At 37.8% G+C, this 144,179-nt stretch overlaps 5 protein-coding genes and 1 pseudogene across 5 annotated transcripts; 3 read left to right on the plus strand and 3 right to left on the minus strand.

Moving 5' to 3' along the window:
• Positions 1 to 2,501: 2,501 nt before the first annotated feature.
• On the plus strand, positions 2,502 to 54,557 carry Reck (Reversion-inducing-cysteine-rich protein with kazal motifs). Its single transcript, XM_065230255.1, has 6 exons — positions 2,502 to 3,615; positions 37,939 to 37,994; positions 50,028 to 50,508; positions 50,573 to 50,965; positions 51,020 to 52,105; positions 53,732 to 54,557. Exons 1-6 carry the CDS (start codon positions 3,492 to 3,494, stop codon positions 54,523 to 54,525), a joined length of 2,934 nt encoding a protein of 977 aa, XP_065086327.1. The 5' UTR covers positions 2,502 to 3,491; the 3' UTR covers positions 54,526 to 54,557.
• On the plus strand, positions 14,358 to 15,666 carry LOC135708262 (general odorant-binding protein 45-like). Its single transcript, XM_065230264.1, has one exon. It carries the CDS (start codon positions 14,474 to 14,476, stop codon positions 15,452 to 15,454), a length of 981 nt encoding a protein of 326 aa, XP_065086336.1. The 5' UTR covers positions 14,358 to 14,473; the 3' UTR covers positions 15,455 to 15,666.
• LOC135708259 (uncharacterized) lies at positions 22,012 to 23,271 on the plus strand. Its single transcript, XM_065230260.1, has one exon. It carries the CDS (start codon positions 22,231 to 22,233, stop codon positions 23,269 to 23,271), a length of 1,041 nt encoding a protein of 346 aa, XP_065086332.1. The 5' UTR covers positions 22,012 to 22,230.
• Positions 54,558 to 54,620: 63 nt separating the features above from the next.
• Positions 54,621 to 72,417, minus strand: LOC135708256 (digestive cysteine proteinase 1-like). The gene is made up of 4 exons (XM_065230258.1): positions 72,285 to 72,417; positions 56,172 to 56,492; positions 55,842 to 56,099; positions 54,621 to 55,780 (listed from the first exon to the last, which is right to left on the minus strand). The coding sequence occupies exons 1-4, from the start codon at positions 72,325 to 72,327 to the stop codon at positions 54,756 to 54,758; spliced, it is 1,647 nt and encodes a 548-aa protein (XP_065086330.1). The 5' UTR covers positions 72,328 to 72,417; the 3' UTR covers positions 54,621 to 54,755.
• A 6,812-nt stretch (positions 72,418 to 79,229) lies between these two features.
• On the minus strand, positions 79,230 to 80,577 carry mRpL39 (mitochondrial ribosomal protein L39). Its single transcript, XM_065230261.1, has 5 exons — positions 80,441 to 80,577; positions 80,196 to 80,375; positions 79,886 to 80,128; positions 79,378 to 79,823; positions 79,230 to 79,313 (listed from the first exon to the last, which is right to left on the minus strand). Exons 1-5 carry the CDS (start codon positions 80,514 to 80,516, stop codon positions 79,254 to 79,256), a joined length of 1,005 nt encoding a protein of 334 aa, XP_065086333.1. The 5' UTR covers positions 80,517 to 80,577; the 3' UTR covers positions 79,230 to 79,253.
• A 6,339-nt stretch (positions 80,578 to 86,916) lies between these two features.
• Positions 86,917 to 87,792, minus strand: LOC135708279 (uncharacterized; annotated as a pseudogene).
• Positions 87,793 to 144,179: the final 56,387 nt, after the last annotated feature.

Genomic DNA, 144,179 nt, shown 5'->3' on the forward strand with positions numbered 1-144,179 from the left:
GTATAAAAATTACCACTACAGTCTGTTATTTGAAATTAGCATCTTCAACTATGTAAATCGTTGACTTCACGTAGAAGTAATACTAAAAACATATAGTCAAAGTTGAAATAAAATGTTAACAAACAAAAAGTTGCTAACTGAAACTTATTTCCGAAAAAAAACTCCTTGGAGAAAAAAACTATAAAACCGGAATTCCATGTCAAAATTAGGTCCATGTTCCATATACCCTGGAACTTGTTCCGGCCATATCTCCGGAACCAGTTGACCGATTCCTAAAATATTCGATAGCATTCAATGGGACCACAATACCTATAGTTTGACGTTAAAATTTTTCCAAATCGTGTAAATGATTTCCGAGAAAATGAGCCATGATGAATAGCTAATGCGTGGAAAGTGAACTTTTTTAAAAACGAAGTTAAACTCAAATTTCTTGATTTTTTTAAAATAGCAAATTCATAAAAACTGTATAAAAGGGTTTTTTCATGATACCAATAAGCTTTAAACAAAGTTTTTGAACAAATATGGGCTAAACTAGCATTTGCAAAAATAGGTCCAACCATCATAATTTTTTATGTCCAACCAAGATCAGTATAGGTCCAACCAACATCATAATTCTTTGCTGAATAAAAACGTTTTATAAAATCATTTGTTCATAATATTTAACTTTTTATGTTATTATTAGAAACAAGAAAGGTAAATCTTTCCCCTAATCACGCATTTTTCATAATTATATGTTGAATTCATAAAAAAATACGACATGAATGTTGACGTCGTGTGAAACCGGCCTAAATAGGTCCAACCATCATCATTTACCCTAAACAAAGTGAGAATCAAACAAACACAAAATTGGCTTGTCTTTTACCCTGCGTATGCCGACGCCGGTGGTGTAGTAGTAAGCGTGACTGCTTTCTTACCCCAATAGGTCTGGGTTCAATCCCAGCCGAGGTCGGTGGGATTTTTCTGAGGCATAAAAATCTCTGGTCACGTCTTCCTTCGGAAGGGAAGTAAAGCCGTTGGTCTCGGCCCATGTGTGTTTCAATGGGTGCGATATCCTACGCAGGTGTGAAAGCTGCCTTCCTGCACATTCGATTGCCGTCAATGGATGGCAATCGATGTACGTCGGTGATTGGCACTAGATTGCGGAACAGAGACCGACGTTAAATAAAGGAAAGAAGAAGAAGAAGAAGAAGACCCTGCGTAAGTGTAAAGCAGTGGACGAGAGAAGACAGACACACACCCAGAAATAACGAAAGCTCAATGTGCAGCCATCGCTCCTACGGCTCCGACGCAAAGAGCGCTTTCAGTGTAGGGTTGCAAATGGGAAACCTAGTTAAAGGGCAATATTGTTCTTCGTTATGCACTTCTTCATCTCTTGCATGCAGTCGTGGTAAGCAAAGTCTGCAAAGAACTCAAAGAAGACATAAGCGCTTCTTGTATTATATTGTGTGGATCGCTTTCTCAAAGATTAGTTGGAAAAGAGTGTGAGAAGAAAATGGGAGAACCACACACTCTTTGTCGAGTGTTCTGAGATGCATGCACAAAGTTGCTTTGCAAACGCTCTGAGGCGCTTTCCAGCTCTGGTTCAGTGTTATCAACTCCCATTGACTTCAAAGGTGTTTAGAGATTTGTAAGCAGTTTCATTATGTTCAGGAATATTCCGAGGACTTACAGGAAGCAGCAGTTCAATTAATTGCTGTAACTTTCAAGAACTTTCGCAGAATTGTGGAAAACTCCGCGAATTTCAGATATGTTTAAACAAATTCAGTACATTAATGGGGCCTTCAGAGAAGTCCCATGAATATTAGGAAAATTTATGAAATTTTAAAGAAGTTCCGAGAACTTTTTGGAAAATTAGGGAACTTTATGAAGGAACGGACACTACAGATATGCCTGGAAATATTCAGGGAAGTTTAAAGATATTAAGGGAACCTCCATGAGTTTCAAGGAAATTCCGAAAGCTTCAGGAAGATAACGTAAACTTTTAAAAAGCTCTTATGAAATTCAGGGAATTTTAGAGAACTTTACTGAAGTTCAGAGATCTTTAAGGTGGTTTAAATAACTTCAAGGAAGTACCGAAAACTTCAGAAAAGGCTGGACTTTCAGGGAAGTTTGCAGATCGTGACGAATTAGTATTTTTTTAATCGAATTTTATGGTGATCTTACAGCAGACGCTTTTTACGCGTACCGTAGTTTTAATTAGAGCGATCTAAATTGTGTCAACATTCCTAAATTGCACACATTTATGGGCACTACATAGAGGAAGCGTATGGATATGAGGTGGACCAAGGCACGCAAATTAAAAATCAGTAAGTTACCAGCTCTAAATTTTCTATGACAGCACTGAAACCAATCAATTTCAACAATAATTCAAATTGCCAAGATTGCAAATTATTATTGAGCTTAAAATTGGTAGATTTTCATGCATTTGGAACCACCCCAACAAACAATTTTAGCTGCAATTCAGCGTATACAGCCAAAAACTACCTGCATAAGGCAAATTTTGGCTGTATAAGCTAGTCTGCAGCTACACTTGTTAGTTGGGACCCTTCAAGTGGAATTACATAATTTAAGAAAATTTTACTATAAAAAATGTATTCAGTATACCTAAGTTACCTTAACCTATCAATTTCAACAATTTAAGGCAATGTTTAAGGTTTTCCCCTACTTTTGTATGGAGGCTTACCACTGTGTAGTGGGCGCCTTGCCTAATACTACTGACAGGCGGAAATGGAACTATAGGTAAGGTTCCAGCGTGATTTGTCACGAGAGAATAATACACCTGTATGTATTTATGTCAGATGTTTAGCATACCATTGATGATCGAAATCATTTTGCAAACGCTATACCAGCCCAGGGTACCAAGAATACACATGTAGGAATTGTTACGTGCTATTGTATTTCCACTGCGTGTCACTTTGAGCTCTCTGGGCTCTCCTGTTATTGTGAATACGATGCTTGATTAATTAATCAATTGAAACGAAGAGTAATGTCGTCCAGTTCTGTTAGCCGAACAAGTCAGTTGATGCAAAGAATGGCACAGCGAGCTGTATAGCATATGAATTTGAAATATTTATAATGGGGTGGTTCTGCTAGAAATTAATCAGCCATTACATGGCTGTTTTATGCATTTCAGTTCACGTGATAGCTACCCGATACGATTTGTTGAAAATTTAACTGTTCCAATCGATGGAATCTGGTTTCTTATCGATGAAAATTAAAATTGACTGCTACCCTAACCGACTGGCTTCAGCGTGGAAGCGCCGCAATGCATCTTAATTGAGCTGTTAGAAATAATTGCATAATGAGTTACGATTAGTGAATCGAGTTTATCGCGGTTTCTTACACTATACTGACCACTGGTGAATTCTATACGCATACTGGACAGAGTGACCACAGAACGGGCTGCAGCGTGCGTGAGTTCGTGTTTTTAGCAGAGTGTTCGGTTTCAAAGTAAATGAGCATTTCCGTTAGCTACTTGATTACGACGGACAATGAGTTGGCGTTATCGAGTGTTGGCGCTTTGTGGATTAGCGGCAGTATCGCTTGCATGGAATTCCGGTTCATCGGAATACGAAGATGATGGCTTTACGCAGCCGAACGTTGCTAACGTGATAGGTGAGTTGACAGCATATACCCCATATAACATACCAAGTTTTTCAATTTTTGACAAGAAAGATAGAAGCAAATACCTACATCGATTCGAATCATCAATTTATGCACGGGGGTTGATCGCCGTGGCAGCACGACATATGTGTCATTTAAGATTAATAGTGGTTATCTCTATTCGGATTGTTTGCATCTTAATCGGGGGTTTATCACGCTGTTGCTGCTTTGGCGGCAAGTTAGGAACATTTTTATCGATTGGTAAATTTGCATTATCTTAATTTTTTATTGGAATTTGCTTTAACCTCTTTTCCATTCATCCATTTAGTGTTGAGCGCATCTTCTTTGCTTAGCTGATATATACATTTTTTTCCATTATATTTAGATAAATTATATGTTCATTAAATAGATATCTTTCCGATTTAATTGAATTGCTTAAAGTATTTAACAAACACTTTTATTTTTTTTTCGATTGTTTCGATTCCTGAGCTTGGCATATCAATATTTTGAATTGTAATTTTGAAACTTTACAATAGCAGGTTCGATTAGTATAATGGATCAAGTGATATTTTCTTTGTAATTCAAAACCCAAATCACCTCACTTTGGTTTTAAATCTTCCGTCTCTATAGGTAGCTAGGTCTTTAAGCATAAATAAATTTCATTACTGCGTCCAAATTTAATGTAACTGGAAAACTTATTGTATAGCAGGTAAAAAACGCACTGGAAGAAGCCCATTTACAATCAGCTTCATTTCGAGTGCAACGACGACATGTTGACAAATTTTCGCACTCGTCCGTTCCGGCTATTATAAATAAATGCAAAACCTACCTATGGTTATGCAAACCATCGTTATGTAGCCTAAACATTATACAGGGTGTGCGAGAATTATCAAAATGCACAAATAGCCATAAGAGTTTATTTTCAATATTTTCTTTGAAAATATTCCCAAGGCTTATGACTTCATAAATTTATATAAATTATCATCAATGGCCACAATATACTCTACAGATATGTCAGGATTTTCTCGATTAATTTTTGAATAGGTCTTACAAACTCATGCAGGCCTACGCTGTTCGGTCAATTTTGAACTACGGAACTGTTCGGAATTTTAAAAAAAATAATGATAAATTCCAAAATTAGTAAACTTATTCCGAACTTGTACATATTTTGTTCAGTTAACTCAATTTAACGATAAAAAATATAATTTGTCAATTTTATTGATATGTCACGTGAAACGGTCATTTGAAATTTTTACCGACCTGTTCAGCTGTTTAAAAACTCGGTAAAATTCTACCGACTTCGGTGATCTGAATTCAGTGCGTATGTGTATGTTGTTGATCAAAAACTTGAATCGCTTTCTACCATGACGAGTGCGGTATTTTCGCAATAATAATACTTACAATTTTTAGTTTAATGTTTGAACTTTGGATTGTATGCATCAATATTGCAAATCCACCATCGCGGTAGAAAGCAAATCAAGATGAACAAATGGAGATAGGACCTATTAAAAAAATAATTCAGAATTTCTCTCTGTAATCTCAATGCAATGCCAGGTGTCCACTGTTGTGGCGGAGGTGTAGCATCACGACATTGACGTGATGTCACACACACTGCCGCCAAAACAGTGGGCGCATTGTCTTAGGCGTCGACGTGGACACGATTTTTGGCACGCTAGCAGATGCCACACCGCCGCCATACTGATAAATGCACAGTGGGCGAAGCCGGTCGTAATTATTTTTCATGATTTATTATTTTAGTATTTTTCTTCTTCAGATTTGCTGATAGATTTTAGCCTCAAATGCAAAATTTCTTGATAATCCGACAAGAACTGAATGTTGTGCATTGCGGTGAAAATGAAATTTCGTTGAAAATCTGTAAGTTTTTGACATAGACATGACACATTGATCTTCCTAGAAGTTCAATAAATATGAATACTTAACTTCAATTACATAATTGTTTCTCATTATTTACGAAGAAAACTAGCACCTTATGTAGTAAAATTAATTTAAATTCGTTATAAGCTTTAAACAAAGTTTATATATTACTGAACCTTTAATTCAAACTGAAAACAATGTTTAGACATTTATAACTAAAATGCGCCCAATTGTGTCAATATGGGGTTTGTACTGCCTGAAAGGGTTTTTCATAGCCTTTATATAAAAAAAATGCTAAAATTGATAATTTTAGGAACCAGCAGGTGTCGATTCTGTCTTGATCTGGAGCATTAAAAATGTGCATGGATATTAAAATAGACCTTCACAGCTATCCAGAAAAGATACTGTTATTGTTTTAAACTTTACATGATATTTGGTATAAAAAAAACCTAATACCATTTTTTTAAATACCTTATTTTGAACGCAAAATGTGGATTCCGGAGACTCAAATTACATTAAAATTATGTTGATTTCGATTTTAAATAAGCAAATCATCGACCGGATTTTGTATGGAATCGCCCCCGTGACGAAGAAACGAGAACAACTAACCTGACTGTGCTTTGAAAACCACGGTTTTCATGAACCGATACGGTTCACCACGGTTCTTTGTGGCATGGTTCGTGTAAATAGTTCTAATTTGTTTGCCAAGTTAGTTCTTTAACATTTATCAGTGTTCATAAATTAAATATTGATTTCAGTGAACCGCAACTAAATTCATCGCGTGAAACCCTCGGTTCACTACCCAAGCCTGGTGCACAGGTCAAATGTGAGATCACGCGTCGCCACTGAAGTTATCAGTAAATATATTTTGGACAATATGATCCATTTGTGTATTTTCCATACATTGCAATGATGGTCCGATCAAGCACTGAAAAAGGTCAGCAACATTTATTTTATTCAATCGAGGGCGTGAATAGCACTTATTATAAAAGTAAAAGTTCCATTACTTTCATTAATTAAAAAACATTATGTATATTACATGAACATTTGTCTGTTGAGTCACTGTTGTCATCAAATAAAATAATATGATATTTAGAATACGCAGATAAACAAATTCACTATTAGCCTTTTTGGCCACAGAAGCGCTTTCATCGCTCAAAATCGGTTTGCCAGTTAAGCGAAAGAGTGGTTAATATTGTTAATACGATATATTTGTTACCAGTTACGTGTTCTGTTATCTTTAAAGATTATTAGCCCTGCCATAAAAAGTTCCTCTACCAAATGCTGCTGATAATTTGCTGAAGGAGTATTGATTCGCGAGAAATCGACGTTTTAAGTCATTGTTTACTTTTTGATACATCTTTCACATACATGATACATCAGGCTCTTTTCACATGGTGCTTGTATGTTGAATTAAGAGCATTGAATAATTTAATCATCTTTTTCCATGTTACTTCAATAAGGTATGATTCTTCGAAAACAATATAGATTTTTATATATGTACACAAAAAATGTCCACTAGTAGCATCAAAGCTTGTCACACGTACACTGCCGATCGAAAGTTTGGGGAACCCAAAAAAAAAGTTCATATATCTGCCATTTTACTCCCAATCTTCATTCTCTAAAGGTCATTTGATAGATAGGGTAAATGTTGGCTTCGACACCAATTTACCGTTTTAGAGAAACAAAAATTAATTGCACTTCGCTGAATATATTCAAACGATTCCTTAATCTTTCCGCAAAGTTGTTCCTTAAACAACATGTGCTGAAATTCTGAACTTAATCGATTTTACTGAGCCAGTTCTATGCACGAAGTGAAAGAATGCAATTTCTCCATATATTTCAACCAAAATCCCCATATAAATTTAAAGCAAACGCGGCAGCTCGTGTTACATCCGAATGAGCTGAAATTGTCAGAGAGTGGTTTTCTCAAATAATGGCACAACTCTGGAGGTTGGCCCGTAGAAAAAAATGATAAAAAAAAACTCCCATATAAATGTGGCCCAGTCTAGTGTATATACAATTAATCTATGCAAAAACCTTAAAACCATGTTCAGCAGCTCTTTCATGACAAATGTTGCATCGATCCAACTTGTTCAGATAATTTTAAGACACCCTGTTAATTCAAATTACCGAGAAATTCATTCTGGCTCAAGCCGAATGGATTCACATAGCAGTCAGCACTCCAGACGGCAGCCAACTCTGCTGTTGCTTGCGTAAATTTTGGGATGTACTCGTCTGGCAAGGTACGCCAATGACAGAATTAATTAAAATGTCAAAATAATCAAAGAACAGAATGTTCCATCACATCACGCTGATAACTGCGCATGCATAGCAGCTGTGCTGACGAAGCATGCATCTAGACATATGGCCTCGTAAACTAGCATCAGTGAAATCAGCTAAAAGTGATTTTTCAAACTCGAGCACCACGCGGCGGATGATGTACGCACCTTTTACAAATCATTAAATTTTCATCTCTACCGTAGAATATAATTGCCACTGTCACGGAATGCCTTCAGGGAGATGGGGCCATTCTTCGGGAGTGGAAAAGGCGTATATTATGGCTGGTTGAAAGGGCAGACGATCACACTTCTAGCTCGTTATGGATTGCAACAGCCTGAAACCAATTAGCAGAGATGCTGGGATTTTTTTTCCTTATGCCACAAATCCAATATAAAATGCCAATTTTTTCCATTAAAAGAGAATTTAAAATTGAATGCATGGTGATTTCATCGGGTTAAATTTTTGTTTAATGATTCTTTAATTCGAATTTGAAGGTAAAGATGAACGCTAAACGGGGTTTTTAAAGAAATTGGCCTTATTTTGCGATATTATTATATTTTGTCATCCAATTTTAAATAAATGGCATATATGTTGTGGATTCACCAAGTATAAATTTTAGCTCTTTGAAATTTTATTTTTAGTTTACTTTTTTTTGCTAAGGTGCAAAGGACGTAAAATATTTTTCCAAAAAATCAATTGCAGTTTTATTTTTGCTGAACACAGGAAATCTATCCATGAAAACAGGCTCTCAATTGCTCATTACAGCTAAAATGCTATTTTTCGTAATTATGAAACTATAAAATACTATAATAATAACTTCTATGTATAAAAAGCAAGAAGAGACGGTAAAGTTTGTGTATGATATAAAAAAATTGTCAAATTTGCTTTCTGAAGGTCACAACTAGCGATTTTATGATAACTGATTGCTCGCTCATCGCGTTGCTCATCGTTAGAGCTAATCACTATTGTGAACCTCTGAAAGCTAAATTGACAGGTTTTATGTGGCAAATTTTACTTTCTCTTCTTACATCTTGCAAATAAGAATTATCATTAATATATCTCATAGCTTAAAAAATCCGAAAAATAGCATGGATAAGTCCAAATTCTGCTATCCACATGCTTATGTTGGTTAGGCAATAATCATAATTAACAAGTTATTACTGAGAGTGGTTGAGATCAATGGATAGAATGATTTTATATTATAACAGTAGTAGAAATAATAGTGTGATTCTTGGCAGTTACACGGAGCACCTAGAACCGCTATGGTCACACCCGAACATGTCCCGGTTACCCCCGGGGAAACGTTAAAAAAGTACCATAAGCCAAAACCAAATCACATGACCATTCATGAACAATATCATTGGCGGCCATGATGAGCTCTCAGTACATGTTCTGGACAGAGTTGATAATAGAAGAGTTACGCAGACTGAAACCAAAATCTACCTATCGAACTGTCAAACCGTCTATCTGTCGAGGACAAATTGACTATGTTGCGTGGTAAGCATTGTTATCGAAACTAGAGGAAACTTTCACAACCCAGGTGAAGTCATCCGAGGTGTAAACAAAAACAACGGTTGCCAAAATAAAAAAAATCCCATATATCGACACTCTGCGTAACTCTTCTTTCCGGATACCCTCGTAGAAGTGGTCTAGACCAGATTTAAGCCATTGCGACGATACATAATCACATCATATTCAATACTTGGGACCTGCTCACATTCGTCACTCTTGTACATGTTCACACTTGTAATGTACTTAGTTTTTTCCCCTTGATTTGATTTCCGTAGTGAGTACCAATGCTACCGATACCAGGGATTGAACCCTGGCCTTTTGGGGTGAGAGGCAATCACTCTTACCACTACACAACCGGTGCCGCTAAATGTACTTAGTTCAAAAACTTGAGCATAACAAAACAAATCTTTGAGGCCAGAAGTAGAATCACGGTAATTTATGATGTATCCTATGAAATATATCGATATCAGTGATATGTTGAATCATGCAGTGTATCAAAATTGCCTACAAAATGGTGAGTTGACAACCTGGAAGGAGCGGAATACCTAGCCCTGGTCCTCACAAGTGCCTACTTCACGCCTCCTCGAGTCATATGATAACAAAAGACTACCAGCTGAAACATGGACACAGCTGGTTGGCGTAGCCTGGGCAATGTTGCCAGTCCGGCAATAGCAAAGTGAAGAGGTGCGATGCGAACACTGGCGCGGTAACCATAGTACGGTGATAGAGGAAATGCTTCACCAAACCTGAGCGTCTGCTCACCATGGAGGTGCGGCTCAAAACGGCGTCTGTTCTCCATGTTAGGAGCGGCTGATCACCGTCCTAGTGCCAGCGTGGGACTCTAAACAGAGCTGTGCACGATGGTCCCCCGGCGAGACAGGGGGTTGGGGCAGGTCCAACAAGCCGCCCTGGAAAAAAACAAAGTTGCAAATACCGAAGAAAGAAATACGGATCGGAACAATCGGCACAGACCTACGCGACGAAATAAAGACTACGATTGGAAACTCGGAACATGGAACTGCAAATCGCTCGGCTTCCCGGGTTGCGATAGGTTAATCTATGACGAACTTCAACCACGCAACTTCGAAGTCGTAGCACTGCAGGAACTTTGCTGGACGGGACAAAAGGTATGGAAAAGCGGGCATCGAGCGGCTACTTTCTACCAGAGCTGTGGCACCACCAACGAGCTGGGAACCGGCTTTGTAGTGCTGGGTAAGATGCGCCAACGCGTGATTGGTTGGCAGCCGATCAACGCGAGGATGTGCAAGTTGAGGATTAAGGGCCGTTTCTTCAACTACAGCATCATCAACGTGCACTGCCCACACGAAGGGAGACCCGACGACGAGAAAGAAGCGTTCTATGCGCAGCTGGAGCAGGTGTACGACGGCTGTTCGCAACGGGACGTCAAAATCGTCATCGGCGACATGAACGCTCAGGTAGGACGGGAGGCAATGTATAGACCGGCAATCGGGCCAAACAGCCTGCATGCCGTATCGAACGACAACGGCCAACGATGCGTGAACTTTGCAGCCTCCCGGGGTATGGTAGTTCGAAGTACCTTTTTCCCCCGCAAGGATATCCACAAAGCCACCTGGAGATCACCTGACCAACACACAGAAAACCAAATCGATCACGTTCTAACCGACGGGAAATTCTTCTCCGACATTATCAACGTCCGCACGTACCGCAGTGCGAACATAGATTCGGACCACTACCTAGTTGCAGTATGCATGCGCTCAAAACTCTCGACGGTGCATAACACACGTCGAAGTCGAACGCCACGACCCAACATTGAGCAACTACGGGACACCGGAGTTGCCCAGGACTACGCGCAGCAGCTGGAAGTTGCACTACCCACGGAAGAGCAGCTTGGCGCAGCTTTTCTTGAAGATGGCTGGAGGGACATCCGTTCAGCCATAGGTAGTACTGCTGTAGCGGCACTAGGTACTGCAATCCCGAACCGAAGAAATGACTGGTTTGACGGCGAATGCAAACTGTTAGTAGAGGAGAAGAATGCAGCACGGGCGAGAATGCTGCAACACCGCACGAGATTGAATGTGGAGCGATACAGACAAGCGCGGAACAGACAAAACTCGGTTTTCCGAAGGAAGAAGCGTCAGCAGGAAGATCGAGATCGCGAGGCGATGGAAAATCTGTACCGCGTAAACGACACACGGAAGTTCTACGAGAAGCTAAATAGTTCGCGCAAAGGCTACGTGCCGCAAGCCGATATGTGCAAGGACTTGGACGGTAACCTTCTCACGAACGAGTGTGAGGTGATTGAGAGGTGGAAGCAGTACTATGACGAGCACCTCAACGGTGAAGCAGCAGAAAACGAAGGTGGCACGGCAACAGACCTTGGAGCACGCGCAGAAGACGACAGGCTACCGGCCCCTGATCTTCAAGAAGTTGAGGAGGAGATCGGTCGGCTGAAGAACAACAAAGCAACTGGTGTAGATCAACTACCAAGTGAGCTATTGAAATACGGTGGTGAAGCACTGGCTAGAGCGCTGCACTGGGTAATTGCCAAGATTTGGGAGGAGGAGATATTACCGGAGGAGTGGATGGAAGGTGTCGTATGCCCAATCTACAAAAAGGGCGACAAGTTGGATTGCTGCAACTACCGCGCGATCACACTGCTGAGCGCCGCCTACAAGGTACTCTCTTAAATTCTATGCCGCCGTCTGTCACCATATGCAAGAGAGTTCGTGGGGCAATACCAGGCGGTTCATGGGTGCCCGCGCTACCACGGACCAAATTTTCGCGATTCGGCAGGTTCTGCAGAAATGCCGCGAATACAACGTGCCCACACATCATTTGTTCATCGATTTCAAATCCGCATACGACATAATCGATCGAGATCAGCTATGGCAGATTATGCACGAGTACGGATTTCCGGATAAACTGACGCGATTGGTCAAGGCGACGATGGATCGAGTGACGTGCGTTGTTCGAGTATCGGGGACACTCTCGAGTCCCTTTGAATCTCGAAGGGGGTTACGGCAGGGTGATGGACTTTCGTGTCTGCTGTTCAACATCGCGTTAGAAGGTGTGATCAGAAGAGCTGGGATAGACACGAGTGGCACGATATTCAGGAAGTCCATCCAGCTCCTTGGTTTCGCCGATGACATTGACATTATGGCACGGAACTTTGAGATGATGGCGGAAACGTACATCAGACTGAAGGCTGAAGATAGACGGATTGGACTTGCCATCAACGCATCAAAGACAAAATATATGAAAGCAAGAGGTTCTAGGGAAGACAATGTTAGCCTCCCACCCCGAGTTCAGATTGACGGTGACGAAATCGAGGTGGTCGATGAGTTCGTGTATTTGGGCTCACTGGTGACCGCCGAAAATGATACCAGCAGAGAAATTCAAAGACGCATTATGGCAGGGAATCGTGCCTACTTTGGACTCCGGAGGACGCTCCGGTCGAATAAAATTCGCCGCCGCACGAAGTTGACTGTCTACAAGACGCTGATTAGACCGGTGGTCCTTTACGGCCACGAGACCTGGACTATGCTCGTGGAGGACCAACGCGCCCTTGGTGTTTTCGAACGGAAGGTGTTGCGTACCATCTACGGTGGAGTGCAGATGGATGACGGAACGTGGAGGAGGCGAATGAACCACGAATTGCACCAGCTGCTGGTAGAACCATCCATCGTCCACATTGCAAAAATTGGGCGACTACGGTGGGCTGGGCACGTCGTAAGAATGCCGCACGACGACCCAGTGAAAATGGTTCTAGAAAGCGACCCAACAGGAACAAGAAGAAGAGGCGCGCAGCGGGCAAGGTGGATCGACCAAGTAGAAGGTGACCTGCGGACCCTTCGCAGACTACGAGGCTGGCGAACTGTGGCCATGGATCGAGTAGAGTGGAGACGACTTCTTCGGACAGCAGAGGACAACAAGGCCTTAGCCTGATTGGTAAGGTAAGGTATCAAAATTGCCCGTGCAGCTGTCCTTATATTTTAGAAATACAGTTGTACAAGCACATTTAAAAAAGATAGATTTCTGATTTCTTGGCTACTATTTCGTCAATTCTTATTTTTTATCGATAATCGGTATAGTATTGGGCGTATTTGATTGAGTATGTTATAGTACGTTCAGACTACAGAGTTATAACATGTTATAGCGCTAACTTGATGGTGGTTTCTGTGTTGCAATTATTTGACAACCGTTATAACATGTTATAACTCTCCAGTCTGTACAGCGTTTTAGGGAAGATGCATAAATGACGTAGCATTTGAGGGGGAGGGGGTTTTCAGAAGTTGTGACCGGCCATATACTTGGCAAAGCAACATAGGTTACCGAAGAAGAGGAGGGTGGTAAAAACTGGTCAAAAATATACTACGTCATTAATGGATGGACCTCAAGAGAATAAACTTATTTTATAAAAAAATCTTTTTCTCTTAAAATTTCATTTTCTGGAAAATGAATGATCCAAACTTTATGAAATTTAGCTCATTTGTAGTCAATACTACGACCTTTTATATTCCGCTTATTTTACTTAAATCCGTCCACTGAACAAAAAGTTGAAAATTGGGCGTTTTACTAGAATTATTTAATCTTCACACAGACTCTTTCAATCATGAATAAAACTGTACCGATAAATCAATAAAAAATTGATCAGCCACTTGCCAAGATTTCTGAAATCTATCATTTTACAGTGTTCCTAACACTTGTACTGTGTGTTACGACACGATATATCGAATTTCGAGGGAAAAAACATCGGTATTGCGATATATCGGAAATATCATCGTATCTCTATCCGAATGGATAGAAAGCTATTTATAATCAAATATGAAAGTGCTCACTTTACAGTCATGATGAAGATTGTGCAATAATTGCTCTGAATTGAATCGTCAAAAGTAAATAATTGTACTTTTTGGCATAAATTAATGCGCTACAACTGTTATCTCCAAGCAAAACAACACGCCCGTTTTTATATTCATTAAAACAAAATATAAAGTGTAAAAACATTTACCCGGAAGGAGTGGGACTGCCTATCGTCTAAACGTGTCTTCTGTTAACTTCTTTGTTGTAGAAATGTTGCCATGATAAAACCGTGCTTGGGAAACCAGTAGGATATTTCAACTATAAAAGCTTTAGACATTGTAGGTATTGCAGTTCAGTTCTACCTTCATTTTATTTCAGTAAACATATTTTCAAAAGGAGGAATCTGGTAGAGACTTCAATGAATTTCTTCATCGGATTGCTCATCGCAGCCATTGCGGCAACAGCATCAGCTGTTTATTACCCACCGTCAGTTCCTTCGTCAGAAGTTGAAGAGTCGCATTATGCATACCAATTGAAGAGTTTCCGGCAAGAACTGGACGAGTGCGCCGAGTACCTGCAAATTTCGTCACAATCCGTGGACAACCTTGTGGCCAGCAACTACGTAACGGATGATTCGAATTTGAAGTGTTTAATTCGATGTGCCGGTATTAACGCTGGATGGTGGGGTGTTGGAGGTAATTATTCCGGACTGCACGCCCCTGTTATCGAAAGCTACTTCCAGCCAGCTTGTGACGATACCTGTTATGCTAAACGTACTAAGGAATGTTTGGATTCTAAAGTGATCAAATGTCAAGACGATTGCTCTCAGGCATATGAATCGTTCTTGTGCTACTACCACCAGTATGGAAACCTCAAGAGTTCCGAAGAATACATCCCACTGCCGCAGTTGGATGCCATCCAGGCTGCCATTGATTGTATACTTATTCTGCGTACGCCGTCAGAACTGCTTGAGCAATACAGCCAGGGAGTTTTCCCAGCGGCTCCTGAAACTCAATGTTTGTACCGTTGCCAATACATAGCCGAAGGACTTTACGATGGAGTTACAATCAACTTGACTCGTATCTATATTCGTAACTGGTATGCGGAAAACCCAACACCGATAAAAAGCCCGGAAACTCAGGCATGTATAGATTCTGCATTGAATAACAATGCTTGCAACGAATGCGCTCGAGTCTACAAAGCTAGTTCTTGCACTGATAATTATGCTAATCCTCATCATACATCTGCGATTTTGGAAGCTGCCTCAAAATTGGTTTTGTCTCAAAAAACTTGCAACGATGAAGACCTGTCTCCCAAATACAACGCAGGAACTCCTGAACCAACACCATGTCAAAATTCGACTGTCACCCCCGATCCCCCAGCAGCTTCACCATATTGACCAATTTGACCATTTGAAAGATTGTTACGAATGAATCTACATATAATGACTATGCAATATAAATATATGCGTATTAATTGAGCATTACGTTCTGACGTTTTTTATAATTACTCTTTATTTTTTAAGCCCCTTCAGAATAAAATATCATGATGTAGTAAGGTGGAGCCTAGGTTGGGACAAAGTTTGACATCCGTTGGAGAATTAAAATTCCATATACAGGAACCGCCCTTAGCTCGGTCGGTTTCCCCTTTCGGGACAACTTTTGCTTTACATATTTTAAGTGCTTATTCATGGTTATATCGCTAAAATCATCCACGACTGTAATAACGCAACCATGCAGCAATTGTGATAAACATCAATTTTACAGAAACCATGTGGATAGCAGTTTATTTCACGCACAGGGATGAGAATTATATTAGATCAAATATTCGGATTTCCGTAAATATGCAAAAAAAAAAAATCAAGAATTTTACCTTTTTGAGCATAAGCATGAGCATGAGCATGATTGACCGCCCACGGTTGCTACTCTGATATTGCCAGACCAGCTGTAATTACACAGAGAACCAATAGACGATGGACTAGCAATCATCCTCAATGTGTAAAAACTGGTGATCTCGAATTAGGCAATACCAGCGCCAGCCGCGCCTGAACGCAGGTCAAGAAAGGAATGGGTAGAATTGTGTTGACATGACACTCGCTTTGATGGAAGCCGAGGAATCCTCTGTACTTCCACGAGGAATCACAGGGTTGTTGGGTAAGAGGGTTGGGTTAGCAGCAGGGTTCGTTTTGGTAAACGATAAGCTGAATTGATGCCCTAACGATCGTATAACGCGAAGGAGCTTGGGATTGAACCCACGGTCTTCTGCTCAGTAAGCAAAAACGTTTGCCACTAGGCAGACGAGCTCCTTTTTAATCATTGACGAATCTTGAATGTGGATGGGCTTGAGATTAGACTCATGATGTTCTGCTCAGTAAGCAAAAACGGTTGCTCTAAGGGCACCGAGCCTCTCATATCACATTATAGCGTTACTCAAGTTTTTATAACTATTCAAACCCGGCACCGACGACAACGAAAAGTTTTACAAAATACACGATAAACAAGCGATATTTTAATATTTTTAATATGAAAGGATCTGGAACCGCGTTTTTCTCCTCAGTATGCAAGCCACTGCAACCGACGATCTTTGAAATCCTAAAACTAAAAGCTACGAAAGAGTACTTAGGCCTTCACTAAGATCCACTTTCACGCGACGTTCAATTTTTCGATTTTCTCTTTACTCATGGTTCAGACAATCATAACAAGCTATGACCCACGTGACGATTGTTTAAGGCCTGGTTATGCAGCCGAAAACTATTGATGAATCTACGCGAAACTGCACCAGTGTATGCGACACCTTGGTTTGAAATCCAAAACCACAAAAGTGATGATGTACTAAAAAATATTCCATACGATTTGACAGCTAGCAAAACGTCATTATCATTTTCACATAATTTACATCTGCTGGTCGACCGTAGCGTAGATTCATCAATTAGCGAATTTGTTTATTATTTATTATTATCGGGGTTGGAACCAGTTCCAACCCAGTGTGAAACCGAACTTTTTGTCAGTGCGAACCTGAACCTGAGGTAGGTTTTAAAAACAAACGATCAAACTGACGTTTGTCAGAAAACAAGCAGAGTCGATCTTGATACCCGATCCAGGTTGGAACTGAATAATAAACAAATTCGCTATATGAAAGCGAATGCACGCACAAAACAGAGAACACACTTAATACACAACCGTATCCAAAGGCGTTCGAAACTCGACTCAATTAATTTTACTCTCATTCTGTCAATCAAGAATTTTACCTTTTTGAACTTACAAATTGTCAAAAAGCAGTTAAAATGTTTATTTTTAACGGTGCAAATTTCAAAAGGGTTTTCCAGAATGGAAATTGTGATATCTTTTTTTTTGTAATACATTTAGGCTATACTATTTTCCATCATGTAAGCTGGATGCCGTCTGTTATTTGGCTCCAGTTTCCCCTGCATGATCGTGTCACATGCTCTCACTAACGTTTTCGTTTTTGTCAGCTCGTGCGCGTTCAGTTCCGCGGGGCCGCTGTCCACACGGAGTGCTTCAACGAAAAGATCCTTATCGAAAGCCTTCGTGTGTGTATGTGTGTGTGTGTGTCATCCTCTACACCTCGCCCAGCTGAGAGCGTTGGACGAATAGAACTGTGAATAATTTGATCAAATCTAATGCTCCTTTGTTTCGTGAAGATCCGTACTTTAAAAAGGATAACTTTTGGGGCAAGACAAAGCTTCCTAAACAAGTGTAAGACATAGATGCCCTTATTCGCACTATCTGTTCAGGGATAGAAGGAACATAAGAGCCACCGCAGCCATCTGAATCTTGAACCGGGTACCTAAGAAACCCACAATACCCGCGGCAACAGCCAGCAAATGATGTCCTGTCGTATTTAGTTCTTGAATATTGTTGCATTTATAAATTCATTTTATGTTATGAACTTTAATAAATATAATTTTATTAAATGTATGGATTTCCCCAAATTTTGACCCGGATAGCTCAGTTTGTTCCAACAGCATCGTTAAAAAAACCTCTGGTGATGACTATTGTCCGAGCTAATCAACGGTTGTTCATTTTATTTTATTTCCTTTGCTGCTTCAATCTCTGCCACCGAACAACGGCTCTGTTACCGGAATGAGTAAAAAACACAAGAACAACAATAAAAAACATTTTGTTTATTATGGCCAACGATTGCTGGTTATTGCCGATGTTACAATCGATACATACTACATACACTACACTTTGCGTTTTCCTAGACATGTGAGATTCACGAGGAGCTATAAATGAAACGGACCTGCAAAACTATGTAGGTGGTTAGGCCTTGTAACGAAACAAACACAGAACGCACACACGAGGAAGAAGGTTCTCGTTGTATATTTTTTACACTTGGAAGCCCTAATACAACATTACCATAAACGAACGATAACCCAAACAGTAGACCTATACTACAAACTGTTTGGATGATACCCCGAACACGTCTTTATATTTTGCTTAATAGGGAGGAGCTCCGGGAGCACGAAATAGACGCAGACGGACCGACGTATCGACTAATGGAGCAAGGAAGATTAATCAGAATAAATTCATCAGTAATAAGTGAAACAAAATTCCGAAAAGAAAACAAAGGTCCCCCCCTCACAAGGCTTCCAACTGAACTGAACCATTAAATAATTTTAAAATTAGAATAAAATATTAATGAGGGACATTGTTTATGAGTTTCTCTTACTTTTCCTTCAAGACTTGAGTTTAGCGTCCGCTTTCATCCGTGCCCTTAACTCTCTTGCTTCTTCCAATCGTTTTTCTTTAGCAGTGCCTACCGTTTGGCCTCCTCTTCGATTATCCCGAATTTGTAGTAGCAACACGCATCATTTTTGTACTTGAAAACAGGCAGCTGCTTGCTTTCTCTCCACTGTCCTTCTCGGCATCCGGGGACGTAACATCCATCACCATTACCTCTTCTTCCAGGACCTCAACCACCTCCTTCCCAAGTAGCACAATTCCGTCCCAAAAAGTTGCAGCAACTTGTTTATAACTGAAATAAGTCATACATAAGTTTCCAAGACCAATTTATAACAAGGGTGCTACTAGGGTTGCTTGGCGATTCACCTCCAGTCACTACACCAGCGTATGAACTGGTAATACTCTGTTCTTCACTCCGTTGTTGTTTTTCTTCTTCCTTAAGTTATTGCTTCCGATCCATCCGCTTGGGGCAGATTCATCAGATTCCCCTCCGTCTTACAAAGGAAACACACATTTTTGTTCTCTTGATAGAATATGTTGCCCTTTCGTTTGAGGAAACGCAGCGTGTTGGTATTTTCTCAATGTTTAAATACATCCATATATAGACCCCGCACACATGTGTGCATTTCGAGGCCCAATTCAGCTGCAAATTTTTACCGAACTACACGCTTTACATCAGCGTATTTCCCTAGCACCAATGCTAGATCGCTATCCGGGACTTTTGGTGGGAGGTCGTATACTCTCCCGTACTGAACGGTGCCTACATGCCTACTTCGGCTGACTTCCTATCTGCTAACGGTTGTGCATCGTTTTCTCGGATTTAAACATAGATTTTCCTCCGTTATGCGATATGTTGCGATCATTTGAGTGGGATCCACGTCTAGCGTTTTCACAAATTCGCATTTTCTTCCATGAAGCGCTTTGAACTGCTAGCTGTGAAGCTGAATATAATCGTCAGCTTTATTTCCACCGATATCTCACCTAGCTGTTTGCTTCCAACGGGCAACGGCAAAAGCGAACGAACTTTAAACAATGCACGCTAATCCAGTCAATAAGGCATTTCTGAGTTTTTGAACTGCGGAACTGTTCGGTCAACGGTTTTAAAAACTGTGAAAAAATTAAGAATGTGAAAATTTGGATTTAAACTTGAAACAGTTTGAAAATTTGTCCAAAAGTGTTTGCTCTTCAATTTTTGTCAATTTTAAGGCATCCAATTTTAAAATTTTACAAAAATATACAATAGCAAATATTGAAAACATATGAAAATTGAACACTTTTTTGGATTTTAAACCCAACATTACTTAAAAAAGTAGCGTGTACGTTTTTTCCTGGAATGGCTATATTTTTTCCAACAACTTTGTTTCAGATGATTTCAATCGAAAGTGACATTTTCGTCTACACACTTAGAAAAATTAATGTAAATTTAGGTGCTCTGAGACTGACATATACAAGCGTCAATTTTGACAAAAAATTGAGTCATAATAGAAGCGAAATTCAGCTCAATCAAACGTACTTCCGAACTTTTCAGTCTCGGAGCACTTAATTTTACATGACATGTTTGTTTTCGTCTCATTCTTTATGTCAAAGATGGATTCCGCCACGTGTAAGATTAGGTATTTCTAAGTGTGTATGATTGACTTAAAAAAACGATTACGCTATTTTAGTTTTGCAATTTTCAAATTGGTTTTTTATGACGACAATTAACAAGCCAATTGTAGTTTTGATGAAACTGCCGTTGTCGGCAGGCGTCTTTTCAACTATTAATTTACGATATGTTGTATTTTTCCCACACACTTAGATATAACTAATTTTACACGCGACGGAATCCGTCTTTGACATAAAAGATGAGACGTAAACCAACATGTCATGTAATATTAAGTACTCCGAGACTGAAAACTTCGTTCCTCGACGAAAAGTACGATTGATTGAGCTATATTTCGCGCCTGTTATGACTCAAATTTATGTCCAAATTGACGCTCGTATATGTCACTCTCAGAGCACCTAAATTTACATGAATTTTTCAATGTGTGCATTTTAATCTTTCTTGAATTGCTACCAATCTAACCGGATTGTTGCGTATGGACAACTAGAACCATAGTTCGAGCAATATTTGGGAAATTTTAACAGCTCCCATACCAACGTCAAACTATTTGCGTGGCCTCTTATTTTGGGTTCATTAATCAAACTACAGGGCGGCCTTAATTATTACAAGTACTTTTCACATAAAGAAGCACTCTAATGGCACATGGCTCCCAAACTGAAAGTACGCCCCATACTAAACCAAAGTCTACGGCCGCATGGATGGTATTTTTTGATGTATTTATGCAACAAGTTGCAAAAAGAAGATGTTTTAAGCATGAGCCGTACATTTATCCAACGAAGCTTGCCTGTAAAAATCGTTTATTGCAACGCGTTGCATACAGACTTTTTTGCACTCAAATGTTGTTCAAAAGGATTTCAAAAAGTAGTACTTTTTGGAAATGAGGGCAACAACTTTGAGACAATATTAAAATCCGGCTCAATTTCGCCCTGTATTTAAACGTTGTAATAACCGTGTTATTTGACCGTCGTTTTTCAATGCAAAGACTCATCAACCTGTGTTATTATTATTGGATGCCATATAAGTTTCTAATTAAATTCTCCCAAGATATCAAAGCTGGGTTTTTATTCTGTCAAACGAAAGATTCATTGCCCAGTGGAACATTTTGCACTTGAGTGCCTTATTGAGCTTAGTGCCCTTGACAATCTCCTTACTTTGGCGGTGATGTTCGATGAAGTCAGCAAAACTCTCAACCGTAAATATTTTCTATCTGAAATTGAATGTGCCACCCCTAGCAGAGTGCGCTTTATTTTCATTTAGTTCTGAGTTTGAGAGCCTATATTTCGCTGTATCAAAAATAAATGTTAATTAAGGTTATAAAATTTAGCGCATGGAAATCATGCTCACTATGAATTGAATAACATGCCTTTGTTTTACCTGTTATCAGTACCACACTAAGATTTTTACTTCTGTTAGCTGAGATCTCACCAAAACTCCAGTTTGTTAGCTGAATCTCGGCAAGTGTCTTACTGGGATCCAGTAAAATAAAATGCTGAGCTAATCGGCGGTGGGAAAAAAAAAAACTAAGTGTGTGTCTTTCATTTACTCTTCTAAGGGCTTCTAAGCGTCTTGCCATAGGAAATATCAAAATTTTTCTTTGGACGAGCATAAACATTCACCCAGAAAGGCAGATCGGCAAAATATGTTTACGCACTTGAACGTGTCATCAAGAAATTTTTTGTTTGTTTAATTTTTACCGCGATAAAAGCCTCCACGTGCTAAAAACAATAGCAGACTGGTGATGTCAATAGAAATTAGTTACTATAAAAGCAACCGACTTTGAAGGTATTGTATCAGTCACAGTTTTACCCTCATTTCAATTCAGTCTTCAGAAATTTTGATAGAACTAGGATTCCGGTAAAGGTTTCAATGTATTTCTACATTGCGTTGCTCATCGCAGCCATTGCGGCAACAGCATCTGCTGTTTATTACCCACCGTCAGTTCCTTCATCAGAAGTTGAAGAGTCACATTATGCCTACCAATTGAAGAGCTTCCGGCAAGAACTGGATGAATGTGCCGAGTACCTGCAAATTTCGCCACAATCCGTGGACAACCTTGTGGCTTACAACTACGTAACGGATGATTCGAATTTGAAGTGTTTAATTCGATGTGCCGGTATTAACGCTGGATGGTGGGGTGTTGGAGGTAATTATTCCGGACTGCACGCCCCTGTTATCGAAAGCTACTTCCAGCCAGCTTGTGACGATACCTGTTATGCTAAACGTACTAAGGAATGTTTGGATTCTAAAGTGATCAAATGTCAAGACGATTGCTCTCAGGCATATGAATCGTTCTTGTGCTACTACCACCAGTATGGAAACCTCAAGAGTTCCGAAGAATACATCCCACTGCCGCAGTTGGATGCCATCCAGGCTGCCATTGATTGTATACTTATTCTGCGTACGCCGTCAGAACTGCTTGAGCAATACAGCCAGGGAGTTTTCCCAGCGGCTCCTGAAACTCAATGTTTGTACCGTTGCCAATACATAGCCGAAGGACTTTACGATGGAGTTACAATCAACTTGACTCGTATCTATATTCGTAATTGGTATGCGGAAAATCCAACACCGATAAAAAGCCCGGAAACTCAGGCATGTATAGATTCTGCATTGAATGACAATGCTTGCAACGAATGCGCTCGAGTCTACAAAGCTAGTTCTTGCACTGATAATTATGCTAATCCTCATCATACATCTGCGATTTTGGAAGCTGCCTCAAAATTGGTTTTGTCTCAAAAAACTTGCAACGATGAAGACCTGTCTCCCAGATACAACGCAGGAACTCCTGAACCAACACCATGTTCAACACCGGCCCCAACCCCCGCTCCTACTCCATGTCCATCATCAACTTCCACTCCCGCTCCAACTCCCGCTCCTACTCCAGGTTGCATGTATAACTGTGGATCATAAGAATATATTATGTTAGTACTTTGGTACAAATGATTTCACCGTATATCGATTTTTTTTAAATATATGTTTTAATTGAGCAAATTGTGTTGGTTTTCTATACTACTTTATACTTTTATAGCCCCTTAACAATAAAACATCACGAAACATCAGTACCTAGATGCCATTTGCATCAACACATTTTGCGAGCGCGACCAAACTGCATCTAATGGTTTATTTTGAAACGATAGCGCACTGGCGGGTTCGTACGCGATAGAATATATTGAAACACGCACTGTTTTTAGACTTCTCAGAATGATGTTGAAAAAGTCACACATTTCCGAGCGGAACGTGCTCGAGGATAGGACGTTGGTTTGTTCGTATTTTCTAGCGCCAGCCGTGTATGCAGCTAACAAGATAGGCGTAATTCGGTTTAGCATACATGTTGGGATGATCAATATGGTTTTCCCTTCACATTAACGGTTACCGATAAATTATCTAGTTTGTTTATTTGAAAGGCTCAATCGCGTTAGCTTTACGGAGTCGATAATTCATTGTTTAGTAACAAAATTGACTTGATTCTAGGTCTAGTAGGAGTAGAATACTCGTGGCTTACTCGAGGGTAGAGGTGATAGGATCAGGGGAAGAGCTTTGGGGTGGGGTTTCGTTGTCTCATCAAAACGTTGTCACCAGTAGGATGTAATGTGGCTTTAGATCAACTCGGGGGCAACTTGACAGCTCCAGTATATTGCCAGTGTACCCCGGCAATTTGGTGCTGGTGGTTCTGTCAAACTCATAAATTTCAGAAGTGTTATCTGAAAAGGGCGAATGCGGAAATGATGTACAGTAAACAAAACTAAAGTTTAAAATTCATCTTACTGTCGCGTGCTTACTAAACCACACACGCGACGTTACACTCAAAACATTTCACACGTCATCATCATGTGTCTCACACTTAATTTTTCACTTATTATGAAACACATCCACATCATGTGTGAATCTTATACTTCGAACCATGTCTCAACACTATTGGTTCGGATTGTGACACACTTGGAGTCTATGTGCCTCACATGATGATATCAATAGCTTTGAACATCATTCTACTTTATCGACTTCTACTTTATCGATTCCAAAATTGAATCTACAAATATATAAACGAAGCTGCAGAGCGGGGGCAGAGCATCCACATGCCTTTTTTTTAATGGGTCTGATTTGGGATTTGATCCCGGACTGTTAGGTTGTGCTGCTGTCGTTGTCTTTGTTCGATCTCACTGAGCTACTGTTGTTCTCATATATGAGGCTAGTTGATAAGGATGAAGTCACAACTCATGTTTTCGATGTTGACCTTGAAAAACATGCAATTAACATAGCATTGAAATGCAAAACACTTCAAATCCATCTGTTTTGAACAGTAGTGTGATTTAAGGTGCAATACACTTCAGTTGATAGAGAAAGATTATCAACATTTCAAAGTTTGAAACAATAGAAATTAACGTGTAGAATCAATGGTGAAATACACTTAAAAAAATATGATTGTGAACATGAAAAATCAATTGTTTAAACACTTCGATCACACGTGTGGCCTTTTTTGAGTGTAGCGACATAGGAACTCCAAAGATGCCAGCTAAAAATTTCGCTTTGATTCTCAGTAGTATACACAATTCATAATCAATTTATAAAACTTATTTGAGCAGTACAGAACCATATGAAGCTTAAACATATGATTTGTAAAATGAAAATATATGATTGTCATCGAATTAATTTGAACAAATGAGAATTGAACAAACATACTTTCAGTGTTTTCAACGCTATTGCTATTATCGTCGATGATGAACAAAGAATGAATGGTTTTGCAGCGAGTAAATGTATACTAATTATACTTATCTGTTTCTTGAGGCTTCAAGTTTGGTAAGGAATAATTTTTTTTAAGACCCTCATTTGATTTAGTTCATTTAATTGAATATATTTCTTCAATTTAAAATGGATCTTCAAAATGTTTCTCATCACCCAGCAAAACTGCTACTCACCGTGAAATATAATCAATTTTGTAAGTTTTTTGCGGATAGAATTCTTAATTCTTCCAAAGTTTTTGGCATATTTCTCAAGCCGGAGTTTTAAATAAAAATGCACAATTTTACCAAGATATTGCGATGTCATGATAGTTTCAAAACAACATGTTGATGAATGGTGCAGATGCTCATTGGAATTCTACTTTCAAGCCGCTCGTAATATCTTCCAACGTTGAAATATTTGTGGTAATTAATGAGTTATTTCAATTTAGTTGCAGAAGTCTTGCATGTTAGAAGAACACACAAGAGCACGAGAATAAAGAAACACAGGAAAATAAACATTTGTTTATGTATACGGTCCATGGCAAGCCTTTATCGCACCACAATGATAAAAAAATCTGTTGGCTGATTATATTCAAGAGCAAAATAAAATAGCAGACAGCTACGTATTTTTATTGTTATTTGATAATATAAGAAAATGAACCTCCATCAATCGGTTTCAATTTGTATGGATTATTTCGTTTCACCACGAAAATAATAAATTCACACTTATCGTTATCATATAGCATTCTTGCCTGTTGGTTGACATCCACACATGGAGAAACAAAAGGTTGGATTCCCATAGAGAAATGTCATTGCGGCGGTGATGGACAATCCCTTTGTTTATATTGTGTGTCAACATCTACTACTTGCAAGTGGGTACGTGAAAGTAAGGCTATCTGTAAGTAATTTTGCCGGGGACTTGATTTAGATTTAACTTCTTCTGGAGTTCAACCAAGTGTGGCAACCAGAGGGCGACGATGAGACTTATCGAGATAAGGGTACAACACAACAAAAACTAATGAAGAAATCAAAAGACAATGGAATTACATTCTTACACTAGACATTTGCAGAAACACATAAATTGACTGCATATAGCAGAGAGAGGCCTCAAGGGTTTTTTTTGGCGGGTTTTGTGAGTCTGACGCTTGTTTTTTGGCCTCTTTTTGTGTCTAACATGTGCAGAGTATGATTATAGGGTCTAATGGTATTGAGATTCCTGGTTGCGTGAAATATATTTGTGAGAATATCTTTTTGAGATTTTAGTAGTCACGTTTGGTTTGTAGTTTATATTTTATTTCTTTCATGTAATTATCGTAAATAATAGTTTTCAATAATAGATAGTTCATCCATATTCGTACTTTGCGCGAAGCGCTGTGGATTATGAGATGCTTGATGACCCTGGAGGGATCGATTTTGCTTACTGAGCAGAAAATCATGGATTTAACCCCAAGCTCTTCCACAGCATAATAAATCGCCACCATCATTTGTATATTTGATATTGAACAATAACCTCGGAAACTATTTGCATGTCAAGCGAAAACGTAGTCCTGTATTGTCGCGAAGCGTTATGGTTCTGAGATGCTCGATGACCCTGGAGGGATCGTTTTTGCTTACTGACAGAAAATCATGGGTTTAATCCCAAGCTCTCCGTCATGACTCTTAAAATTCATGATCACTAAACAAAATGAATATGTTCTTTCGATAGCCGGCTATCGAGAGATTAAATAAACAACAAATAAACAATACATACTTTTGGTTGCATCGCCAACTTGAGGTGAATCCTAACCGAATATCCTACCCAACCATCCAACTCCGTAGCACTTATGAGGGTGTCGCTAAGTCGGTGGCCTCTCGTTAAGTAAGTACTACATCAACATTTTCTTCCCTATCCCTAGTTATGGTAAAGATGGGCGTGGCCAGGAATAGCGACAGTCATGCTTCGGTTACAAAAGTCGTTCTCTGGCGGCTTCATTATCCGTTCCGTAAATTGTCAAACTGCGTGATCGATGTCATCGCAACCGTTTCTACACCGACAGATGTTGCTGTCCACGAGGTTCATTGTATGGAGATGTACATCTAGCGAGTAGGTCGGACATAAGTCTACTCATCACGCGAATGCAGTCACGAATTAAGCCGAAGCCCATAAACCACGCTCTCGAAGAAACATTAGGAATAATTTATTTTTTTTATAATGCGTTTATTTTTCCAGGCTCATTTGCTGTAGCTTTGCAGAGCCTGGATAATTTAATGTAACCAACTAAACAAATTAACCGATGCAAAGTATTTTTAGAAAATACTAGCGTTCATGCGAAATACGCTTGGTTTCGACTTTCATAGTCCTCGTTGCCGGGTGCATAGAATTTGATTTAATATTATGGGTAGGTTGGATGTACCAGCCACGGATTTACTATCTTATTCGGGCCCACGTAAATGTAAGTAAAATAGTAAAATGTAAACAAAAATTAAAGTAATTCCTCTACCGGCGAAGTTATGTGAATTTCAGTGTGAATTTCTTAATGTTGTGAAACACCAAAACAGTAAAATGCTTACAACATTGCTTGCTATTCTGCTACTGGTTCACTTCTAGATATTTTGTTGAAATAAGCAATAATTTTTTTTCGTAAATAGTTTATGATCAGGGCAAGACGGACAATGTCAAAATTTGTAAGAAAAAGAATAATGTTCGAATTTATTTAATGTTATGCCTAGAATATATATGTCCAAAATAGATCCACCATCACTGCTAATTATCTTGTTCCTTAATGCTAATCTGACTTAATGTGTCGCTTGATAAGTTTTGGCATATACCAGTTGTAACACACTAGAGGGGACCACGCAAAAGTAACGAGTTTAAATCTCATCCCCGGACAACCAAAGAAACATGTCAAACTTTAATATGGATATAAACCGTTCTACAAGTGTAATTCATGTTGTTCAAAATTGTTGATTGGGAAGTTATGAATTACCCAAAAGTGTTCGTTTCATCCACATTTAAAAAAAGTTATGGTTTTTCCGGCCTTTTTTGATTGAATTTCAAGATTTTCAATATTGACCCATATAATTCATTGGACGGTATGTTGCAACCATTTTCTTTTTTGAACACATCTAGTAGATATGTTTTCCAATATGTGGAGCTCTTTGTTGATAACTTGGATACCTTCCAATAATCTATCTCTTAAAGTTAAAAGTTATAATAATAATAAAAAAAATCATATTTTAATGTAGTTTTTTTTTTCGGCTTAAAAGCTCAACATTTCTTAGTCACTCACGTAGCCGTATATCATAAACTATATGTTTAAGTGATTACCTCTCACCCCAGCAGGCCTGGTTTCAATCCCAGTCGGCGCCGCCGGGATGTTCTGAGGCATAACATATCTGATCATGCCTTCCTTCGGAAGAGAAGTAAAGCCGTTGGTCCCTGGTTCATGAGTTGATGAGTCGATAAGTAGGGTCCAGGTGTGGAAGCTGCCTCCCTGGCGTCGGTAGCATTGGTGCTCAGCACGGAAAACAAACCAAGGAAAAAAAAAAATAATACATAGGTTTTCCAATATGTGGAGGGTACCAAAAGAAAACAGCTTAATAATAATTGTTGAACGTTGTATCGACCTTGTCGTCGTTATGTTACACACGTTCTTCATATATTGTAATTGTCATCGGATATTTGAACTTAGGTAAATATCTTGAAAAATAAAAAATCCTGCGTGGTATGAAAAAGGGCTAACATTGTGGTGCTGAGGCAGCTTCAAGAGCATAATTAATTTCATCTTTGGTTTGCAAAGAAATGTTTGGATCGAAGTTATAATTCATAAATGTTCGATATTGCTTCCAATCAGCTCTATGGTAATTAAAAGTAGAGCTGTTGGGATTACATATTATTTCTTGGGATATTTCAAAAGTTACTGGAAGGTGATCAGAACCGAAATCAGCATGCACAGAAAAAAATCTGAATTTTAACTATCGCGAAAAATCTCCCTTCGTTTAATTTTGAGCTATACTTGGCATAAACAGCGCAATCGTTTACAAGCTGGTATTCAATATTGCTAATTTATGCGATATTGCGCTTAAATTTACACAAAATATCGCGTAAATTTATGCCAAATCTAGCGTTAATTTTATGTGCGCTATATCTCGCAGAAATTTACATGAATTTTTCGAACGGTGTGGGTAACCAATTGGCTACAAAATTGACATGAATCAGTTAAGACCAAATCAATAGTTGAGGGATTTCTTACTGAAGAAAAGCATGTTGGGCTGTTTGGATATTGAATAGTGTAATAACCTGCAGAACAATCATCAAACAGAATATTACCATTGGAATTGCTTTGAGCATTATTCCATGAGCGGTGTTTTGCATTAAAATTACCAATAATAAAGAACTTAGACCTTATGACGGGTAAGTTTCTGAAGGTCACCCTTGAGAAAATTATTTTGCTGGCCTACGCATTGGAATGGCAAATAGGCAGCTATAAACGTAAGTTGTCAACAGAAACTCCCAAAGTTTCAAAAACTTTGGTTTCAAATGAAGAAAGAATTTTATGTTTGATTCGTTTATGAACAATGATGGCAACACCACCACATGCTCCATCAAGACGAGCATTTCTATAAATGAAATAATTTGCGTCCTTCTTAACCTTATGGTCAGGTTTAAGGAACGTTTCAGTTATAACGGCAATATGCATGATATGAATTCTCAAAAAGTTAAACAGCTCGTCTTCATTATCTTTAACAGATCGAGCATTCCAATTTAAAATATTTAATGATTTAAAATCCATTACTGAATTTCAAAGTAATGACAATATTGTTTGTGAATTTTACTCCAGTTTGAATGGCATCAAACATGGAGTTAGATTTAAGCATATAAGAATTCTGTAAAAAATCCATTTTAGTATAGTAATAGTCCCTAAGTCAAAATTTTCAAAATTTCCGTTAGAATTACGTTGGTTAGTATTTTGATTTCTACTCGCTGCAATAGCAGCATAGGTAGCTCCATTAACTCGCTGAACATTGTTAGCAGCAAGGGGAGTAGGTATAGATGAAAAATTTGAAGCAGGGGTGATATTTGTACCTACGGGTACGAATGTAGAATTTGTTCCTCGCTGACCGTTGTTAACAGCAGAGGAATTTGTACCTGGTCGGGAACGTGGAGCGTTTCCTACCTGTCGCTTAGAACGAGATTGTAGGATCGCTTTGCGAGTCTTACACTCCCAAAAATTGGATTTGTGGTTTTCACCACAATTTGAACATTTAAATTTCTTAGGATTTTCCTTCACAGGACAGTCGTCCTTTGCGTAAGAGGAATCACCACAATTCATGCATTTAGCTGGCATGTAGCAATTTTTTAGTTCCGTGGCCCCATCCCTGGCACTTACGGCACTGGGTGAGGTTTTGGAAATTTCCTCCAGGCTTGCTGAAGTGTTCCCACTTCACTCGGACATGAAGCATAAGGCTAGCTTTTTCTAAGGCCTTAAGCTTGTTTAGTTCACTAGACTTGAAGTGAACTAAATAAAAAATCATCAGAAAGATGGGTATTTATGGTGTTTTGCATCATTCTCCCAGTTCTAGTGACCAGCGTTTTGTTGAAGTTTTAGAGAACTGGCTCGAGACATTCCTTGATTCTATTAAATTAAATATATTACCTGGTGATTTTAATATTAATTGGCGTGACAACCATAATCATTTGAAGCGTTTAGCTGAGTTTTTTTTTTTAATTTAAAGCAAACGGTAAATGAATATACGCGTATTTTAAGGCACAGTAGAACCATAGAGGTAACTCTAAGACTAGAAGGTCCCGGAATAACGTGCTCAACTTTTTGGCTCAGCTCTGGTACTATCTTCGGTCCCAAGCTAATCGATTGACCCCTCGAAACATAGGAAAAACCAATAACCCCTCATTTTTTCGGTCAAACTTTCATAGCGCATCAAAACAAACATTGCGTAGTACTAGAATTTCGACTAGAATGGGGTACGTTAATCGTTTGCTTGGGACCAATAGGCTAGTCAAGTAGTGAGCCAATTTAAAATCGTTAGTTTCGTATTGATTGTTGGTAGAACTTTAATTGACCACGTTTATTCCAATTTTGATTCCATTTGTTCAGTTACGGATACTGAATTGAAAATAACCGATCATGAAACATTATTATTTAATGTATTTGATAATATAAATAACAACGATGAATAAGAAGTGCTGGAGGAAATATTCGAAACAGGGTGTTTCGAATCTTGTTGAGAGGAGCGTGGATTTTCCATTCGCGGCCGGTAACTTAGATGAATCTACAGCTGTTCTTAATAACGCTTTGAAAACGTGTACCAATCAACTAGTTGAGCAAAAGTTTGTTTCTTTGAAAAACTCGAACTAGTACAATTTGCATCTTTTGCGTCTTAAACGTAAAAGGGACAAATGGTACAAAAAGTTTTATAGATCAAATAATGACAATCATTGGAATAGGTACACAATCGCGCGTAATAAGTATTCACAATCGATAAAGAAAACTCGTTGTGAATATGTTCAAAGAAAGATTGATCAGCATCAAAACAACAGTAAAGAGTCAGAACAGTCAGAACAAATAATTGCAGATAAGTTTTATGATTATGTTGTAGACAGTGCTTTATTGATTAATCAATCCATTGAATTGGTCGATGAACCTGACGAAATAAAACAGCCAGTTAATAGTAGTTGCAGATTTGAAGTTTTTCACCCAATTACATTAGATGAACTTAGAGTTATTAGTTTTTCATTAGGAAAATCGGCTGGAGTAGATAATGTTAATGCTAGAGTTATTCAAGATTGCTTTCTTGTCATTGGCCACATCTTGCTGGACCTTATTAATGAATAATTGCAAACTGGACATGTGCCACAAATTTGGAAGGAATCCTTAGTGGTTCATATTCCAAAAGTTGCGAAGAGTTTCGTCCTATCAACATGTTGCTCACATTAGAGATAATTTTAGAACTTGTTGTTAAAGGCCAGCTGTTGGAGTATTTAAATAGTAATAGTTTGTTGATACCAGAACAATCGGGATATCGGGAAGGTCATTCTTGTGAAACCGCATTGAATTTGGTATAAGTGAAGTGAAAAAATAACTTGGAGTGTAAATATACGATTGTTGCTGTTTTTTGGATCTAAAACGCGCTTTTGAAACAATTTCTAGGCCCTTATTGTTAAGATCAATCAAGCGGTTTGGAATTATGAGTGCTGCATATAAATGGTTTAAAAGCTATTTGTCTGACAGAACTCACATTGCCACATGTGAAAAGGGCATACACTGAAGTCTTTTTTTACACGGTTTTTTACGCGGTTTTTTTACACGGTTTTTTACACGGTTTTCCACGATTTACACGGTACGTTTTTAACGATTTCTCGACAACGATACAACCTATCGCCTTGATTTCAATCACATTATCCGTTTCAAGCTATAGGTAATCGAATGGCATACTTAGAAAAAAATCACAATTTTTGGTGTAAATACAGAAATTTTTAAAATATGCCTATATGGACCATATCATGCTTTAACTACAAATGGCATCGAAATCCGATTTTTTAAAAACATTGCATGCGAAAAATCAAAATCTCGTAGGTTTTTTTTTACACGGTTTTTTTTTACACGGTACGTATCCCCCGTGTAAAAAAAGACCTGAGTGTACAAGCTTTTTGTAAACAAACCTTTGTAGGCCCTTTTCTCGGCAACCGAGGGTCGCTCACGCAAACAACAACATTATCGGGAAGGGGAAAGTTTCCCCTACCGGGTGATGCTGATGGTTTGCGTGGGTGTAATGTGGGTAGCGAGAAAAGGGCATAAGAAGGTTTGTTTACAAAAAGCTTGTATGCCCTTTTCACATGTTGTTCTTGATTTTGTAGATGATACTGTGTTATTCATTGCAGCTAAGGATTTCGATGATGCCGTTTTACACTTGAATGAAAATTTGCTTTCTCTAAGTAGATGGTTGAAGTATAAGCAGTTGAAATTGAATACAAGTAAAACTAAATTTATGGTAATTTCGCGGAATCGAGTAAATGAGAACGTCTCTGTTGTAATTGATGATGAGACTATTGATCGCGTTCGCGAGATTAAATATCTTGGCGTGATTATTTATGACAAACTTAAGTTCAACTTTCACATTAACAATATCATCAAGAAAATTGCCAAGAAGTATATGGAATTCTATGTTGACTGAAAAACGATTTAACTATTTCCAGTAAAATACAGCTATACAAATCAATCATCTCTCCTCATCTAGACTTTTGCCCTCCCATTTTATTTTTGGCCAATGCAACACAAATATCGAGATTACAGCGCTTGCAGAGTAAAATAATGCGTTTGATTTTGAGATGTAATAGATTCACTTCCCCAACTTTGATGCTAGACGCCTTACAAAGGTTGTCGGTGAAGCAAAGAATAAATTGTATATTTGACAATGGTGTTCATTTTTAAAGTAGTTAACGATTTGCTGCCTCAATATTTGTGTGATTGAATTGAAAGAGGAAGTGACTTTCATAGATATAATACTAGAAACGCAGCTGAAATAAGAACACCACATTTCTTGACTTGTGCTTCACAAAATTCATTATATTATAAAGGAATAAATGTTTTCAATTCGATGCCTAGACATATAAAACGTTCAGCAATACTTACAGAATTTAAAAGACACTGCATTTCACACGTTAAAACTGTCTTTTTAACAGTTATCCAGTGATTTTTTTATGAATTGACAAATTATGTTTCTTGACGAAGTTATATCTAACGGATTATTTTATGTGGATAGCTGTCATAACGACTTTTTAATAATTATTGTAGCACTGCAAAAACTATTTTTGTTCGCCACGAGGGTAATGATGGATTTTTAATAGGGGAAATGACGGCTTCGGCATGACAGACTATTTTCGGCAACCCAAAATGAAACACTGTTTTCACTGGATTTTCTTACGAAAACACTTTGCTGAATGCATGCAAACGATTCTTTATGCTTTCAGCTTCAATTTGACTATATGTTTACCACTGAGAAAAAGCAATCTAGCAAGGTTTTCTTGAAATGCAACACACGCACTTCAAATTGTAGCTGATTTCGAGTTGCCGATAATAGAACAGCAGATTTACATGCAGTTCAAATGGAACGGTTGCCGAAGAAAAACTGGTTGCCGACAATACTCGCTCTCACTAGAGAAGATTGGAGCTTTGTAAATGCGTTTCAAAACAGTTTTCGACAATTCTTTCGACTGAAATTGTTAGAGCAGCTGGCAGCAAAAGATTGTAAACAAACCAATACTGCATATGTGTGCATTCCTTAGAGAAAAAGGCTATAGAAAGAAGGTCGCTGCTTAGGTTGCCGAGAATACGTAAATTCCCCTATTTGATTTAATAGTAGTAGATTTAAAAAAAAAGTAGTCTACAAAGGTTTGAGCCTCGCGCGCGTATTGCAGATATAGAGGACTGGATTTAAAAATTGGTAAAAAAAAAAATGCAATTTTGAAGGTTATTTGGCAAATACCTTGAGTTAGTAGTAAGTTTTCTGGCAAATGTTGGGGGTTCGTGAGCCTTCCTGACATTGCTGAAAATTATGATAGCATCAGATTGCGGGGTTGTTAGTGTAATAGGATGCTTTGTTGATTGTTCATTAACTCTTGATTGCTTGTAATACTTATGAATATTTTAGGTGGACTAAAAGGCGAACTAAGAGGTGGATGCCTGAACTTTTTCACATTTATATCGCTGGGAAGCAACTGTAAACTCTAGAGGAAATTTATATCTGTCACTGTAACCAATTCGATTTTGTTTGCAAACCTGGTTAAATTATCATTAAAATTATCTTAAAGATAAATCGTCCAGCTCAAACATTTGTAGGGGTAAGAGGTGGGACCACCATCATTTAATCCCGTTGCGCGAATCGCTAGGACGGGATTTCATTTTCATTTTGATTACTTGGAGTGGCACATCTGTTCCAGGGATTCACCACTGGGCAGTCCTTTCATGGCAACCTTGAACACACGTTCAGTTTTGGTGTCGTAAGTAAAAAAAATATGCTGCTTCTCAGTAAGATACTTGAGAAGACATTTAAATCCGTCCAAGGTTTCAACGAATACACGGCATTCACCCCGACGTCCAATTTGTAGTGAAAACTTAACCTTCACGAATTTCAAAAGTTCCAATTGGAAATGGTTATCACAATAGGGGGAATCTTTTCCTTCTTGGCATTAAGCCGGGAAAGTTTACTAGAATGTTTCTTGCATGATGGATCATTCTCATCATCCGTGAGCAAATCAAATTGATTACTCAAATTAATTTCATCATAAGGGGGATCAAAAGTTTACCCCTTTCTTTTGCGCTTAGGCGCCATGGCGGCAGTAAATTTTTTATCCAAATCGACTTCCAAGAAGATTACTATAAGAATCTGAAGGATCGAAGAGGAATTTTCCAAATCGATATCCAAGAAGGATTACCTCGGGTAGGGTCCAAACAAGGATCGAAGAGGAATAAAGTTGAACAAGGTAGAAATTTTACAGGTTGAGCACTGAAAAGTGCTGTTTAAATTTGTTGTAGCCTTAGGTAGTAGTAACACTTCGTTCAGCAAAAAAGCAAATAGATCCGCACGGCAAGAGAGCACAATGCGGACTACGGGGTTCATTTTTAATTTGAACTTCTACTAACCCTATGACCATTAGAAAAGTGAGTTTCACATGGCGCTTTTTTGCATTACTCCATTCCATGGGCTAATGACTTTTAAGCAATTTTTAGTTTGCTTGGCGTTAAAAATAGCGGGGTTCAAACTAAAAAGTGTTCAGATTAAAAACGGTCAGATTACCGGGAGTCCACGGTATTGCAAAAAATATGATTAGCGGTAATTAGCGGGTTTTGTAGTAACTTTTGAAATTCCATAGGCTCCACAATTGGAACCAAAAAAAAAAGTTTTTCCTCAAGCTATGACGGTCATTTCAAATTATTGAATATTTTATAGCATCCCTAACCCGATGATTTCGTTACACGGATGGAATTTTCGTTCGTATGAAAAATAAAATAAAACCACCAGTTGTATTGGCTACATCCATCTCTCTGCATGGCTGGCAGCTCAGTGCAATACATATAGCGACAAACATCAAACGGGTGGATTGTGACTTTAGGCGGATCGTCTTGCAAACAAAGTCGAGCACAGTGATTCTAATTGATGAGTTATCCATTCAAATTGTAGAATTTTCACCTTTATTAATTTATGTTGTGATTAATTTAATTTAGAAATTCGTCGCAACCATGCATTAGTTAGGGGCTGTTCATAAACTACGTAGACATTTTTGGAGAGGTTTTAGACCCCCTTCACCGTGCATACAAACCCTAGAAAAAAGAAAACTTAAAACCTGTCATAATGTATACAGTCATGATATGGAAGGGTTGTAAAGGTTACAATTCAAAACTATGAATGTGTTTAAAAATATTTTCATTAGAATGTAGGTAGATATTAAAAAAAAAATAGATGAGGAAGAAATCCTTTCCGCAGAGTTCCACGTTAATACCAATATGTTCGCCATACCACCAACTACCTCTTGTTGCCAGAAACATAAGGCCTTAACTGTTTGCATTGCTCAAATAATTGAACAACTTCTTTCGCTTGTTGCAGCTGCTTGCATTTTTGCAAAAACAACGTTCCGGTCATGTTTGGAAGCAAATGAAATTGAACGCTATATTCAAGCACATTAATGTCCATTTTTATACTTACGTTGTTCCCATTGTGAATCGCAGGGAGCAGCAAGAGGAAACTGCAATGTGGATATATCAAGTGTGGTCTTTCGCATCTTTCTGCCAAGTCTAATGAAACGGTTAAGGATCACGACGATGAAGAATGTTTTGTGACAATAGTGAATGTTTTGTTATGGTGATTCCTCGTCGTTGAGTTATTTTTGGCTTGCATATGTCAATTTTAATTTGTTTCTCATATTCTACCAATAATGTGATGTGACGTGATGAGAAGCCACCATCAGCACAGACGGACTGGTCATGAAGTACGGTGCCTCCTAATAGCTAGGTCAATCTGTGATATCATGGACCCCACACAAATCAATATTATTGAAAATTATCGTAGGGGAGAGTGGACACACCTGATGCCCTGTTTGAGTGTTTAGCTTCATGTTAGATAGCATTATTTGCAACCAACTCTGAGTAACTAGTTGTTTTATTTAAATATTGTTGTAAAGTTAAGTGTTATAAATACTAGACATACTCAAACCTAATCAAATAACACACTTTTAGGTATATAGACGTGGGTTACATGTGATCCCTGCCACACAATTATACTAATGCAAAAATAGTATCGAAAGCTCTCAATTAACTGTGGAAGTGCAGCTAGAATAAGTTAATCGTAGTGAATGAGAATCAACCCTGTGGATCAGCCATTTCTCAAAACAGATTTGATTTGTCTCTTGCTGTAGTTTTGATAATTTTAGAAGAAAATTATTTCAGTTGTTTGAGTATTTATTTAATTTATATCTCGGAATCTTTAAGCATACACAAACCATGAAAAACCTCAATTTATATCCATTGTACCCTTCCCACAACAGGTAGCCAACCCAAATCAGATGTCACAAACAAATTGAATAGACCTCAGCGTAAGATTTCCCTATTCTCCGTTTATTTCCTGTCCTCAAAACGGTTCCTTTCCACTCGGTAATCTTATCAGACCATCTGAATCTGAACTGAATGGCCAAACATAACAAATGGAAGAGAAAAATATCAACGATTTCACCCACTTGTTTCGCGTCGAGAGTGTCGTCATTTGATGCCTTTTCTTTGACTGCCTTGTACCATAGAGCCGTAAAATATGGAGTGGTCTCAATCTTACATTTGCGTTTTGTATTTTTTGTTGTTGTTTTTCTTTGCAGATATCTTCACATGCTGTTCGGATGTGCACGGTTCATGTAAAGCGGCGTGTGAGAGCGTGAGTATGATAGAGGATTTTTTGTGCAGCTTTATTTTATTCATGTTTTCACTCATATCGATCGTCACGCTGTTTCAATTTTTACGACCTTTAGGTGTCAGGAAACCTCGTTGTTGTGGAATTGGCTGTGGAGCGTGTTTCCTTCTATCAAGATCAAAAGTGAATTTTGGCAATAATGTATGCTAATGTGTGGTGATGATGAACGCCTGAGTTATATATTTGAAATTTGAGAGAATATTTGCAGTTTTATAAGAATTTATTTGTGGTTGAGCTTCTTGCGATGCTTATGTTTGGTTATTACAGCTCAGTGATATTCAATGTATTAAATCATCAATATTTGTTATTTTTGTAAATCTGTTTATTGTGCTGTAGTCTCGTAGTGACGTTCTGTTATATGACGTAATTGATAATTAGTAATTAGTAAAAAAAAAAGTTTTTTTCACATTCTCAGCATCAGTAACAGTCACAGTCACACGGATGTCACATGATCAATGCAGTTGTTATACACAATCGCTATGTTTTTAGCAGAGCAACTCAATCGTCGTTGAATTTTCAAAACTTTACACTCCTTACACTTTTCAATGTGACTCAGAAGACCATACGAGGCCACGTAATTCCGCACTGTTTCAAATAAAAGCGACTGCTTATTATGCACGAGAAGAGCAACGTTTTCGATATTGTGTCGACATTTCCTGGCTAATTTGGCGATCTTCTTCTCCAGTATTTGTTGATCGTTTTTGGTTGGTTGAATGTCGCCGTAAACAAGTGTAAGATGAGTTTTGGAGTATCCATCCAGGCATTCCCAACTAGTGGCAAAAGCGGTTGGTGCTATCTTAACGGCCCAACAGAGATGAGCGTGATTTGTTACTCTTCGAATCGAGACAAATCTAGATGAATGTGACTTGTTGTTTTGTTCCACGGGTTCCATGGACATCGGTTGATGTCCAGTAGCTGCAACGATTAGGGCAAAGGAAATAGCCCAGTTTGATAAGTATTGTACGATTGACGCCATTTGTAAAACTGATGGAGAAATAGCTATTGGCAAACCAGAACTGCAGTATTGATTTGTTCGTACTTGCTGGGAATAATGTATTGTTGATAATGTCTGGCACAGACAGCAAACATAGCAACTGTTCAATTACTTAACGCCTATTCAATGTATTACCATTGATTGGAAAATAATGTTCAGTATACAATGGTTTGAATTATATTAATGACGTATCTTGTATCAAAATCTCATTCTTTCTTTATAGAAATCATCCACTTCTTAGAATCGAAAAATTTGGATTGATGGCTTTTCGCCTGAAACTGATCATAATTAATGACTGTCGCTTCCCCGCTCAACTGACGGCTCAATCATCGTTGCCTTCCTTTGGGATAGGTTTGACTTGCATATTAATATTTCATGCATTGTTATTTTGACTTGTTGGTTTTGTGCTGGAGCAGCGTTTTTGTTTTTCGAATAACCCGTGGCGACAATATGAATTTTCTAAAATACGACGGATGACGCATTTTTCGTTACTTCTATCCTCTTTTATGATTTATACAACTGGTTGCGTCCATATATGCATCTTGTTTGTTTTTAATACATTGTAGGTGCCCTTCTTGTTTGCTACTGTGATTCACGTTCGGGTGTCGGAACATGGAATCACACACTTTTCTGCGTAGTTGCCAACGGGCATAATTTATTACATTTCTTCTTCCTGTCATACTGAGGTGAGGCGACTAGATTGCTGCATGCGAATCAGGCACATTATTTACAGTTGAGGATCAACGGCCTTTCGTTTACACATTTCTCCACATCAACCACCAAGTGTAACCAAGTTGAGCCATCACGAACGAATTCATTTTTAGCGTTTAATTTAATCATGTGCTTAGTTTTCTGAAACACGGAAATTAAGCTATGTTGACACTTGCCGGATGTATCGGTTTAGGCACCGATTAAGCGGCACATTCATCGTGAGACATCGCTTGTTTATAGTTATGCTTGTGGTCATGATCTTGGAGCTACAAAAGAAAGTGATTTAATTTTGGTTGTTTACATACTGGAGATGTGCTCGGTCGTGTAGAGAAACTATAATTAATTTAACTCCCCTCTACAATTATGGATCACTTAAGAGGAATGCATGTCTTCAAAAAATCATAATTAAGTTATTTTATTGTTTTATTGCAATGCAAATAACGCTTTTCCGTACCTGAATATTTATTCTTTCGGTTGATTTTGTAATTATTTCCATGTAAAGGGCGAACACGAAATTATTGCGACACATTCAACAGGGCATAACTTTTTACCATTGGGTAAAAATCAACCAAATTTTGCACACTTTCTCATTGATGTGTATTGTGTACATGCTGTCAAACTCGAAGTCGTGTTTTTCAATTCAACGAAAATGGAGGTGAACCAACGCGAGTTGAGAGAACAAATTCTTTCCAAACACCTGGAATTTCCTGACCTGTCGCACCGGCAGTTGGGAAAAATGTTGAACATTCACCATTCAACCGTCTCCAGAGTGTTGAAGCGGTTCCAGGAGCGGTTGACGTTGGACCACGGCAAAGGAGCTGGAAGAAAACCGGGACCGGAGAACAAAAAGACGGAGGGAAAGGTGAAGCGGATGATTAAAGCAAATCCCAACGTCTCAAGCCGTGATTTGGCTAAAAAGATCGGCATGTCGCAGAGCTACGTCCAGAATGCAAAGAAAAGAGCTGGACTACATACATACAAGATACAGAACTTCCCAAACCGCGATGAGCGGCTACAATCGACGGCTAAAACTCGGGCACGGAAGCTCTACGAGAAGATGCTGACAAAATATGGCTGCTGTGTGATGGACGACGAAACGTATATAAAAGCCGATTTTAAGCAAATTCCGGGGTTGGAGTTTTTCATCGGCAAGAGGAAATTCGATGTGATTTAAGAAGAAGAAAATGTCGAAGTTCGCCTCCAAATATCTCATTTGGCAGGCCATCTGCTCTTGCGGACTGAGGAGTGAGCCTTTCGTGACAAAGGGCACAGTAAATGGCGAGATCTACAAATCTGAGTGCCTCGAGAAGCGCCTTTTGCCGTTCTTGCAGCAGCATGACGAAGCTCCGCTATTTTGGCCAGATTTGGCATCATGCCACTATTCTTAAAGTGTCCTGGAGTGGTATGAGGCCAATTCTGTCCATTTTGTTCCAAAGGACATGAATCCGCCAAACTGTCCGGAGCTGCGCCCGGTGGAGCAGTACTGGGCAATAATGAAGCGGGAACTTCGGAAGAGCAAGAAGACAGTCAAAGACGAGAAGGACATGTTAAGAAAATGGAAAAAAAAACTGAGAAACTGGTACCGGATGACACTGTAAAGACTTTGATGGAGGGCATCAAGCGAAAATGCGTTCAATTTTACACTCAAGGCTCCATCGATTAACTTTTCTTTTGATTTTTGAAGTAAATATATGTATAAAACTACCCTAAAATTTTGGTTTGATTCTAAGCATTATAAGAAAATTGGCATGACATTTTCGGTGTCGCAATAATTTCGTGTTCGCCCTTTAATGTAAATTTTTCTCGCAAAAATGTTTTTCTCATGATTCAATTAATACATAATTATGGATCACTTGTAGGACAGGTCACAATTATGGATCAATTTGCATCATATTATGGATCAATAAATACAAATAATTTTTCTCAACTGATTTATTCAACAGAACTCATTCAAATTATGACATTGCAAAAAAAAACTCTTTATTGGTCTTGGGTTTTCTGGCTACTCTTTTTGTAGATTTTTTCTTATTTTGATTTTGTTTTTCTTTCTTAAGAGCACTCTTTAGAAGCTTTTCTTCATCTCTTTTTTGTTTCAGAATTCTACGTTCCTCGATCTTTTCTTTCTTGGCATCTTTGATTTATTTCTTTTTCAAATCCTTTTTCTTATATCATTGTAGCAACCTATCACTGGTAGTCACAGATGGCAAATGTTTCTGAATACGACATTCCCGTTGGTTTGGATCAGTGGGTGCAACTCGCGGCCAGACTAGTACATCTTTAAATGGATCCTTTGAGTTTGAACTGGATGTAATTGAAGTTTCCACATTTTCTGTCAAATTGTGCCATTGGATAGGGTTTAGAGAATCTGTTACTGAATTTGAGTATGAGAAAAGTGTTAGCTTACAGATCATACAAGTTTACCACAAGTCCCTCACCCGAGTAGGCAGCAGAAGGTAGAACAACGCAATCCTGATCATCGCTTGTGGAGTTAACCCCAATGTCTGAATAATATCACCATAATATAAAAGCAAACTTGCAAATGCTCATTACAGCTAAAATGCTGTTTTTCGGATTTATGAAGCTATGTAATATTTTAATGATAATTCTTATTTACAAGATGCCAGAACAGAAGGTAAAGTTTCATGTCAATTTAGCTTTCAGAGGGTCACAATAGCGATTAGCTGTAACGATGATCAACGCGATGAGCAAGCAATCAGCGATCATAAAATCGCTAGTAGTGACCTTCTGAAAGCAAAATTGACAAATTTCATATGCCATATAAAAAACTTTACCACCTCTTCTTGCATTTTACAAATAAAAACTATCATTATAGTATCCCATTGTTTCATAATAACGAAAAATAGTATTTACAGCACAATTGCAAGCCTGTATAAAAGAGTTAAATGAATGAACATATTAAAATAATTTCTTATCACTGTTTACTTCACGATCTGTTTCTGGTAAATATGAGCATTTGCCGTTATCGTTCACAACCAATTCCAAGGTATCACTTTGAAGCGGTTATGTTGAAAATAGTAATTCGGCTTTGCTCTTATTTAACTTCCAGAAATTTAACAAAGCGGGCTCTTCGAGTGGCCCATAACAAAAATCTTTCTGCCTGTTGTTCTAAAATATCGACAACTGATCGAAATTCAATCCCAGCTATGTATTTCAGTTGAAGTTGATAGTCATGAGCAATAGTTTGACTTGTTGCATTCTCAGTTGATTCATCCACTTCTACGCACTCGGTAGGATTTTCAAGTGTTTTAAAAGCGTTCGTAGGTAAAGAATTTAAATCGATCACACTGACGTTCCAGGGACAGAGTCCACAAAATTTGTTTGCATTTAATGTTAAATGCCTTTTTCAAACAGTCTTTTGAATTTGTGAAATTGTCCAGAGCCATTTTCAAAAGCATGGCAAAGTTAGATTTTGTGACTCTAGCAGAATCACTACCTTGGTTAAATTGCCTGAGAACCTTGCACCAATGGTCTTGAATGAACCATAGAATTGTGGTTGGATAATTCTCGTGGAATTAGGGTAAAGGGAAATCAGTATTCTCTGATTTTGTGTGCAAAACTCAGCCAGCTCAATACCGATATGGCTTTTGTGTTTATCTACAAAAATGACTGCAGGATACTCAGTTTCAGTCTTTGAAAAGATCATTTGCGACATACTCGACGAATTTAGTCCTCAGTTAGCTGAGCTCCTGATCTTGAAATGTTTGTAGTGAACTTATTTTTAATTGAAGGGTGCCTTTGCAAGAAACGGTGCGCCCAATTTTTACCTGAAATAATCATGATAAATTTATTTTGATTAATATTCTTTAAAACTAATAAACAGTTTCAAATTGCAGTAGCTCACTAGGAAATGAAGTTGGAAAATTGCGAGTTTGTCTGAATTTATCGGCGTAGTCTTTGAAAACGTGTGTCAAATCTGTTTCAATCATGGAGAACCCAACTTTGGACATGTAAAGTGTCCACCGATCAAAGTGAGCTTCTTCATCTGGCCGGAATATCATTGAGGGTCAAGGCTTGACGTTCTTCGGGGGAGTATTTAAGTGCCGTTGAACCGTAGTAAATGACACCTCATAACGCTTAGCCGCTTTAAGGTGTATTCAGATCTGAGCGATATTTCACGCGCGGAGAGAGATTTTGCGAAGGTACGAGAGGGAGAAAAGTACTAGTTCTCCCTCTCATTCCAACGCCAATTTTGCTCCGCTCCGCTAATGTACGCTTAGATCTGAATACACCTTTACGAACCTTCCCTGTCCTTCGGGCTTCAGAAACAGCATTTTTCACAGCATTGCTTCCGTTTTGGGTTTCGCTGTGTGTTCCTGCTTAAAAACATTATGTAATACTTAGTGGCTTGCTCCACTGATGAAATAATCGCATTGGAAGCAAGTCCATAATTGTGGGAAGCTAAATTTATCCAGTTACAATTATGGACCACTTAAATGATTGCTTATTTTCACCAAAAAAGTGTTGTCAACTACCAAAATTTAGTTTAATTGTAATAAACATATCTTGATCGTGGTACAGGAGCCATTTCTTGGGTTGAAATTGGTAATTATATCACTTTGTAAGCTTATGAACATGGAACGTACTGCTCAGGCTGCTTGAGAAAAACGATGTTATTTTTACAGGTTCTGAGCATCAACATTGCATGTTCATGAAAAAATACTTAATTCTGTGTTAAAAATTATGCTTGCTATTCCAAAAGTTAGAAAACTATTGATATGTTGTCTTAAACATATTATTTGGTATACAAACGTTTGTATCATCCAGTTATTTAACTTTGAAGACAGAAGAGATCCATAATTGTGGGGGAAGGGTACTTCATTCTAAAATTCCAAATTAAAAAATATATATAGGAAAGGTGTTCCAATTATGGCTGTAAGCCCAATTAACAATTTTCACAATGTAAGCGCTTTCTCATTTTATTTCATTTATACAGCTTTAAACTGTATTAAAATGCTATACGATATGAGGTAACCTTTACTTACTATACAAGCAAATGTGACGAACTTAGTCAGCTACTCATGGCTATTGGGACGGTTGGAACAAACTCATGCAACGCCTTTGTGTATACTAATATACAGCTATCCCTCCATATATGCGCATAATACGGACTGCATATAACGAAACCGCATACATGGAATTAAACGTAGCACATGGGAGTTGACTTAATTGGTTCCAGTGGAGTCATATAAAAGGACTCTGTCTTAGGCAACATTGTTCTGTGGAACAAGCCCTTGGCTGGTGGAAAGTAGTTCAGAATTTGCTCACTACGCGGCACTAATGTGCACTTTAACTTCCTGTACAAGCTGTATCTCAAGATCCTTGCTATATAGAAGGTTACTGTCTTCACAACTTCAAGTAACCAAGTTCTTTTGGATGGTGGTTATATTAGTTCAGAAATTTCTCACTACGCCAAACTAGTGTTCACATGGGCTACCTGTGTAAGCTCGAAGACAACAAATTATTGATTTGTTGTCTTCGGTAAACTTTAAGGGCTCTAGAGATGAACTACCCTAAGGCTAAAAATCTCTTTAATAAAGAATTAAAAAAAAAACTTTAAGGGCTGTAAAAGTGCCAAATACTCCATTGATGATTTATGTGATTTTTTTTGCTTGATTTGTTTTCCGACGATCTTGTTTTCCGTCGCGCTTATTTTCTGTTCTGAGTATCACACCAGGACCCTATCTATCGACCTATCAACTTATGGACCGGGAACCAATGGTGTTACTTCCCTTCCGAATAAAGGCGTAATGAGAGTTTTTATGCCTCAGAAAATCCCAACGGTGCCGACTGGGACTGAACCCAGGCCCTCGGGGTGAGAGGCAATCACGCTTACCACTACACCACCGGCACCGCTGGTTTATGCGGTATTGCGCTAATTTTTTTATGAAACATCGTGCAAATTTACGCCAAATCCACTAAAAACGGAAATTGCCATCTTAGATTCTAAAATTGCATAATCATCCATTTATGACCTCCATATGTTGCCATAGTCCCGAAAATACAGTTATGGTTGGGTATTTGATTTTCTTTCACAAACTAGGAGTCACCATATTGGGTTCCAAAATGGCATCAATAATTTATTTGTGGCCACTACACATCGTCCCCGTTCCGAAAATATCCAAATGGTGGGGTAAGTATTTGGCACTTTTAAAGGTTTTTCAAATTAAACAAGAAGTTCTTGGGCACACTAGCGCTGCGTAGTGAGAGAGTTCTGAACTTTTATAAGGATCCCAATTTTCTAAAATGCAAGATGGCAGCTTCCGGATTTTGAAAAAAAAAACTGTTAAATATCCTACAAAAGCTAAACAGCTAAAAATAAATTTTAATATTACATCCAAGAGGATGCACTTCCATCATGTCGAAATTTTCATGTAATTTTTATGGCCACAAAAATAAACAAATGCAGTAAAAGCAGCGTGATGTCAGTTCATGCACTGTATTAATGATAATTTTGTCCTTTTTGGCAAGTAATATTACACAAATTTTTTGACACGATGATGTTATATCAAAATTATGTTTTTGCTGTGTAGAACTACGGATTTTGGAACTATACTGGGTTGCAAATATAAAAAAAAACTGTGTGGTGAAATAGTGTTTGGTTTTGAAAACTTGTAATTTTGTCATTTATACACGTAACGAAAATCAATTATTTTATTCATGTGTTTCATTTATACATTTTTGCCAAAACATCAGCCTTATACATTCCATAAGACAAACCACATAGGTCCATACGAATGCATAAAAGGTATGTGTGATCGCTTATACACTTCATTTGACACATGATCTTCATAAACTTTTTGCAAGGCGTCTGTTTATTAGTTGACTTATACATTTTATGAATAATCAGCCATATAAATTTGCCAAAAGGTATAAGGAGATTTCTATCCATGTAGATGAATTTAAAATCCAAATACGCCAATCGACAAGAAATAACTCTACAAATTTGCTAAAATGAATAATGGTCCAGTTTTTCATAAAACAAAAACTATTGAAAAATTAACAAATTATAATTTTATCACTGTTTTCATGAACGTATATTTCAAATATCCCCAAACCCAGTCGCCATACTCGAATACCACATCTTGAACCTGAAAAGCTATAAAACAGTGCTGCTGTCGTGCCTCTACTCATGTCCGTTTCGGACGACGTAGCAAGCAGCAAGCCGTCATGCTGAACGTTCTTGCAGGCATTGCGACCGGTTGATATCGGGCAGGTATGGGATGAGCTTTGTCGATGTCGTACTGAAGCTCATTTTTGCATCGGACAACGTAGTGGACATCGAACAATTGGTTTTTATCAGTCCTCCAATTTTAACGTAGGACTACGTCTTTCGGGAAGGGTGCCAATTCATAGAAATGCAGCGAAAATTGGTCAGACTTTATATGCTAATAACTTGGTCAATAATGGATTTTGATGATTTGTGTGTCAATCTATTTACCAGTGTTATAATATTGGTATGGTATGTCACACATTATCATTTTCTAAATATTTAAATAGTTAACACCAGGGTTCCTTCCATTCATTTCGTAAAAAAAAATGTTTTATTAAATTATGGAATAATAAGATATTATGATAATATTTTGTTTGCGTAAGCAACTAGAAAATATTGTAAAGTTTGTGTTTGACACATAATACCTGCCAATTTTGCTACATGAGAGTCGCAATAAGCGTTTTTGTCATTTATCTCACCCACTCTTCGCTCTTCACTCTTCGCGAAAAGGCGATCAGAAAACCACTCATTGTGACTCTGTCAAAGCTAAATATGCAAGTTTTATGTTTCAAACACAAACTTTACAATCTTGTCTTGTTGCTTACGCAAACCAATTATTATCATAATATCTTACTATTCCATAATTTAATAAAACATTTTTTTAGCCAAAATGAATGGAAGGAACCCTGGTTAACACTGAAGAAATATGTAAATATTCGAATTTCCCATACATTTTCTTCAACCGAAAGGTGCTCACCCCTAACACAGCCATCAAAAAGTTGATGCCTAACGACACAAGCCGAAGCCGCACAATCATTCAGCGTTGCACGTTGGGCGGTTCGACGTCAGACTTGTTCGCTGCAGCATAGTCATGAAATAGATACGAATAGATTATGCCGTATACGTTAAAAGCAATTAATAAAAAGATAAATTACGATTACACGACAAATGAGGTCGACTCCAAGTTGAGGTTCACTCATATTCTTGAAAACGTACACAGAAAAAAATTCTGAATTTTAACTATCGCGTAAAATCTCCCTTCGTTTAATTTTGAGCTATAGCAATACTTGAGCTATAATTTTCATGTAGTTTCCATTGGGGAATGCACATAATATTTTTCCATTAACAAAACCAATGCCTATGCCACCGCTTGACGACTGGGCACACAGTCGCGGTGACACGTTACTACTTTCTAGCTGGTCCTCTCACCATTTTCGCTGCAACGCTGAAATGATCTTCGTTACTGCTCTGCTGACGGCGTTAAAGGTGCCCTCCTCTCGACACATTCCTTCGACGACATTCTCCGTGCTAAGGGCGAGCATCTCCTCTCGCACAGCATCAAATCTAGGACATTCGAAGACCACGTGCTCTGGTGATTCTTCCACATTCCCACACTCTGGACAGAAGGGTGCCGTTGTGTGTCCGAACCGATGCAGGTACTTCCTGAAGCAGCCATGTGTCTGGTCATATATATGGTGTATATATGTATGTATGTGTGTAAGTTCGTATGACTGTAACTCACTCAATTTTCGCAGAGATGGCTGGACCAATTTGAGTGGAACAAGTTCTAGAAGATGTTATTCAGATCCCCATCGCTATTGATTTTTTACCGATCGGAATTATGGTTCCGAAGATATGAACAAAAATGTGAATTCCAGATTCCGCTGGAGAATTTTCGCAAAAGATTTTTTCCTTGATTTGTTTTCCGTCGATCTTGTTTTCCATGCTGAGCACCAATACTACCGATGCCAGGGAGGCAGTTCCCACACCTGGACCCTATCTATCGACCCATCAACTCATGAACCGGGGACCAACGACTTTACTTACCTTCCGTGATCAGAGATGTTATGCATCAGAATATCCCGGCGGCACCTACTGGGATTGAGCCCAGGCCTGCTGGGGTGGGAGATAATCACGCTTATCACTACACCACCGGCGCCGCTGTTGGCAAAAGATTGATATAAGATTACTATAAGATCAATGGTGGACATTTTCAGACCCAATGACCACAATGACCTCTTTCAGATGTACCGGGTACCCCCGGGAAGTGGACAGATTCTGAGATGCGCCGAAATGCATCTTGCTATACCTCAAATCACATGGAACTCAACATAATGATTAGTGCAAATATTCATATTGATTTTCCATAAAGCCTCATTGAAATTCTGAATTAATGCAACCGTGTTAAATATTGTTTACTTGGAGGAATTTATTGATTTTAATTAGTGGCGAATCAAATTACTCGAAATTAGTTATAAGCACACCACCAAATTGTTACCGGAACCCTGGACTCGAACTCAAGTCGACTGCATTGGCAAACCTTGCCACAATCAACTTCGCTACGCCAACACTTTGAACTGCCGCAAACCAATCTACATGACCTTCTACAACAGGATCGCTGTGTAGAGGCTTTATAATGGTGCACATGAATCACTTTTCTCGACTAGTTAGTTCAGCTTTGTAGCTGTAAAACTGCACTAGTCTAAAAATAAACATAGATGACTTTAAAAATGCTTCCAAGGTAGAAAAATCATTAATATTTGCATAGAAGTGACATTAGCGTTTATTGGCTGCTATTATTCAGAGCCACTGACAAATTGAATAATGTTTGTGAAAAATTTGAGTACAGGCTGTATCTGCAGCTTTTTTTCAGCACAATGCTGGAAAAGATGGCTTTTAAAGCTGAAAATGTTAGTTGAGCTATCTTTATGACATTTTTCTTGCCGATAATTATTATAACATGTTATAAATCTGTAGTCTGAATAAGGCATAAGTGGAAGTGGGGGTAAAATCAACATTGCTTTTAAGTGCTTATTCGATGACTTCTCCACCAAATGATCATTTTTACCCCAGTTTCCCCGTATGCAAGTGGTACATGAATATCAACGTATTTTATTATAATTAGATGAGTCTCCGAAGCTCCTTGCTCTGTCACTTCGTAAATATTAAACTGCACACATATCTTCTGAAATACATAATTTCATAACAAAAAGAATAAAAATCATATTAATCCACATGCATAACCTTATTCTTACATGTGTCTAAATTCTCTCTATTACAGCTTTCTCTCATCAAACTCGCAACAGATACAAATGCCAAAGAATGGAAGCTGCACGATATTCGTCGATTTTGTCAACCATTCGAATCCCCATTTTGGGACTGCATGAACATTACGCTCACGTCTATTCAACGGGGTCTCACATGGCCAGGACGAACCTGCTGTTCACTAGGGATGTCTTTGAAGTGCCAGAACGCTTGCTCTACCTCAGCGAAACGAGATAACCTCCAGACAGGATGCCGACATAGTGACGAACAGCGTTTGTTCGATTGTGTCCAACGTCAAGAGGATGGAGATAGCTGTTGTGGGCACGCTAGAACATCGGAATGTCTACTAGCGTGTAAGGATATATTCAGGACGAATCAAACTCCCAACAAACATCAGAGGGAACTAGTCCAACGAACATGCAGCAATAACAATACGGATGTTCTGCAGTGTATCAAAACATACACTGAAGTTACCGTCAATGGAAATTTGAAACATTGTGAGTAATACATTAGGATGGTTAGAATGTTGCAACTTGTTCAATCGCTTTTTTTTTAATGTAGATCTTCCATGCTGTGACCACACTTCTGATAACCAATGCAAAAAATCATGCCGAGAAACTCTGTTGGATGGAAGTTTTACAGAAGAGGAAACTGTTGATGTTCTTCAGAATGCAGGTTGTGGTGTTCCGTTGCCTCATGATCCGTTGTGGAAATGTTTCTTTTCGTTTGGAGAAAAGAAAGTAACTCCAGTCAACTCGAACGAAATTTCCAGAATCAATCAGGTTGGGATGGATTCGGCCAAACTGCACTGTTGCCTAAAAGCAAACTCATCCCGATGTCGAAAGTTTTGCGTTGCAACGTATTCCAACGAATGGACTACAAATTTGGCAGAGTTTGAGCATGACTGCTTGCTTTCAACCGAGGAGTATAGTATGAAGCAGTGTGTCGATGAAGGTAGGGGTATTAGCTTGAGTTAGTTTTATTTTAATTTATGCAGTCTTGTTATAGTTGACGAACCGTGTGAGTTGGGATGTGATGGACTTTCGTACTGCAGTAATTTCAATAATCGACCAACGGAGCTGTTTCGTAGCTGCAGAGCTCAATCGGATAACGCAGCCCTCAGTGATGTGGAACAGTGGAAGGAACAGCAGTACGTCAGGCTTCCTGGTATCAATTTACCGATTCGAAATATCAGCGAGTGTACGTTTGAAACATGGAAATCCGTTGCATGTCTGCTACAGATTAAGCCTTGTACAAGGAGCTACCACACAAATCGCATTTGCCGAGAAGATTGCTATGAAGTGTTAGGACGGTGCGTGGATTGGAATCGGATGACGATGAAGCACTCAGTAGCATCCTTGTGCCAGATGTTCTCTCCGGATGCCAATGACGAATCTGAGTGTGTATCGTTAAAAAGATACCGCGAACCAAGTGATTTTGCCGAGAAGAATTCAGATGTTGCTTTGCTTTCACCATGTAAAGGAAATCCATGTAATTCAAGTCAGGTGTGTATCGTAAATCGAGATGGAACCTACGGATACAAATGTGTCAATGGTTGTCCTCTTGGGGAAGCGTCATTTTATCTCGTACCCGAAGGAACGTTCGTTCGAATACCAGTGTCGACGATGACAAAAGGCTGCCTAAAGGTTTGTCGATGTGGAACTGGAGGACGGATAGAAAAGTGCCAACCACTTCCGTGCATCAGTTACGATTCATGCGCGCTGGCGGGAAAACGGTTTGATCATCTGTCATTTTTCTACGTGGAATGTAACATATGTAGCTGTTTTGCTGGCGAGATTACCTGTACTAAGAAGCAATGTCGTATGCCAGGAATTACGTTAAACAAATCGTTCACGAGTTTACCATGCAACTGCCCTCCGCATTATGTTCCAGTTTGTGCTCGAAACGGAAATACATATCCTTCGGCGTGTATAGCCAAATGTGCTGGCATTCAGGATGGTGATATTCAGTTTGGACCGTGCCGTGCGAGAGATCCTTGTGTTGAAGTAGAGTGTGGCCCATTGTCTGTTTGTATACCAGATAGAAACATTTGCTTGTCGACTATGCACAAGCCGTGTCCTCAGCATAGATGTGGTATGTATTGATATTGCGCATATTTCAGCAAAGTAGATTCGGTGCTTTAAATTTTCCTTCAGAATTTTAATCGTTCAGGTCAGTAAAATTAAAAATGGTTGAGGGATTATTTTCAGCGCAGCAGACCTTGGTGCAAAATGCGCAATAATAAGAGCAAACAAGAGTCTATCTCTAAGGATCAAACCGTCTGTGATTAATTTAAGGCTGCTGGATCCGTATCGGGTATCAAGATTATGTCTGCTTGTTGTCTGTCAAACGTCAGTAAGAACGTTTATTTTTGTAACCTGGCTCGGGTTGAGGTTCGCACTGACAATAAGCTCGGGTTCGCACAGGTTGGAACTGGTTCCAACCTGGATAATAAACAAATTCGATATTAGATTTTTCGGTGAGTTCGGAGGTTCGAAGTAAAGTGACGTATACCAAAATGGAGCTGCACCCTAGATGGAGCTTGGGATTAGCTTTGCATGTCCAATGTACCACTAATTTATAGGTCTTTTGGAGAGAGAAGGATGCAACCTAATACACCTCTGTATCTCAACAGTAGTCCCCTGAAGGATATTTGTGTTAGTATTGTTGGTATTACCAACAATCAATACGAAACTATCGATTTTAATTTGGCTCACTACTTGACTAGCCTATTGGTCCCAAGCAAATCGATTAACGTGCCCCATTCTAGTATAAATTCTAGTACTACACTATGTTTGTTTTGATTCACTGATTGACAGATAAAATGATGGGTTAGTGGATTTTCCTATGTTTCGAGGGGTGAATCGATTAGCTTGGGACCGAAGATAGTACCAGAGCTGAGCCAAAAAGTTGAGCACGTTTCTTCGGGACCTACTTGTCTTAGAGTTACCTCTATGGTATTACATCATCATCAACAATCAATAAGAAACTATCGATTTGAAATTGGCTCACTACTTGACTAGCCTATTGGTCCCAAGCAAATCGATTTACGTATCCCATTCTAGTATAAATTCTAGTATTACACTATGTTTGTTTTGATTCTCTATGAAAGTTTGACAGATAAAATGAGGGGTTCGTGGATTTTCCTATGTTTCGAGGGGTGCATCGATTAGGTTGGGACCGAAGAGAGTACCAGAGCTGAGCCAAAAAGTTGAACACGTTTCTTCGGGACCTTCTAGTCTTTTTCATAGTGAATCATAGTGAAAATTTTCATAGTGAATCAAAATAAATTTAGTGTAGTACTAGAATTTCGACAAGAATCACATCACATTTAACAAATTCGGCACTGCCGTAACCCCAGTGGGTTTCGGAATATATCCGGAATGGTTCTGGATTTCGGATAAACCTCTTGCTATTTTAAAAACTTGCACTAATTGTCAGCCATTGGAGGTAATTTCAAATAAAAAACGGATACACAGTTGAAGACAATATATAGTGTTATGTATGAGCCAAAATTATGAGATGGTTTCTTCGAAGCTACTGTATAAAAGCAGAGGCTTAAAATTTACACTTACGGGATTTTTCACTCAGATAGATTTTCATTTCATTCAGTAGCCCTAAATTAACTTTAGACACATGGTTCAATCCTGAGGATAGCTAAAAAGTATTGTTTTACTCTCTGTGTAACTAATCTAAAATTTCCTTAACTTTCCTTTCTAGTTAGCCTGGCATCTACCAACTGCTCAGTGATCACTTCGATTCGAGACACAAATCTGAACTTCTATCCCACCGTATGTGATCTCGTCAAGTCTGGCGGGCTTTTCGCATACCAGGAAAAGTATTTCAAATACTGCGAAACATCACGAAAGAGAACTCAGGTCTGCGGAGTCAATGGAATCACCTATCGAAGTGAGTGTGAAGCTTGGAGCGATTTTTCTGCCGTAGATTATAACGGACCTTGTCAGGAACTAGGAGTCATAAGTTCAACACTTGAAGCAAAGTGTTCATCGATCAAATGTCCCAAACGAAAGTCACATGAATGCAACGTAGTCATACCTCCTGGCGCCTGCTGTCCAGTGTGTGGAACTGCTCTACGCATAATATATTCTAGAAAACAGATCGATCGAGCATTGTACGCATTGAAAGGGAAGAATACGGAAAATCTCACTCTTAAAGCGATCCTCACTTCTCTTGAGCGTTTACTGCAGACTGTAGAGTGCAGAATCAGTGGTCAACTTACGTTTGAGAATGATATCTATGTTATTATTGAAAATGTTAGCAAGCATCCAAATTATTTGCAAGTTGAAATCTGTACACGTGAAGCGGAAAAACTAGTAACATTGATAAAAACTCAAAGCCATATGATAACAAGTGAGCTGAATCTAAGTGCCCTAACAGTCGCCAATCTGATTAAAGTAAATGCCGATAGTGGAACTCATAAAACAATCAGCAGCATAAGCTTGATCTTAATATTAGTCCAATCATTGATCTACGTTAACTTATCATTTAGATAATTGTTGAATTTTGAACCCGTGAATCCGTTAGTGTCAAATATGTCATACCGCAATCAAGTCTGTGATAATTTTGAATTAATTCTAATGTACCAAAGTAAGGATAAATCCCTAGACATAGATGCAATAAATCTCTAGTCCGGAAATTATGTTACAAAAATTGAAAATCATTTATTCCATCTCATCCGAAAATAAAAGTACACTTTTACTTAATTCTAATTTAAACAGAAATCTCACTTCAAATTTACATACGTCGCATCGGTGGTAATGCCGCAGTTGTTACCCTTCACCGCCATCAAAGCATATCCATCGTTGCCCCAGTAGTTGGACCAGGAATTCTTGATTAGCCAGTAATCTTCTCCTTTCAGTTTTCCGTATCCAACTGCCACCACTGCATGATCCAATCCATCCAAATTGTTCTTGCATTCCGGTTCGTAGTATACACCATTTGCGTAGTAGCTGAAGGACTTATGACCGGCATCGATAGCAATCGACAGTGGTCCATGCTTGAACAGAGCAACTTTCATGGCGTCAGCATCTCCAGAAGTAACATTGACCCAACCGTCGATAGCAGCGTACAACGTTTTATTCTCCAAGCGACAGTAGCCATCCTGTCCCAAGTATCCACCGTATTCCTCCTCCGATGGAATACCGCCGACCTCCATCATCCATTGATACGCACGGAAATCTTCTCCACCATCACATCCGTTATTGCCATAGCCCCAAGAGCAATCGATTAAGGCTTGTTGTGAGAAGCGCATCAATTTGTTGTATTTCAGGTAGTAGGCAGACTCGATATGTCCTGCTGTTCCAAACGACCAACAAGATCCACAAACAGACTGATCCTTAACTGGAGTCACGGCACCAGCTATGCGCCAATCAAGACTCTCTGGTAGATCATCCTTGAAGTCTTCCGGATTGTAGGGGAACGGTAGGCCTCCGTTGTAGACATTGGATGACTTGAATCCTCGAAGAGCCGCCAGCTCTTCATCAGTACGATCGGCTAAATGGTTAACGGCGACGGTAAATCCCTTTCCAGCACGGTTGTGTGAGTGGATGAATCGAAGATTTTGACGGAAGATGTCTCGTCGACGATCATGTTCTTTATCATTGTAGTAGTTTTTGCCGTGTTTGTTCTTGAAACGGAAAAACTCGTTATCGAGATGCTCTTCCGAACGGGGGTGGATGAATTCCTGCATGGGATTGAACGTAGCATAATGGCCATTTCCTGGTCCGGGGAAACCAATGCATGGGTCAGCTATTGAAATGATAGAGTAAGTATTACAACCTGGTGTGAAATTATTACTCGGCGATCTTACTAGTCTTGACTTGGAATACTTCGGCTGGGATATCCTGATGTTCGTATGAATCGTAATCCAGATAGTAGTGATCATAATGTGAGCCAAGCAGAGTATTGTATCCCTTCATCTCATAACGAACTGGGATGGGCATACGAGAAGCTGGGTATTTGGGTGATTTGACGTATCGTACCCATAGACTGTACGAGTTGCGCTTTTGGCCGACATCTTCAACTAGCACGAATTTATCACAACTGTAGCCATCTCGTTGCTCAGTACCTATGTAGTTATGAAAAAAAAATCCGTTAATGATGCGAGTTGCAGAATTAATGATTTGTTAAACAAACTCACCGGCAAGTTTAAAGTTCTTCGCGTCTGGCAGAATGCTCTGAACCGAGATAGGGTTATCGGAGGAGCCGTTGACCTGAAGGCATGTTTGTTTGTTCATCGCTTGCTGAGTGGTGACGGGAGCAACCTTTAGACTAGTACCATAATCGCCTTCCTTTGTTAGCTGGTATGTCTGAACCATGTCACCGTAGTAATCTATACGGGAACGACCGTTAGTTTCATCGTACCAGGCATAGAATGGTTCCGTAATTTCGGCATAGGGGATGTTCAGGATACCGCTGACCGCGTACGTTTTGGGCCATTTGGGAGGATTGGTAGCGAGAGCTGAAAGTTGGAATTGAGAATTAATTTTAATAAATAATGAGTAGAGTGAATATTGTGAGTGGATCAAGATAACTTAGAATTCGAGTTCTTAAATCTTGGGAGCGATCATGATATTATTTATGAGTTTTTTTTTTCTTAAATAATCGTTAATTTGTCTCAGAAAAACGTTCCCAGATCGGCATCTCGATTTATTTTCCTAATTCGTGGAGTCTTGGAATTTCCCCAAAAAATATCATGGAATATCACAGAAAATTCTAAACCACGAAATCATGATTGATTTTATATGGTTCGAATCTTAAAGACTTATCTAAGGCCAAGGTTTTTTTTTTAATCGATAAAATTGCATACACGTTAGAGTGGGTCATCGTTATATGGAAAAACGCAAACTTTACCTCATCAATCTAGAACAACCCTTTTTTGGTTCCATTTGGAGTCCCAAACAACTGTGCAAAATTTGGGGACGATTGGTTGTAACTCGGCTTTCCGCATTGCGTTTGAAATTTGTATGGAAATTAGTATGGGAAAACCAACTTTTTTGCATTTATTTGCAACAAAGTTGCTTGAAATTAGCTCAGCTACAACTTTGCCCGAGAATGTATAACTTAATTTATTCAAACAAAAAAGTTAGATTTTTGATTTTAATGATAATAGGAACCACCCTAGAATTCATTGTCATAAAAATGAGGGCCTAACTCTAAGGAACAGCTTTGTAGAAGAGACTTTTAGTCTAAAGTTTCAATTTCAGGCTTAAAACATATCATTCCACCTAAATCTGCATTCTGGACCACTGTGCAATGGGAGTCAGATTCCAAACTGAAATAATTTCGGAGTTTCGTATCTTACTGATTTGGTATGTTCAGATGAATTATTGAAAAACAATAACTCTATCTCATATGTGTAGTTGAAGAGGGTGGGGGGGGGAGGGTGGTAATAATATACCCCGTCCCCCTCAATAGTCAATAGTTTCAAACTGAAATAACTTCGGAGTTTCTAATCTTATCGATTTGGTATGTTCAGGTTGAATTATTCAAAAACATTTGCTCAATCTCATAAGCGTAGTTAGAGAGCGGGGGTTGCTTACTATATGTTGTTTATTTATTTTCATCAACCGATGAAGACTAAGACAAATACATATACAAATTTGTTTTTCTTAAGAATATATAAAAAAAATTGTCTGCTATTCTATTTTTACTTCTTACGAGTTATGATTCCGAATGGAGTTAAAATATTGTTTTAGTTTATGCCGAGACATTGAAAAGCCAATGGTTACGCAGTTGATTGTAAGACGCCATCTTGTTGTAGTGTAAATATTTAATATCCACTTGTCCGTTCATTTGTTAGTGAGGAGATGTTGTTTGAATTATTAGCAGTTGGAAAAATTTAAATTTCTATATAAAGCTTTTATTTGAAATATTTAACTGCCATTAGGGCCACCCGCATATAGAAAACACAGAAGTACCCAACAAACAATTTTAGCTGCCGACCAGCTTGTACAAGCAAAAATTAGCTGCATAAGGCAAATTTTGGCTGTATAAGCTTATCTGCAGCTAAAATTGTTAGTTGGGTAGTCGTACTTACATAAAAAATAAAAAAAAGGAGAAAGCGAAAACTGTCTTCACCAGTTTTGTCCCTGACACAGGTACAGTTGGATTTTGCTTGTTGGGCTATCTTTAAGTGAGCTACGTTTCAGTTGGGCTCCCAAGTCAAACGTTATTTCTAACAGTGCTGATTCCTTTTCGAAATTTCAACCGGCTTCATGCAAAAACCGGCAAACGAGTGGAGTAATGATACAGATTATGTCAATGCGATACAACGAGTTGCTTCCTTGATGGTCGTCAACGATATGGCTGAATGAGGGGTGAAGCTAATTTTTGACTTATCATGAAATCCACCCGAGACCTAGTTCAACAGCAATATTTGCTTCAGGGGATAAAACAGCATCGAAAAAAATTCCCTAAGAAATCGTAGAATATATTAAAATGAAATATAATCATTACAATCCAATGACATTTGTGTGAATATATCTGACGTTGTACATTGCACCAAGGTTGCAAATACTCATTTCAGCTAAAATAATGTTTTTCGGAATAATAAAACCAAAATATGGTATGTTTTATTTGTAACTTACAAGAAGAGGTTACAAAGTATGCGTTTGAAGCATAAAACCTGTAAATTTGGCTTTCTATGATTCACAAACAGCGATTTGCTGATCGCTGAGTGAGTGAGTGTGTGAAAAATAGCTGATTTTGACTCTCATGAATTGAAATAAACAGGTTTAATATGTCAAACACATTCTTTGCAACCTCTTCTTGTATCCTACCAATTCAAAATATGATCATGGCATCTAATTATTTCAAAATAAAAAAAAAATTGTTTTAGCTGAAATGAGTATTTGCAACCTTGCATGGCACCAAAAATGGGAAGGGACAAATGTTTTTGAATAACCCATCCGAACAACTCGAGAGATGGGAAACTCCGAAGTTATTTTAGTCTTTATCTTTACTTTCATTGATATAAGTGAGGGGCAGAAAGGATACAGTAAGCCCCCCCCCCATATCTAACTATGCCTATTAAATGGAGCACATGTTTTTGAATACATATGATACCAACTTGACAAGATAAGAAACACCGGATTTATTGCAGTTTGTTGCTTTACTTCCATTTTAATGAGTGAAGGGCGGGGGTATAGTTAGCCCCCCCTCATCACTAAATATTCCTATGAGATTGAAAAATTGTTTTTGAATAATTCATCTCAACATACCACATCGATAAGATAAGAAACTCCGAAGTTAACAATTTTTATTTTTTAGATATTTGTATATGCAGTCTACATTTACTGACAATTTCAAATAAAACGTATGTTTTAAAATAGCATGTAAGGCAACAGCACTATTGTAAAACGGTCTACACTAATTGACGACAAATAAATAAATAAATAAAATAAATTTCACTTTGAAGTCTGACTTTCATTGGTGCACCGGCAGTGTTGGCAGAAAAGGGGATTTTTGGCATTTAATTCGAACCATTGATCTTTGAACAGCTATAACTTTTTTTAGATACATTCTAGTATCATACATCTTTTAGCAAACTTGTTAGGCAGTTTATAGGCTATACTTTAACGTATTGTCCAAAATTGTGGTCCCTAGTAATAAAGATGCAAAAAAGTAGGTTTTCCCATACAAATTTCAAACGCAATGCGGAAAGCCGGGTTACAACCAATCGTCCCAAAATTTTGTACAGTTGTTCGGGACCCCAAATGGAACCAAAAAAACAATGTTCTGAAAAAATGATCATAATGACCCATCCTAATACACATAAACAGCTGTAACTTTTTAGCTATTATACCAAATAACTATAAATTTTCTGTGAAGATTTTTTATAAATATTGTTTTCCTTGATTTGTTTTCCGTCGATCTTGTTTTGCGTTTCCACTAGTTTCTGAGTTTGTCACGGATTCAGATGAAAGATTTTTACGACTACGCGATTTAAAATATATGTACGTCCTGAATGGCTAATCCAATAACATCTCAAATCCAAGTAAGAATACGCAGACAAAATATAGACTTTCATTACTTTTTCTTCAAGAGTATCTATGCTAATTGATTATTTTAGATGGTCAAATTTTGAACACACCACAGCATGCTTTTGGCGCTACTGTATATGGACGATCAAATCTAGATAGAGCTGGAATTAGGGCCTAACAACTTTTTTTTTCTTGATTTGTTTTCCGTCGATCTTGTTTTCCGTGCTGAGCACCAATGCTACCGACGCCAGAGAGGCAGCTCCCACACCTGGACCCTACCTATCGACCCATCATCAACTCATGAACCGGGGACCAACGGCTTTACTTCAGGCGTGATCAGAGATGTTATGCCTCAGAACATCCCGGCGTCGCCGACTGGGATTGAACCCAGGCCTGCTGGGGTGAGAAGTAATCACGCTTACCACTACACCACCGGTGCCGCTAAACCTAACAGCTTTTGTAAACAATTACTTCTCTTGATGATTTCTAGAAATTTAAGGCTCGCTCACGCAAACCAACATCCTCATTTGGTAGGGAAAGACTTCCCCTATCCGAAGGTTAGGTTGGTTTGCGTGGACGTGCCTTGAATTCCTAGAAATCATCGATAGAAGTCATTGTTTACAAAAGCTGTTACGCCCTAATTCCTACACGGCGAATGAGAACGACTCAAATTTGAGTTTAGTTCACTCATAATCGCCAAAAGTGCAGGAACTCAGCGATGAGTAAAATTTGTCTCATGGTTTCCTGTGGAAAACCTAAAAAATCTGCCGGAAAATGAGGAAATTTACGAAAATTTTATTCAGTCTCGGAGTAGTACCAATAGACTGAGTGAATCCAATCTTTACTTTTCTCAAATTCAGGAATTTTTCTCTGGAAAATCCTGGAAAAACCTGGGAAAACATGAGGAAAATTAACTCATCGCTGAGTTCCTGCACTTTTGGCGATTATGAGTGAACTAAACTCAAATTTGAGTCGTTCTCATTCGCCGTGTACTATATCTAGAAATGTAAAATACTGTGCACAGTACAGTTCTGTCAAACCTCAGCATTTTCATTGATCCATTTGGATGGGGTGTCTTCATACTAATATAGTATGAAACGTTGGATTTGTTCCCTCGCGTAAATACTTCTTTGTTTGTTTTGAGCTATACTTGCCATAAGCACCGAAATTGTTTACGATTTGTTGATATATATTATTTCTGGTTTATGCGATATTGCGCACGAGTTTACATATAAATTTACGCAAACGGTACCTACAGTCACTGCCTACTTTGCTCAAAATAACACGTTGATTTTATCATGGTCTTTTAGTATCGTTCAGAATCAACACACATGATGAAATTTTTTCATAATATTTTATAAAAAAATAAATGTCTGCATAAACTCGGTGCATTACGGTACTTGAAGTCATAAAATGAGGCAATTAAACAACTTTAAAATCAAAGCTTTATCAGAGGGCCCCAGAGAATTGTAGGAAAATATATATGTGTATTCTATTTTTGCATTACATCGATATTTTTCCAGATTCTTCAAAATATACCCTGCTGCGATTTTAAAATTCTTAACTAAATATTAACCGCTGATAATTGGCATTCATCTTTAATTTATTTTTTTGCAACAGGCAAACTTCTTATAAAAAGATTGATTCCCTTCAGCAGGGATTTGAAGACATGTCTTTATTTTGAATACATTTGAAATAATGTTTTTCACGCATTTTTTCCCGCATGAAGATGTTTGAAGACATGGTGAACCTGAAAAAGACTTTTTAAATTTTCAGTATACATGTGAAGATTTTTCCTATTGAAATAAATATTTTGACTTATCACAAAAACAAATTTGTTCCAGCCCAATTAGCAGTAAGAAAACAAAAATCCTCTAAATTGTGCGCGTGAATACGATTTGAGGTAAAAATGAAATTTGAGGAAAATATAGGGAAGGCTAATTTTACGTTGAGTTTCATTAGAATTTTCAATTTAACCGTGACAATTTTATCGATAAAGCACTAGGGTAAGGTAATCCCCCATCCCATACTACCCGTGGCTTATGTCTTGTTAACTAAATAAGGTCAAGGCCCCCTAGCCCAACATCACAGAACAGAAGGAGAAGTACAAACAAATCGGTGAATCAAAAAGTGGTTCGTTTTTCTGCTCAACAAGCGATGTGTGTGGTAGCGTTCCACACGGGCTTTCTATGTGCACTCACACTATCATAGCATGCTGCCTATCTTAACTGCAGGCAGAAGATGCCTTCTACCGCTAGGTGCGCTAGTGTTCGCAAATGACAAGTGGAGCCACTTTCTGACCCGAAGTTCCACTCCTGTGCCAACATCCTAGTTATGCCTATGGTTGAGAGTTTTGTCAATGTAAAGCGATTCATATAATGTGATTTAAATCCGAAAATTATAAAAATCATAAAATTTATTTGGAGCAGTTTCTTCATAGATTTTGATGATAATTTTCCCAAATGATAATTTTGACAAGAGGAAAAAGGATCTTGATTTTCTGATCACATATATACCAATTCAGAAAACTTTTAAACGTCTCCCTAATAAATTTGTTATGATTATTTTGCTTAACGACGTGTTCGGGGTATCATCCAAACCATTTGTGGAAAATTTCGACTATATGGGGTATTTTTCGTGTATGGTTTTAGTTTATTAGGGCTATGATACACATGTCTGGCAAATTTGAATGTTTTATTTCAATCGTCTCACTCCAACAAATGTACACGCCAACCTCAGGAGGTTCACTTTCTGCGGTAAGCTTATCTATTTGTTACTTCACGAAAATAATCCTTGGCAATAATTACTATAAAAGGTTTACACATTTTTTCAATGTGAGCATCGTGTTATCTTAACTTTAACTTGATATTAAAACACATCTAAGATCTTTAAAAAATAAACGTGAGGAATATGGACTAAAGAATCTTCACTGAAACTTTCGATTTATTCGATATCATAGTTAAGAAGTTACAGCACATAAACATCTGATGTGCACTTTTTGTTTCGAAGGCAATCTTTACTCCATGCTAATCTTTGCTTGAGGTTGTGATTTAAATTCTTTTAAATGTGGAAGTCCGGATGATCCAAGTGCTGAATTACGGTAAAATAAATGAGAGCTGAAATCAAGTTTATTTAGCAGCAAACGTTTATCCAAATGTGATTAATAATGTAACTTAATTGTTAACGGATTTTTTTCACATTTAGAAATTTCACATATAGAAATTTATTTTACGTCTAAAACAATAATATTGACTGTAAACAGTCGAACCTGAAATCATCTCAAAAGAAAATTGGTTGGATTTGGTAATTGACTTGGGTGTAATTATGAGTTTGTTTCCTCTTTTCTCTGAAAATTTGCTTTCAACATGAATCAGAATGGTTCCTGAGTGCATTTTTTTGCATTATCCTTTATCCTTTTTTGGTTTGTGTTGTTCAAAAGGGAAGTACAGGTAGAAAATGTACCTGTTCTACATTATGCTCAATTTATCTTTGCAATACTACCCATAATCGCATAAGTATTCCATAACATAGGAGATCTAGCAAAGATGGGACTGATATTCGGTTATCGGTAGTATGATAAAGCAATGCTGGATAACATACACACTCTTGCAATAGAAGATTTTTCACTGATGGATCACGCATTGATGGATCCACTGGCTTCGGCGTCTTCAATGAATACTCAACCGCCTTTCGGAAACTTCAGGAACCTTGTTCCGTTTATGTTGCTGAGCTAGCAGCAATCAACTTCGCATTGGGGATAATTTCCGATATGCCCATAGACCATTACTTCATCTTCTCGGATAGTCTCAGTTCGATCCCAAGCAACAATTTTTGTTTTATTTAAGTTTTATAGCAGTTGATATAACCAAATTATAAAACCTTCACTGACGACCACATTGCTTTAACAATCTCCTGAGAACCGCAATACAGCCATGTCATGGCCAATTGGCCCAGTTTTAATGCAGTCATTAAAACTTGATATGCGAACTACTTTAGGAGCATAGGATTTATGTCAGTTTTATCACACTCTATACGTGATTGTTAAAAATGAAAACATAAAACCTCCTCCAGGTCAGAAAGTTTTAACAGCCTTCTAATGACTACCATAAAACTATATTACAACCGCATAAATCGCTCCTGAAGAAGTTGATAAAACATGATACGCAAAACATTTTGACAACTTTGAAGGTTTTAAGTTGGGGTTTTTGGATGAGAGTTAATATTGAGAAATATTTTATTGTGGTTTTATTCTTTCGATGTTTGATGTGAAATCATGATCCTTGTCAGTTGGTAATAATAGCTGATATTATTGTACATTGAAAATAAGACGATTTTATTATAATTTTAAACCAAGCTGTATATGCTTCACAGCATGCCGTGCAATATTTATGGTGATTATTATACCAAATAGGAGCATAAATTTAGTGCGCCATATGAATACTAAAATATAGGGATATTTTTAATTTGTCTGCATTAGCACCATGCATTAAAGAGTCATTCAAAGATTATCTATTTAGTACAAAACTGTTACTACTGTTGAGCAATAACCAGTCACATATTATTTAATTATACATAGATGTATGAAAGTGTTTTATTGCCTATCAATTAAAGCGTAATTATTCATACTGTGTGAAATTTGTTTATACGGCGACATTTTTTTTCGTTATAACTTGCTACTCCTTAAAAATACCTCAATATAACATATTCTCCCAGATTGGAATTCTATAGCATAACATAAACCTAATGGTTGTATCTTAGCATTTCGTAGTCCAAATTGAGAGCGTTAAGTTATATTTAAGCTATATAACTAGCTTGCTGGTTTTATTCGGTACAGCGAATCAAACCAAAACAAATACCATGACCACCTGTCAAAAAGTCAACATTCCAAGCGATCCTCCTATTTTCGCTTGTAATCAAGATGTTAGAAATGCTTATTGGATCCACTAAAAGCTTTTTCAATACAAGGTTTAAAGCCGTGATGCCAATACTGGCCATTTCCAAACGGATTTAGTGAAACTGTCGGCGTTGCTTTATTCATATATCTGAATAGATTTGTTTTTTTTATAAAGACAAAAAATTTCAGAGTATTTTTTGTTGTAGCAGTATATTTCTTATCTGTGAATCTTAGGCCTCTGATAAAGATGATAGTTGTAATGAAGCTTTAATGAAGGTCTAAGACTACTTCAAGTTTTATATCGGTCATAAAAAGTGTACCATAAAACATAATTGTATGTTTTGTTTTGGTTTTATTCTTCAGTTATAAGTAGTGATGCAGAACCACCTTACAGCTACCGTTAAAACTATGAAGTCTGAGTTTTAATTTAGTAGTCATAAAACAGTTTTATAGACGACTTGACGGCCTGATTTTATGACAAGCACACAAAACCGTAATACAACCACAGGCTGGAAGGGATGCTATGATAAAACAATGATAAAATAAGAATAAATCTTCCAAGCATTTAGATTGTTACTTGGGGATTGAGGCTAATCGGTCGATGAAACAAGGTAGGCACTCTTCTTATTTCCTTTCAAGATGAGTTTGCTGGTCGAAAGATCATGTATGATTACCTTTGTATGGGTCCCCTCACATTGCTCAATCCCAGGCAATGAGAAGGCAGACTCTCTCGCAAAGGTGGGCGCACAACAAGGCGAGATTTATGATAGAAGAATTTCACATGATGAATTTTTCCCATTAGTACGTCAGAGTTCTCTTTTAAGTTGGCAAAACGATTCGACAAGTAATTATCTTGGGCGGTGGTTACATTCCATTATTCCAAATGTTTCTTCGAGAGCGTGGTTCAAAAGTCTGGATGTAAGTCGGGGATTCATTCGAGAGACTTATGTCCAACCACTACTCGCAAGACGCACATCTCTATAGCATAAACCTCGTTGACAGCAATATATGTAGGTGCAGAACCGGTTATGATGACATCGATCACGCAGTTTGGTATTGCCCGGGTAATGACGCCTCCAGAGCACGACTATTGAATACCCTAGTGGCCTGAGGTAGACAACCCTTCCGTGAAGTAAGAGATTTATTGGGAACACGTGATCTTCCCTTGCGCTTGCGATCTACGAATTCCTTTGTTTGTCTGATGTTAGAGTTTGATGTGATCATCCCCTCCTTTCCAAACAATTTCCCGCCATTGTGTCCCAGTCTTATTATCCTCCTGTTCCTGTGGTACTTGCCCCTGCCCAGCCAGGATTTGGTCAACCGTCCGTGAGTAGTATCTGAAGGAGGCTTTACTGATTTTGGCTCCGCAAAGTGTTACACACGACTGAGCCTTGTAAATAAACGAACTAGTAAAAAAACATACACACTTAAAATAAATTCGCGAGATCAGCAGAAAAAAATACTGAGCTGACACGGTAATTCATAATTTTACCGATATGACGGCAACCAAAATATTTTTTCCGAGATTGACCAAAAACATTTGCCGAAATATCAGAAATTTATCAAATTACATAGGCGCAGCCAGAGGGGTGCAGAAGAGAGGGGGCAAATGCCCTCCCTAAGCCCAGCAACACAAAGGCTTTTAGTGAAATGGCGTGCGGTGAAATGGCATTCGGCCAAATTTTCCATAGATTTTTATTTCACCCCTCCCTAGCTCGAAACCTGGCTACGACCTTGTCAAATTGTTCTGAGATTCAGCAAAGTAATTCGCTGAACACATCAGTACCTAAGTAAAAATAATACCGAAATCTGCAATCGCGTTTGTGGGATTTAGGTATTGACCTCAACCATTGCCGAATTTCGGTAACACAGCTGTCACTTTTTTCCATCCGCCATTTTTCATACGATCAGTAGTGAATTGTTCTTTGCGTATTTTGGTATAATCCGATGGATTAATGTAAGATCAAGATTGTTCTGTTTTGTTTGAGTGAAAATAATTCATGTTTCGTTTAAACTTTCAGTCCGACGACGTCACCAATTCCCCGAATAATAATTGTTGGAGATGAGTTCGAGGAAGGAGAGTGCTACGTTATTTGGGATAACGTGGTCGTTGGAAAAGGACCGGAGGTACTGCAGGAGTTCGTGCTTCTCTGTAAGGCGTTCACGGTTTACAGAGTAGCATGTTCGCCATCTGACAATCTATTTTTTGGCTTTTTTATGCAGCTTCTTTTAAAATTTACCAAATGAGCACTACCGGAAACAACTTTATCAATTTTATGTGATGCAGTTTTATGGATTCTAATAAATACACAGAATGATAATCCCATTGCAGTGTTCCTCGTTTTGCAACTATTTTTCTCATGACATATTTTTCTTTTTCTTTAACGCAGTTAAACCAACAATCAATTCGAAACTAACGATTTTAAATTGACTCACTACTTGACTAGCCTATTGGTCCCAAGCAAATTGATTAACGTATCCCATTTTAGTATAAATTTCAGTACTACACTTTTTTTTTTTTTTTTTTTTTTTTTTTTTTTTTTTTTTTTTTTTTTTTTTTTTTTGATTTGAACTCGTGACTTTGACGTGAACTACACTATGTTTGTTTAGATTCGCTATGAAAGTTTGACAGATACAATGAGGGGTTCGTGAATTTTCCTATGTTTCGAGGGGTGCATCGATTAGCTTGGGACCGAAGAGAGTACCAGAGCTGAGCCAAAAAGTTGAGCACGTTTCTACGGGACCTTCTGGTCTTAGAATTACCTCTATGGTTAAACGTAAGTTAAAAAAAATGCCGAGATTCGGTATTTTTTTTACCGTAGAGATACTTTTGCCGAGCAGTCAGTTATTTTTTTACTGAGATTTCCGGCAAAAATTAACAACCGTGAATTTTATGATTACCGAGATCCTTGGATAATTTGCTGTTTGCCGAGATGGGCACCCCATTTTTTGCCGAGGTTCGGCGAAAAAACTTAGTGTGTAGTTGTATTACTATGATTACTACATTGGTACCCAATCAAACTAATAATTATAGATACGATTTTGTCAGCCCCATCTGAAATTTTAGGTTGACAAAAACGGGAAGCTGACAAAACCGTAAAAATATTTTAACTTTCAACATGATTTTACATCCGAGTTTAACCATTATTGATCCACTATTAATGGACTTATTGCATATTTATTATTTTTACAACAAAGGGCATACCAAATGTCTCGAAAGTCCATTCAAATTAATCCCATAATCCGAGAGTTCATTCAAATTAACCCCATAAACGCAGCGCAAAAAGGTTTGTAATTAACTTTATTAAAAAAAAACGCAGTAAAATTACTACAATGAGCAATATGTAAAGTGTTTAATAATGTGTGTGTTATAAACTTTCAGATGGCTCCAAATATAGTGAATGTTGAGAAAAAGAAACGAAATTCCCTCAGCCTCAAGGATAAAATGGAAATACTTCGGAAGCTCAAGAACAAAGCTATTACCAAGGCAGATATCGCGAAGCAGTACAACATTCATCCTACAACCGTCAGAAAAATTCAAAGAAATGCTGAGTTTATACTTCGTTCTGCATCAAACAAGAATCGTTGACGGAGCAAAACTTTCAAGTACTTTTCAACAGGTACGTATAAAAACCTTGAAGATGCTTTATTTCTATGGTTCCTGAATCGGGAGCTTAGGCTGTGAACCTATTACCGAGTTAAATTTAAATCGTGGTTAAAAGTGACATTTCGAAAGTTATTCTCTATGTTCGAAAATCTCTGTTCTGTCGATCGACTGGTTTTCGAGAAGAACTAAGCCACGATTGTCAAAATTTAACTTCTTGTCTGTCAGAAATAACCACATTCGAATAGCAGGGTTAATCGATAACTTTCCATCTGTCAAATTTTAACCAAAAGTTAAAAATCCACCAAATGGTTCAGAGCCTTACAGCTCAGATGGTTTACAATGCAGACGAATCGGGATTATTTTTCAAAATGTTGCCTTCGGAATCACTAGTTGTGAAAAGTCGAGAAAACGCTCCAGGGAGTAAAATTATTAAGCAGCGGATTACGTTTATGCTATGTTCCAATGTTACGGCAGATCACAAACTAAGCATGGTGGTTATTGGGAAATCACGTAACCCCCGAGCACTTAAGAATGTCAATCTTTCCGTTACGTATCTTGCATCCAAAAATGCCTGGATGACGCGTGAATTATTCCAAACTTGGCTTTTTAATGATATTGTTCCTGGAATACGATGGTTTGCCCGCGACAACGAAGACAACACAGAAGAATGTTTGAAGCAGGATGTCGTTGAAGGAAGTATGATTTTGGATACACGAAGCCTGGGCTGAATTACATGACGTTGTTATTCAGCAGTCATGGAAGAAAATCGGACAAGTAATTGTTAGAAAATTTCTTCACGGAGTTGATATTCCGTTAGCGCAACTAATGGGCAGTGAACATGATCGTAACGACACCATGATTGCCCAAAATGTGGAAGAACGGTATGTTAGCAAAGCATAAACGGACGAAGATATCCTTAAACTTGTGCTAGATGACCATGACCAGTCAGCGATCAACGACGAATCAGAGCAGCTTGAAGAACCAGATCAAAGTGAATCTCAGCTTCCCGAACTGGGTGAACCAACAGTAATGCGGAAGCAGTACAAACATAGAGGTACAAATGTTTGATAAAATCATTGATTGGCCTGAAGAATCAGCCCTTTCAATTGATGACATCATCTATCTGCGTCGTATTCGAGAATTGGTTTGTACGGTTTGTTACTGCGCCTTAATATTTTTTTCAAACAAAACATTATCATATTGATAAAAATATAGCAATTTTCATTTATTACAACCGTTAAGAAAACAAGTCCAAGCGGTATAAAAGCCTTTCCGGCAGATAGCAATCAAAAACATCAATTCATATTTCAACCAAAACACTAAGGGAGCAGACTTAAATGACGTAGCATTTTTAAACAACTTAAGACCCCTCTCCCCTTTTGTAGCGTATTTTCCTAAACCTCCTCCGCTTTCCTCCTATAACCCTCTCCTTGATCTATAATGTTACACTCAAAGTGTTTTTATGTTACTTCGTACGCGAAGTTAGCGATTTTCACAGTTGGTTGGAAATGCTAACATGAAGCTTTAGTGTGATAATTTATTAGCTAGATAATGATATTTAGAAGAGGGTAGGTGGATAGTTCCGTTAGAGTACGGCAGTATGAAAATAGAATAGAAGTTGAAAATGAACGAAGGGCCATTAATGCGACAGTTTTTTAAGTCAAACGCACATCTTTTGCCTAACCCGTACGATGTACGCGGATTCTCTAGCTAATAAATTATCACACTAAAGCTTCATGTTAGCATTTCCAACCAACTCTATAATGTTACAGTTATCCCCCGATTATCGCATTGGGTGTTGCCAGTCACTCACCGCAATTTTTCAGCTGTGCTTCATCCGATTGAGCTGATTCGGTCGATTGGTTGACCCTAATCACATACAAAAAATCAACTTAATCGGATGAACCACAGCTGATAAATTGCGGTGGGTGGCCGGTACCAACCACCGCGTAAATCAGGGGATTAGTGTATAATGATGTGACAAAACAGTTAAGCATCATTTGGAGGGAAATGCTTGAGAAATTCATGCTTATAAATCGAAAAGTTCAGCAAAATATGCAGGCTGCCAAAATCGGAAAAAAAAGCTGACAAAATCGGGGGTAGGCAAAATTGGGAGCTGACAAAATCGGGAAATCACTGTAGCATGAATCAGTTAAACGGTTGAGAAACACTGTATACCGGCTTATATTTTTAAGTAGTTACTAGGGTGATTCAAAATATCGATGTTGCTCCACCAAGCTCAATCGATTCCAAATCCTGATGTTTCTTTCAAAACTTTAGTTCCTTTGGATGCGAACTTCTACTACGCTGGCGCTTTGAAGTTTATATGAGAATTACTATGGGAAAAGTGAACTTTCTGTTCCCAACATTCTAGCCCTTCGATGTAGTATTCTATGCTATCTGCTCTTACGGAAAATTTTATCAACTACAACTTTGCTGAAGACTGCTTTTTTATTAGACTTCAAGGTAATTAGTCATTAATTGATTTCGAGGCCGGTAATTTTCTGTTATATGTAATCGATTGCTTTTAGGGGTGTTGCATAGTTATTGTACTTATGACATAGTAGTCTGGATTTTTCCCACTATTCTGCACACCAAGTACACCAATGTTGCCTGATGAGCAAGGTTGCAAAGACTCATTTCAGCTAAAATAATGTTTTTCGGAATAATAAAACCAAAAGATGGTATGATGGCATGTTTTACTTGTAACTTACAAGAAGAGGTTACAAAGTATGCGTTGGAAACATAAAACCTGTAAATTTTGCTTTCTATGAGTCACAATCAGCGATTTGCTGATCGCTGCGTGAGTGAGTGAGTTTGTGAAAAATCGCTGATTGTGACTCTCATGAAGTGAAATAAACAGGTTTAATATGTCAAACACATTCTTTGCAACCTCTTCTTGTATCCTACCAATTCAAAATTTGATCATGGCATCTAATTATTTCATAATTTAGAAAAACATTGTTTTAGCTGAAATGAGTCTTTGCAACCTTGCTGATGAGCAGGTGATGGAGCATTTCACATGAACATCATCTTTATAATTAATCATTTATTTGATGTTTAATCAAAATGTGGTCTTAAGCAAAGTTCACTTCTCCCTTAGTAATCCATACATATATAGTCCATATAAACTACAAAGCACCAGCGTAATATGAGTTCGCATCCAAATGAGCTCAAATTTTGGGAGAATTATCAAGACCTGATTTTTGAACCACCCTAATAATTAAATCGCGTACGATGATGCTGAAGAAGAAAGAGCAGTTATGTATCGTTGAATTTTTGGTAGCATTAAACTGCTGTTTGATTATAAAGAATCAAGAGAAGAAGAATCACTAAAGACCAATAATTGCGATGGTCTCAAAATCGAATATTGGTCGAATATTAATATTATCACATCAGTTGTTCCAGAAAACAACGTTCTTCTTGATAACAATGAAAACCATCGCCATGATTTATATTTAGTAGAATACTGCTCAGCGTCTTTTGACCCTTTGTATTGTATTTCGCTACAATAAAACAGAATTCAGTTCCTCTCATTCACTGTGTGCTCGTACCGTACTGAAAACGTGATATGCCTATATAGAATACGGTCACTGAGGTCGAGCACTAACTAGATTACAGAGAAAGACAATTCGAGCTAGAATCGTTGCAAACGTTTGAAATGTCGCATCACCATTTAATCGATTGCGGTTGCACATGACTAATATAACCACCAGCACTTAGTGTAGGATTTCACGAAGTTGACGAAAAAATCAAGCAGCTACTCACCTGCCGCAAAAAAGCAGCTCAACAGCAAAATTAGCTGACGCATATTTGCTTATATGCTAGGAAACCGTTTTTCAACACTGTTAAAACATTCAAAACTTAAACAGAACAAGAACCCGGTACGTACGTCCTTGCGGTAGGAAGTTTCAAACTAAAGTGAGCTTGTGCGCCTCGAAGGATTATATGAATATATAAAAACCCAACGCCCGGCGCGTGGGAAAGGAACGGACAATAATAGGTATGCAACGTAAAGAATATAGTGATGATGATAAGTGAGAAAGTGAACGTGAGCACACAGCTGTAGTTAGGTTTAACGATTCAATTTGTACAGTTGAAGAGCACAGGACAAGAAATAGAGAAAACAGTAGACCTTCCGATTGCACTGATTTTACGAAGGGATGCTTGATACGAGCAATGCCGCTAACACCGGTGGTTCACATATCTTTCATTAGGGTGGTCCTTTTAATATTCAAAATACAATCCACTGATTTAAATTCAACAAAATTAAATATTCATTCTCCATAAGAGTAGCACCGTTTGAAATACTTCTATATGGTATTCATTTATTTTTAATTGGAACAATAAAATGCAGGACTGTGGAGTTATGTCAGAGTCGGAATGAATTTATCGAACTTCCGAGTTAGACTCCGACTTTTAGATAAGAAGGTTCCAAACAAATATTAAAAGCTTAATAAAAGCTTATTCAGTCTATATAAGCTTCTTCAGCTAACGAAAACTTTTCAGTGTTAAGGAATATTGTAACAAACATTGGCTGTGTTTTTTGGAAACAATTTGAAGTTTGATACCTCAATTCAATTCGCTAAATCTCACAATTCTAGATAGAGCTGGAATTAGGGCGTAACAGCTTTTGTAAACAATGACTTCTCTCGATGATTTCTAGGAATTCAAGGCACTCCCACGCAAACCAACACAACCATCAGATAGGGGAAGTTTTCCCCTATCCAATGGTGATGCTGATTTGCTTGGGTGAGTCTGGACTTTCTAGAAATCATCGAGAGAAATAATTGTTTACAAAAGCTGTTACGCCCTAATTCCATCTCTATCTAGACTTTTAGAATTTCTCTCAAATTTCCGGCTGTCATAGACAATTCTTATACACGAAATCCCAATTATACTTTAAAGTCACGAATCTTGAAAGTTCCACTATAGGAAAGACTGGACACGCTTGTTTCTTTGGGACACTTTGATTCCCCCTTGGTTTTTTTAGGTTAGTTTCCACATAGTCTCGTCTGGACGGAAAGTAATGTTATAGTGACATTTGCGTCAGATTGTGGGAGAATTTATATTTTTGAGTGCAGTTCGTATATTTTAACTCTCTTAGACTTTGTTTTAGCCAGTGTGAAAAATCTAAATAACCATTTGGATTTTCAACCAAAACGAATAAAATTAATACAGCTCAAAGCTATGAGTAAGTTGAATCGATCGTAATCATTGCTCGGGGCTGTTTCTTCTCATTTCTAGTTCAGTTTGATATGAATTGGAAAACTCAGTTGGGAGACACTTGATCCCCCGAGGTTTACACACACTTAAACCTTATATATGAATGTGAAAAAAATTAAACTGTGTTTGTGTAGACCTAAAATATGCTTCTTCAGCTAAATAAAGGCTTATTCAGCCTTTAATCAGCTCAATTGATCCTTTAAATTTGTCGAACCTCTTAACGGAATCCCTTTATGAAGAGCTTTGAGTGGGTTGGTTTATTTCCTTTAAATTCCGTTATAATTGCTTATCTTTTGACAGATACGCGTATTTCGTCTACTACTTGCAGACTTCATCAGTGCCAAGTACTCAACACCACTGGTATTGCCACTCCCACTGAAAAATGGGCAAAACCTTAATCATAAATGGATATTCGATTCCTACCGTGTATTTAAAGTTAAGTTAGGATCTTATCAAGCAAGCACACACCTTTTACGATTCTTATTCTACTTACGGTTTCCTGCACATACGACTTTTCCTAGATACAAGCTTCGTCCAGTATACATTGGTTGTCTCCAACCGGCATGATCCTTTCTGTCTAGTTCCTCTTGCCGGTGCAAGTTTAATTCTTCTTTTCTTGTTCGAATTTTCTCCTATTGAACTTCTGGTCGTGTTCCCATTTGTCCTCAGGCAGTTAATATTAGTACATTATAGGAAGAAAGAAAGAAATAGAACAAGTTAAGTGTGAGCCGCATGCATTGGTTACTTATTTGGGTCATGGTGTTGTCTTCCCTATTTATTTGCCTCTATTCGCTCTCATATCGCAACGTTTAACTAACCCCCTTCCCTCACACTATTATGGTCGGAAAAGAGAACCCATATTTAGTAAACTATCGTGAACTGCGATGCAGAAGATATTAATAGCAAACTAATCTGGAACTGGTCTAAGACATATGACCCAGTGAGTATTGACGCCTCACACTGTTGTGAATGAGCACGGACGCGAGATTTACTAGAGTATTAAATGCAAAACGCAAATTCAAAATAAAACTTGACAAGACATCGTCAATCCCCTTATTCTTGGGCAGGGTCTGACGATGTGAATCTGATTTAGATCAGTGAACGGGCCCCATATGGTACATTTTCTCACTATGAACCTGTCATTTCCAGCCTATCTGAACTATTTAAGGGGAGGTTTACTTGGATTTGGCTGAAAAACAGTTGAACTTTGGAATTTTTTTTCAGGAGAATGAAAAGACATACGAACTTCCGGTTTCGATAATTATATTTGTCCACTATTCCTGAATACTTGGAAATTTTTTGAAGGTAAAAAAACAAAATGGCGGCTCAAAATGGCGGCTCGCGTGGAGGAGTGTCAGTCAGGTTTTGCGGCAGAACTTCGAGTGCACACCCTCTGGTGGTGAACTGAAAGGAAATTTTTTATTGTGGTTAAAGTTGATAATATTCCCTATGGCTTATACCTAACTAGAACGAAATCCGACAAAAATTGACCAAATTATGGACATTTGAAAATTTAGTGCTTTATTTACCCCTTTTTTTTCTCACTTTGACCTTGCTTAAAAAATAGTAACTAACAATTTTTTTTTCATTTTAGGTATAAGCCATACAAAAAATAGTATCCTTCAAAGCGCAATTTTCCGATTGTAAATCGGATCATTTGTTTAAGCCCTATGCTCTAAGTTGTTATAAAAAATATGGTTTCGAGAAAAACGCGTTTAAAGTTTTTGTTGCGTCCCTCAGCGCGCATGACAAAGGTTAACTCAAAGCGCCATAACTCGCTAAATATGTTTCGGATCGTAAAATCCTTTTGGCCACATATTCTACACACTTGTAGCTTTCATTTTATGCAAAAAAAAAATCATTTTTTTTTGAAAAAATCCAAGTAAACCTCCCCTTAATAAATGGAAACCATAACATGGGTTACGCTCCTCCTAAGCGGGCCCTCCGCATCCTATCTCTGTCTTATCTCAAATGCCAATGGTTTGAATGTATCAATATATACATTGGAAATGACGTTCAATCAAATAAACCCATACCCCACTCACTTGGCCAGGCTTTAGAATCATCCAGTGGGCAGTGCGCTCTACACTCCAAGTTCCCTTTCCCCAAATTTGATATTTTACCCCTTTGAGTGTTGATTAATCACAATGAAACATTGTAACAGAGCACGGACTTGAGGTTACTAGAGTATTAAATAATCTAGGTCCTATTTAGGATTATATCTGAAAAATCCAAATTTGGCCAACGCCCACCATTTTAAACGTAATAATATTTGACGTAAAATCAATAAGAATTTCATTTTGTTTTGGCTGCAAAAAGAAATCATTATTGTTTCAACAATCCAGTATTTTTGTTCCTCAAAACCCATGGATTGTCAAATCAAAAAGAAAATCTTTTCGAATTTACAAGAGCTTTCATGGTTTTGACGTAAGCTGTCAAATTTGGCAGTTGGTTCAACAACAAAAATGTTTGTTTTTAAAAGAGATTTCTTGTTGATTCAATCATATTTATTATAGAATTCACGCAGTAGAAATAAAAATATGTTTATTGAATCAAAAAATAATACGGCCATTTTTTTTATGTTTTGTTTTTTTTTCACTGATCATCCTTCGGAAGGGAAGTAAAGCCGTTGGTGCATGGTTAATTAGTTGATGGGTCGATATGTAGGGTCCAGGTGTGGAAGCTGCCTTCCTGGCGTCAGGAGCATTGGTACTCAGTACGGAAAACAAGATCGACGGAAAAAAAATCAAGTAAAAAAACAGAAAATTGATTATATTTAGCAACTGCAGCATACTTACTTACCTCAAGTCTCAAGATTTTCGGAAATTTTACACTTATTTCCAGAAATTCACAAGTTTTGTTATTGTTTACATTTTTGTCCGAGTGAAAACGAGGGAATGGTTGGTAGTTATTTTTGCATTCATGGCCCGAGGAATAAATGCTAAAATAAAATGAACTATTGTTGAATTAATAATAGAAAATTATTATTTTTACAATAGTTTCAGTTGAAAAGTGGCTTATTAAAACTAATAGAATCCTCTTTTGAATTTATATGAATAAGTATTATTGAAACAACAAAATGCAATATAATTTCAACCGGAATGGTTTGTTTAAATGCAACTTAAGTTTTGTTTGGTTCAATGCAAACAATTTTCTTTCCGTGTAGGATATATTCAAATTTAAATATCATAAGAGGGAGGGCCAAATGTTTTCTGGCGTTCATTTTGACATGTATATAACATGTCAGAGGCTCGAGAGAATAAAAAAAAAACTATGAAAAGTCCATGAGCTCACTCGCTTTTAAAACAGTACATGTCAGTAAAGGGGGATCAAGTCTCCCCTAATTGTTCAAAATGCGTTTTTAGACATCTTTCAAAAAACGTAATTTTTGGGAATTAATGTATAACTTTTGATTTTTTTTAGTAAAACAGGGGATCAAGTATGTCCTCTCTCCCCTGTACAAGTTTTATAACTTGAAATTTCTTAGTATGACATCAACTTATTATGGGATCCTGATCCCAAGATTTGGAAATCCTCCACCTCTTCCAAATTTTGATGCTGGTTGGTCAATTATTAAAGGTTAATTGGTATAGTTTTCGGCTTGATTGGATGATTCTACATCGAGTTTGGGCAATTCTAGTAATTCGTTTATTGTTTAACTGCCCTTTTAAAAATGGTATTTCTTGAAGTACAATGAATCGAATCTATGAAACTTTACACAGTTGCAGTAAAAGTATTGATCTGTAAATCGCTTTTAATTTGACTAAAATATGTTCACGTTAAAGAAAAGTTATAGCAGTTTGACATTTATTTCATCATCTAAGAAAATAATTTGGCCACTTTGGTTTTTCATTATGCTGTCAACATTTTTTTCCACTTAATTAGTTTTGGTATCCATAACAGATAAGTATTTCAATTACAATGTGTAGTCTTCATCATTGTCATTCATATACCAAAATTACTTAAGTGGAATTAAATGGAAGATAACATTTTTTGCTGTTTTTGAGCATTCCACTAACAACCCAATTTCAACTGTTAGCTTTATTACAACGCATTACTTTTGGATACATTTTTATGCTGGCCATAAGAAACAGTTCCGTTTCATAGTAGTTATCACTGTTTAAATAATCAAATTCTAGAATTTCGTCCACAAATCCAAGACTGGAATATATTTTTATAACTCATTATGCCATTATGCGTGCTGAATTTGGATTGTAATTAGGTGTATGCTGTGGCTGTCTCATCCAATATATAACGCCTCTACCTTACATTAGTATTGTACATTTTGGTATCCAGTTTTTGGTTGGTTTACCCCAAAAATGTGAAATGGGTTAAAAAAAGGGTTCATTAAGATCAAAGAACCAAACAATTCCTCCCCCTGTAGGCCTCAAGTTTATTTCCCAGTAAACTCCCCTTCTTCCACCACTTGTACGAGAACAACCCTCCAGTGACCAAATACATCGTCTTTTTCTGGAACGAACGGAAACACCACGGGTTGAAAGGAAAAATCCTGGTATAAGTTGGAAACGCATTTGGGCAAACATCGCGACGGAGCAGATTGTACTTGCTGATTAATGAGAAGACTGAGCATCGAAAAATTATGAGATCCATCCAACGGGCTGAGGGTGAGAATTGCTTGCAATGCTGCACTTGAAAAGCTGCAACCAAAATTCGCGTAGCACACGCATGGGCTTTCGTACAGCAGATGATGACGATGATACTTGGCGGATGGCAACGACTGTCCTTCGAAAATTTGCTGCGACCAGTACTATTAAACATTGGAACAACAAAACGAAATCAAATATTGAACATATTCGAATTATACATCACTTAGGTATGTTAATGAAGTTAACGATAGAATCGATGTTGGCGCATTTGAATTCTACTAAGATGTGAAAGTTAAACGTTTTTGTAAATAATCCTTTAAAAATACAGAAATAAACGTTAATTTTTCAAAAAGTATTGGAATTTTGATATAAAAATCAAAGTTTCAACCTATTTTCAATATTTTTCCAGGCAATTAGTGCTGAGCAACAACCTGATTAAGATTTAGTTTATTTTTTAGTTTCAAGATGACCATTGTTATACTGACCCGCAGGTAGGGTTGCTTCCACTCACTTGCATTAAAAAAATGTTTCATGATACCGAAAAAAAAAAAAATATTGCAAGTGAGTGGAAACAACCCTGCCCGCAGGTATAGAAATCCTGTTTAAAATACTGCATTGTTAAAACAGAAACCATGTAAACACACATAGATATTTGGGTAAAGTTGGTAAGAAGCTGCAGCACCTAGGTTAAAATATGAATGAACATTGACTTGAATTCGGAACTGATTAAGATCCATCTGATAATACCTAATTCCGATAGTTTAATGTGTATCTATGTACAAATATAATAATGCTTCGTTTTAACGTATCAGATCATTTCTTTCTATAACTGAAATTATTTCGATAAATTAAGGGATATGGTTTACTTTATTAAGGGAAAAAAAAACTAATTACACGACTCTTTTTATGCCACCTGTGCGGACACAATTTCCTCATACGGCTCATTTGGTAGCTTTGCTGGGTTCTGAAAAAGGGTACATCGATTAAACCATAGACACATTTAAAATTAACTAACATTTATAACTTACCAACTTCTTGGCACGTTCTTCCAAGATACTGTAGGCAAAATGATTCAAGTTTAAACCAAGAGGAAGCGCAACTCCTTGAACCCGGTAGAGTGAAAGCTTATCCGTCCTGGCTCGCGGTACTACATGAATGGCGGGAATCGTGCATTTCCCAACCAAGCCAGTAGAGCTAACCATAGGTCCTTTGCTTATATCTACGTGTTCTCCTACTCGATAAACCGTTATCAAGCCGTTATTTTGGCCCGAAATGCTAGGAATTTGCTCACGCTTGTAGGGATTATCGCTGAACATTTCCTGAGCCACTTCACTGTTAACCTCCAGACGCTCGATGGGCAGATCCTGCTGGGATAGTTTAATCATCTCAATTGACAGAGCTCGGAGCTCTTGGATCGAAGGATTCCAACCATCCTTAGATAGAGCAATGTCATGCACGAAGCTACCAGTTTTAACTAAAATACAAATATAATTATGGAGTCATATGCATGCAAAACAAATCAATATAATGCTCAACTGTTTGGTTTCGGAAAACTGTGCAGGAACAAACCAGCTTCATCTTTGAAACTTTTCTGCAGAACCGCACCTAGAAGGAACGAACACGTTCTCCAAAAGGCTTTGTTGACCAGATGGGCCTCCGGCGAGGTAAAGTTTAGCAACTGTAGCGTACAGGAATCTTCTAAGGATCTCCGCATATCCCACGGTACATTATTGTCGAGAAGGGCCAGGGCGGAATATCGACAATATTTCTCGCCAATATCTACAAATGTAAACAGGTTATCGTTTATGATCCTTTAAAAACAACGTCGACACTTTATTCAACTTACGCCTTGCACAATCCAACGGAGTGGACATTCCTCGGTTCATGATGAGCGTTGTGTCTTTGGGTGTTCCGAGATACCGGATTTCGATCTTCTCAATACGACCAACCTTTTCTCTTTGACGCTGCTGTTCCTCGGAGAATAGTTTGCTAGAACTTTGAAGCCTTGATGCGACAGAAAATAATCCTGCAAATGTTTAAAAAGGACCATCTTTTACCAACGTTGTAAATTATTGTGAAGCGTTTACTTACTCGATTGTCGCTGTAAATTGATGGCCGATAGTATCGATTTACTTATGTTTAACATCATTTTGTGATTTATTCGCATTTTCAAAATAAAACAATCGAATTTAGCAGAATTTTTGAATAACCGGCAGCACAATGTTGGGGAAAATCTCTTATGTCACAGAAAATAGATTTGTTTATTATTTTGATGGAAATGTCAAAGCACATGTGCGGTGCGTCAGGTTAGCCCTTTACAGGGTGGTACAGAACAGGAGTATGTCGTATCTTTTCACTTTAGTAGATAGATGGCGCAATCTTAAGAAACCACCACCATCGTTCACCAAGTAAACCCGCATAAACGCGAACCGTCACATGACCTTACCGATAATGGTTATAAATTGTTTATAATCCCTGCTAAACTTCAACTGAAATGGTTATGGAACTTTACATGAACGTCAGAATAAGTATTTTCCCCAAAGCAAATATGTAACAGCATTTTTCATTCAAAATCTTGCCAATTTCCATCGGTAATTTTCTTATTGTACGATTTTCCACAAATCTGAACTGATTTGCACCTTAACCACAAACGAAGTGACAGACGACTTACTGGCGAAGAAATCCATTTGAATAATGTGGTTCACTGTAATAGAATTTTCTTGGAAGCTTGTGCCATCATCCACCAGATGGGTTAGTTTTTTTGTTTTGATTTGAACAAAGTTGATTTTGTGTACAATGATTCTTTGACAGTGTGCAAAGAGTGCGTATCATTTTGTCATTTTTTTATGCATTTCAGTTTTGAGTAGAGTGAAAGAGATAGAACCAAAATATTCTAGTACATTTGGTGAAAATGCTAGTTCAATCCAATAGTAGTGTTGCCATGTGGTACAATCCAGTAGTAGTGGTGTTGCCATGTGGTACACTGAAAAATTGCAATAGCAGGTTAGTCACCAAAGTTTTCGAGCCGCTCCGTCTGTCACTTCGTTTGTGCCTTAACTATTCACACCCAAGAAATCCGGAAGATCATAACCACTAAGGCACTTTTATAATTTTCCATTTTTCTCAACAAAAATATTCCTGAACACCAGCATGATCTTTTCAAAAACGTTTCAGAATTAAAGTTTTCAACTGTAAATTAAGTTTCGCAGCATCTCAGATGAATCAATTTATCAGGAAATGTAAAAAAGTGTTCCGCTTCCTATGTCTCAAGGCAAAAATTTATGCTCACAACACTCTTTTTGACGTTCTCCTATTCACCACCAGAGGTTGAATCGATCGTTTAGTTTCTATTAAAAAGGCCTATAATTAAGTAAGCACTTAAGGTTGATGTACATATTATGTCAAGCCCTTATGGGGAGGGGGGGGGGGGGTAGCTTCTGATTTTGTGACAAGCATAGGTATTGGGAAAACGTCACGAAAGGGGGGGGTATTTTTTTCTCAATTGGGCGTGACATAATAAATCAAGACAAACAATTGAAATGGCCTTAACTTCATTTTGTAAACAACCTTCATTCGCAAACCTAAACCACGAACGGGTAGAGAAGAATTTTACCTACCTGTTCATTATGTTGGTTTGCCTTTGCGGACTTCGGTTCCCTAGAAAATGGCCTTACAAGGTTTGGTTACAAAATCTAAGGCCATTTCAATTGTTGGTCTTGATGGTCTTAATGGATCGCCTCTTAAGGGCCACCTACATTAGATATAGAGCTGATGCGTTGCGGCAAGTGACAGCTGAGGCATTCCACCAAGGTTCGCAAATCGATCCTGACCGATCATTTCCAAAAACTTTGCACAGTTGTTCCTTTTTAGTAAAGGCGCTCAGTTTTTCATATTGAATCACGACTACTTTTTGAAAAGGGCCTGTGTAAAAATAGTAGTAATGAGTTTAAAAATATATATTGCCGAAACGCTTTGTTCGATTGATTTGTTGTCTTCAGCAAAGTTGTAGATATTATTTTGGCAATTGTGTAAAAAATATGTAAAAAGTTTCGTTTGTATCAATGAAAAAAAAATATATTTATTATTAAAAAAGTTAATTTTTCAAAAAATGCATTTTTGAAAATTTTCGGTTTTAAGCCTCATTGAAGCTCATAACGTTTGCTAATAACTGGCAAAGTTTGGTGATGGTAAAGTCACAGACAAACAGACATAAAACTCGCAAGTTGTTCATCGAACAAGCATTTAACGGTTAATTTAAAAGTATCGTAGTTGGTAGTACCGCCACCTGTGGCGCGCATAGTCATTTTCCTTGCGTTTGACGTTTACACACTACCGCCATCTGTTCAGCATATTACCCACCACAGTGTACTCAACAGATGGCGCTAATGTTTCACCGACGATGTTTTACAGTGAGAAATATTCAATGTGTTATGTCTGTTTGTCTGTGGTTAAGTTATGGTTTTTTGAAAATTTCACTATTTTTACATTTTTATTAAAAACACATGTTTTTTAACCTTGTATAATTTTTCAAGAATCGCATTTTAATTTTGCACAACTTTCCCAAAGACACCATAGCAATCAAGCAAGCCGTTTTTGCAATGTATTAAAATGTTTATTTTATAAGCGCTTTTCTACACAGGCCCTATTGGAAAAGTAGTCGGGGTTCGCTATTACAATTTGTAATAGCGAATCCCGACTACTTTTTTGTTTTCAATTTTTACTTTTTTTTATTCGGAAACCTTTTGGACAGATGATACATAATTTATTTTAATTGTAATACACTTTCACGTTCTTTGGCCAAACTTGCTCTAGTAGCCATGCGTTTTATTGTACCTCCAATAGCGTCACAAGGACCTTTCCCATGTGATGTTGCAAAGAAATGCCATTCGGCTTCAATTCCATACTTTGATTCAAATTTACAAAGGCTAGCAAAAATTTTCCGGTTCTTTGTGACGCGGCTCCATCGGACATAAAATAAATCTTTTTGATATTTTAACTTTGGTTAATGCGTAAAAAACTTATCATTTAAGAAATAAATAAGTTAATAGCCACTGAGTCATGCCTTAACTCTTCAGAAATTATAATTAAACTTAAATGTTTAACTTGCACATTTTCTCTAAAATATATAACAAATGGATGAATGGTAGCTTGTTGGACATTCCAGTGATGAGACTGAACTTCATCCTTTAACACAAAGCTGTAGTTTTCGGAAAAATCGCAAGTAACTAAAAATTCACCTTCTTGCAGATTATTTCGTGTAGTTTTCAAAAAAATTTAGATTGCTGTTTTTTTATGAAATCATGTGGTATCAAACTTATCAATTTCAAGCAGAAAAATGAAACAAACTCGTCTGCAGGCTTTACAATAGTTTCTAAATCACATCTATCCGTGGTAACCCACTGTTCAAATGAAAGCTGATCAATGCATTTTTCTTCTAATTGTTTTAATAAAATGTTTTCTAATGCGGAAGAGTCTGGACAATCTTCACAACACCGTAGATAGCAATATGTTGTCTTGTTTTCACAAAGTAGGCTTTCAGTGAACGTTTTTACATCATTTATATGGTTAAGTTTTTTCAAACTGTGTAAAATTAGATTGATGTTTTCATGCGTTGTGCACACGCAAACATTGTGGGTTCCAGAGCTGGTTAAAAGTTTACATTGCTTAGGGCGGAGTTTTGCAAATGAAGAGAATCCAATTTTGATATTGCAGTGAATTTCATTGAATCGTTTATAAGCTTCTCTCAAAGTCATCATTAGTAATCTTTTTTGAATGGTTTGTCGTTTTCCTTCTTTCTGCACAGACACATAATCTTTTTGACCAGACATTTTGCGGTTTTTGACGAATGACCTTCCTTTATCAACTTATCCTTTGTTGCAATATATCTACTAGCATTAAATTGATCCATAACTTTTTGTGTTGACCATCAATAAGGCAATAACGATAAAATTAATAATTTTTCACTTCTTGCAGTGGATGCATTGGAAAACTTTTCCTTCATGTTTTCTAAAACTCAGTCTCAGGCTCGAAGTTGAAAAGATTCTTTCTAATACCTTCGTTGATTTTACGGTGTTTCTTTTCGGGGTAGTGGATGTGGTTGATGTAGAGTGACTAAACGATCGATATAACCTCTGGTGGTAAATAGGAGAACGTCATCGAAGATGCTCAAAAACTTGATTCACAGTTGAAAAATTTAATTCTGTATCGTTTTTGCGAGGATCCTGCTAGTGTCCAATAATATTTTTGTTGAGAAAAATGGAAAATTATAAAAGAGCCTTAGTGGTTATGATCTTCCGGATTTCTTGTGTGTGCATAGTTCAGGTGCAAATCAGTTCATATATGTGAAAAATCGTAAAATATGGCAATAGGCCTTTTTAATAGAAACTAAACGATCGTTCAACCTCTGGTGGTGAATAGGAGTACGTCAAAAAGAAGGTTGTGAGCATAAAGTTTTGCCTTGAGACATAGGAAGCGGAACACTTTTTTACTTTTCCTGATAAATTGATTCATCTGAGATGCTGCAAAACTTAATCGAGAGTTGAAAAATTTAATTCTGTAACGTTTTTGAAAAGATCATGCTGGTGTTCAGGAATATTTTTGTTGAAAAAAAAAATGGAAAATTAGAAAAGTGCCTTAGTGGTTATGATCTTCCGGATTTCTTGTGTGTGAATAGTTAAGGTGCAAATCAGTTCAGATTTGTGGAAAATCGTACAATAAGACAATTACCGATGGAAATTGGCAAGATTTAAAATGAAAAATGCTGTTATTTGCGTTGGGGAAAATACTTATTCTGCAAACAAATATTCAATGATCAAAACGTTATCTCTCTATTTGATGCTTTTAGAGATGAGATAATGGTGGACAAGGGATTCAATATTGAAAACGTGTGTTTGGCTAAGGGAATTCGTCTACATATCCCACCATTTCTACGAGGGGAGCGTCATACCATAGAGGTAACTCTAAGACCACTGGGTCCCGAAGAAAATCATTATTATTTTTGGCTCACTCAGTACCAGAACAACGGTCCCAAGCAGTCCCAAGCTATTTCACTCACCCCTGCATGTTCTGCATGAATCCACACACCCCTGATGTTATCTGTCAAACTTTCATAGCGAATCAAAACAAACATAGTGTAGTAATAGAATTTCAACTAGAATAGGGTACGTTAATCGTTTGCTTGGGACCAATAGGCTACTAAAGTGGTGAGCCAATTTAAAATCGTTAGTTTCGTATTGATTGTTGGTCATACTTCGGCTGATGCCATGTTAAATGAGAGCATCGCCAAAGCGAGGATTTACGTTGAGCGGGTAATTCAACGTGTTAAGCTTTTCGGGATACTGCAAACCATATTTGAAACATCTATGTTGGGTATCATAGATGAAATAATGACAATTATATGTGCGTTAGTGAATCTGTCATCGCCTATACTGCAAAACGATAAGTTTTCAGGCATTTCAATTGTTGAATAATTTTCTAAATAAATATCTTATTTGACAAACAATGTGAATCAAGTGTTATGTTAAATCTTCCAATTCATCCATTAATAAATGACTCCATGTCCCAAGCAGAAAATATAGGAGTACGCCATCAATCTATGAAGTTTACCCAACAATCTATACATCCATATTTACTTTATTAAACACATGAACATAGATTTAATCTTTCCATTTTTATTTTACAGCAAGCGTTTTCGTTACTTATTCGATACATACATTCATAAAAGAATCAGTTCAGTCTGTATTAGAGTTAGTGTCCCTACCTAGCTCTCTACCTGGTATTTGTGGTAGCATATAAGAGAAATAAATATTTTTCAATGTATTCACAAGTTGCAACGTATAAACTTCATCATAATCAACTTCTGCAATCGTGAAATCATCCTCGAACTTGGAATAAATAATGAAATCACATTTGGGTAGCTTTAATACATGCATTGCCAGCTGTATCTGTGCAAAATATTTATGTTTTCTATTGAGCTGAATCGCTGAACCCACTCCGCGAATATAGGTTCTTGTAGCTTTACATTCATCAATAACCCAATTTATGTCATGCTCTGCTCCAAGCAATGGACATTTGATTTCTAGAAGTATGCCATTCAAGGGATCTACACCGTCAGGGCTCACTCCCATCCAGGGTTTTATGTAGCTTAATACAAACCCACACTTCCTGATCAAAGGGTTTCGTTTCTTCTTATAACTATTGAATGCTAACTGCTCTACCTGTTTGCCATACTGTATAGCTTTTGTGTGCAAGGATTTGGGACATAAATATGATTGTATCTTTTTTGTCCAATCTGGATTTTTGTTTTTGTAATAAGTGTATAATTCATAGCAAAAACTTCCAGTTATTCTTATTGATCTATGTAACCTCCAGGCACTATTGTCTTGAGATCGAGTTTCCTTACATATTGCTGCAATTTCTGTTAAACTTTTGACTATATTTTTTTCATAGAACATTTTATGGTCATCTGAATTGAATTTTACTCCTTTCAAATGCGTAGGATCTGGATCTGAAACATGAATTAAATCACGGAGCTCGTAGCCAGCTATAAACATATCCAAATCATTATTTCACAGCGGTCCTGATGTGGGTCTTGGGCAAGTTAGTTCCCTCCCTGTGATGTGTTTCTGGATAGCTGAATGTGGTGATGCTGTGAATACGTGGAAATGGACAGATTAATCCCCATCCTATAATAGTTAATAACATGCTACCTTCTAGAATTCGGTTGACGCCTTGTTTAAGCAGTATCTCTTTACTGGAACTATCAGCCTCCACAACAGCCAAATGTTTCCGAGCACAGCAAAGATTGCTGACGAGTTTCGCTTTCCACAAATTGATTTTCTCAGCTTTACTTATTCCCCACGCTTGACGAGAACTGGTACACGTTAAATATTCCACAAATCCAGCTCTAAAAATTAAGATTTAGATCAGTATTAAACAACATATATTTTTGTTGTTTGTGTATTTACTCACTTAGCAAGTTGAAGCAAACACGCGATTATATGTTTACATCTGCTAGTGCCCGCTTTACATGAGCATCGAAGTACCCAGTGACGATGGTCGGTGCCAATACGGAGTTTCACCTCGTGAGGAACGTCTCCCGGGTGGGAACTTTGGAGCACAAAACCACAAATATCCAACATCGAATCACTTTCTTTTGTATAACCGATGCACACAATATGTCCTGATTCGAAAACAGATTATCCTTCACGAAGTGGTCTGATGGAATCTCCTATGTAATCCAGAATGTCTCCCAATGAAATTTGCACTTTTTTCGTTGCATCAAGCTCTCCTGTAAGCAGATCAATAAACTCAAAAGTAATTTTTCAGATGCATTTTTTTTTATAAATGCAATATCCTTCAATGCGAGAAATACTTACCAGGAGAAAGGGAATTTTGTTTACTTTTCACTGGTTCCATTTTAATTAGGACTAGCAGCCGGAAAACACATAAAAATCAGAAAAAGTACACCCCAACAAACAATTTTAGCTGCAGATTAGCTTATACAGCCAAAATTTGCCTTATGCAGCTAATTTTTGCCTGTATAAGTTAACCTGCAGCTAAAATTATTTGTTGGGACGGCCATAATCACCAGCAAGCAAAAAACAAGCTAATGACACTTTTTGTTAGTTCCTTGAAAATTTACCAGGTAGCGCGCGTGTAAGAAACGTTTCTATTAAAAAGGCGTATTGGCAAATCAAAGTTGGCACTCATGGAGAATATAAGAACTATGAAAGTGATGATGACTTCAACATTTTCCACGGAGAGGTAAACGAGTGCAATCTTAAAATGCTTTTATTTCGCAATGGAGCATTTTATTTAAATCTGGTTGCTGCTACAGTACTAGAAAAGCTGAAATCGTATATGTACATTGATTTACAAATCATACTAATTGGAAAAGAAATTATTATCTATTGAGTAGTCCTTAAGTTTTCTACTAACGTACAACTTACCAGATTGAAATAAAATGCTCCATTTGCAAAATAAAAGCATTTTAAGATTGCACTCGTATACCTCACCGTGTAAAATTTTGAAACCATCATCACTTTCATAGTTCTTCTATTCTGCACGAGTGCCAACTTTGATTTGCCAATACAGAATTAAATTTTTAAACTGTATATCAAGTTTTGGAGCATCTCTGATTAATCAATTTATCAGGAAAAGTGAAAAAGTGCTCCGTTTCCTATGTCACACGGCAGAAATTTCTGCTCACAACACTCTTTTTGACGTTCTCCTATTCATTACCAGAGGTTGAATCGATCGCTTAGATTCTATTGAAAAGGCGTATATTTAGACACCTCCTTCCCCCCTTGTAAGGCATAGTAAAAAAATTTGACACCCCCTCCCTCCTTATAAGATCTTAACAACTTCTTTTTTTTTTTTCTTAAATCGGTATTTCGAATAAATCTTCGATTTTCCTAAGTTACGACTCGTAGTCTGTGTAGAGCTCATAAATTCATATCATAGAGGTAATATCGAGCAAGTCACTGTTTGTGTTAAACTCCATAAGGCGACGATCTATGTGTGTTGAATCTATCTTCGCCCGATCTTGCCACCGGAATTGTACTCAACGCACTCTGCAGCAGTCCATCAGATCTGTGAACGTACCTTGTATTCTGATAGGATTGTTATCGTTGGAGATTGCAATCTACCGCAGCTGGTATGGTCTACGATGAAGATGCCAACAGCATTCTTCCGTCCAACGCTTCTACTGCACAGGAAATCGCTTTGGTTGAATCTATGGTTGCCTCCGGTCTGCATCAGCTCAACAGCCTGCTTAATTCGAATGGTCGTACACTTGGTTTGGCGTTAGTAAACTAACCAAACCTTGTTGAGCTCATTTAACCTCAGTCATCGCTCATCAGAATCGACAGCCATCATAAGCCGTTTGTTCTTCGCATCGACGTGAACGACTCCTACATGCAACTTGCCAGTGGCTCAAACATAGTTTTCTCGCCGACAATCCCGAACAGAGTTTGAATACTCCATCAGCTCAGAGGCTATAGAACGTGTTCAAGCAATACATTACCTAGGGGTCACTGTGGACAGTAAACTTCGGTTCAACTTGCATGTCAGCATAAATAACGCAAAGGCCTATGCGGCTCTGGGATTTATTCGTCGCAATACAAGTGGCTTCACCGATATATATGCTCTCAAGGCACTGTACTGTTCCATTGTTATCGAACAGTACAGTGCCTTGTTATTGGAATATGCTGTTAGTGTATGGTCGCCATATCATGCACAGCAGATCATCAGATCATCAGAATGGAAAGGGTTCAACGTAGCTTTATACGGTACGCTCTTCGACAACTTACGTGAAATCATCCTGACTATACTAGCCGTTGCAGACTTATAGACATGGAAACTCTAGCTCAAAGACGCACTACCCGGATAAAAATAAACCATTACTTTTTTGAATAAGCCATTCGTATACTGTAGACTCTATAAGATACAATACGATATATTGTATTTGAATGACAAGACAAAATGTTTCCGTTCTGTAACTACCATACATAAACAACATGTTCTCATGTAACAACACAATGAATTGTTTTTCTTATGTTTCAACCTTTCTTAACAGTGTAGACATGACTGGAACTGGATCATAGGAAATAATGTGATAAATTAACACATATTACACATTTTGTTGTAACAAAAAAATACAATTTAGTCGACCCATGGTACATATTTAACAATTCTTATATACATTTTGTTAGAAGCATAGATTCGGACGCATTTCTTTATTATTTATTATTATTATTATTATTATTACGCATTAGTTTATTATTCATTAACTTTAACAAATGCTTTGTTATTGATTTCTGTTCCTATTATCAGCTCTTGTTCTTTTTGAACGACTATCTGTTTGAAAATAAAATAAAAATTGGAATTTGAAAAGAGGATGCACTGAATAATTCCATACATAATTTCACCTTTCACATTCATAGTAAATGTTGTATCATCAGATTTTTTTCAGTTCTTCGAAAGAATACTCTTGAGACTTAAGGTCAGATCAAATGAGATGAAAAAGTTTTTTTTTCACTTTCTTCACAAATTTTGCATTTTTCTTCCCTATCATTACCTATGTATAAACCACAAACATTACAAACGTAGTGACGCACGAACTGATGTGTTCCAAAGTGTGAAAAAAATGAGAAGTAAGTGTTCGGAAGTGATGAAAACCCAACAATGACGTTGATCAAACGAAGTAAATCTTCAAACGCACTTTTCGAAAGATTATGGCGTATGAAAACATGCATGAGCATGATCAGTACCTCATACTTGGTGATGAGAAGCTGTGGATGAAGAAGATCATCCCCGTTCATGAATTGATCGTGTGACAAAAAAAAAGGAAAAAACACATGATACACTTTGGAAAATCGCATTAACAGTGTTTTTTGTGATACTTTATGACAGATAATGGTTATCATGTATGAAACAAGTATTACCTGTTCCTGCTCATGGTTTTCAGAATCAGGCTCCGAAAAGCTATCATATTCCGTGTCACATTCTTCTTCCGAGCTACTGTCAATATCCAAATGACCAGGATTATTGGGGGGCATTGCATTGAATTTATATATGAATGGCATCAACTAACCTCTGGTCGTTTCTGAGACTTTCCTTAAAAATTGTTTCTCTTGTCATCTCTAGCTCTGGATAGCATGATTATTCAGTCTACAACAGTACAAATAAATTATCACAAATTTTATTAATTGTGCTGCAATACCCATTTTATATTAGGTAAAATACCTGCTGGTCAACAATGTTGAAACTTGGATTTCCTTGCGATTTTTGTGGTGTCATCTGATCCACTCTTGTTGTTTGAATTTGTATTTCCCGACTGGAGTGCTCCTTATTGTGATTTTCGCGGTTTGTAAGCGATCGTGGTTGTGCATTATTTACGTCCCTGTACTGTTGACTTCTACCAGCTTCATCGTGGTATGAAGTGGTTTCAGCACGTTCCAACTGTTTCATAATAAAGTATTTTAACACAGCTGTCTCATACAAAAAAAAATGTGCGATTCTTACCATACGATATCGTCGCGCATATGGCACGTTCTTATTACCACAAAATAGTGTGGATACTCTCGAATTGCGCATTTTTTCATTTTCGCAGCTTCCAAAAACTCACTTTTATACTGAAATAGGAATTGTATTTGACAAGTGCGCAGACCACAAAACTCAATGATTTAGGTCCGGCTCAACAGGAAACTTACTGGTGTTGGAAGCAAAAATATTGTAAACATAGCTGAGCAAGTAAGTGATTACGTCATGTTAGTACAGCATTCCATATTGTGAACATTGATCGTGACGTAGCAGCCAACAGATGTTTTATTACACATTTCACTAGCACCAATAAGCCTCTTGGGATGGATCTCCTATCAATGACATTGGACGTTGATAGAATTGTGAATTCTAGCGTAATATTTCGATTAGGTTTATTCGTATATTGATTGATAATCTAGCTTTTTTTTCTATTTTATCACACAACGTAAACAGATTTTCATATTTCTTCAATACAATCCGTTATCATATTTATTTTAAACAGCACATTGCATTTATTGAAGACTATTTCACAAGTAATTCATAAAATTGCACCGGATTTCAGATATTCTTATAAATGATTTAAATTGTTTTTTATTCGTTATTCTAGGTTCATCTTGTTTGCTTGTAAAAGAAGCTCCTCCATTTTAGTGTTGGAATACGACGCTAAAGACGTTTTTTTTTAAATTATTTTCTCGGTTGATTTCACAGAATGACACCGAAAAAGAAAACTTTTGTGAAAAATCGTAAAAACGGTAAGTTGATATTGGAATGTTTTCATTTCAGCAAACCAATAATTAGTGTTTATATGTTTGCATTTATTTTCAGCTAAAGCAGAGCGAAAACCAACTAAAAGACCAAAGAAACGTACTGCAGGGAATAAACAAGATGGCGTCCACAAACGAGCCAATAACTGTAATCAAAGTCATTTGATGGAAGCTGTGAGTTTTTTTTTTGTGTTTAACGCATATGATTATTATATGCTTTTTTGTTTATAGCTTGGCAGCAATAGCTGAAGTGAACGGCGAAACCTACAGCACTGGTGGCCTTACATTCGTTGCAGTGAATACAACAAAAAGCTTGACAGAGGATACTCAGAAATATTCATCTGATCCGCTTAATCTAAGCCAAGTCCGGACGGACCAAGTTCGTGAGAAGAAGGCAAAACAGCGTTCGGCTGTGGGTCAAAATGCATCCGGCTCTCATGCATTGGAAGATTCAGATGGTCACACTACCGAGTCTCTTACCTGTCAGGATAATACTACCAGCAATATAATGAGAGAGAGAAGGATTAGTATTTTCCATTTAATTCCACTACTTTATTTGCTTATCCTTGACAGATACGCGTATTTCGTCTACAATGTGCAGACTTCTTCAGTGTCTTGTACTAATAGTCGAGTATTAGTACAAGACACTGAAGAAGTCTGCACATTGTAGACGAAATACGCGTATCTGTCAAGGATAAGCAAATAAAGTAGTGGAATTAAATGGAAAATACTAATCCTTCTCTCTCTCATTATACAGGTATTCCACTAAGACGCCCACATTCATCAGGACTACCAGCAAGTTTAAATCCGTTAGTACTACATCTCCAGAACAGTTTCAAGGATCAGCGATGGTATTGGACAATTCCGCCGATGAATTTGTAGAAAGCAGTCAACTTCCATCCATGCGTCTTTCCGCCAGAGCTGTGATCACAACAAAAAAGTCCTTTCTACCAAGGAAAATGTGTTCAATCAATCAAGTCTGTTCGGCTGTTGGTCAAAGTGTATCCGGCTCTTGTGCGATAAAAGATTCAGATGATGACACCACCGAGTCTCCTGCCCATCAGGATAATGCTACCACGAAATTTAAATCCGCTACTACTGCATCTTCAGAACAGCATCCAGGATCAGCGATGGCATTGGACGATTCCGCCGATGAAAACAGACAACCATCATCAGTGTGCTTTTCTGCCAGAGCTCCAATCCAAAAAAGTCCTCTCTGCCAAGGAATATTGTCACCGAGTTCTCAGGTACCGGATTCTCTCAGCGTTCAATCCCAATTGACGACCCTTCCCCGTTGGATGCTTTTGAGGATAGCAGTGATGGCCCTGGATGAGGGGGGGCCACGTCAGCAGAATTATTTTGCGATCAGCAGCCCAGCTTCTGGAGGTGGAGCTATTTGATGTCGCCTGGAGCTTCCTGCTGCCGGAATTTGTTACACTGATGGACATTAGAGTGATGCAAAATTTGAAATTTTCGCTCCACAATACTTAAACGATTCCAAATCGGATCCTGACTAACCTCTCAAAATTTGAACCCATTTGATGAGAAACTGAGATGGCACAAACCATTTGAAGTTTGTATGGGAATTACTATGGTAAAACCAAGATTTTTGTTCATGTCTATCTAATAATTCACCATATCGGTCTGCTTCAAAAGTTTTTAATTTTACTTGTAGGAAATTTTCCCAGCTACAACTTTGCTCAATACCACTTTTTAATTAAATGCAAGGATCGAAAGTTATCAATGGTGCAATGTGCTGATGTCTTATGATCATGCTCAACCAACTGCTCAGCAGGCAACATTGGTGTTTCTGGGGCGTTGAATAGGACACAAAAATCATGGCTACTATGTCACACTGCAAAATACAGTGTTGCCTACAGAGCAGCTGCTTGATCATGTCATAAATTTACCAATCTCTTATATAATTAATAACTTTCTCCTGTCTCGTTTTACATAGAAACAATCTTCAGCAAAGTTGTAGCTGAGAAAATTTTCTATAAGAATAGCTATCGAACTGTTTCGCAGCTCAATATGGAAAAAGACAAGAAGGTAATGAACAAAAAGTTGAGATTTCCCATAGTAATTTACATGTAAACTTCAAATGGATTGTGCGAAGTCTGTTTCTAACCAAATGAGTTATATCTTTGAGTGGCTAATCAGGACCCGATTTGAAACCATTTAAGCACAATGGAGCGAAAAAGTCAAATTTTGCATCAGTCTAATGGATATCGTACCACTTTATCACCGCCAGGACCCCAAATCTCAAAAAAAATACCACTTATCTGTCCAGATGAGGCATCTCGTCAGTCTGATGGTTTTAACAATGCAGATAACGACTCATACCGCAGCAAGTATTTCGATTTGTTGGAGAGATTCAAGAAGAAATCGAAGGCACATAAAGAGATAAAGAAGAAATATGAAAATCTGAAGCTGAGTTTTGCAGAAATGAAAGATCTTGTTGTTTTTGCTAATGCTGAAACTAAAAAAGCACAATTGGACCCAAATGCCAAATTGGTTAGTTTGTTTTCTGTTTAATTTTTATTGATATTGACATTTATTCATTTTTGTAGACATTTACAACGAAACCTGAAATCTATATGACTGTCCAGCAAATTGAAGAAATCAGCGCTGCATCCAAAACAGATGTTTCTTTCGGGCAGAATATGTCTTTGTTCTTCTATGGTGCTAAAAAATTGCAAACTATGTCAGTTTGTGGTGTTGCAACCAACCGTTTCAAAAACGCTAAGCCACGTCCTGGGATCTCACCCAAGAAGTTGGTATTTATTTATGGTAAGTGTGGTAGTTTGAACAAAATTTAAACATAACATACCCTAATGCATGTTACCTACCAACAGAAAAAGTACAGCAGCGCGTCGCCTCACGAGTCGGTACCAACAATTTGGCACAAATCACTACATAAGCTCATCCAACGCGAATCAATAAGGGCATCGCGAATCTGAAAAAGGCAGCAAGATACGCGGCAGCACGCAATGTTATTCAAGATGTCGATCAGGATGCCAATGCTACAGCAAGAGATGTAGCCAACTGATTTGAAGTTACCTTGGCTAGAGATATGTAGGAATCGTATCTCGAAAACCACATATTTACGAATTACTTTACATCAATTTGGCATATTTTCTGTGACGATGCTTTGTTTTACTAATATCAACTAAATGTTTTCATTTTTTATTGAATTGTTACTAAACATATGTTCCAGCATATGTTTTATGTTCTTGATTTATTTTTCTTTTTATTTTTTTAAGCAACACCTTTTAACGATATAAAATAAAACAATATTCATCGCAGAACAGATTTTGTTATTCTATTAAAATTAAACAGCCTAATTGTAATAAGCAACATATTGTATCGTCGTTGTATTGTAGAACAATACAAAAATGAATAATGAAACTATTATCATACCATTCAATCAATTCTTGAATCAGTGATTTAGTCACTATTCATAACAGTATGATCAATATTCATTTTATCGTTTTGTTACCGTAAATTAACAATTAAACCTTAAGTAGCTTTGATGTTCTGTTCAGTTCTAACAACTATATATTTACTATTCATCTTATTGTTTTGGAGAAAAAATACTATGAGAAAAAATAAATTTTTGAACTGTTACGATACTTAACAACCCGTACATTCCATTGTAAAAGCTCCCCCGGATAAAAATAACCATACAATTACCATAAAATAAAATACAATTACAAGCAAACCTATTGGCCACAATCGATCTTATTGTGCGTATATAGTACACGAAATTTTAGCATATTGTTATTACATTAGATGTATAATACGTACTATTTAGTAAGAGTTTTCAACAATAGAACAACAATTCAATTAATGGTAAATGGCTCAAGTTTGCTCGGGAAAAAGTGATTTTTCGTATGGTTAAGATACATAACGACCCCCTTGTTCCATTGTATATTACCCCATTTACCATAGATTCTGTTGTGGACACAATACATTCTATTGTTATTTTTATCTTTGTGGAGAATAAGATTTATTGTAAATACAATAAACTCTATTGTATGGTTACAACACATTTCATTGTACCTCTACGGTTCTTTTTTTTACGGGTTACCATACATTCAAAAGTTTCACACAATACATTTCAACATCTTTTTATTGTTATAATTACAATAGCTTTTATGGTCGTCATATTGTTCCAAATAGTACTGTTACAATAAATTGTATTGTTTTTCTATAATATTTTTTATTCGGATAAACTTCAGAGGTTATTTGTATTCGATCTAGTCAAGGGTAACCTGGATTGCCCTTCTGCTGCAGAATATGAACTTTTATGCACCTTCTCGACACCTTCGTGAACGAGACTTATTTTTGGTTAGGTGGCATAGAACCATAGAGGTAACTCTAAGACCAGAAGGTCCCGAAGAAACGTGCTCAACTTTTTGGCTCAGCTCTGGTACTATCTTCGGTCCCAAGCTAATCGATTCACCCCTCGAAACATAGGAAAATCCACTAACCCCTCATTTTATCTGTCAAACTTTCATAGCGAATCAAAACAAACATTGCGTAGTACTAGAATTTCGACTAGAATGGGGTACGTTAATCGTTTGCTTGGGACCAATAGGCTAGTCAAGTAGTGAGCCAATTTAAAATCGTTAGTTTCGTATTGATTGTTGATAGAACCACGTACGGGTATAATAACCCTATTGATAATTGTGTTAGAGCGTTTAACGATGATAGTGCTGTCTTTGATTTTAATTTTTTCAAGTTTGTATACAAAAGTAGAATTAGGAACTTAGGTTAAGAATCAGTCTGTGAAGTTTTTATAAATTCGAGACGAAGAACAAATAAATAAATCAATAAAAATCAAAACAAATGCTTACTTGTGTAGGTGAAAGCACATACAGAACAGGGAATAAAAAAAAAGATTAAAAATCATTGCATCGTCTGCAAGGTCAACTTCTAACATTCGCTGAAATGTTCATGAAAAGAGGATGATAGGAAATGTGATACGTTTATTTATTTTTAAGCATTTGAGGTTTTATTGTATCCGGAAATCGATTTAAGTATCCACATCCATACCCATTCTTAATATTTTAAATAGCAAAACATTATCCAAGGAAGATTGAATTGTTCGTATTATTGAATTACAAAACCTAAATTTATTCACCACTCAATAACTCCTATGCACGCTGAAGGAACTTGATCAAATACAGTCATTCTTACAGAAAAAAAGTCTCAGGAATCAAATAAAACTGGTTTCATCTTGGATAGAATAGCGCAAGGTGGAGTTTTGGCGGTTTTATTAAAAAATCCCTTATTTTGAACCAATTTTTTTTTAAAATCGTTGTACCTAACACGGATCTTTCTAATGGATTTCTGAGAGCTTTCCCCAAAAATAACACGACTTTATGACATTCTCTTATTAACGGAAAATTGCTAACAGAAAAGTTATAGATAAAACACTGATTTTTAGAAGTCTCCATACAAAAACCATCTAAAAAAAAATGTAAAAGATATAGAGTGGACGTCTTCTACAAAAATGCTATCTCAACTTAAAAAATGGGTTTTCCATCTCTCTGGTAGGTGGATTAATCAATAGAAAGTTAGGTTCAAAAGAATGAACTAATCATGGACATACACCTGCACACTTAGAAATTATTATTTTTACACGAGACGTAATTCAGCTTTGACGTAAATCATGGAACGTAAACAAACGGCATGTAAAATTAAGTGTCCTGTAACTGAAACATATGCAACTCGACGAAAAGTGAGTTTGATTGAATTGATTTTCTCGTCCTTTTCAACTGATTCTTATGTCAAAAGGGCCGCTTGCATGTGTCGGTCTCAGGGCACTGAAATTAACATGTCTTTTTCGTAGTGTGTGGGACCAATAGGTTAGTCAAGTAGTGAGCCAATTTAATCGTTGGTTTCCAACGGTTGGTACCAATGCTAACGACGCCAGGGAGGCAACTCCCACACCTGGATCCTACCTATCGACCCATCAACTCATGGGCCTAAGACCAACGGTTGTACTGAACCGATTGAACCCAGGCTTTTTGGGGTGAGAGGCAATCACGCTTACCACTACACCACTGGAGCCGCTAATGATTAACACTTGACAGAAAGCACTAGAAATTGGAAATTCTTGAAAATTGTCGGATAAGAATCGACGCGTAGGAAGCGTAGGAATAAGTTAACATTCAGATGTTTTCATTATTAAAGGCTGCAGAATTTCTGTGCCAAACCCTGAAAAACTATTACACAGCAAAAAAATTATTTTGATATCACGTCAAAGTGGATGCACTACAATCATGTCGAAAATATGATGTAATATTACTTGCTAAAAAGGACAAAATTATCATTAATACAATGCATGAACTGACATTACGCTGCTTTTACTGCATTTGTTTATTTATGTGGTCATAAAAATTACATGAAATTTTCGACATGATTGTAGTGCATCCACTTTGATGTGATATCAAAATTATTTTTTTGCTGTGTATACTTACCATCATCGAATTCTGCTTTAAGGTAATATTTCATCAATTCAAAATCCAAAATGGTTACAATTGCCTCATAGGGTACCTATAGTACTCGGCTCTTACGTTCCAGGCAATCTTTGTCATTGACACCTCTCAAAAATATGTAAATCATCGGCTTAACTAATGCAGCAAATGGTACCAACTGGCAAAGTGGTAAGTAGGATCGAAAAAAGCTGGCAAACTGGAAAGAGCTGCAGCAGAATTGCATTTGTTGAACGGGTCCGATTCAATTTCCAGGACGTTCACAAAAATTTATAGATTTCACAGTCTAGCGCTTTTGCATAACAGCAGCCAGCATAGTAACCGTTCAGTAGCGGTAGGTGTTCCCACGGAATGTCGTCGTCATCGTAGCTGGGGGACCCACAAGTGCTGAATTGCGGTTGAGTGCAAGTGAAACATGATCACAGCGAAAAGAGTGAAAGAAGCAAAAAACTGAGAGCTTTTCTGAAACAGAAAGCGTAGCATGCACTCCGCAGGCTGAATGGTGGGAGGGCATTTTATCGATACGATTTATTTCTCTAAACGGAAAGGCGTGGAAGTATAATAGAGCCAAACGAATGAATAAAAGAGGATCACTTTTTCTGAAAGCTCTTCGTTTCTGATAGAGATATGGGAACGGAGCGGAAAATAAATTATCACCTACCGGAAACACCAACCGCAGCTTGAACCACAAGCATAAGAATCTGCAAAGGACAGAAGTGTTTGCGGCAGTGTTGCAGTCCGAAGTGATTTTTAATTTGGCTTTGCATGTGGCATTTTATTTTTAATCCGGGAAATGGAAGACCAATGGCTTAGTCAAAATGCTTTAAGTTTATTTCATCATCGATTTTATCATATTACAGGGATTGTCCTCCTTAGATGCAGGCAACCTTGCCATAATCTTTTCACTACTCTGCCAGAATAAAGTATTTTTCAAGAACCGTATTTTAGGTGGACACTCGCCAGCCGATATCAGCAAGATGGTTTCGGATGATAGTAAAATGCTAATTTTATGACTGACTGTGTGTCGTTCAAGACACAGAGCGAATGGCTTTCTACTTCCGGTTGCACCGGGGTTGCATTGCTGGCGATGTGGGACGACCGTAAGCGTTTGTATTCTATCATAAATTTAATCATACTGAAGCACCACTAGACTCTGTGCCCTGCTAATGAACATGTGCTATAGATTGTGGGAAATTCCGAACGCATTGCTTGCAAATACTCAATTCAGAAAGAGAAGGATATCATTGCGCCATTCACATGTGGTTGGCGGCTATCGAATCTCAGTCATCTCGTATTAGTAGGAAATCAAATTTGATTAACTGAAATTGAATTGGATTTAAAAGCACATTTAACATAAAATTTCGTTTTTTTCGGTTTTCAAAGATATATTTCTAGAAGCAGGACTGCGGCCGACTGTTTGCTTTAAAATCACGTTTTTAAGAATTACACTCAGGTCTTTTTTTACACGGGGGATACGTACCGTGTAAAAAAAATCTACGAGATTTTGATTTTTCACATGCTTACATGTTTTAAAATGGTCCATATAGACATATTTTAAAAATTTCTGTATTTAAACCACAAATTGTGATTTTTTCTAAGTACCGTTCCGATTCAAATTTCGGACGATTCAAATTTCGGATACTTTCATTTTTAATTAAATATTACATCCAGTTAGAAACAAAGTAATAATGTTAGATGATCGTGGAGGGCACTAGTCAAAAAAAATTAAAATTTACAAGACATGTGGATTATATTCGACCGAGATAATCAACTTTTAAAAGTGTCCGAAATTCGAGTTTAAGTGTCCGAAATTTGAATCGGCACGGTATGTCATTCGATTACCTATAGCTTGAAACGGATAATGTGATTGGAATCAAGTCGATAGGTTGTATCGTTGTCGAGAAATCGTTAAAAACGTACCGTGTAAATCGCGAAAAACCGTGTAAAAATAACCGTGTAAAAAAAACCGCGTAAAAAAACCGTGTAAAAAAGACTTCAGTGTATTAAATCTTTAGATGTTTGGATGATTTTTTTTGCTTTATTATAGAGACTTTCAGCCTTTAGCTGGTTCGTCTCTATGTTACATATATGTTTGGATGATGTTTTGTACTTGTAAGTTACAAAGTTACAAGGTTGTAATCAACTTGTAATCTATGTGTTTGACACATAAAACCTGCCAATTTCGCATTAAGAATGTCACAATTGGCAATTTTATGATTGGTGAATATTCACACTTCATCAAATTATGACTCTCTGGAAGCAACATTGACAGATTTCATATGACAAACATATACTTTACGATCTCTTCTTATAACTTGTAAATGCAAAATATTAGTGGTGTAGTGGTAAGCGTGCTTGCCTCTCATCCCAAAGGGCCTGGGTTTAAATCTTTGATCACGCCAGGGAAGTAAATCCGTTGGTCTCGGGTCCATGAATTGATGGGTTGATAGGTAGGGCCGGTGTGGGAGCTGCATTCATGGCATCGGTAGCATTGGTACTCAGTACGGAAAAAAAATATCCGAGGAAATCCTAAAAATATATTCACTCTACCGATTACATACGGTTGTTTGCTTAAATTCATCTAAATCAGTTAGAAATGTTGATGTCAAAACAGCATAAGAATTATTCTTATGAGTGCTTGATCATTGAAAAATGACAAGAAAACGAATGATAGGTAGTTTCGTCTCGTGATAGTGAGAGTACGGTCGTGATATTTACCAGCTCTGCTCTGGTGCTTGTTACCATCGGACCAGTTACGCTAAATTTGGACCGGTAAATAAGATGATGACTGATTATAATCATCATTGTGAAATGATTGACCTAAATATGCCCTCAACAGAATTAAATCCTAATGTTAATATGTAGTCTACGATTTGATTGATTGACGAATAAATAAACTCGCGCTTGTTGCTGCTTTCACTGCACTGGTGTAGTGTAGCAAAAACGAAAACGGCATTAAAAACACGTCTGCACTGATTGGCTACCGATCCGGTTCCTTCTATCCTTCAGTTATATTCATAGCGCCAAAATAAGAGCCTGTCCAAAAATTGTAAATATTGATGAAGGTGTAGAGGTTTTTATTTCGTCGATCTTATTTTCAATACTGAATACCAATGCTACCAACGCCAGGGAGGAAGCTCCCACACCTGGACCCTACCTATCGACCCATCAACTCATGAACCGAGGATTCCTTTCCGAAGGAAAACGTGATTACAGATTTCATGCCTTAGAAAATCTCGATGGCTCAGATTGGGATTGAACCCAGGCCTTTTGGGGTGAGAGGTATTCGCGCTTTCCACTACACCACCGGAGCCGCTAAGGTGTAGAGGTTGCTCAATTAAATTTTGTATGGGAATTACTATGGAAGATTTTTTTAAATCACTTGTGTCGGCCTAACTTTAGTTCTACTGGTACAAATATTGAAAAAAAAAAATATGTTGTTGCTATGACAATGATTGTTGCACACTAAGATTATTTTAACAAAATCTGTGAAATTTTACCGAAATTTCAACAGTTGAACTTTACGAAACAGTTCGGTTATTTTTCACAGGAGAACACAAGAAAACTGTGAAAAATCACCGAACTGTTTACCGAACTTTCAGCTGTTGAGATTTCGGTAAAATTTCACAGATTTCGGTAAAATAATCAGTTTTAAAACATATCAATAAATATAGAAATACGAAAAATTACAAAAGAGGGTAGATTGACAGATAAAAATGTGCAAGACAACAGCACCAATTTAATCACAACAATAGCCGGCGCCGGTGGTGTAGTGGTAAGCAGTTACACCCCAATGGGTCTAAGTTCAATCCCAACCGAGGTCGGTGGGAATTTTCTGAGGCATAAAAATCTCTGGTCACGTCTTCCTTCGGAAGGGAAGTAAAGCCGTTGGTCCCGGCCCATGTGTGTTGTGAATGGGTGCGATATCCTACGCAGGTATGGAAGCTGCCTTCCTGCACATTCGGTTGCCGTCAATGGATGGCAAACGATGTCCGTCGGTGATTGGCACTAGATTGCGGAACAGATACCGACGTTAAATAAAGGAAAAGAAGAAGAAGAATCACAACAATAACAGGCTTGTCATTGTTATGCCAACCATTATTTTCCATTGATTGGACAACTACAACCAAAGTTAAAGCAATATAAGTGAAACTCAATAATTCACCGAAACCTCCATACAAGTTTCAATCCATTTGCGTGACCTCTAAACCTTCATCAATCTTTACCATTTTTTTCTTCATAAACTCATATTTTGGGGTATTGATTTGAACTAGAGGATGGCTTATAAGAAATTTATCACTTTTTTGAAAATTAAGCACCCTAATGCTAATACTAATAAACAGTAACATTAATTTAACCATCATCACTTTGATTATTTCACTGATTTGCATAAAAAGTATGAAGAATGAATTAACTTAAGCTGTCAGTTTGAATCTCACAACTACTGACAGCATGGCGCCAGCTTCCTATGGGCAAAAATTATTCAAAAAAGTATGGAGATTTGACAATTTTTCTAAAAAATATCGATTTCTTCTGTTATCGAGCGGTAGGGGAAACAGTTCTATTGTTGCGATACGTTAGAAGTGTTAGAAGCTGTTAGAAGCTTGTTGGAGATCATAAAATCGCCAATTATGACCCTCTGATTGCAAAATTGACAGGTTTTATGTGTCATACACAAACTTTACTCGTCTTCCTGCATCTTACAAATAACAAATATCATTATAATATCACATAGTTTCTTAAAACGAATAATAGCATTTTAGCTGTAATGAGCATTTGCAAGCTTGTAGAAATATCTGACTTATCACCTTTACTATATGATTTTACTGATACTCCTACTAATATCATTTTGTTTAAATCCAATCAGCCGTTGGAAAAGAGAATAACCCAATAATCTGTAAATGTGCTACAATCTACGCATATCAGGTTCGGTCAAGGTCGATCTAAGCCGTTAGAAATGACTGGCACGCTTATGATAAGCGTTGCTTTATTTTACAGGTTCATGGAGCACCCCATAATGGTAGTTATGACCAAAAGCTTCCACCATCGTCAGTTGGAGAATTACCTACATTATTTGAATGACTCGTAGGGTAAAGGGTTTTCATATTGTCCTATGATTGGACCTATTGGTAAAATTCTGGCTTGGAGCGGTGTTTCTACGTTAATGAGAGTGATTGCATAGCATATTGACATAGACAAAATCGGGACAAAATACTTCAATCCTATGCTTTAGCTATAGGTTGAAAATGGGAACATAGACCGAGATAATATCCGGTAGCCATATATCCACCGATAATTCCACCAGACGGACAGCAGCAGTGCGACTCCATGACCTCCATCTCCATCACAGTTCTGGTGCTTGTTACCGTCGATATCATGCACGGTGGATGGCTGGTTCTATCGCCGAACAGGTTATTATGATAAAGATTAATTTATGAATAATAGGGATTAGAGCCATTTATCTTGATTGTGTCAGGCATCGCTATTTTCCAAGCTGAGGAGAAGAGCTCATTCCGGATCGCAGGATCATTTGGCGGTTCGCGTTTCTATAGATAAACACATTCATACATTCTCATAAATACCGTGATTCACGTGGGTAGTGCTGAGGGAGCAGCATAATTTCAGCATCAGGCAACAGACAGAACACGGATCAAGCCATGTTTGAGAAGGGGGTTAATAATGTACTGCTACACAGACAAATGGTAGGTGTAGAGATTTAGTTTGATTACACACGATTCGGTATGTTGAATGAAAATCCTACCGACAATCGTGCTTTGCGCTACAGGGAATTTCTCGGTTACTGATTGGTACACTGATTCTGCAGCTGTGTGTTATATGCACAAAGGTATATATTAGACTGGCCCACATTTATATGGGCGGCTTTTTTTTTATCAAACTGACGTAGGAATACGTCTTTAATTTCTATACTGGGGTCACATTATAAAAATAAATTAAAATTCAGACATGTAACGAAAAATTCCAAACATGGGCGCAACGATAGAGCGCAAATCGAACAAACGACACATTGCGCATGCTCACATGAGCGAGCTCAATTCTCGGTTGATCGCTCACTATTTCACCAATGAAAGGAAGGGAGGAGAAAAACAGCAATAATAATAAAAAAAAACGCTTGCTTAATCGTTTTCTTCGTCATTTGCTTTCGAGCAACGGACGGATAAGCGTCGGACACAGCTGGGTGGCATGCCGCCATGTTATTAAAACCAACATCTGAAACGTCACAATTCCAGTGTGAACTGCAAAAATGGCGTGACTGAATTGTCTTATTTTTATCAAATGAAATTATTTCCCCTTTTATGCCATATAAATGGTTGACTTCGTGGTAGAAAATCAGAAAATAATATTTTATGAGTCCTAAGTTTATTTTTCACAAAATGTAAGCAAAAATATTAAGAATATCCATAATATCGGCCACGCCTTTTTTGAAATTCTGGATTGAATCTTCTATTTGTTTACAAATTATGAGCTGTCAGTGGGGCCCACGATTCGCGGGCCCGCAGCGATGTTAGCTCTTTTCAAGGCAAGGCAAACAAGATAGGGATGCCATCCAGTTGGTCGGACACGACGTATGAGTGGAACAGCACGCATCGCACTAATACAAAGACGACCACGACGACGAAAGCACACACATCGACCGGAGGAAAGGCTTCCCACAATAGGAAGGTTGCCGTCATCCGGTCTGCATCGACTTGCACTGGTATGGCCACCATTTGAAAAACAGCCGGGCCTTTTCAGGGCCACCAATTAATCATTTTGTCAAGCTTCTGCATTCATGTTCCATCAGATGTCACTGCTGTTGTTTGCGGTGACATCTATCGGAAACTACACATAAGGTTCAATTTACTTTGATGCTTTTTGTAAAATTTCAAAAGCAGTTTTTTTCCGACGCTGTATTTCAGATTGCAAAAAGCTCGCACTATTCGATTCCTTTTGATATTTTACACAAAATGACGCGAACTTTTTGCAAAACTGCTTTTAATTTTTAAAAAATGCATCAAAGCAAATTGAACCATAATCTGTTTTCATATAATTGTTCACAGAGGACAATGCAGTGCAAAAAATGTCTGGTACCTCTATATATATATATATACATTTAGATTTATATATCTCTCCTTTTTTATACATTCTGCACACAAAATAGCTCACCTCTCACAGAATTTCCCGCCAATTTTTATGAATGGTGTATCTTTTGCGCAGAATATGTAAATAAGGAGGGACTTCAAATGTTAAAGTAAATGCATATATAGAGGTACCAGACATGTTTTGTAGTGTCAGGTACTCTATTTTGTAATCTGTGAAAGGGAAATTACAAATCGAGTTTCATCAAAATACATGGCATGTTGAGAAATTGTACTAGTGAGAGCAAATTTTCTTTCTCAAATTTGATTTTTTTGGCTCTCTGGGGACTGGTAGTAAAGTAGGTAAAACTGAATGGGGAAAAATCATTTTTATTTAATTGTGGCTTGTTTAACAATAATTTCCGGGAAAAAACTGAACGACCAAGTCCCTGACTAATTTCTTTAGGTTGTCGTTCACTTTTTTTTACTTGAATATGCACCGAAAGCGTTCCCACTTCTCTCATATTCTATATGAGGATTTTTATCACTTCCTACCAGCGCCATCTCTGTGGAAAATGGCCGGACGATATGATTAATTCAAAAACGGAAAGAGTTCACTAGTGGTCCTACGTCCAGCTTCCGTTCGCGCCCCTAGGCACAGACCCTTCTACTTTTTCAACGGGCTAGATTTGTGACATTAGGTGAGAAAACTACTATCTGAAAATTTCAGCTCAATCAGATGTAACACGAGCTGGCACTTTTGATTTAAAATTTATATGGGGATATTGGTTGAAATGTATGGCGAAATAATATTCTTTCACTCTTTCGTGCATATAACTGGTTCAGAAAACACGATCAAGATCGGAATTTCAGCACACGTAGCTTAAACTATAAGGATCCACTTTGCCCAAGACAGCATCACGATTCAAGTTAGTTTCATTAGGATATTAATTAATTATGTGCTTTCTACTAATATATTGCAACAAAATACAGGCAGCTTATGTAACGTATCAACTAGATTACCACTAAAAATAAAAGTTCATATTTTCCACCGGCCAACATCTAGGAACGTGTCTTTTGGTGCGATAACTACTCTCTGCATATTTCAGTTCTTTTTGACGTTACACGAGATTTGGCTGAAATTTTCACACACAAAATGCTCATATACATTCATTAGTGAATATCTCAATAAAACTAACTGGGTTCATGATGCAATCTTCAGCAAAGTTTTTACTCATATATTGAACTACAAGTTTTGAAAATCTGAATCAAATCGAGAATAAGGAAACATTTTTATGATCGATAGAGGGCAGGAGTGTAATTTTTTCATGTATTTTATCCAAATTCTATACAAAATTCAAACTGGATAATGGTTTTCTCATCTAAAGGCACAAATCTAGGGGTTGGCCCGTGGAAAATTAAAACTTTTATTTTTGTGGGCCAGTCTAGTATATAAGTTTCCCATAGCTCTATGGCGAGTGAAGAAGCAATTATAATGAGCCTGCCGTGTAGACTTAATATTTAATGACTTTAAGTTTCAGGATGATTAAAGCATCAAGAGCCAATCATAGTTTGCAGAATTTAATTGAAGCAATATGAGGGATAAAAGTGCTCGATATTTATTTAAATCTTTTGAAAATTAACAACAATTGAATCTTAAACACAACGTGTCTTAACAAAATAACCAGCTAAAATCTTACCGTCATTAAAACAAATGTATCTCGGTTTTAAGGAGGATTTTAATGATTTTTCAAAGAGAATGGACATGTCGATTTGTCATCTTTCCTCAAAACTTCACAAAGTTTGAATCTAGTACCTCCAACATATTGAGCATGAGCATGATTGACCGACGGCAGATACTACTCTGTTATTGCCAGATCAGCTGTAATTACAGAGAGAACCAATAGATGATGCTTGGGACTAGCATTCATCCTAAATATGTTAAAACTGGTGATCTCAAACTAGGCAATACCAGCGCCGGCCGCACCCGAACGCATGTCAAGAAAGAAAAGGGTATGAATGTGTTGGCGTGATATCCGCTATGTTGAGAGCCGAGAAATCCTCTTCACTTCCACGAGAAATCACTGGGATGTTGGGTAAAAGGGTTGGGTTTGCGGCAGGAATCGTTTTGGTAAACGCTAAACTAAATTGATATCCTAACGATCCTATAACGCGAAGAAGATTAGGATTGAACCCACGGTCTTCTGCTCAGTCAGCAAAAACGTTTGCCACTAGGCAAATGAGTACCTGTTATCACAACACACCAATGATCAATTTGTTGTTATCCCATTGTATTCACTTAGGTCGCTTTATTTGTCATTATCAAATCTTAAAAGTGGAGGGGCTTGAGATTAAACTCATGATGTTCTACTCAGTAAGCAAAAATGGTCGCTCTAAGGCCACCAAGCCTCTCATATCACATAATACAAGGTACGATCGCGTTGTTATTGCAACGCCGGTTTTGATAGCGCCGACGGTGACGTTGACGATGTTAAGTTTTACAAAACACACGATAATAAAGCGATAATAAATCTAAAAAAAAAAACACATTTTTAGAAAAATAAAAACGTGTCGGAATATGGTTCAATTATAGGACCTGGGATTTATTCAAGCTCAAACTCGACAGCGGTGCCCTTTACACAATAATAAGCCTCTTCGACCGATGATCTTTTATACATGGAGACAAAAAAGTGACGAAAAAGCGCTTGTGCCTTCATTAAATTCTACTTTTACGCGACGTTCGTTGTTTCGATTTGGTCCTTACGTAAGACGGGAACAGAATCCATAAAACTTTCACATTTTTTGGCTGCCGTGCCCCTTACTTCACAAAGTAAACTACGACTGACGCGACGATTTTAGCAGCGTAGAAAAAATCATGTAAATTTAGGTGCTCTGAGAGTGACATATACGAGCGTATCATTTTAAAAAAATGGGCCGTATGAATAAAAAGAGTTGACTTTACTTTCCCGTGCTTTTCTTACGCGAAAAGTAAAGTAAACACTTTTATTCATACGACCTCATTCCTCCTCCAGCGATTCCAACCACACAATAACTAGATAGGGGAAATGGCTCTAATGTTGGCCTTGGGATCTAAGATTGGGCTCATCGCTAAAAATATGATATTTATCAATTTTATCTAGATGAACCGGTAATTGCGTCGGTACTAATGGATATTTTTGGTCACTATTGAAAATCTAGTCGATTACTGAAATTTTTGTATGGGTCCAAATTAGGGGCATTTAGGCCGACATTACATCCATTTCCCCAATCACATTTCTTTTTCAAATCCCTCTGTGTACAAAATCAATGCACATAGCAAAAACCTAACAATAGATTAGCGCGATCGAGTTACACCGGCAACAAAGGGAAGCGAGAGCACACCGGGGGAAAACATCAGCACAAAGCTTTACAAATAAAATTATCGCACCCGGGACACAAAACTAATGCGAAATGCGAGCATCGAAAAATTCCACGCCAGTACAAAGACAGCTCGAACTAAAAAAAAAAATCATCATTTCATGTTTCTGTATTCAGAAAAGTTGTTCAGGTGTCCAAGACCCTAAGGACGGTGGGTCTGCCGAAAATTAAATTATAACCTTATTTTTCTTGATTTTTCAATGACTGCGATTCCTGATTTTTCTAAGTTTTAAATCTTAATTTTATTGCTATCCTCACACTTAGAAATTAGTATTTTTACACGAGACGTAATTCAGCTTTGACGTAAATCATGGAACGTAAACAAACATGGCATGTAAAATTAAGTGTCCTGAAACTGAAACATATGCAACTCGACGAAAAGTGCGTTTAATTGAATTGATTTTCTCGTTCTTTTCAACTGATTATTATGTCAAAAGGGCCGCTTGCATGTGTCGGTCTCAGGGCACTGACATTTACATGTCTTATTCGTAGTGTGCTTATCTCGAAAAATTTCTCTCTCGAAAAATCATATCTGAAACAGGTAAGATTCCCAAGATATTTAATAACGATTTTATTTTGGAGTCCGAGCGATTCAAAGCTGGTTCGTTAGCTCGAATCTTTTCGAAAGCAAAATTAGTCGAATATTTTCCAGGCATATTTAATTTCTGAATTTTTTATGAAACATGAATGTTTGATCAGGTGAAAATAAATTATATTAGCAACAGAAACGCCATTGTATCATTCATTATTTTATAACCATCCTAAAATATTAGATTTTTTCATACATTGGATATGGGTTTAAATAAAAAAAATCATTACGACCGGTTTTTGTATGAGGTCGCCCCACTGTGCGACCGCGGCAACTTTGATGACCTCGATGACTACTGGATCTGGAACAACCGAAGCTCAGTGGTGGCAGTCCATGACTACAACTGTACCAGCAGCGATCGAAGTTGGCCACGTACCACCTGGAGCATCCGCTACCGACTGACTGTGGTCGCTCACGTGCTGTGAAGATAGTGGATTGCCAGCCTCGATTGCGACCATGTCAGTATTGACCGAAGTCGAGAGATGTGTAAGTGTGTCACCGTTCATCAGCAAATTTTTCGATAGTTAACTTCACTTTATTAAGTATGGGTTCACACAACCTAAAATTACTCAACGCCCTTTGGAACTGGGAGTTGAAGTGGTCTTTGGTGCCCATCCCAGACGGCTGCCGTTGGTTCCAGACCAGCAGTCAGGGCTTAGGACAGTTCCTTCCTGGAACTTCTTACGGATGCATTATTTTTTTTGGATTTTGGTTGCAAGTATTTTTGAATTTTTTTTTGCTTTTCACTACTGGCCACAGACATTTTAAAATTGTACATGTGAGACTTTTTGAAATGTTTGTTTTGTATCATTATAGGGTAGAGCACTATTTCGTCGTAATCGCCCATTTCTGTTTTATCGATCAGAAAATATCAATAATATCAATGATTTCACCATGCACAAATCAACCATAGGTTAGTTCATTAGCTACAACGTCAACCCTGTTAGAGCGCATTATATGAATATTTAAACTCATTGTTCTCAAAACAAAAGAAGCGCTCCTAGCGAATCCCCTTTTTCTACGTTTATCCGTAGCACGAAGGAAATCTAATGGCGTTTCAATGCGTTAGGACGGAATTGAAACTCGTAGAACGAATTTAGATTTTAAACAATATCTCAACAATGTGTGACTCTTTATCAAATCCAACGGTACGTATGGAAAGGTGAATAAATTTAGAAATCATCTTTGACAAAAATATCTTATTTTTCGTTCAAAATCGTTCAGAAAAGAGAGGTAAAGCGTGGGTTGTGCTTAATAGGACGGAAATTAGATCAAAAACTCTATAGGGACAGTGTTCACTCGACAAAAGCAGGCCAATCTCGATGTGTGCCACGCGATTGTCTGTTATCTCGGCAGCAACCATTGTGTGGTCCTCCTCATTGTTCTTCATCAGCAGTTCTTTCGGTCGATGTGTCGTCGACTTTGGAAAGCAACCGTTTAGTGATGAGTGTGTGAGTGCTTACTACGTTTTGCGTCTTTTGCCGCAATGGAAGCGCTCTGACCCTCATTGGCGTAACTGCCATACAATGAAACCACTGGAAGCGGCTCCAGTTCTGATGGAGGAGGCTTTTTGGATAGCGGAAGATAACGTGTTTATTGTGTTGTACCTTTTGACTATAGTTTTAAGATGTATTGTATAGTGACCAAGAATAATCGGCTCTGTAAAGTTAATTCGTTTGAGCCTTATCAAATAATTCAATAAACAACAACAATTATATAGGGCCACATTTAACCACACACGGACATGTTCCTTGTGAATCGAAATCTGACTTAAATTAAGAATTCATATTATGTGATTTTACTCAAGAAAGACACTTGTTACCTGTAGGTGGATTAATCTGGTGCTTTTGAAATTGGTCCAGAATTTAGAAAATATTATTTGTAAAGCATTCTCAAGACGTTTCTTCTTGAGTTCTTTATTAACAGTTTTGCTATAACATCTGCTTGAAGAATTATTCACAACTTCTTCTCGAATTTGATCTTTAACTTTAAATGAGAAAACTTTGAGCGATTCCCTAAATTTTCTTTCTTTTTCTTCTCCTTATTCGTCTTATTCTTCTTTTTCTTTTTCTTCTTATTCTTCTTCTTATTCTTATTCTTATTCTCCTCCTCCTCCTCCTCCTCCTCCTCCTCCTCCTCCTCCTCCTCCTCCTCCTCCTCCTCCTCCTCCTCCTCCTCCTCCTCCTCCTCCTCCTCCTCCTCCTCCTCCTCCTCCTCCTCTTCCTCCTCCTCATCCTTCTTCTTCTTTTCCTCATCCTTCTTCTTCTTCTTCTTCTTCTTCTTCTTCTTCTTCTTCTTCTTCTTCTTCTTCTTCTTCTTCTTATTCTTCTTCTTATTCTCCTCCTCCTCCTTCTTCTTCTTCTTCTTCTTCTTCTTCTTCTTCTTCTTCTTCTTCTTTTTCTTCGTATTCCTGTGCTGTACGAAGAAGTGTTCTCCATTTCACTCCATTTCGATTGTTTCGAACCGCATTTCCTTCTTCGTCATTTGCAACTTTACCTGGGCCTGCCCTGACTTCACGTCTCACGGAGGATCATCGTTCTGGCACTAGGACGGTGATCAGCAGTCGCTCCTAAATTGGAGCGCCGTATTGATCCGCACCTCCATGGTTTTCAGACGCTCGGGTTTGGTGAAGCATTTCCTATATCACCGTTCTATGGTTACCGCGCCATTTGTCGTGTCGCACTTTCTCACTTTGCTATGTATTGTCAGATTATCAACATTTCCTATGCTACTCTATCCAGCTGTGTCCATGTTTAAGCTGGTAGTCTTACACACCAAAAAATTAATTTTAATATCACATCAAAGTGGATGTACTTCAATCGTGTCAAAAATATGGTGTAATATTACTTGCCAAAAAGGGCAAAATTATCATTAATACAGTGCATGTGCTGACATTACGTTGCTTTTACTGCATTTGTTTATTTGTGTGGTCATAAAAATTACATGAGATTTTCGACATGGTTGAAGTGCATCCTCTTGGATGTAATATTAAAATTTATTTTTTGCTGTGTATGTTATCATATAACTTCTTTTAAGCATAAAGTAGGAACTCGTGAGGACCAGGGCTAGGTATCACGCTCCTTCCAGGCTGTCGACTTATCATTTTTTAGCCCTAGAGTTGTTGATATAGGGTAAATCATGGCTTCGGCACCCATTGACTGTTTTCGGCAACCGAAATTGAAACGTTAATTTCACTGTATTTTCCCATCAAAACTCAAAAACAAATTACATTTTTACGACTGTGCAATCCTGTTATGCCATATTTTTCTTTAAATTAAATATACACACTACAAAATACGGCTGATTTCGAGTTGCCGATAATAGAACAGCTGGTTAACACGCAGTTCAAATTGAAAGGGTGCCGAAGAAAAAGAGACTGCCAACAATAGTCACACTCACCTGAGAAGTTTGGAGCGTTGTAAAAACATGTTCAACCCGTTTTGATCAATTCTGTCGATTGGAATTGGTAGAACAGCAAGCAGCAGATAAATGTCAACAAACAAATTTGTCATGTATGTGTGTGACGCTGAGAAATCGCTAATAGAAGTTCGGACGCTGCTTAGATTGACGAGAATACGTAAATTCCCCTACTTACACAGCTAAAAAATAATTTTAATATTACATCCAAGAGGATGCACTTCAATCATGTCGAAAATCTCATGCAATTTTTATGGCCACACAAATAAAAAAATGCAGCAAAAGTAGCGTAATGTCAGTTCATGCACTGTATTAATGATAATTTGTCCTTTTTGTCATGTAATATTACACCATATTTTTGACACGATTGAAGTGCATCCACTTTGATGTGTAGCATATAGACTTCATTTAACACAATACTTTGGTATTTTGAAAGTTTGGTTTACAGCCTTGCAACGTCCATTTAAGTACGAGATGAATAATTAACTGCCTTGTTGAATTAATGAAACATAATGTATTGCAGTAAAGGTTCTAAATTGATGGTAATATATGTTTTTATGCAAAAATATTGACAGCTGGAACATAAATTCTATCAATTCAAAAACCATTCAACGCTCCTAAATCACCATGTGAGGCTACCGGAGGATCGGAACACATATTCACACAGCTTCCGCTTTTCTCCGACCATACACTCTATAACGATGGCATTACTTTCCATTCACGCATAGAATCGAGTGGCAAAAAGAGCTAGCTGGTAGGAAGGTACTACATTCCCGGAACAGGTGAAAATATGGAAATGTTACTGCCAATAGCTGAGGTTGCCAGGATTTCGATGTGCCGTATAGAACAGCCTTATCGAGAGAGGGATTTCTAAATTTGAATTTAAATTTGGTGCTTTTTGATACGGGGTATATGTCTACTTTTTTGGAGCAGGGATTTTCTCTGAATATACTTTCGATTGCATTCGATTCATGAGTTTCGCTTCTGGAATAGGTTACATTCAGCCATCAACGATAATGCCTGGTAGGTGTAGCGAGAAAATCGATCCATTCCGTATTGTATGCATGGATTTGCGGTTTTGCTTGGGGATGATTTTTCTCACAGAGGAGTCCGCAAAAAGTGCTCAGTCATAAAAATAGTTACTGAAATTCATGAAGCATCAACCCAGTGACCTTCCTGGAGCATGATGCTGAGGCAGCACATTTGGCTGTAGATGAAAATATTACCCGCATCCTTCTTGATGATTACCCACTTTCGTATGCACCACCGCCATCGTGGGAAGTAGTGCAATAGCATCAACGGGTTCTCGCCTTTTTTCGCCACTAATAGCGTTTCCTGCTGGGTTGGGTGCTATCCGGAAGCAGTACCACAAGCACTATGATATTAGACGTAACGATGGAAATAGATGGCGCTTCTGGCGCGCTGCGAGATGGTGTGAAAAACAGCAGTTTTGATTTATGGAAATTGAATGACACTTGCGATTCGGGGAAACGCTTCAGCCACAGAAGCACCATCTACACCGCTCTAATATCTAATATAAAGATATATTGCGTATTATATCTTCGTTGCACAAATATGTTACTAGCAATCCATTAACGATGCGAATGGCGCATAATTTATCTTGCGAAATAAACATATTGAGGACACGTTACCGGTTCCTACGCTTGCTCGTAGTGACTGATCGTCTAACGATACGCTACATTACCTCCACTTTTGAGAAGGTGAGCTATTTGGTTGTTTCGTAGCATTGGAGATCCTAAGACGGATGGAATGTGATTTTTTATAGCTATATACCGTGCCGATTCAAATTTCGGACACTTAAACTCGAATTTCGGACACTTTTAAAAGTTGATTATCTCGGTCGAATATGATCCACATGTCTTGTAAATTTTAAATTTTTTTGACTAGTGCCCTCCACGATCATCTAACATTATTACTTTGTTTCTAACTGGATGTAATATTTAATTAAAAATGAAAGTGTCCGAAATTTGAATCGTCCGAAATTTGAATCGGAACGGTACCTAAAATTTAGTTATGGAAACTGACATTAAATATCCTCACTGTGAGGAAAACTTCTGTAAATTATTAAATCAACGAAGTGTGAAATTTTAGTTTGATCGGTTTTCGTTTGTCTCGACTGCATGGCATGAACCCGATATCCATTATGGAAATTGAAGCATTATTAAAATTATTCATTCGCCATTCCTGGAAAGGTTTCCAACCAGCTTGTAAGAGGAAAGATCAACAGTTTCGAGAGAGAGAGAGAGAGAGAGAGAGAGAGAGAGAGAGAGAGAAGAACAGAAACCACGGAGTCAGTTAGGGAAATGCAAACAAGTTATGAACATTCGAAATTTGCCAACTGTTTTCCGACTAGCGAAAAAGTTGAAACCAATTCACTTTACCATATTGATACTTCTATCCAACGTTGATGATCCATGCAATGCTCACTGTGTGGAAAATGTTATTTCGTATGTCAATGTTTATAAAGATGAATGTTCAAATTTAAGCGATCCCAATAAGTGGTTTGTATAATTACTATTGTTATGAGGATACGACAAATATTTACAATTCATTTTGCAGAATTGCCAGTTAGGTTTGAAAACAGTTAGATAGATTAATTTTATTATTAACAATTTATGTACTACGTTTTACAAACATTAATAAGTTTTAAAAAACCAGGTTGATTAGTATTCAGTAGAGGGCTCTATTTCCCGGGTATGAAAAAATCCTGAGATTCGAGATTTTATTGTCCAATATTCTGGGGAAAAAATTCAAGATGGTTAAAACTAACTAAAACTAATATAAAAAATTTGCGTTTATTCAATTTATTCAAGTTTGAGAAGAGTGATGTTCTTAAATGTTTGAAGATTCGTTGAAATAAACTGTCTTACCATCCGTAAACGTTGGCTTGATACCAGCACATATTATTTTCTAAATCGTGTGTAAAGTATTCAATCAACTCATGGATAGAAAGCTTGTTTAGAATGAACTTCCACAATCGTTGATATTTTTCTAGTCCCAGCATGTCTATGAATAACGCCTTTCGCTAATTTAGCAACTGTTGTATGGTTTTTGCTTATCGGAAGTCAATCAGAAAAGCTGATTACAGTTTTCGTAGACAAACTTGAACAATTGGTTGAGTTAACTATTAGGTTGGTCAGTAGATGAACTTGATGTATACTTAGTTGGAATAATGAAATATCGTAAGTGATACCGAATTAATCATACGCCTTCCGTTAATTCGCTTCATAGCCATCTCATGAAATCGGTAGCACTTAGATGTGTTGAAAATGCTCAAACTACCTTCAGACGTCGATAACGAGGCCCTTACCATTCCGAAACGAACCATAAATTGAAGCCTATAGCGATGAAGAATTTTATCAAAATACAACAGAATATTCTACCACACACTTCAGTGCTAATTTTACACTTGACGGAATCCACCTTTAACATAATGGATGAGACGTAAACAAATTTATGACAAGTAAATTAAGTGCTCCGAAACAGAAAAGCTCGTTACTCGACAAAAAGTATGTTTGAATTAGCTGAACTTCACGTCTATTATGACCCAATTTTTTGTTTAACTTGATGCTCGTATATTTATGTCAGTCTCAGAACACCTAAATTTACATGATATTTTCTAAGATTACATAACATTGTGTGTATGCTTGATCAATCATTATAGTTTGATAAATCGCTCCAACATTTTATAATTGTTTTAATTTATGCTAGTCCAATTTATGCTAGGTTCATTTGTACATATTCTTATTTTAATTTAGCGTCTAAAATGGAACATACACACTTAGAGATATCTAATTTTACACGTAATGGAATCCATCATTGACAAAAAAGATTAAACGTAAACAAACATGTCATGTAATATTGGGTGCTCCGAGACCGAAAATTTCGTTGCCCGGCGAAAAGTACGTTTGATTGAGCTATATTTCACATCTGTTATGACTTAAATTTATGTCAAAATTGACGCTCGTATATGTCACTCTCAGAGCACCTAAATTTACATGATTTTTTTTAATTTTACACGTGATGGCATCCGTATTTGACATAATAGATCAGACGTAAACAAACATGTCATGTAATATTAAGCGCTTCGAGACTGACAATTTCGTTGCTCGACGAAAAGTACGTTTGATTGAGCTATATTTCGCGTCTGTTACATATGTCTCAAATTTATGTCGAAATTGACGATCGTATATGTCACCTAAATTTATATGATTTTTTTCTTAGTGTGTATATATTTTGAGTTTTATGAACTTATCTTACCGATTCTCGAACTTGAAACCGATATACAAATAAGGTTCCTCTGAATACCGATTTTTGAGATTTTATACCGAGTTATACCGATTTCTTTTAGTAATAATAATTATTATAGCCTGCCACTCTGCCACTCTCAAATTTCAGAGAAAACCATTGTGAGAAACATTTTGTCTTTTTGAATAGGGGAAATGGATGTTATATCGGCCTAAATGCCCCTAATTTGGGCCGATACATAAATTCAGAAATTGACTAAATTTTCAATGTCGACCAAAAATATTCATAAATACCGTCCCAATGACGCGTTCATCTAGATAAAATTGATAAATAGCAGATTTTTAGCGATGGACCCTATCTTAGATCCATAGGCCAACATTAGAGCCATTTCCCCTTTGACAAATTTGTTGAGCCTTTAAATGCTTCAAACATTATTTATCTTTAAAAATGTTTTATGTTTGACACTCTTTCAACAAGGGTTTCCATTTGCTAGCCGTTTTTGACTACTCCGAAATTGAGAAAAAGCTGATGTCTCATCTCGATAGTTCCTGGGAATAGTGAAATACTTTTCTCTTTTATGTGACCTAAAAGATCCATCAAAATGGACAAGATTTAACTGTACAAATGAAAATGATCTCCTTGGAATTTTCCACCACATCTCCCCTTATGTTCTTTTCCAATTCTTCCCGGAAAGTTACTTCGACTTCCTCCAGAAATGTCTTTCTTCTGGAAAGTGTTTTCCCAACTTCTCCTAGAAGTTTTATTTGACTGTCCCGAAAACCCTTTGGCCACCACCGGGGAAAAGCTTCCGACTTTCTTCAGAAGTGTCTTCTAAACTACCTCAGATACTTTCTTCCAGCATCTTCAGGAAGTCTCTTCCGTCATCTCCAGGAAGTTCCTTTAAACTTCCACCGGAAGTATCTATTGAATTCTTCCAGAAGTTTCTTTCGTCTTCCTCTGGAAGTTTCTCCATTGGCTTCTTTCGGAGGTTTTCCTGATTTCTATTGGAAGATTTTTCTGAGCATCTGGTAGCTTCCCGTGGAAATGTTTACTTCTGGAATTTTCTTACGATTTTCGAAATCTGCTCCGCCTGAGTGTGCCATCCGATTTTTTTTCAAAAGTTTCTTTAAATTTTCCCCAAAAGTTTCTCAATATTTTTCTTGGAAGTTCCCCGGATTTTTTCTGACTTTTGTCCGAACTTTATTGAAACCTCGTTGAAATCCATACTATATTAAAATAAAATCCGGTACATTTTCTTCTGAATCAGAATAATTCAAATGTAAGACAGAATAGTCGGGTGAATCAATAAAGGTTAATTATTTATGAAGTAATGAAATTGGGTTGTTAGCGGAATGCTAAATAAAACAGCAAAAGGGTTTATCTTCCATTTAATTCCACTTAATTAATTTTGGTATCCATGACAGATACGTATTTCGACTACAATGTGCAGTCTTCATCAGTGTCATTCCCACTAAAGAACTTATCAAAATCTAACCCCCTTAAGTACTCATCCCCTAGGTAAAAAAGTCAAGATCATAGGTATAAAAATGAAACTACAATGTGTTGAATCGGAACCTACCTAACTAATAAAAACCAAAGATTTAAGTAACCTAAAGGAGAAAAATCTATTCAAATCTCTAATAAGGAAAATCCCCAAAGGCTTGGTAGCCATCATAATGAAGTAATGAAATTGGGTTGTTAGCGGAATGCTAAATAAAACAGCAAAAGGGTTTATCTTCCATTTAATTCCACTTAATTAATTTTGGTATCCATGATCCATGTGGAATTAAATGGAAGATAAACCCTTTTGCTGTTTTATTTAGCATTCCGCTAACAACCCAATTTCATTACTTCATTATGATGGCTACCAAGCCTTTGGGGATTTTCCTTATTAGAGATTTGAATAGATTTTTCTCCTTTAGGTTACTTAAATCTTTGGTTTTTATTAGTTAGGTAGGTTCCGATTCAACACATTGTAGTTTCATTTTTATACCTATGATCTTGACTTTTTTACCCAGGGGATGAGTACTTAAGGGGGTTAGATTTTGATAAGTTCTTTAGTGGGAATGACACTGATGAAGACTGCACATTGTAGTCGAAATACGTATCTGTCATGGATACCAAAATTAATTAAGTGGAATTAAATGGAAGATAAACCCTTTTGCTGTTTTAATTATTTAGTTTATTTATTAATTCATCAGTCAAAATCGTAGACTACATAATAACAAAAAGGCACCGGCTACATCCTTATGGTCATCTGCGAAGAAAAGGATTGTTAGTTTGACATCTATTAATACCGAGACCTTGTATACCTCTGCTTATCCGTGGAACCTCTGCTTGGGTTCTAAAGCTCGTTCTTCTACTCAGTAAGCAAAAATGATCGCTCTAAGGCCACCGTTCCCTTTTACTTCACAACAAGCTAAGACCGATGATCGTTCAAGCTATTCGAATGAAATTACGTCCCCAAAAGCAGTCAACAATGTTTTCCAAACTGGTTCAAGCATGCGTCATATTTTTCTAATCATATTATTATCAGTACCGTCCCGCCCGAGTTCTATCACTCTACCAAAGCGGCCTGGAATAGATCCTAATATCATCTCCCAGCAGGTCTCAACTTGGTTTTTACACCTGGATCGATCATACGTCATATTTTACCAATATCGCTTTTATTATTTCACACCTCTTCGAGTTCTCATACGTTCAAAATCAATTTTGTTCTTTATATAATACAATAACACATAAATCAACTATTCTTTCCACGCTTTCTGGAATCCCTAATTATATTTTAATGTGACCAAAAGCTTAAATAATCACGCATAGGATTAAACTCCATTCCAGGCCTATTAAGCACAACCCGCACTTAGTCTTTCTTAATCTACCGAACACACTTTGAAAAAATCATGTAAATTTAGGTACTCTGAGAGTGAAATATACGAACGTCAATTTTTACATAAAGTTGAGTCGTAACAGCTCAATCAAACGTACTTTTTGTCGAGCAACGAATTTTTCAGTCTTGGAGCACTTAATATTACATGACATGTTTGTTTACGTCTCATCTTTTATGTCAAAGATGGATTCCGTCATGTGTAAAATGAGCTATTTGTAAGTGTGTAGTTTAGCACCAAACGGAATGTTATTATTGGCTTCACATGGCTTCCAAATTTATTAACTTTTCCATATGTACCGTTAGTTGTAATAAGAGATCGCAAAATATTCGTTTATTGTTGAAAATGCAAAACTGATTCTGGCGGCTCAACTTGGCCGACGGGTTTTCTTGGGCCTTGAAACGGCATTGGGATTCTCTTTGGCCTGTCGAACGGGTAAAAAAGTGAATTCGCGTGCGCCTTTTGTACACTTCCAGTACGTCTTTTGTTTTTGAGATCTTATTTTGCGTTTTTCAACACTTCGTCTTGCAGCTATTGAATAGAAGCATCGTATCTACCTTTTTTGATACGTTCGCGCCAAAATCATAGGTATCTTTGATGTTTTGTGCTCGATAGGCCGGGAATGGGCGATTAGGCCGAAGTAGATTTCCCCTATCTATCAGCAACAAGTGAACAACAGATTACATGCGATCGTGGTTATCCCGCCAGGTAAAAAATGCTGCTTTCAAAATTATGAAACTGTGAGATATAATAATACAGTCATTAAATAGCTCAGAATTTCGTAAAAATTGTTCTTGCTGTATGACCCGCGGCTCATTTTTTAGGATTCGTAGCTCATCAGCTCATTGACATCACAAGTCTAAACCATTCAATCCATCACTCATAGCGGAACTTTTCAAAAAAGGACTCATTACTCCACTTAGGCATTGAACAGTCTTCGCGTAAACCGAGACGCGCGCGTAATACAACATGTGCCTACTGATCGACAGCACCAACGGTGAAAGCAAACTTCCAAGCGGCAGTTTGGGAGAGAGAGAGAAATATGTACATGTGCTAAACGATGTTAATTGTCTACTGGTATTATCCAATTTATTTATGTTACCAATAAGAGCTGCTGATGTTATTCCTCCAGCATATGTGTGCAAATAACCGGATCCGAATCATCGACTCGAATGATTCACTGGGAGCTGTTTAGGATGACAATTCTCGGACCAGTCCAGCTCTTCGGATCTTTTTGTCTCTCTCGATTCTTCACGATTCAGTTCCGGATCCGGATCTGAGCTGATTATCTGAAGTAAGATTGGGCGATCTTGGATCGATCTTTGGATGATCGATCTTTTGCATTCCGATATCCGATTTTTCGGATTGATTCTTTGTCCACGAAAAGATCGAACATCGAAAAAACGATTTCCTCTCACCCCAGACTTCGTGGTAAGTTTAACAAACATAACGTCAACACCAGCATCGCTCCCTATGTTATTAGCTGGATTACAATGACGTCACTATTTTCATTTCCAATATTTACGAATACAACAACTTAAATCATTAATGTAACATTCTGTTTCTCTGTGCCAATCGAACTGCATTGACATACACATTGACAGTGAGCAAGTGTGACGTTCATTTTCTCTTTGTTTTCTTTTGCTCGTTGTTTTGCGCGCATTTTATTCAAATAAAAATTTCTGGCCTGTGATTTAATTGAACCAACTTAGACAAGCGTATCACAAAAAATCAAAAGGTCGACTTACCAATTCCAATCGATTCTTTGGTACCGATTTAATCAGTGGATCTATTCTAGAGCCAAATATAAGATCGATTAATCAAGATAGATCTTTCTCTGAAGATCGCCCAATCCTAATCTGGAGCTAAAACAGAGGATAGTGAAAGAAATTATGCTGGAGAATTACATCAGAAATAAAGTTTGAATGTATACTGAACAGCATAGCTCGAGAAAAGGCGTAACATCGTGTGCAACGATGTCAATCATATCATCGCGTGTGACACAGGTAAAGCTCTCTCGCATACATTTTTTGCTTTTACTGTTATGTTATTAGCACATTTTGCGCGCATTTTGGTTAACGCGATGGATGATCAGTTGTTGCGTTAGTGGCGTTTTCCGTTGAAAAGTAAAGCCATGTTATAAGGTACGGATTTGTTGGTTTAGACTATTTTTACGATTTTATGCTGTTTTAAGCACTGAAACAACTAATTAATTGTCCGATTTTCAATTTGTGTCCTAATTTATATAATTTCAATGTGAGCTGAAGAGCTGTTCAAAAGTATCGATACCTTTATTGAGCTGGATGGGTTTTATCCACTCAGCCAGATGAGCTGTTTTGCCCACCTCTATGTTACAGTCGCTATAAATCAATGGATACGCATGGTAGTCTAGTAGCATAGGAGTATTGCACGAAAACCCAAAACATGATAACTTCAAAAAATATAACTTAAAAACAAAAAAAAAACATCGCTGATTTTTTATATGTTGTGTGTCTTCGATAGCACAAAAGAGTTAAAAAGAATTATATTGTTTTTTTTTTTTTTTTTCGTTTGGTTTGTTTTTTTCCGTCGATCTTGTTTTTCGTGCTGAGCACCAATGCTACCGACGTGCCAAGGAAGGCAGCTCTCCCACACCTGGACCCTACCTATCGACCCATCAACTCATGAACCGGGGACCAACGGCTTTACTTCTCATCCGAAGGAAGGCGTGATCAGAGATGTTATGCCTCAGAACATCCCGGCGGCGCCGACTGGGATTGAACCCAGGCCTGCTGGGGTGAGAGGTAATCACGCTTACCACTACACCACCGGCGCCGTTTATTATATTGTTAATACAGTATATTTGGTTACCCCTATTAGTTTTCGTCGGCCGCAGTTTTTTAAATATTGGCCACCTGAAGCATCCCGTGGTGTGGTCTTTTCCGTTGCCAAGTATCCTTTAGTGAGCACATTAATCACCCAACTTTGACTCTCCAACAACTTGTTAGCTGTGGCCGTCTCAAATCTTTTTAGTGCCGTTTGTGTGCCACCTGTACGCCTTCCTCACCCAGAGGGTCAGCGGTACTCATTCCAGTTTACACCTTCACCCCATCTCTCTACTCATCTCCTGTCGTGATCTCATCCAGATTCTTGCATTCGACCAGGCTCTCATTTTAGCCACCTTACTTAACGATTTTTCGACGAGCTCTTTGTTGGCTGAGCTCTTGATCCAAGGGTCTTTCTTCAGCTTGAAGAACATATCTTATTACTGTGTGTGCCGGGCTTAGACCTCACTCTAGTTCCTTCAGCGTTTGTGTGTGGCACTATTTTAATATCCTTCAATGCGACAATCAATTCCAAGTAGCAACGACTGTCACCTAAATGTACTCATGCTTAATTCCTGATAGACCTTTGTTTCAATTGGATGTTGATGCTCATTTGCAATGTTTGACACATCAATGAAACATCACATTTTTTTTTCATTCAGAAAAATTTCAATGTACTCAGATCAGACTACAAGCTGTGACAAAATCCTGAAAATGCATGCTTCATTCTCACATCAAGATTCACCCGCCAAAAGGACATATACATGGGGTCGTAATGATTCGGTTACCGCACACTGCCCCTGGTGGTAGGTATTTATCACCACTCGCTCTGCTGTTAACCGCACATCAGTCCAAAAATTGGGAATACCACTAGAATGTGTGCCTATGACACAGATGTACCGCATCCGGTCGTTTCAATAATTCCAGCTGATGTTGTGCGAAGCCCGAATGGCGGGCTCAATTTTGGTCAAAGTCAAATTTGTGTAGCGAGTTTTGGTGGCAATTTTATCTCCTTTTTTGTTTTAACTCGCGTCATTCTCGTGCGTAGTCGGTGGAACTTTGTTGGGCTTTATCGATGTCGAAAGGGATTTAATTTGAGTTTTGCTTCACAAAAAAGTGGTGCAAGTTTTTGCTGGAACTTTTTCTTCTGTGTTGTAGATTTAATTGGGAAAACGTGTTTTTTTTGCTATACAGTTGCTAAAAGTGAACTCATAGGTTGCAAATTGCTTTGGCCAACACATGTGTCAATAACATGAATGGCTTTTGCGGCTGCTTTCATTGATACTTTTTGATAAAATCGTATATATATATAAATTAAATCATGAAGATGAGATGCTGAGATGTATTTTCATATGACTAAATCATGATTTAATGTGGAACATGCAGTGGCTTTTAGTGCATGAGAGATACATTAGCCGTGTTGACAAATAGAATGTTCCCACTTCTTTAGGTTAAAAATGTATCTTATAGCTGCTCTGCACATTCTTTGGCCAACGTGTGGAAGCACGTTTTTCACTTATGATATAATTTGCTTCTAGTAAAAGCTTTCCACACTGGCACACTGCTACGGAGTAGTACGCCGACGGAAGCAAAAACTATCGGCATGTTCACTATTGGACGCAAAGAAGCCGATATGAGAGAAAATGTTGCCATTAATAGCACTCTTCTGAAAACGAACAAAAAAGTGGATACTTACCTACCTAACATACCTCTTCCAAAATCAGTGCACGTTAGTAGGAAACGATGTGTGGATGAACGTGCTCTCTGAGAGTATTTATTATCGCTGCGTGTGAAAAGTCAATCGAATTTTCCAGTGTATTCCGTTGCAATCTACTTTGTTTAGATATGTGTCTAATTCATTTATACTCGTGTTTATTTATTTCACCCGTGAAACCCAGTTCACAATTTCTGAAATATGCTACATGTTTCGAGCAACATAAAAAAACGCAAATGGTTCACTTTAACAGGCATCTAACGACAAAGGAAGCCTTCTGTGCTAACCACCAGGCACTTTATCCATACACACATATGGTGCTGGGTGTCGTAAATCAAAATTATTTGCTCGTTTTCTTTACATTCGATAAATATACTTTTCACATTGTGAGTTTGAACTGTTTCTGCCCAGGATAAAGAAAAGTGGAAAGTTACAAGTTCTTTTCCATGATTCGAAAACGAGAACCCCCACGACAAAGAGACCCCATTCACATGTACCCACATAATAACACTCCCCTTAAATGTGTATACGTGTTATATTCGCTCGTGTAAATTTCATGCTGTAGTCAACTTTTTCCGCAAGTGTTTATATTTTTTGTGCCTTGCTACATCCAAGGGAAGCAGACGACGAATAAAAGGGGGAAAATTTTCAACCAGGTGCCAACTGTGTATGTGAGTTGCAAGTCAGAAGTCGAATGCGAATAAAAAAGGTCATGTACCAAGCTGTTAACTACTAGTGACCTATAACACCTCGAGGAACGTTTTTCTATGTGTTAAATTAGTAAGTCGATGGAGGTTGTTTGTTGGTTTTTTTTTTAAATTTGATCGAACTCACGACGTGTCTGAATTGGTAAAATTGCTGAGTATGTTGTTTGATTCAGAAACAGTTATAATTTAACTCTTTCACAGTTTAGCTATTTCCGCTACGTTCAGTTAAATCTTCGTCGAGCGGTTTGTTTTCACTGGACTTGGAAAACAATATCCATTCCATTATATAGGGAAATGGCTCTAATGTTAGCCTATGGATCAAAGATTGGGCCCATACATAAATTCAGCAATCGACTAAATTTTCAATAGTGACCAAAAATATCCATTAGTACCGTTCATCTAGATAAAATTGATAAATAGCAGATTTTTAGCGATGGGCCCAATCTTAGATCCATAGGCCAACATTAGAGCCGTTTCCCCTACTTCATACAACTCGTGATTCATACAATGCCATCAGATGCTATTTTCTGATTTATTGCCGAGCATTTTACGTTCGCAGACTTTGAAAGCTCTCCGGACGGCTACATATTCCACGATTTTTGATCGTAGAAGGCTAACACAAGTCTCATACAAAATTAATTTCGGTTTTCGTCTGCAAGCTATGGGCCTTCAGCTTGCTATGCTTTCCGTAAAATGCCTAATTCTAGTATGTAAAACTTTCAAAAGGTGAGCCTGTCTCGCCCTCTAACGAAGTGGGATTGTTATCCACTCAAAAACTCTATAAGTATACCTACTCGCCTCTTTCCTGGCTCTCCCCGGAACCATTGTACATTATTACTTTAGCTCAGCTTTGACAATATTTGAAAAACAGTTCTGTTGACGGCAGTTCACGTGTCATCGTCGCTACACATTTATTGTATAACATTATTCGTGTTGATGATCAGTATACTAATGATATGCATCTCCCATCGCACAGCCTCAAATCTTGGGCAGTCAAAGACCACATACTCCGGTGCATTCTCCTCGTTACCACACTCCGGGCATGTCTAAAACTATGCAGGTACTTCCTGAAGCAACCCTGAGCACAAAGGAATTGCGTTAAGTGGAAGTGTTTTCTTTTCACCCTTATTGAGTGATTATTAGCCTATGAGTTCATGTACCACTCTCCACTGAGTTCCATTCATGCTGATTACACTAGTTTACAGCATTTTTGAACTCGGTAAGTCATGATCATTTCCAATGCAAAATCCTACGCTGAATTCAATGCCGTGGTCAGAAAAAATTAAAGTAGAGCCATTTTTGAGATATACAAAAATTTTGATTTTTTGAATTTTGGACAAAAGTACGATTACTAAAATGTCAATATCTTTGGAACTAGTGCACCAATTTTAAATTTTTTTTTATGAAAATTTGCTATCGTTCACTATCTTAATGTCTTAATTAAAAATTTAATTTTGAAGTCATTTAAAAATTTACAGCATTTTTTTTATTTTTCCTGCGAATTTTCCATAAAAATCTTGTTTTAATCAACATTTTTAATAGGATAAAAAGATTCAAAAAATCATTCCATAATTTATTCTTAAAGTCCATTCAAAACCGGAGAAAATGAGCCTTTAATGGATGAAATCGGTTGGAAATTGTCGAAGTTATGAGCATTTTTGTAAAACACTTAAAAATGTTGCTGAAATACAACAGCTTTAGAGTTCCTTTTCTAGGTGTCGTTGTAAGCATCCAAATCGCATGTAAAGATTTCATGGGAGATTCTTTTCTCTACATATCAATTTGATTAAGGCATATCAGGATTTAAAACCGAGTTGATACAAAAGAAATTTATTTAGGTTTTATTAAAAATGATTGAGAATCGAATGACTTTGTCTTCGATGTTTTGAACTTGTTTCTCGAATCAGAAACCAACAATAGTCACCCATCATTGCTTCATCCCAAAACCCTTGGTAACGACGTTCCATCATCTTCATTTGTTGGTGAAAACGTTCGCCGTGCTCATCACTCTCGTCAACAAGATTTTCCGGGAAAAAATCCATGTGAGAATGTAGGAAATGTATCTTCAAAGACATATTCACACCTGTGTTCAGTGAAATAAAAGGATTTGAAATTAATTATATGTAACAAACACAATATTTTTGATTTATACCTATTTTCTCATAATTTTTGAGCAATTCATCGACGGCTTCCTCATAATCTGGGCTTCTGAAATTTCCTAAAAAGGTTGTGACAACACGCTGGAACGATTTCCACGCTTCTACCTCATCTGGTGTCAAAACTGTATTGAATGCGGAATCATTGAGCAGTTTTTTGATCTGTGGGCCAACAAATACACCTTCCTTTATCTTTGCGTCAGATAAATTTGGAAATACTGATTTCAAGTACTGGAATGCCGGCCCTTCTTTTTGCAACGCTTTGACGAAATTTTTGAATAACGTTGTCTTTACTAATTGTGAAATTATCCCGTTTTGGCCAATCTTTTCGGACGTAGTGTTCCTTACGAGCTCGACTGTCCCATTTACACAAAAAACACATATATTTTGTGTATTCCTGTTGCAATCCAGTCAACATGGCAACCACTTTAAGATCGGAACAAATTTTCCAATTGTGTTGATTGTAATTTATCAAATTGAGCAATAGAGCCATTGATTCATACGTTTCCTTCATATTAACGGCATGAGCTAATGGAATAGAAGGTATCTCATTCCCTTGATGCAGTAAAACGGCTTTCAAGCTCAACTTGCTACTATCGATGAATAAACGCCATTCAGCTGGATCATATGGCTCACCAAACTCTTCAAACAAGCCGTTTACGTCATGGCAAAAAATGCCTTGTCCTTTGTAGAATAATATTTGTCAAATTTCTTGTGACGATTCCTGTGACAAGAAATTTTGACCTCCTTGATCAGCATGTTGTGTTCTTTCAAGCGTGATGCCAGCAATTCGGATTTCTCCTTCGATAAGTCGAGATCTCGCACCAAATCATTAAATTCGGATTGTGTAAACAGTTTTGGGTTTCTTTCCAATTCCACCTCGAAGTCTTCCTCGCATTCCTCCTTGAATTCCTCCTCACTTTTTGTAACGGTCGATTCAACAGAGGGCGCTCGTTTCCGCTTTGGATAAACAGGATACGGGACCGAACTTGAATGTGGAACAGGTTTTGTCATAGAAGCCACTTGTGGATACTCAACTGTTTTGTGACGTCCTTGTTGCTTAACTTTTGTCAAGCAGAAATAACAATCCGTTGCATGACAAAACGGTCGACGCCATATGGTGGGCATGTCAAAGGACAAATAGTGACTGACAGATAACAAATAAGTGAGTTAGTAAGTAAGACATTAACACTTATCAAAAATAGATGAAGTAAGATAATATCGATCAGGAAAGAACAAAGCACTACCATCATAGAGGTAACTCTAAGACAAGTAGGTCCCGAAGAAACGTGCTCAACTTTTTGGCTCACCTCTGGTACTATCTTCGGTCCCAAGCTTGTCGAATCACCCCTCGAAACATAGGAAAAACCAATAACCCCTCATTTTATCTGTCAAACTTTCATAGCGAATCAAAACAAACATTGCGTAGTACTAGAATTTCGACTAGAATAGGGTACGTTAATCGTTTGCTTGGGACCAATAGGCTACTAAAGTGGTGAGCCAATTTAAAATCGTTAGTTTCGTATTGATTGTTGCTACCATGCTGTACATAAATTGTTTATATGAAAGTTATTCAAAAAATCAATTTACCTTGCGCCTGACATCCACCTAGCCAAGCACGTTTTGCACGAACTACATAATACTTTTGGAATCCACGGTTCGTCAAAGTCTCCAGGATCAATTTTAAAATAAAGCCTGTATGCAGTTTGCAACGAAGCAGTGAAATTGACCGATTTTGTAAATATATAGTTGCCACACGCGTAACAAAACTTTTGAGGATCATTTTTACACTTGAATTCACGTTTTGTCGTATACATCGTTAAGCAATGTTAAAGAAAGAAAGCTGTCAAATTGAGTTGGTTGCGTTAGGTTCTCGCCGAGCGGTCTCACAAACACTAGCGTAAATTATATTGTTGAAAATATCCCATTTAATTTTGCGTGACAGCTGGTAGTGTTAGTGAAATGCACCGTATGCGTACACGTCCGCAGAAAGGTTTACTGGAAGTGGTGCATGAACCTAGGAGCGGGACAACGGCCAATCTTGGAACATTCAATTTCCATGATTTTACAAAAAATTTCATTACTTCGACAATTTCCAACCGATTTCATCCATTAAAGGCTCATTTTCTCCAGTTTTTAATGGACTTTAAGAATAAATTATGGAATGATTTTTTGAATCTTTTTATTCCATTAAAAATGTTGATTAAAACAAGATTTTTATGGAAAATTCGCAGGAAAAATAAAAAAAATGCTGTAAATTTTTAAATGACTTCAAAATTAAATTTTTAATCAAGTTATAATATTCTAGTGAACGATAGCAAATTTATTTAGCTTCATTTTCATAAAAAAAAAAATTTAAAATTGGTGCACTAGTTCCAAAGATATTGACATTTTAGTAATCGTACTTTTGTCCAAAATTCAAAAAATCAAAATTTTTGTATATCTCAAAAATGGCTCTACTTTAATTGAATCAAGCGTAGGATTTTGCATTAGAAACGTTGGTCAACCACTAAAGTTCACACTTTTTATGTTGTTTTGTAAACTAGTGTTATCGAATCAGCTCTCACTACCTTATGCATTCTTCTGGTTCCTGTAGCACTCACTATCTTCCACCAATGTGATACCGAAGGGGATCATTCCAGCTATCACGCATACTGATTCCAACGAGATGGTTATGTACGAGCTCTCAACCCGCATGGCTAGAAGTCTGAACGTTCTGTTCAGCTTCACTTCGTTCCGCATGGTTTCTAGCACTGTAACCCAAGCTGGCCCTGATACCTAAGCATCGATGAAGATACTAGGTCTTGAGTTGTTTGGAATGATTCTAGCTACCACGTTGATGGCCTTCGCCGCCCTCTCGCACCCATAGTCGACGTGGTTATTGAAACTAAACTGGTCGTTAAACATCACTCCCAGGTATTTCAACGCGCATTTGTAGGCCTGCATGCTTCCCAACGATGATTTGTGCCTGCTGAACCACTTTGCAGATATTGATCAACAGCACTTCCGTTTTATGGCCATGCCTTGTTGCCCATGATTTGGATAAAATGCTTTAATAATTTGAGAAAACTTGCAATACTACTTGGGCTCTGTTCATATAGCAATAATTAGTTTGTACAACTTATCTTCTTGGGGTTTCCAGTTATGGCTTACTTAAAATAAACTAGATGACTTTGGAACGGTGACCGGACATTAGCCATAAATACGTTAGCCATACGAATGTTTGCCATACGTACGATTGCCATAAATATTATAGCCATAATAGACGATAGCCATATGTACGGTAGCCATAATAGACTATGGCCATAATTTTGTTGAATTTGATTTTTTAATCCAATTGCAATGCAGTACCCGGTGTATGTATTTTGTTAACAAACTCGAAAATGTAGTGTTGCCTAAACCAAACGGTTTTATTTTGAAATTCATTTTATGATTCCGATGATTTTGGACCATCGAGAAGTAGAGAGGAATCATCTTCATGAATAAGGCTTTAATAATTTTAATTTTATTAAACATTGTGATCTAATGGACCGAAAATGCACAATATTTAAAATACATTTAATCGAACCCCGTCCCAAAATCGAACAGTTTTGTGGTTTTGTTGCCAAAATCGAACTATTCCAAAGTCGAACGGGTACTGCACTCACAAATATTTCTTCTTTTTAGAAAAATGCAATGCAAATGCACAAATAATTTCAGGCGTAACATTTGATAACGGCACAAAAGCATTCGTAAACAAACTTTCTAAGGCCCTTTACACGCTAACCAAAGTACGCCCACGCAAACCAATACCACTTTCAGAAAGGTGAGAGTTGCCCCTATCCGATTGGTTTGCGTGAGCATACTTTGGTTCGCATGCAAAAGGCTTTAAAAAGTTTATTTACAAAAGCTTTTGTGTCGTTATCAAATGTTACGCCTGATTTCTTCCTTTGAGTTGACTCCTTCCTTGTACTATAAGATGTTCTGTAACAAATAATTGCTTTTCAAAATTCGATCATAAAATACTCATAAACTATGATGCTCTTGGAGTTGACTCCTTCTCCGTTCTTTGACAGATAAAAACTTTTGAATATTCCATCTGAAAATTCTCAAAAGTCACATCTTTCTTGGATTTGACTCCTTCTTTACAGCATGAGCTGTTCTTTGACAGATAAAATCCCATCTGAAAATTCTCAAGAGCAACATCTCTCTTCGAGTGGATTCCTTGTTTTCAGCATGACCTGTTATTTGACATTTTTCTTTTATGAAAAATTCAATTGAAGTATTCACAAATTATTTTTCTCTTTAAGTTGAATCCTTCTTTACATAATAAGCAGTTCTTTGAATAAAAAAAACCAATTGAAATAATCACAAATTACTTTTCTATTGGAGTTGACTCCTTCTGTACACCATGAAATGTTCTTTGATACATAAAATGGTTGGAATAACTCCATTGAGATGCCCACAAATAATTCGTCTCTTTGAGTTGACTCCTTCATTGTATCATGAGCTGTTCTTGGACTGATAAAATCCCATCTGAATTTTTCTTAAAGGAACATTTCTCTTGGAGTTGATTCCTTCTTTACAGCATGACCTTTTATTTGAAATATCACCAGTTGTGATATGTGAATTAACAATTAATATATTATGGCATGCGTAGTAAAGTAGCAAACATTTATTTGAAAAATGTTAGTTAATTTGATTATAAGAATTATTGTCCATTATGGCTATCGTACATTGTGACTAACGTCCACATATGAAAATAACAGTATGGCTAACGTCCATTCTGGCACTTGTCGTTGTGACGAATATCCGTATGTCTAACGTATTTATGGCTAATGGGGTGTTATCGACATGAGAGGTTCTTGATTCAAGAGCTGCATGAAATGGATTACCAATATATTGTTGAGAAATACTCCGTAGGTTTCCTTCCACCTGGTTGCTCTATCTTATCCCAACCTCAATGTATCATAATCCTAGACCACCTATATACGTAAACAATGTTTCATAAAATATAAACGTATTATTCGTGACAAACTGTCCTAGTTTTGAAAATAATATCAATAAAACATCTATAATTGTACGAAAATTTCTAAGAAAATAAAACCGTCTTTCTGGCTTTCGTGTTACATACGAAAACATTTCGGAGAACGAAAACATATTCTAATTTTGCAAATCCGCGTGACACACGCAAATTTGCTTGCCTAAACATTGTTTATAGTAAACACCAACGGAGATCGTTTATTGATATAATGAAGATATAGAACTACCACTCATTGTAGCAAGACAACTGTCGGTAGACTGTGGACTATCCGCGTTGTTCGACTTGATCAAGTTTACCAACCTCTAATTGTACTCAACCTGCCGTTGTATGAAGGGCCAAAAACGGTTTGGGTGAATCTGTGGGGAACATCGCCCACGTGCCCACGATATAAATGAGAATCTTCTTCCAATAACAGGATCATACAACCGGTCAAAAAACAGGCCATCAAACAGGAAGATGTCCCAATGAGTGGGGAGAAGAGCCCGCCCTCTTTTCACGTAATGTTAAAGACAGGGATTCGGCATTTCCAATGTCTCCATCCACTTCGCTTCAATCGGGTGCCCTGGTGGACTGGTGGTGGACCCAGCATATAATGTTTCATATAATAATGGAATGGAAGTTAAGAGAAAAATATAGGAAAGATGTCACCCGATCTGTTGCAAAGGAATCCATGACATCACGATGATTTTGAAGAGCACTCATATATACACACAAAGAAAAACCGTTGCTAAAATAAAAAAAAATATTGGTAATATTGAAACTTTGCATTGGTTCTTATTGGTAGAAAGCGGTTAAGTTTCAAAACAAAAATCAGCTAACAACTGTCAATTCAAAAGTTTCTTGCATGCTATATTTAAAAGTTGAAACTTCAAAACTAATTGTACAACTGTCATATAAAAAACATGATAGTATTATAATTAAAGTAGAATTATTTTTGTACCAAATCAAACTTTTGTCATCACGGTGTTCGCGAAAACCCAAAAAAAAAATACCAATTTCCGCTAAAAGTGCCCCTCCTTATCTAATAAGTAAACTATGGTTTGCTCATTAATGGGTAAATGGGATGTCTGTCAATAAATGGGTCTTTTTTACCCATTTTCTTAAATTGTGTTTACCGTGAATTGGGTAAAAAATGTTTAGGCACTTGGTTATGTGTCCTGGTTCATATAAAAAACTTTCTTATAAATTGTTCCGATCAAATTTTATTGCACGAATAAAAAAAGTAAAAATAAACAAATGTTCAATATTGCTCGCTTAATTGTTACTTTCGTCATCAACTCATTTCGGCAATTAGTGATTCGGAGAAGGAAGAAATCAGACGACTGACACCGTGTGCTCCACTACAGGTCTAAACTTTAAATGAAAAATTTCAAAAAATTCAATAAACTTCCACAAACTTGCAGGAATTGGTATTCCAAAAAAAAAAAAAGAAGATTTTTAAAAAGGTTGAGAGCAAAATGTTACAGCTTTTTGAAAGTGATAAAATTTAACTGTGGACACCATTTATATAGTTGTTGTAGGTTAGTTGTAGTTGTAACTAGCAGTTATAAGTAGTCTCCTTTTCCAACTTCAAACAAACAGGCCTAATAGGATTAGCAACTTAAATAATAATAAAAATTTCAGATGAACTAAAGTTGAAAAGACACATCTGTGTCACTTGATGATCTATCAAGTGACACAGGTGCGTACATGTAAAATATAAGAAATAAAGAACATTTAAAGCCAAAAACACTCTGTACTAGACTTGAACGGCATAACTTCAGATTTTTTCACACAAAAACTAAAACAAAAGCGAAGAGGGGTCATTTGAGAATATTAACAATTGCACATTTAAACATGAATTTACAGTGATTTTTATCTCACTGTATTTTTTTCGGATAGAGTTTATTGTTACCACAACTTCTTCTCAGACGTCATTTTGATTAAATAGATATAATGTTTTCAAGTTTTTAATTTTTGAAATTAATTTAACATACGTTCACGTTTAATTTATTTCAAACAAATAAGTAACTATTACTTATTGGCGGTGCCTGTGGTGTAGTTGTGAGCGTGATTGCCTGTCAGGGCCCATGCATTAATTATGTCACGCTAAATCGAGCAAAAAATTACCCCTCCCCCTATCGTGACGTTTTTCCTATACCTAATGCGAGATGTAAAATGTCCTTAATAAACAAACAAACAAACAAACAAACATATACCTAATGCGTTGCTTGTCACAAAATCTTAGACCCCTCCTCCCCCTTAGAGAGTGACATAATATATGCATCAACCCTCACTCCAAAAGGTCTGGGTTTCAAAAGCAGACGGCGCCGTCAGGATTTTCTATTGCATAAAATCTCTGATTACGCCAGGGAAGTAAAGCCGTTGATCCCCGGTCCATGAGTTGATGGGTCGATAGGTAGGGCCAGGTGTAGGATCTGCCTTCCTTTCGTTGGTAGCATTGGTACTCAGTACGGAAAACAAAATCGACGGAAAACAAATCATGAAAAAAAAAGTAACCGTTACCTATACACACTAATCCAGGCCTCCGTCATTCGGTAAATTTTGAACTACAGAACTTTTCGGTAAAAGTTTAAAAATCAGTGAAAAATCTAATTTTTAGAAAATTTATTCCGAACTTGTACACAATTTGTTCAGTTTGCCCCATTTATTGATGAAAAATAAAATTTATACATTTTCTTGATTTCTCACGTGTAACGGTCATTTGAAAATTTTACCGACTTGTTCTGCTGTTCAAAAACCCGGTATAATCCTACCGACTTCGGTGATCTGAATTAAGTGTGTAGATACAAATTTGAGGATAACCAATTTGTCACTTTTGGGAGTTACGGGTACTTTTTCATTCAACATGCAAAAAATAGGTACCGTAAAAAGGGGTACCTTTGATAATGCGGGTAACTTTGATAGTAAAATATAATGATTTAATTTACTCTCTGCCTTTTTCCGAATTAGAAACATTGGTTCCATATTGTAGCTTAGGGCATTTCCCTTGATATCGCATATAGTTTTTATTTAGTCTGTGTTACACGTTTGCCAAACATATTGAAAAACAATTTTTTTTGCTTTATGCCTGTTTGAAAAAGCACTCAAACCATCACTTATGAAATGCATTTCTGATATAGCCTTCACAAATTCAATGTTGTCTTATTATTGCTTATGGTGTTTTTGATTATATACTCGTTCAAAGATTAATATTTTTTGAACTAAATTTTCATTATCAAAGTAACCCCAAATCAAAATACTGATGTTCGGTCACAAAACTAAAACAGTAATGCAAATGCTTTAATTTTCGTTAAACGTATTACTAACGAATTGACTCTAGGATCCTCAGTACTGGTTAAAAAAATAAAATAAAATTTGAAAAACATTAATGGATGAAACAAATATTTAGAATATACTTTAAAAACTGTTACCCCGTTTTACGGTTCTTTGTCATTTTGCATGATGTAGATGGTGTCCCCCTGGTTTTTTGATGTTAAACTTCTATTGTATCTCTAAAGTAAATAAAAAAAAACGCTTTATAACTTTTGAAAATTGATACAATCAACCATCGTTTGTTCAAACTATAATCAATTTTAAATGTTAACCTTTCAGCAAGAATGGTGTTTGGCAGTTAACTCGTAATCTTTGCCGTGTATGAAATGTATCGATTTACCATTTTTCCGACATGTTGATAGGTGCACCGGGTACAGCAGAAACTCAACTAAATGCAAATGAATTGCTAATGGCGGTAGGTTGCGAGTGCGTGCTGAATCCGGGCAGATGTTGATTAAAACAATATTTTGCATTTCAACCGCTACCGAGGCTCAATCGATTCGAAACAGTATAAATGTGTGAGTAAATAGCCTCGTTTGGTTTGTTATTTTTGATCATTCTCATTCAATTCATGCAAATATTTTAAGTGCATTGCGGTAAAATGGCATAATTTGCCGGTGGGAAAATTGAGGTGTCATAGCACCAGCAACTCATGATGACTGGTGCCGTACTTACATTGGGTGTAGCGTTATACTTCATCACATGGAGCTTTGCAGAAGTGAAGAGTATGGCGGCTCTCTAGGTGCACCTTATTTATACCTGTTCGATCGATTCGGTTGAATTATAGCTAAAATGTGTTTCGTATTTGATCTATCAAAACTTTCGCATTTTGTTTGTCACTAATAAATCCAACAAGATATGCCGTCGATTACACAGACAAAATAACATAAATTGATTGCGTCACTTTGTTCCTTCGTGTTTTCACTTGAACTTGGACTCGCCAACACCGCCGCTGAACGGATAGAAAACAAGCCATGGAAAAAGAATTTGCTACTGCTAACTCAATAGAAGATGATCAAATTATGTTACTTTTTCTTTTGTGTAAACATAAACGTGAGCAGTGTTCTTCGTGTTGATGGAAATTTCTTGGACTATGGCAATTTGTGTTCTTGCAAGTTTTTTTTTCGATCTGTTCATAAGTCTTTGTATTGGAAATGATAATGAAAAGGGTTCGATTCTACTTCTTCTGGGCTATTAAGGCTCAGCTAGAACTTTACGTCTGTCCTAAATCTACTGTTCTTTGAGATATTCAACATTTATTACTTGCACGCTTTCTAAGCCTAAACATATCATTGTTGAATTCGTAAATATTATGTGGGAAGCCCGATCATTCTCAATCACCGCGAAAGTCTATACTGATTGGACTACCGTACTAGGAGGCCCCTAGAGGATTGTATTACGATGTATGAAACTTTGTGAAAGATGAACCGCAGGTAATATCGTCATATAATGGATAAATTTCTACTTTTGCGTCCGATTTTGAAACTCTGAATTTGATTTTTCTTAGATGTGTTGCTCAAAAATAATATTTAAACGAATTATATTTACGTCGCAAAAGACAATTCGAACTATTTGCCGGAAACTCTCTCTTTTTCTAAATAATAAGATGATCCCTTTAGAAAGACAAGCAGAAAACAAACCTCCTTCAACTTGAATCAGAATTAAGTGGCAGGTGTGATTCCAAATTTACCGACTTGCTACTGATTCACCCTGATTCACCTCAAGTTCTGAATGGAAAAGCATAATCCAGCTTTTGGCAGGATGCTAACTCTCATCTCATACCGTGTCCTGGCAGCAAATATAGAAAGCAAAATAAATAGACACTGTTCACGACGTAACGAGCATTGTTGTAGTGCTTGGTTGAGGTGGCGGTAGTGGGTAAACTTGTGTGCGTTAGTCTGAGGTACGTGTACACATGTCTACTTGACGATGAGAGCAAACAAATCAATTCTCAAGACCCTCAAGCTCTTGTGCACCGCTGCAGCTTGTATATCCAACCAAGTGTGTCATGTTGTGCACTTTCAAAGCAAGCCCCCAAGAGACTGGTTCCAGAATTCTTGCTTATTGTTGACACGTGGGGCGTAAACGGATTCAAGTGATGGTAGTACTTCAGGAACCGAACACAAACCGTGCACGGCAGAGAGCGGTTTTCTCTTCAAACATAGACAACATTCTGTATAGATCCATCTACATACCTACCAATATGCGTGTACAACTGAAGGCCCACCGAGATGGTGTGAGAAACCAGAGAGAAAATTTCGTCTTTCATCGATTTCAATTCAATTTTCATCATACGATTGGGTGAACATAAATATATTTGATTTGATTTGAATGGAACCACACACCACACCCCCTTCTTTTCAAGAATTGTTTGGTCGTCTCTCAGTAAAGCTGCTTTCAGAATCCCAGAATAAAAGAATGCGGTGCCGGTGATACACATTCGGAAGCAGCTTCAATCGTGTGCGGACCTGTGTCTATTTTTGGTGTAAAACGTGAACTGCAGTAGAACAGAAACCATTTTAAAATACTGCGCAAGGTTTGTCGTAAAAAGTCAATTTCCGACCTACCGTAAAATGGGTGAAGTTGATCACTAAACCGTTCAATTTTCGTTTATCAACTATCCATTTTAATGATATTGTTAAAAGATATTTTTTTTTAGTATTTCTCTAATTAGTTTTAAATAGTACTATTGAAAACCGTTTCCCAGACCGTTTCCTCTAAATGTACAATTGTGTGGATGTGATAAAATATGCAACTTGTTACTGTTCCTAAAAGCCTATCAGAATGAGAATTGTTTATTGTGGTGCAGTGCAGCAAAATTACTTATTTTACTTAATGTTGGGTCGCTGAATCCAAATCTGCAATCAGATTATGTTAAATCTAACGATTTAGTATTTTAGTAAAAACCATTTTATGTGAAAAACTAATGTTAATGGACTACATTTAAGTGTATTTTTTAACTATTTTGCAACAAAATATGCAGTTTTTTTCGTTAACCTTAACTTTTGTTGAAATTTTAACACCATATACTGCATCAGTGAACCCAAATCCAGTATGTTTTTTCTAACTTCCGCAATGTTAAGCATAAAAGCCTGCTTGATCAACTTCAAACCAATTATCCACGGCCCATACAAATCGAAAAAAAAAAAAATTATGGACAATTGTCTACGCAGGGGGGCGGGGGGAGGGGGTCAAGAATTCCAAAAATCTGTCTTCGTAGTTAATGAACAGCTGCTTAGGGTTGCCCAAAATATCACATTGTCTGCAAACCTGAGGGATCACTCTCAAAATGATAGCTAAGGATGTTTCAAATAAACTTTTGTATGACGGCAACTCTGAAAAACATGATTTAGATAGCCCCGATGAAATTTTTGAAGAAAGTCCATTTTTCATAGTTATATTTGAACAAAGATGTTTAATGCAATTTAGTGAAACCTATCCCTTTTATATTTGTTATACATTCTGTAAACTAGCTGATACCCAACAGTTAATAATTTTAATACTCACTGCTGCAGCGGGATCTCCTACGGCGTCGCAACGCTGGTCTTGGCCCACACAACAGCTCATGCACTATTGTGTGACCAGAAACTTGTGGCGCGGGCTGGAAACAGTGTTTCGTTGCTGGATTGGGAGAATGGCTGATAATCATCAGCAACACACGGCCCACAGGTGATGCTGACTCGTTTGACTGCAGGCATCTTCCGTAGCTGGCTAATATAAGCTGACCTTGGCATGGCCACCTTGGTCGAGCCGAGACAGGACCCTCCTTGTCGTTTAAGGACAGTGGCCTGAGAAAATCATCCTTCGGAAGACGACAAAGGTTCATTTAGTTTGAGGATTGAAAGTTATCTTGACTTCCAAGCCGAGCCGTGTGAGACCGTTTAAAAATACGGTGTGTCTTGCTAAAACGGCACTTAGCAAAAAACACACGGCGGACACCGACCTCGGTCAACCAAGAGGAAATCTTTCGGATCACTTTGAAGAATAGCGTTTCTCGTTGAAACGTTTATATTTCACGAACTTCTGATGGCAACTAACTCTACGTATGTACATAAATGATCGCAGTTTTAAACTGCTTTTGCTTTCTGCTCTGCATGTATGTATGTGTTTGAAAGGAAAAAGATCGGGATCGAGTAGTATAATCGCGATCGGTGTATTTGCATGTTTGCTTTGTGTGATTTGTGTGTAGTTCGTAGGTACCAGTATATAAGAAATTAGATCTGTTTCGTAGTTTGTAAGGTAGACAGCAAATAATGTCTCTAGGTTACGTTAGATGTAAGAAATTCAATTTACTTCGAGGAACAACTTTTACTTTCAAGCTATTAGATAAGTTTAAGTTTAGATCAGTACCTAACATTCCGGCCACCTTAAAATAGCCTATTTTAACGAACCTAATTCTAAATCATTCTGCTGGCGTAGATGCACCGTGTGCCCTTTGCAGAGGGTATTGGGCATCATGGTATCTTGAAGGTTGGTGTGCGTAGAATGCAGACGATTATCGTAACCGGAAAAGAAACTAGATTGATTAGTTTGATACATCAGTTTTTACCTTTATCGTTCTCGGTGTCGTCGGATGGCATCGGAAGAAGAGCGATTTTGGCGACTGGTCGGGTAACACTGTCGGTGGTCGCCGTCCGGAGTGTGACGACTCGTACTATTCCGTCCTGCCCAGGATGGAGTTTCGTGATGCGGCCCAGTGGCCACTGTGCCGGAGGGAGGTTATCGTCTTTGATGATGACTAAACGACCAACTTCGATGTTAACGGGCAATCGACAACCTTTGGCGGAGCGGGCTTGAAGTTGTTGGAGATATTCGGGGTACCACCTTCTCCAAATCTGCTGGACTCATTTTTGCACTAACTGCCATCGTGACAGCCTGTTGTCCGGTGTTGGTTTGACGTCGCACTCGGGAATCGCTTGAAGATTGGAGCCGACCAAGAAGTGACCTGGAGTGAGTGCTTCCAAATTGGCTGGATCGGGTGACATCTGGGTAATTGGCCGGGAATTCAGGCACATTTCTACCTGAGCGAGTGGAGTTATGATTTCGTCCTGGGTGGCTGTTGTTGTGCCTAATTCTTTCAGCAGATGATTTTTCGTCGATTTTACCGCCGCCTCCCATAGTCCACCAAAGTGAGGCGCGCGGGGTGGTATGAACTTCCACTCGATGAAGATAAGCTTGCGGTCCTATTCGTTCGTCTTGAGCATTCGGTACACTTGGTTGAGCTCGTTTGCAGCTCCCTTGTAGTTGGTCGCGTTATCAGAATGAAACTCTGAGACCATACCGCGACGAGCAACAAATTTTCGGAGTGCAGCAAGGAATGCCGCCGTCGAAAGATCGTGAACAAGTTCTATGTGGACCGCTCGGGTGAAGAAACATCCAAATATAGCGATGTATGCCTTCACTGGTCCTGCCTTGCGGTGTGCTCCTTTGAGGTAAATTGGACCGCAGTAGTCCACTCCCGATACAGAGAACGGACGGGATGGAGTTACTCGTTAGGTTGGTAAATCGGCTGTTGATTGTTGCACGAGAGTTGGCTTTCGTCGGAAGCAGGTGTGACATTGGGGGTACACCTGACGAAGGAGATTCCGACCTCCGAGAATCCAGAATTTTTGACGAATGGTGCACATCATCAGCTGGGGTCCGGCATGCAGTAGCAATCGATGGTAGTGGTTGACCAGTAGCGTGGCCAGCGGATGCTTGCCGGAAATGATGATTGGGTGTTTGGTATCTTCAGCAGCCTTGGAGTTTTCGAGTCATCCACCGACCCGAATGACGTCGTTTATGCTAATGATCGGGTTGAGCCATTTCATCGACGAAGATTTATCAACTAGTATACCGTTTCGTAGAGCTGCCACTTCTCCAGAGAACGTATCGCGCTGAGCCAGGCGACATAAGGTTATTTCGGCCTCCCGTAGTTCCGGCGTTGTGAGGAATGCGGCGGGTTGTACCAGAGACTTCGATGAAACCGCACAAGCACCATTTGGATGGTTGCTTGCGGCTGATGCGTGCAGTGCACGCAGGTAGCGGGAAACATAAACGACGACTCGGCGTAGCTTGGAGTATGCCGAGAAGCGACCAAATAAGAATTCGGAGAACTCGTTGGATTGTGTTGCGTTGGCTACTAGACAAATCTTGCGTTCTTCAGCGACGGTTGTTGAAGTATTATCGCCTCCGATGGATTGGTTTGGCCACAGGTCCGACGGAAGCTTCAACCATGTTGGTCCGGTCCACCAGCGTTCGCAGTGGAGAAGATCAGCCGGAGTAAGGCCACGCGAGATGTCATCGGCCGGATTGTCGGACCCAGCGACGTGATTCCATGGATGTCCCACCGTAGCTTGTTGGATTTTTGAGACTCGATTGCCCACGAATACCTTTCAGCAGGCCGGTGATGACTTTAACCACTGCAGCACCGTCGTGGAATCTACCCAAAAGAATACAGGACAGTCTGATTTTAGGGAAGCAATTACCTTTTGGAAGAGTTCCGTAGACACAACTGCCGCGCAGAGTTCCAAGCGCGCAATGGAATGGCGGGTCTTCAAAGGCGTGACTCTTGACTTTGCTGCCAGAAAATGGACAAAAATGTTCTGATGTTTATCTTCGGAGCGCATGTATACACATGCACCGTAAGCCTTCTCGGAAGCATCCGAAAAGAAGTGTAGTTGGATGTTGGTTGCACCGGCCACCGAGACAAATCGGGGAATTTGTACGTCACTCAAGAGATTCAGCTGATCATGGAACGTTTTCCATTCGGCTTCGAGTCTTGGTGGAAGTGGATCATCCCAAGCGTAAGTCTTCCCGTCGTTGGTCGTCAACGCCCACAGGCGTTGCATGAACGGCTTGGCGATGGAGATAACCGGACCGGCGAGGCCCAGTGGGTCGTATATCTGCGCGATATACGAAAGGACGTTTCGTCTGGTGAGCACGGTAGCAGGAATTGGAAGCTGGATTCGGAATCGCAGTGTATCGGACATCGGTTCCCAGATCAGCCCGAGGGTGATCACCGGCTGTTCATCGGAGAACTCGTAGAACGGTTGGATTGCTAGTTCGTCCGAAGGAATTTCGGTCAGGACGGCTGAGCTATTGGAGGCCCATTTCCTCAATGGAAAACCGGCGGAATGTAGCATTTCACTGAGCTGGCGACGAAGTTCGATGGCTTCTTCTGGGGTTTCGGCACCGCTGATGAGGTCGTCGACGTAAAAGTCTTCTAACACGGCCTTCTTCGCCATCGGGAAATTCTCGCCTTCATCGTTGGCGAGTTGAACTAGGGTTCGAGTGGCGAGGAATGGTGCAGAGGAAGTACCATATGTAACGGTCTGAAGCTCGAACGTGGAGATTGGATCTGTTGGTTTTTTTCTGACGAGAATTCGGATGAGCGATCGGTCGATGCGTACAACTCCAATCTGCCGGTACATTTTCTCCACATCCGCCACGACTCCCACAGGTTTCGTCCGGAAGCGCATTTCGATGGACTGGAGATCCTCTTGCACGACTGGGCCAACGAGGAGAATGTCGTTCAAGGAATTGCCAGATGATGTGCGGCAGGAGGCATCGAATACAACCCGTACCTTTGTCGTAGTGCTGCTGGCCTTAAACACAGGGTGATGTGGCAAGTAGTAGTGCATCAGGGCATCATCTACCGGATCTTCAAGACGTCGCATGTGGCCAAGTCGTAGGTACTCGTCCATAAACTCGTGGTAGACTACCTTGACAGCTTCGTCCCGCTCAAGCCTGCGTTCCAGACTTCGCAGACGTCTTTCAGCGATAGCACGGGATTCGCCGAGTTGAATATGGGGATTCTGAGATTTTGGAAGAGCGACTACATACCTCCCGTCTGCGTTTCTGATCGTAGTAGCTTGGTACAGTTCATCACAAGCGACTTCGTCTGCCGAGGTAATTCGACCGGTATTGATGGACTCAATTTCCCAGAACTTCTCCATCAGTGTTTTCAGGTTGTGGGTGGTAGTTGCGGTACAACAGTGTAGAGGAACCCGTGCAGTATTGTTATACCAACGACCCGACACTGCCCAACCAAAGATTGTTTCGATTAGCGTCGGTGAGCCACGGTTGAGGTGGATCCTACCACTCATCAGGTATTCATGGAATTGGTCAGCTCCCAATATCATGTCGATGCTACTAGAAATGTTGAA

Source organism: Ochlerotatus camptorhynchus, unplaced genomic scaffold, assembly GCF_037179485.1.
Source record: "Ochlerotatus camptorhynchus isolate MF236.1 unplaced genomic scaffold, CSIRO-AGI_Acam_v1.1 ptg000329l, whole genome shotgun sequence".
Classification (NCBI taxonomy): Eukaryota; Metazoa; Arthropoda; class Insecta; order Diptera; family Culicidae; genus Ochlerotatus; species Ochlerotatus camptorhynchus.

Bases quoted from the DNA above. Each gene is read 5' to 3' on its own strand.
- mRpL39 (XM_065230261.1), bottom strand. From the start codon at position 80,516: ATGCGAATAAATCACAAAATGATGTTAAACATAAGTAAATCGATACTA. The intron at 79,824-79,885 runs GTTGAGCATTAT...TTTGTATTTTAG, and splicing joins CAGTTTTCCGAAACCAAACA to TTAAAACTGGTAGCTTCGTG. The intron at 79,314-79,377 runs GTAAGTTATAAA...ACCCTTTTTCAG, and splicing joins AAGAACGTGCCAAGAAGTTG to AACCCAGCAAAGCTACCAAA.
- LOC135708262 (XM_065230264.1), top strand. From the start codon at position 14,474: ATGAATTTCTTCATCGGATTGCTCATCGCAGCCATTGCGGCAACAGCA.
- LOC135708256 (XM_065230258.1), bottom strand. From the start codon at position 72,327: ATGCGTCAGCTAATTTTGCTGTTGAGCTGCTTTTTTGCGGCAG. The intron at 56,493-72,284 runs GTGAGTAGCTGC...TCCAACTTTCAG, and splicing joins GAGCTGCTTTTTTGCGGCAG to CTCTCGCTACCAATCCTCCC. The intron at 56,100-56,171 runs GTGAGTTTGTTT...ATAACTACATAG, and splicing joins GAAGAACTTTAAACTTGCCG to GTACTGAGCAACGAGATGGC.
- LOC135708259 (XM_065230260.1), top strand. From the start codon at position 22,231: ATGTATTTCTACATTGCGTTGCTCATCGCAGCCATTGCGGCAACAGCA.
- Reck (XM_065230255.1), top strand. From the start codon at position 3,492: ATGAGTTGGCGTTATCGAGTGTTGGCGCTTTGTGGATTAGCGGCAGTA. The intron at 3,616-37,938 runs GTGAGTTGACAG...TTTTCTTTGCAG, and splicing joins GAACGTTGCTAACGTGATAG to ATATCTTCACATGCTGTTCG. The intron at 37,995-50,027 runs GTGAGTATGATA...TCTCTATTACAG, and splicing joins GTAAAGCGGCGTGTGAGAGC to CTTTCTCTCATCAAACTCGC.